The sequence below is a fragment of the Adiantum capillus-veneris genome, chromosome 17 (assembly GCF_014529385.1).
Source record: "Adiantum capillus-veneris isolate H3 chromosome 17, ASM1452938v2, whole genome shotgun sequence".
In the NCBI taxonomy this organism is placed as follows: Eukaryota; Viridiplantae; Streptophyta; class Polypodiopsida; order Polypodiales; family Pteridaceae; genus Adiantum; species Adiantum capillus-veneris.
Genome location: NC_140947.1, coordinates 143,940,625 through 144,084,803, shown reverse-complemented (window position 1 = coordinate 144,084,803; position 144,179 = coordinate 143,940,625). Strand labels below are relative to the sequence as shown.

Genomic DNA, 144,179 nt, shown 5'->3' with positions numbered 1-144,179 from the left:
ATTTACAAGGGGAAAACCATATGAAGCCCCTTGTGCTTTACAAGCTCTCATGAGATAAAGTTCAACAGAAGAAGCAATGCAAGTGCCTCTACCAATACTAGTATAACAGTAATAGTACCAATACCAATACTACCATTATCAGTAGTAGTACCAGTACCAGTACCAGTATTTTGTGTGTGTGTGTGTGTGTGTGTGTGTGTGTGTGTGTGTGTGTGTGTGTGTGTGTGTGTGTGTGTGTGTGTGTGTGTTCGTGTGTGTGTAGGAGTGTGTGTATTTGTGTGTGTGTAGGAGTGTGTGTGTGAAAGAGGTTTGGCTATGGCTTTCTCAAGCTTACTCTCAAGTTTGCACCTTGAGAAAATGAAGGAGAGAAGTGTAAAATGAGAAGAGAAGCCCTCTTTTTAGGCATATTTATGATAAGTTCCTTTACTTATTGTGATAGGTTATCTTCCTTATTGATAAGATCTTTTTAACTTATCTTGCTTCTCAAAACTTCTTCAATAAGCTACTCACTCACCTCATCCTTATCCTTATTCTTATCTTCTCCTTTTTTATCTTTTTCTTTTCCCTTTTCCTTATCTTATCTTTTCCCTTCTCCTTATTGTTTTCTTTATGTTAATTTTCTTAAAATGAAAAACTAATTTTCCATGCATTGGTTATGCCCCTATTCCCATGGCGTAAGCCGAAAGTACCTCGTGGGTATACTTTGGTGCATATGTTGATGAAGGTCATCCTTCTTGTATTTGTACATATGATGTTGCACAACCATCATATATAATACAACCAATAAAAAATAATTATATGATGGACAAGAACACACTCATGTTCATAGAAAACCAGAATTATAAACCTAGAGGTTATCCTTCTAGGTCAGGACAACAGCCAAGTCAAATGTGCAAATGAGGATGGCCAACCATGCTAAATCAAGATTCTTGGGCATCTCTCAAGATGTAAAGGTAAAGGTGATGGGTATAGAATGCGTCATTGACTTCTTTCTGGTGAAAGAAGGTGATAATGCGTAGACTATTATCTTGGGGAGGCCATGGCTATTGGCCATAGCCTCCCCAAGAGGATCCATAGGAGCCAAGTAGGATTTTAGAATTATTATGTTTATACTTCCAGATAAAGAAAATGGCAGACACGTGTGATAAACGTAAAGATCAAAGAGAGCGATATGTTTATCCTACTTGGCCATAGGAGCCAAGTAGGATTTGGGAAGCGTATGTTTATACTTCTAGACAAAGGAAATGACAGACAGGTGGTGCTAAACTTAAAGACCCAAGAAATCCATTTTCATCCATTGACAGTAGAAGGTGGTGGTGATTTAATAACAAGATATGGGTATGAGACTGAGATGACATATGATAAAGGATATACGAGGACCAAGGAAGAGGAAAGCAACAACAACATCTTGAAGATTGATGCTGATTTATTTGGGGTTTTCATTGACCCCTCCCATGAAGACAAAGGTATGCAATTACATGTTTAAGGGGTAGATACAAAAGAGGTAAAGTGTATGTTGGGTGAAGATCAAACCCAACAAGAAAAGGAGGATTATATATAGCTCTATGCATCACCTTCTAATCTATTTTCCATAGAGTACAAGGACTTACAAGGAGCAAAGAAGTGGAGCATAGGATTTGGCTCAAAGAAGGATATAAGCCTAGAGAACAAAAGATACAAATATTAGGGGAGATTCAACAAGAAGCTTTGTGGAAAGAGATAAACAAGCTGCTTGATGCAGGTATTATCTACCCTGTGCAAGAATTATAGTGGGTCTCTTTAGTGGTGATTTCTCCAAAGAAGAATGGTAAGTGGAGGGTGTGTGTTGATTACAAACCATTGAATGCTACTACACAAAGAAATCACTATCCTTTTCCATTTCAAGATGGTGAAGATCTAACCAAATAGGAAAAAGAGGATTATATCTAGCTCTATGCATCACCTTCTAAGCTATTTTCCATAGTACAAGGACTTACAAGGAGCAAAAGAGTGGAGCATAGGATTTGGCTCAAAGAAGGATATAAGCCTGGAGAACAAAAGATACAAATATTAGAGGAGATTCAACAAGAAGCTTTGTGGCAAGAGATAAACAAGCTGCTTGATGCAGGTATTATCTACCCTGTGCAAGAATTATAGTGGGTCTCTTTAGTGGTGATTTCTCCAAAGAAGAATGGTAAGTGGAGGGTGTGTGTTGATTACAAACCATTGAATGATGCTACACAAAGAAATCACTATCCTTTTCCATTTCAAGATGGTGAAGATCTAACCAAATAGGAAAAAGAGGATTATATCTAGCTCTATGCATCACCTTCTAAGCTATTTTCCAGAGTACAAGGACTTACAAGGAGCAAAAGAGTGGAGCATAGGATTTGGCTCAAAGAAGGATATAAGCCTGGAGAACAAAAGATACAAATATTAGGGGAGATTCAACAAGAGCTTTGTGGCAAGCGATAAACAAGCTGCTTGATGTAGGTATTATCTACCCTGTGCAAGAATTATAGTGGGTCTCTTCAGTGGTGATTTCTCCAAAGAAGAATGGTAAGTGGAGGGTGTGTGTTGATTACAAACCATTGAATGCTACTACACAAAGAAATCATTATCCTTTTCCATATCAAGATGAGATTCTAGACTAAGTTACAGGGCATGAGTGATATTATATCATGGATGGTTTTTTTAGTTATTTTGAGATTGGGATTGATCTTGAGGATCAGCTGAATATGATATTTATTTCACCAACAGGATGTTTTTCCTAATGCAAGATGCCCTTCGATTTGGTTAATGCTTATGCAACTTTCCAAGAGTGGATGAACAAAGTTTTTGGGCTATAGTAAGTTCATCATGGTGCTTATGGATGAAAATGGGTGTTACAATTCTAGGGTGAAGCATCTATCAAAGCTAAAGCCGTGTTTTCAAAGGCTTGATGAAGAAGGCGGCCAATTGGATCCCAAGAAATGTAAGTTGGCAGAACCTTGAGTCCAGTTGTTATGTCATATAGTTTCACAGAATGGAATAGAGGCCAATCCTGGAGAGGTGAAGGCTTTAGTGATAATGGAGCCTTTAACGAGTTCTCAATGTTTGGCTTCATTTGTACACAAGTAGAAATACTTATCCAGGTTTTTTTGGATGCTATCACAATTTGTGTATCCTCTCCAGAAGATGAGCCAACATGTTCATGGTTTCTAATGGACAAAATATGCATATGAGGCTTTTGATAGAGTAAAGAAAATTCTTTTCCGGCTACCTACAATGTATCCTCCCAACCGTGAGGATGCCTTCTACATTTCTATGATAGTGGAGCACTTGAAAAAAAATTGGGGCCATATAAAAGCTTGTTCAAGGATACGATAAAATGAATAAGGCTCTGAAAGATAGCCAGCATATACTAAGGCTCTAATTAAATTTTGGATTCCCATAAGAACCTATCCTTTACTTTGAGCAAAGGTTCCTATGCAAGCACAACCTTCTCAAGACATTAAGACAGTCAATGATATCCCGATTGAAAGATACATGGGATTGATGGATTAGCAAAAAAAATAATTTTCTTCTTATACAATCTTGAAGTAGAGGATATGATAGTAATATGAAAAACATTAAGGGTATTTTATCACACTAAGTGAAAAATGCAGTAGTTAAGGGTGATGTAAGGTCTGAACATCAATGTTGTGTAGGGCTTCAATTTGTGCCCATCGAAGGAGAAGACATGACTTTAGACATGACTCCTTCATGGTGACTTCACACTATGGGATGGCTATTATAGTTGTAGGTCTGGGTGCAAGATGCTCAAGGACAAGAAAACCACCATTTTGGAGCATGGGAGGTCATTGGTGAGTGTTATCAAGAAGGTGGATCATGTACAATCAAATATACCTAAGAGTTCCATCTTTTAAAGGCAATAACTTATGTAGTCTAGGAAGCCATGTTTATTCAATGTGGATATAGTTAAAGGATGTCCAATGTTTCAAAAATTTCAATGGGTTTTGTAGAGAGCTAAGTTATTGTGGAAATCTTGAAGATTTCAAAGGTGACGGAAGAAACAAAGGGACCAGTGAGTAGTTTAACTAGAAGGCTAAGAGAGTTTTGATGCCACAAAAGAGGAAGTGTTTGACAACATGAGTAAGATGGCATTGGGGTTTTACTACAATGTTTAACAATTATTTGTGGATGATTAGAAAAGATAATGTGGTCATGCTCAAAGGCCAAAATTCTAGCTCATTATATTCCTTATGGCCTTCTACTAAGTTGTGGCACGGCCGGCTTGGTCATATGCGTCAAAAGGGAATGAAACAAGTACAACATTTTGGCCATATCCCTGTGTTAAACTATTTTGATTTTCATCTATGTGAGCATTGCATATATGGGAAATAGACTGGGCTTACCTCATTGCCATTAGATCAAAAGTTAAGAAATCCTCTAGATTTGGTTCATATTGATCATGCGAACCTATGTTGCATAAGTCTCTAGGGGGGGCATTATATTCCTTGACTTTGATATGTGACTCTACTCAAAAGGTGTGGGTCTACCTCTCTTGGAACAAAGTTTTTTCTATGTTTCAAAACTCTTTGCAATGGTTGAGAATCGATCAGGAAAGAAGTTAAAGGCTTTGCGCATTGACAATGGGAGAGAGTACATCTCCATCGAGATCAAGAATTTTTGTAGCAAAAGAGTAACCACCTGATCACAATGGGGTTATTGAGTGCATGAAAATGAATATTCTGGAGAGGGTTACCTCTATGCTATCAAGGAGCTTTGGGAGAGGCTGTTATGATAGTAATGTGTATAATGAATAGGCCGACTAGTACACCATTGAACTATAATATTTTATATGAAATGTGGACAAGAAAGAAGCCTAATTATGGCAGGCTACCTATGTTTGGGTGTGAGGCATTCTCACATGTGCCTAAAGAGCTTAGAAAGAAGTTGGATCCCGCATCATACAGCTGCATCTTCATAGGGTATGGTGTAGATGGAGAGATGGGTTATCGTCTATGGCACCCAAAATCTTGGAAATTTATTTTTAGCTCACAAGTGATCTTTAATAAATCAAAGATGCATAAACAATTGATGAAATGGTTATTGTAGAGTGAGATTTGAGGACATAGCCTCAAGTCCAATTACGTAAACAACTTAGTCTATTGGTGATTAGTGCTTCAAAGAGAGCTAGTGATGCTCCTGAGAGAGTAGAGTCAAGCATTATGTATTGAGCAGATGTACATGTGTACCTTATGCCACTGAGCAATTCTAGCCAAAATTAGACTATCTATTGGTTAATGACTATAGAGAGCCTACATGTTACCAAGAAGCTATTGAGATGGAAGATAGCGAGAAGTGGGAATAACCTGTGCAATTTGAGTACAACTTGATTGTGCCTAATGAAACTCAAGAGCTGATAGATTTGCCAAAGGAAAAAACAAGACTTGCCTTGCATGGGTGTATAAGAAGAAGTACATGGCAAAGGATCTTGAGCCTAAGTACAAGGCTGGATTGATTGCTAAGGGTTTCAATCAAAAGAGAGGCATGGATTTTGATAAAATATTTTCTCTAGTGGTCAACATGACTACATTGCATCTTGTTCTGGAATAGTAGCCATTGAGGATAGGAAGAAGAGTTACATAGTGAGGAGTCCATAAACACACTCAAAATTGCCTTTTGATTACAAAGAGACTTCCAAAATATTCATCAAAATATGATTCTTACTAGAAAATCAGCATTGAGAATTTTTCATAAATGGGCCATATCTTCCAATACATAGGCTTTTTTTTTTTTGAATCATAGCAACACCTTTAGAACTACCTATGATAGCTATGTAGCACTCTAGAGATCACTAAGATGTGTTTTAGGTGATCTAATGCCAATTTTATGAAAAAATCCCAAAAACAACACACGTTATTTTCTCTTGGGTTAGGCTTAAAAATGTTATTCAAATTGAACTATGAAGGTGGAATCAATAGCCCAAAAAGATCCAAGTGTTTTTTAGGTCATAATAGCTTTGCTGGTATAGAACCTCAAAGGGTCCACCTCAAAATATGTAAGTGTAGCAAGTGAGTTCACCTGAAGCGGTTTTTAATATACCAAGAGTTACAAAATGACATGTACAAGAGGGGTTGAAAAATGGAAAATTGGAAAAAAGTTACAGGTTTTATGAAGGAAGAGGGGTCTTATAATTCATGATGAAGTTTGTGTGTAGAGGGGTTTAAAAATACCTCTTGAACACACGTCCCATAGGTATTTTTGAAAGGTGGACCCCTCGGGTATAGAACACTTTAGAACCTTCTTGGTATCTCAAGCAATAATTCTAGGAAGTTGCTGAGTTAAGAGGACAAACAACTATCCAAAGACATAAAAGTGTCCAAGGACATACAAGTGTCCTTTTACCAATCTAGGTTAGGGATTTTGAAATCTAGATAACTTTCAAAAAATCTGATTTTGATGCATCTGGGTAGGTTGTGCTCTGTTGGTTTCACTGAAAAAATTTGATGGCCTTAGAATCTGATGTAGATTTGATAAGATTTTTCAAGAAAATCATCTTGGGAACAAATTGAAAGACTCGTCGGGTACTGATCACCTCAAAACAAAGATATAGATTAATGAGTATCTTGACTATTGATAATTTACTTTCACAAAAATATTTATTTATTTTATTGAAAATTTTGAATCTTTAAACTTCAAATTTTTAATGTGAAAATTGTGATAGAATTTACTGAATGTTAACCCTCACGGACACCCTATCACCTACGACGGACACCGTATTATTTATTTGGTAGATTCATGGACCGGGCTTGTTGGTACAATAGGTGTATAGGTGATCACCGATGAGAGGCCCACCACTTATCTTATTTTTACAGTAGTTTTGCAACGATCGGCCACTGTGGGCGTCCATGTGTGAATGGGCCAAACTCTTATAAAAGGTCTATTTGACCTAAAAATCCTCCTTCTCTGAGGTGTAAGCTAAGAAGTGCTCTTGCTTCATCTCTATCTCCTTCTCCTTCGTGTATGTGTGTGTATGCTAGAGAGAGAGAGAGAGAGAGAGAGAGAGAGTGTGTGTGTGTGTGTCTGATCGGGCATTGCGGTGACCATCGACGGACGGCGAGGCCGTAGAGCGTGGTATCGGCAGTAGCTCCTTCTTCTTCGCAGCACAGGATCCTTCACGATGGAAGCATTGAGAGGTGAGTGACACACCATTGTTCTTTGAGCTTGCTAGGACTCTCTAGCTGTGTGTTTGCAACCTTTTGAGGCTCGCACATAGTGCACAGGCAAGTTCCCAACCTTCGATACGTACGACAAAGCGTACATTTTTGGTGCCTCTATCGAGGACAGCCTTGCATTAAGCTTGAGGAGCACTCATTGCTACCTCTGGAAGCTTTTCTTCCATTTGTTTTTTGTTTTTTGATGAGTTCTATGAGAACTGTTAAGTGACTGTAAAGGGAAAATTAGCAGGTTTTTGTCAAATTTGTTAGTACTGTAAGCTCTATTAGTGCTACATTGTACTGGTTTTTGTTAGTTTTGCAAGATTTGTATTGTGTTGGTGTTAGTAGAGCTGTTAGTGACTGTAGACAGTGAGAAGTAGAGTAGACAGTGAGCAACAGAGTTGACTATGTGTGAGTGTGCAATTCTATGTTAGATAGTTAATTAGATGTTAATTAGCTGCAAAGAGGTTACACATAGCTCCTAGGAGCTGCTATGTGCGTGTGGGAGCTCGGCATCCACGCAGCCACATTATCCTCAAAGAAAAGGAAAATTAATAATAATTAAAAAATAAAAATATAAAATATAAAAAACTCTATTTGGGACTAAAAAGAAATTTAAAAATTAAAATGAAAATATTATATTAAAAGGAAGGGATCGAGATCTTTCCCCGAGCCCGAGCCTAGGCCCAGGCCCTCAGTCCTTAATCTTATGATATACTAGTCACACTACCTTATATATAAAGACTAGGATCTCAAGTGAAGGGAGGGCATGTGGGACAAGTTCCTCAAGTCCTCCACCATCCCCTTCACACTCACCCTTTGGACTTACTAATTCTAGTCCTCTCCCCACCTAGGAAACTACTAGTTTTAGGATTCCAAGGGTTGTACGTAACCGAATCGAGGGCTGTAAAGCACGATCCATCCCTCTAGCTAAGACGCTCGTTTTGAGCTATCATACGCCATATTCCATGGCTCGATTAAACAAAGGGACCAAAAAAATCAAAAAATTGGGTTATAAACACCTAAAAAACTAGGTGAGCGGCCTTCACGAGCACTCACCAGCACCTCTAGAGTGTTGAGGTCACATGGACCTACACTCGGGTCGTATACTAGAGGACAATCACATCGAGAGTTTCTCCGTTTACACGGGCGCTCATTATTCCTCTACCTTAGGCTCTAGGCCCTCCTAGCGGGAACCCAAGGTAGTACCACTCAGGATCCTCATATTGCATCTAGTGACTCTTCCTCTGACTATGACATCATGGAGGGTTACACGATACCTAATCATGATAGCTCAAGCCAAGACATGCATGCCATGGACCCACGGTCTGGGTCGAGCGTGTTTAGTCGCTTGAAGGAAACCTTTAGTAGAGCCACTCGCTCCAAACATGGAGCTAACGATGTAAATGAGGGGGGTGGGGAAGTAAATTTTCCATTCATGACCAACATATACCCCATGATCCTGGAGAGTGTGCACGTGAATACTCCATTCACCGTACCCCCTAACTCTTTAGAGCTATTCCTCTCCGAGGTTATATCACTTAATGGTAGAAGCCTTGCCGAAGTGCAAGAGGTTGAGCAATATATCATTGCGGCTAGGGAAAAGGAAATCGAGAGCTTACGCAAGGTAGAGCAACAAAGAGAGTTAAAATCAAAAGCCCCTATGTCAATATCCTTTCTAGGAGAGCAATCGAGTGCTCCTGAATTAGCAACCACTAACCCATAGAGAGACACATTGCACCTCGTTCAAAGGACACCCCTTGCACCTCAATCCTAGATGGAGTGTTCCTAAATGAGAACTGGGAGTACAAACTACAAACAAAAACTTTAACCGACCTATAAACAGGTCACACCTATCGCATGGGTTGGTTAGATGTCCTACAATCCACAACGGGTGCTACTAGTGTAGAGGATCAACAACAAAGAGTTTGTGAGGTCTTCCATAGGGTTGTTGAGCTAGAGAGACAGAACAAGGGAATCCACATGCCTTCAACAGGTCTCATGAGATTCTTGGATATAGGGAATGCTAAACAACCAACCTTATCACAAATGGAGACTCCCTCGGTAAGTCCGATGGATCCTCCCTATGTTGTTTCGCCAGGGGTCTCAGTGCAATGTGAGCCCACCAATGATAGCTTTACCTTTCCAAGTCTAGCTCATCTTTCCCTTGATGACACCACGGATACCATGCCTACCCCAGCGATGGGCATGCCAAGAAACCCACCATGGAGTAAAGCACCACTACATGGTAGCTCAATACCGGCAATAGTACCTACAAGTGTGTATCAATCATATGCACCTATAGGTCCTCGTAATCATATAGCTCCTACCCCTCCCATTGTTTCAACAACTTATGCAACATCCAAGCTCTTATTTCAATGGGACCATACCGGCTAGCATTAGCATGTCACATCCGATGTTTTCTATGCCTAGGGCCACACATATGAACTTTGGGCCACCACATGGCACAACAGCATACCAAACTCGGAACCCAAGGGCTTCCTATGTGCCAAGTCCAATGCCAATACCTACTCCACATGTAGTCTCTGGAGCATTTTCACCCACGGTGCCTGCTCACTTGGGTGATGTGGCAACATTTGCTCAAGCTATCAGTCGATTTATTGCTAAGAATATGTGTAACACACCTAATAGAGAGCCTAGAAGTAAGGCAGTACAAATAGACAACCTCACACAAAAATTTAGTGGAGACGGGGATGTGAAAAAGCATATTGAAGTGTTTGAACAAATATGCAATTCTCTAGGAGAACACAATGACCTGCATAAGAGTAATGCTTTAAGCCTAGCCTTAAGTGGGAGGTATGGTCATCAAGCTAAGGATTGTATAGTATTTAAGCGCACGATGGCCAATAGAACAACCTTAGCATGGATGGGCACACCTCGAGTGCCTACATTGATGCCGGCCCCACCTCTTAAACAAAAGTCACAACACATGGTCCCTAGGGCCCAAAATGATGTTCAAACAACACCCTTATCACCTCAAGTTCTAGGACCACAACCACCACATCCAAGAATCATTTATGTGAATCAAGTGGATTGTGAGTCATCTATTGCTTGTTTGGAAGGCTGTGAGGAAGATATAGACCCTATATTGCCTATGGTATTGATGTGCTTGAAGAAAGTCCACAATACTACATGGAGGACTATTGGGGACAAGTCTTATATGTCTATCAAGTAGCTGCTCTTGCTGCAAGAGGCCAAAAATATCAATTACACTTCCAAGAGACCACCTCTTCAATGCAATGAGTGTGGAGGTCCGCATCGTGTAGCCGAGTGTCATGTTAGGCTACAAAAGAATGCTACACTAATGCAAACCAATCAAGCAAGCACGTCTACAATGCCGATACTCATGTGTAATTGGTGTGGCATAGATCATTTGATTGCCTAAGGTTAAAATAATACAAATGCACCGAAGATCATGCCATTAAACTTGATGAGGTTACCGAGGAGCCATCACAAAGGACACTTGTGGTACCAGTAAATGTACTCACATGATCGATGCTCCAAAAAAAAATTATATTCTTGAAGAAAGAGACACGGCATCAATTGCCCAATCTCAAAAAAAGAAAACACGAAGGAAGAGATCGCAAAAAGCATCAAAGTCAAACCCTAGTTCAAATACCAACATAGGGACTGGTGACGGGTCCGTATATATGAACGACGCTAAAGAGGATTCTTATTTAGGTGAAACCATGGAGACCAAAATGACCACTAGGAAAGAAACCAACAAGGAAGATCGTCATGAGCCATGATGGCCAGGACCCAAGAAGAAGATAGGAACTTACCCAAACCCTACAGAGGAGATCGAGCGAGTCAAGAATTAAGGAGTTTGGTAGAAGAGACCCAAAGGGATCTAGAGCCAGCACCTAGGCAGACCCAGATTACAGACACAATGTTCCCTACGCAACAACAACCTCACAAAGTCCATAGACCCCTAGCCATACCTAGTGTCATCCAAGAGAAAAGTGATTTAAAGTTATGGGAAAGTGGGCGTACTCACTTCTTGTTGGAAGGAATGTTTACAGAGGGACAACGTGACCCTATCAAAGAAATGGAGATCCCATCTTCCCCACGTCAACAGACTGAATCCCAAAAGGTGATGTTAAACATTGTCAAACAGATGGATTTCATGGATTCAGAAGTCAGAACCACCATCATGTCCAAACTATATAGAGACCCCGAGCTATTGTTAGCTCTTTGAGCTTTCCTCAATGGAGAACTGAAAGTGAGGCTGCCACAATTTGCATAGATGGATGGAGCTAGGGAGATGCCAATAGAGGAGGAACCAACCTAGATGAGAACTCTATTGTAGAAATACATCTTAACAAGTTGGGACAATACTTTGAGGCGATGAATCCAATGTGACCATACCAATCACTACCAAGGGATCTAACTGTGAAGGAAATCCTTGATGGCGGCACTGGGGTTAGCCTTGTGACTAAAAATTGCTGGAAACTCTGGGAAGACCTCACCTCAAGACCACAACCATAGTAGTGAAGATGGCCAACGGGTCTATTGTTAAACCTATTGGCATGCTAGAAGATCTCAAGATCAAGGTCTTTGGACACAAAATAAGAAACTCAGGGTATTCAAGGATATATTTTCTTGGACATATCATGATATAAAAGATGTTCCACCTTCCGTGGTGCAACACACGATCCCCATGAATAGCATGGCTAAACCAGCTCAGCAAAACAACCCTACCCAATGAATTCTAAGTACGCAAATATCGTTCAAGAAGACATTGAAAATCTTGTGAAATGCGGATTCATATACCGTATTGAGCACTCAAAATGGGTGTCTCCAATAGTTATTGTGCCGAAAAAGAATGGGAAACTCAGAGTGTGCGTGGATCTCGAAGGTCAATGCCGCCACTAGGAGGGACCATTACCCCTTTCCATATTCAGAACATGTGCATGAAAAAGTTGCAGGAAAGGAAGCTTATAGCTTTTATAGATGGGTACTCTGGATACAATCAAATCACAATTGCACTAGAGGACCAAGATAAAATGGATTTTATAACCGAATTTGGAGTGTTCGCATTTTGTGTTATGGCTTTTGGCTTAACCAATGCTCCTGCTACCTTCCAAAGATTAATAAACACTGCTTTTAGAGAATATTTGAGGGAGTTTTGTGAAGCTTTCTTACATGACCTTTGTGTTTTGTCATTAAATATCTAATATCTAACCAACCCAAATTATTTTCTCATATTAAACTGATCATTTAATGGGGGATAATAAACGGGAACAAGGGTTAGAATATAGACATGTGCTTACAAATCTATCTCAACACGGGGCCAATGGTAAAGGGGCCCAAATGAGAGATGGTCTGTCAAAGAGCAAGGTTAACTAATGGAGCTTAAAAGACCTTAGGGTTAGCTTCATTAAAGACCTCCAATGGTTAGTGTTAAAAGTCCTTCGACCTTAAGCAAGCTAGGGCTGAACTTGAGATGGGAACCCGATCTAAACTTGTCTTTGACCTTAAGCAAGCTAGGGTTGTGCTTGAGGAGGGAACCCGACCTAAACTTGCCTTTGACCTTAGGCAAGCTAGGGTTGAGCTTGAGGTGGGAAGTCCACCTAAGGTGCTTGTCATGCTTGATGAATAAGGTACTTGAGGTACTTGTTATACTTAATGAGGAAGTTGCTTTGAGAAGCTTCCTATGCATGGGGGGTAAGATGCTTGAGTCAAAAACAGACCCTACACACTTAATGAGGAAGATGCTCGAGAAGCTTCCTATGCATGGGGGTAAGATACTTGAGTCCAAAAGAGACCCTATACACTTAACGAGGAAGTTGCTTGAGAAACTTCCTATGCATAAAAGTCCCAAAGTTAGGGAAATCTTTGACCTAACCTTCCACTCACCCAAGCGGCAGCCATTTTCTAAAAGGGCACATGGGACACATGTCAAGCTTAACCACATGGGGTGCTTGAATGCTATTGGTGGTCTAAAGAGCGGTCCAATGAGTTTCTACTTCCATCCAACAAATATCTAGAGATTTTCAAGCTCTCTCTCTCTCTCTAATGGGTAAGGAGGACACTTGTCAAAAGACTACCCATGTACTTGACTGCATGCTGCATGTGATTGGCTAGGGAGAGAGGGGTCTAATGAGGTTGAAGCATATGAAAAAGCTACCACTCGCCCAAAGCAAGGAGGGGGGGTGCTAGGGGGATATACTCCACACACGCACTCATTTGTAAGGGATTCTCACTTGGTGAAAGTTGAGGAACACCACCTCCTTCTCCAAGCTTGTGAGAAGTGAGAGCCTACATCAACACTCTTGGCTATGGAATGCAAATCCAACCGAGATCCATGCTTCAATGCTTAAGCTTTCCATCTTCTCCATCTCCATTAGTATGCTATTACGTATGCTAGCAAGAAGAGAAATGATAAGTGAGGAACCATTTCTTTCTCCTATGGAATGTTTCTTCTTCCCCTTCCCTACCCTTATTCCCTGCTAGCTCTCTCCACCTTCGAAGGTGGAGAGGCCTTGAACACCTTCGAAGGTGTTTGAGGCCTTGGGACTGAGGCTTGGGATAGTTAATGCTTTCTTCAAGTTTATGTTATGCTTGTGATGCATGAAGTTTTCCATCTTTATTGCATCACGTAGGTCACAAGGAACACAAAGATTGTATTGTATCAAGTCTCTCTTGATGGGAGAAACTATAATACAAATGCCTATTGGAGGGGGGACCAGCTCCATATGAATCCGGTCCTCAACTATTGTCATGTTCTCTAAACTCTTTCTCTTGCAAAAGTATTGTTCATGCCAAGTTAACTAAGTACCATGTTTATGTTGCTACCATCAATTAAGTTCACCCGCTATGCTCACAAAGTAATCTCTCAAGAATGTTTCACCTAATTTCCTAATTCCACTACTCTCAAAGTTCATAGGCCATTTCCATTACATTGGTATCAGAGCATTTGGTTTGTCTTTTCTTGCTTAAGAAGAGAGGTCCTTAAGTAGCCTATTAATGGTTGTTTTTGTTAACTATATTAGGGTAAGTGGGTTTGGGATCTATTATTGGTTTTTTTGAGCTCACTATGTGGGATATGATGCACACCTCGGGAGCTTTGGTCTTAATAATGTACTCTTTTTAGACTTCCCTACGGCTTTACCATTATTCTTAAAATGTGTAGAAAGGTAGCCCTATGGCATAGAAACACTCTTCCAAGGTCAAAACATCAAAAAATAACCATTTTAGCATCAAATCCATGCATTTAGCTCACAAAAAAGGTTTTCACAAACCACAACAAAACTCAAGATGATTACACTAGATTCAAGATCAAGAGACAAGGAACAAAATGCACCAACCGGAATTGATTTTTGATTACCAGACAAAGAGAAAGATTGATTACAAGATGTAGCAGAGTTGTAGCTCACAGTCAGTGTCCAAAATCTCTCTCTAGATAATGATAATGTCACCTTTGAAACTAAGGGTTTTGACCCAAAAACTTGGGACCCTTTCCCACTGCCATTGGCCACTTTACAAGGCTTGTAGGTTCTAAGTGGGAAATAGAGAATAATGGGCTAGATAAATAAACTTCAATAATCATTACTTTCTAATTACAAGGCTTCTTTGTAAAAAATATAGGGTACAATGAAGTGTGGCTTGTAGCCAGCTCTCTAGTAGGTGCCCATCTGTTGCATCCTCCAAACATTCCCCCCCTTCCTATTTGTTGCACATCCTCATGCAAGCTATGTATGTTTGCCTTTGTGTGTTTGGGCTTGTTGGGCTAATGACTGGAGTCTTTAGTAGTCCAATGTTATTATTTCTAGTGTCTGAGTGAGTTATCTAAACTTCTCTACCCTTGCTTCGATCTCTATCTTTATTGCCAGCTCCCTGAATGCGTTATTGTTGAGAGTGCTCTAGTAGGCAATATGCAAAGCAGGCAGTTACTTCATCATGGGGTTGAATATTGATGAGTCAATTTCAAAGAATCCTGTCATGAATGCCTCTACAAAGGTTTACATGTAGTGTGAAGGCAAAAACATGGCTCGTGCATACAACCCCATGATTATGTTTCTACTTGGAACCTCAGTTTCCACATTCAAATACAACCCTCTGGTTCCTTCCACAAAGACTTTATAGGGGTGGTCAGCTGCTTCAATATCTTCAAAAACTGTGATGCATGTAACTATCATTTTGGCAATCTTTACAAGCATCTAGCATGCAAGATCTAGAACCTCCTTCATTTGGTTGATGACTGCGTTGAGAGTGTGTATCATATATTTCTTTGAGGGAGAGAAATTACTGGCTGGTTTTGTTAGTACATGGTAGTTGAGTACAACTGGTCTTTTGTGCTGCCATGAATAAAAACTATCCCAGGATTGCCTTCTATTGATGGGACAATAGGTTAAGTCGATCATGAGATACTGTGGGGAAATTCTGTAATATTTTATATATGTTGGGTGCTTTTCAAACCATTTTTTTCTCCATAGGGTTTGGTTATCAATGATGGTTTGAATTTGTGTAGCAATTACAGGAACATTCCTGTAATCCCCTTTGTGATTGGGCTCTAGGGTAGGTAGCATTTTTCTTTTCCATAAGAGAGCTTCATGTCTCATTAGTGAAGTCCAAGCCTAAGATTATTCACAACTTCATCGGGTGTAATCATGAGAAGAGTAGCTGATTCTAACACCTTGAGTTTGTTTGCAGATACTATTTTTGTGAAGGATCATGCACTTTCGAGATCCACCATTGAATTTCTTCTTTGACAATTTCTAGAACTTGCATATTGGGTAGATCTTCAAAGTCATGCAATGCTATTTCTGTACTAGTGTTGGGCATCTTGGTATATTGAAAATCTTGTACTATCTTTCTTTGTCCTATTGTCTGAGAGACTTCTACAAGAGCCGGTTGGGCTTGCATGGCCTTAATGTCTAGATCTTTCTGTTGTAATGTCGCCTGATGTGCTACGCTTTAAGCAGCTAGGTTTTCCTTTGCTTTGGCCAATTATTGTTAGAGTTGTTCAATCTCCTCATATTTGTATTTCTGTTTTGTCATATGCCCTACTATTGGGATTTGCATGTCATAATTCTCTTGAGCTAGGGTAGTCTTTAGATCCTTGAGCTCTTGTGTCAGCGAAGGTGGTTGTGTTGATGTACTTGTTGATGTACTTGTTGATGTTGGTATGTCTTACATGGCTAAGAGCTGTGTAAGTGTTTTGCTAACCACTCCATATGATTCTCCAAGTTTAGCATTCTTTTGCTTTTCTTTGGCTAACTCTTCTTCTAGGTGTTGCTGCTCTACTTGAAAATTTGTATTTAGCTTATTGAAACCTTGAACTTCCTTGTAGTAATATGCAACATTTTCTTGTTCTCTTTGAAGTTCTGACTGGAGTTGAGTTTGCACTGTTTGCAATCCTTCGATCTTTTGTTGCAAATCCAGACTCTCCTTTACTACTTTAGCTACTTCTTTCTTGGTATCCTCTAGCTTTAAGTTGTGCAGGTTGTAGAGTGCTCTTTGACATTGAAATTGTAACTTGATTTTTTTCAAATGTGCCTCAATGTCAAAGGATTTGATCAATTGTGTTCCTTAGTCTACCATTTCCTATGAGCAAGGTGACCTGGGTCTTTGTTGTGTTTCTTGAGGTTGGTCAGAGGTGCCAAGTTTTGTTGTGTTTGTTTCTTCCACTATCTTACCTTTATCATGTTGTGCTTCAAGATCAATTGGAGTTTGTTTGATCTCGGGATCTTCAGCTTTCTCCTTTTGAGATGTATGTGTTGTTGGCAACACTTTATCTGTTGTTTGCTTGGGCACATTTGTTGTGTGCTCTTCGTGTTCATTCTTAGCTGCCTAGTTAGCTGATTCTTGAGTAGGAGGAGGTGCGGTTGCATCTATTGTTGATGGTGTATTTTCTATGTGAATTTCAAAATGACCTACGCCACCTTCCTCCTCTGTATTTCCTCCTGCCATTTCAGTGTTGTATGTCCCCTCTGCTTTAGTAGACTCGTCAGATGATTCAAGATCATCGATGTGTTGGCGCTTTGATTCTTCTCTTTCCCTTTGTTCCGCCTTGCATTTGAGCTCATTCTAAATTTGTTACCGCATGTCTCGCTGGCAATATTCAAATTTTTGTTGCTTCCTTTCTTTTGTTCTATTTGAGCTTTTCAAGAGCTTCAGCCTGCCGGTGTTCTAGTGGTTGGTTCTCCTCATCCTCTCTTTCATCTTTTGCTTGAGTTCTAAGGTTTCTCTTTTCCTCATTTCTCTGACAGAGTTTTTCTCTTTGGGCTTGAGCCTCTTCAAGAGATCTTTGTGTTTGTGTAATGGGTATTGTTTTGGTAGTCCTATTTGACCGCACCTATGGTCGTGTTTATTTGAGTGTATATTCCTTGATACTCTGAAGGAGTATCTCTATCCTTTGATTTAAATTCATTGTTGAGTGGCACATCTGATTCAGTCTCTTCACTGTCAGACCTAGGTTTTTTTGAGCTTTGTCCATCTTGTTTTGTCTTTGAGGGTTCTACTGTAGATGGTCCTACCACCAGCTTCACCGCTCTTTTGGATTTATGAATTAACTTCAATTGTGTTTCTAAACGTGGTAGTTCATTAATCATACCTAATGCTTGATAGGAAATTCTGGTTAGCATTGGTTCAACATTCATATGAGTATGTATTGCTTTTATCACTCCCCTTGATGTTTGCTTCCACTAAATTTTCAAGGATGTAGGTTCCAAAGTCACAGTTGACCACCCTTCTTTCTGTCATCCCCATGGCAATGACCACTACCATATGCAACATTGCCTCAGTGTAATGAGGTGGCTTTTGCAATTTGAAATGTTAGGACATTAACCGCAGAGGCAGCTCAGTCTCAGAGTAGATTAGATCTTGATAGGTCAACTTGTCATTATCTATTGCCTTGTCATTATCTATTGCCTCAGTTTTGCACAATAGGTTGTGGGTTCCTTGCTGTAAGTGAAGAGCTTCATTTATGATTTCTCGAGTGGTCTTCACTTTTACTGTAGCCCAATCTTTGTTTGTTAGTGTTGTTTTCCCATTGTACTGAATGGAGCTGATCGGCTCATGGGCTCTCCAAAAATCTATTTCCATGGTGATAATCTAAAGAAGCTATCCAAATTTAAGCATCTGGCCCCTTCTACTACTTTAAATTTTTGGTGTATCATCCATAATTCCTTGGGGAATATGGTGGTCTTGACTATCGTTCCATTAGTCTCTTGGAACTTCCCGATGAAGATAGTTGTTGGTATTTCTTCTAGCTCTTGATCAATGATGTGAGATTTCTCATGTGATGAGATGCAAGTGATCTCATAAGGCTCCACCCCCCACTCCTTTTGTGCTTTTTTGTGGGGCATCCTGTGATCAATTTCAAGCTGATTTTAGAGTTATGAGATAATCAAAAGGTTGTTGAGAAACGGAAAAAATGCAAACTTTGACCATAAAATGAGAAATGAGCATAACTCTGTCAAAACTACTCCAAATTTGACCAAACTTCACCATTGCATCTAGGACAAGTGTAGTCACTAGGGCAAGAGATCACAGATGAAATGTGGCTCTAGGGTACATGGATCGCAATCCATGTTGGAGCACATTTTGATGATTTGATGATTCCACATGGTAGGGCACCTCAAGGTGATGCTTTGGTCCACAAATTTTGGGGTTTGGAACATTGGTTAAGATTTTAGGTCAAATTTTGGAAAATTTGACAGACTTAGAGAATTTGAGCTCTTTCATTGGGATTTTGAGATCCAAATGACTTGATACTTCAGGGCTATACTTTTCCTGGTGTCTAGGACCATATGGTGATGTCCATTCTTGGCTGGGTAAAAAAGGTACATGGCTCGCAATCCATGTTTGGTAGGGTTTTGCAATGCCATTTGGCACACATGTTCCTATAGTCCATCCTAGCACATTGGTGAAATTTTTTCAAGTTTGGGCATGTTTTTTCTAAGTTTACTCCATTTCTCAGTTTATGGCCATATTTGTTTTACTTTGACCATATCTGTTTTTTGGACCCCTTTTCAATCATTGCCCTTGGTTACCAACATATGTTTCCTTGACTTCTGATGATTTGTGTCTGAGGGTCACCTTACTGCTCAATTGTTTGTCAATTTTCAATACTTTTTTATTCCATCTGAGGTTGGAGATTTAGCCAAGTAGATTTAAGGACTTTGAGGCATTTTTAGCTAGATTTCACAAACTTTCAAACTTTGAATGTTTCTCTTTGGTACTTTGGTTTCTTCAAAATCAGCATTTATGTACTATCCTGACATCCTTTGCCCTGTATTTCTCATGTGTAGGACTACTCGTCGTAAGATGTTGAAATTTGTCAAAATTTCCCTTGGAGGTACATGAATCACGATCCATAGTCTGAGGTCAAATGCTACCAGACTTGGTGGGTTAGTTTTTTGTGCATACCCTAAGCCATTGGACATATAATTTTGGAGTTAAGATCACTTTAGCACTGGTTAGATTCAAAGTGACCATTTTCATATTAAAATTGCTAGATCTATTGATTTTTGGTGATTTAGTGATCCATTTTGTGCCCAACTTGCATGGCATGCTCTTCTTCTTACCTCTAACCATAGGTTGAGTTTTTTTTATGAATTTGTCACTAGGGTATATGCATCACAATCCATGTTTGAGCATGGATTTCAGATCCAAGTAGCACAGTGTGTTCCTGGGCTTATGGGGAGTCTATTACCCAATTTTTTTGGAATATAGGGTTTTGGGAACATGGATCGTGATCCATGTTCCACATCCTTTTGCAAATGTGATTAGCAGGACAGATTTTTCCAAGTGTCATGAGTTAAATGGTGAAAAGGTTTTTGGTTTTGACATGTGTAACTGCTCCAAATGGGCTCCGACGGTTTGCAAACATCCCATCTTTGATTTGATCTGTTTTGTTGATTTGATGTTTTTCGGTATAGTGTAGCATATACACAAATGTTCTTGCTAGGTGAGTGATCATACCTGACAAATCTGGTGTAGTAAGAGCTACAATGGTGGTCACAGCAGACAAAAATATGGTAGAGAACTCTAGGTTTCTCATCTCTCTCTCTCTCTCTCTCTCTCTCTCTCTCTCTCTCTCTCTCTCTCTCTCTCTCTCTCTCTCTCTCTCTCTCTCTCTCTCTCTCTCTCTCTCTCTCTCTCTCTCTCTCTCTCTCTCTCTCTCAATGCAAATGAGTTTAATTTTTCCCCATTTTGACTATATGTCCCTGACCTACCCGAAATGCTCTATGTATACTTACCTTGATGGCTCATCTCTTTCTGTCATATCACTTGCGGTTTGAACAGTTCATCATTTGGACATTCGATCACCAATTAGCTTCTGATCTGCAGTTTTGATCCTTCAAAGGTTGGCTCAAAATCTAAACTGTGCCAATACTTTCCATATTTTCCATGTCCACAGCTCTTGCTTTGTAGATTTGGTGTTTGCTTTCAAAACTCAATTTTGGCTACCTTGGCTCAATTTATTAATTTTTTAGCTTTTTAAGCTTAAAATTAAAAGAAAATTATCGATAATTATTATTATTTGGCCAAAATTCTACCATACTTAATTCTCACTCATGTATACATACTCTTAGTCTAGCATCTCTCTTCTCATGAATTTTGCAATACGGCTCAGTAATATTTCTAAGTTGCCCGGACGAAGATGTGACGTGGTGCATGGGTGCAAACTATATGTCTATACAAAGCCATGTATTGTGGCCCTATCATGTGAATCGAAGAGATGCATGGGGTGATGACATGTCGTGCAAGACATGGGTTGTGAAAAAAAGAAATCAGTGGCTTTTGTTGGCAGGTTTCTTTGAAGCTACTAGGCCTGAATAAAAGTATTTGCAGAAGACGTATGCAATCTTTGATGTTAGAGGTTGGTACCCTTGACATGATATCCTGTTTAGTTGGTTTGGTTTGTTTTGGAATCCATTTGAGTTGCTTTGATTGGTAGCGTGGAGACTGTGATCCATGTTGTTGTCAATGTTGTTTTGGTCTCCATTGCCATGTTGTGGGTGCAGGTTGCTTTTGGTTGTGTCGGATTGGCTTTAATATCCAATGAGAAGTGGCTGATTGGGTTTTGGAATCTTTGTGTTCTTTGGAATGAGCTAGCATTATGTTTGAAGAAGTAGGTCCAATTAGCAGAGGTTGAATTTGAGTACAATTGTTTTTGGGAATCCAGATTTTTGTTTTGGACTTCTTGACCCAAACCTTTCTGATTGTCTTAGTTGAATATGACGCTGTAGGTTTAGATTTTTCTAAAAGAGATTGAATTTTCCAAAAGTGATTTGTTTGCACCAATGAAGTGGTGAAGGATTTGTCATGGAATTTGAGTTGTAAGGTATTATCGTGCCAATTTGGTGTTGCTTGGTACGTGCGCATCTAGGGTACTCCAAGAATCACTGCTTCATTAAGATTGGTATCAGCCATTACATTAAATTGATGAGGGAAGTTGTGTGACCGTCAACATTGACTAATAAATTGGCTTGTCCCAAGCTGAGCATTGTCCCATGATTAGCTTCCTTGAGCTCAATGTGTTTTGGTGTTAGAGGTTCCGTGGACACTCTCAAGAATGTCGAGTATTTGATCACATTGGCTCGTGCTCCAGTGTCCATTAGTGCGCGTTTGGTGGAACCATTAGGAAGTTGAAGGATAATTTGTATATCCATACCACCAAGCCATGTAGTTTCCATTTGAAGTGATGTGATTGGAGGATGATTGGGACCCTTGCATTCTTGCCAAGTTTCCTTATGGTTGACTTGTTCCTTCCGCTTCAATATCCTACGTCTGGCTTCCTCCTTGGCCTATGCTTCAATAGCATGGGCTTGGTTCTTTTGCTCAGTTGCCGCATGAATTGTTTCTAACTTCTCTTGTGTCAATGGTAGAAGATACTTTTTTAACTTGCATACACTTATCCAATTAGGCATCTCCTCACCTACTAATGTTGCAATTTTGATGGCACCACTTTGCGAAAAGGGCCCATCCCACACTTTTTGAGTCTTTTGGAGTGTTGCTTGAGGGTATACACCAATACATAGTCCCCTTTCTGAAACTCTTTGCTTATTATATGTTGGTCATGGAATGCCTTCATTTGTCGCTTCTGGGCATATATCCCTGCTACCGCTTTCATTCGTTATTGTCTAGTTGTTCCAAGATGTCTAGTCTTTCAGAAAGTTTGTGTCCCATCTAACCTAGCTGTGCTGCAACTTAAAGTATGGGAATTAATAATTCCATGTGGAGAATAGAATTTATTCCAAAAAGAAGATTAAATGGATCAATTTTATTAGAAGTTTTAAATGCTACCCTATAAGCCCATAATGCTGAGTGTAGCTTAAGGTCCCAGTCAGTTCTTGAGTCACTCAGTATTTTGGTTAGCATTGTGCACAAGATTTTATTGGTACTCTCTGCTGTCCCGTTATCTTGGGGGTGATAGGGGGCCTATTTACGATGAACCACCGTGAATTCATCGAGTAAACGTTCTATGACAATGTTCGCAAAGTGGGTTCCTCGATCGCTCACAGTCCCAATGGGTAGGCCATATATCTAGTAAAGATGTTCTCAAATAAGAATTGTGTTGTAGTCCGTGCATCATTTTTTGTGTTTCTTTTGCTTCCACCCATTTTGTCAAATAATTTGCTGCTACTATAATATATTGAGTGTGTGTACGGTATGCAGGAGGTATTATGGGGCCTACAAAGTCTATGCCCCACTTGGCTTGAACTCCTATTATTGGTTCTATGGGCATTTAATCTCTCCACAAAGGTTCCTTAGTGTGTTGGCATTCATCACACCGTTTTTATAAATGTTTTTGCATTTGCGAACATGGTTGGCCACCATATTCATACAAGAAGTATTAGCTTTGTTGGTTTGTTAGCCAAAAATGTCCACCTAGCTAAACTACATGTGCTTGTTCTAGGATGGATAAATATTCACCCTCAATAGCACACAATCTCAATTGGTTGCCTTTTCCTCGTCTGTACAAGTGATTCAATATCAACACATAGTGTTTCACTTCCTCTTTAATAGTTTTAGTACGTGCCTTACTCAATCCCTCTAGGAATGTCTTGGTTTTTAAGTACTCAATAATGTAAGTACTCCATTTATGTGCTACTATCACTCTAAAGAGTGTTCTATTAGTGGTTGTCTCTTACAGGCTTCACATGATTTTATGTAATCATGGACACTTTCTCCCATGTTTATCCAGTAGACACCAAGTCTCATCAGTATTTGGAATGTTTGCATTTTCCCATTATGAAATCACGTGTGTTATACATGGGCAAGTCTTAGGTAGTATTCGTGTTTGTTCGACTCTACACATAGTCTCAAGATATCAAAATTACCTTTCTTGTATAGCCGTCTAGCTAAAAGATGGAGACTTATGGTCTGATTAATGATCAATGGTTGTCTTTCTACTTGTAATGATCCCATGGTGAGTAGAAAAATTTCTCCATCTTGGAACCATTTCAACGTTGAACAGATAAGAATCTGGAAGTTCATCATCAATACCTGTGGGTGTTTCTCCATGGAACAATCTTGAAATATGGTCTGCTCTTTGGTGCATTGTACCTTTCTTCACGACCACGGTGAAATAAAACTCAAGCAATATGATAAACCATTGAACAATCCTTCTCGTATTGCAAGGTTTGCTTACCAAGTACAATAGTGCTTGGTGGTCGATGAAGAAACAAATTTGTTCACAAGAAGGTAGTGTCTAAAATTTTTGATGAAATAGATCATCCCTAGGCCTTCTCTTTCCATAGTGGTATAATTCTTCTCTCCACTGTTTAGCTACCTGCTATAGTAACAAATGGGAAAATCCATGTTTTTCTCTCTAGGTTGAGCTAGTATGCATCCTATGACACAGGCTGATGCATCCACGAGGACATGGAAGATCTTGTTCCAGCCAGAGGATTGAAAAATTGGGGCAGTGATTAATCCTTCCTTCAATTTTAGAAAATCCTTCTCTCATTCTTTTGTCCGCTCAAACTTAGTGATAAGAGAATAAAGAGGCTTGGCTATAACAACATATATGTATATGAAATGCCTATAATACCCGCAATGGCCCATAAATGCTTGTACCTCCTTCACTTTGGTTGGTCTTGGAAGTTTGGCACTCACCTATATCTTATCTTGATCTGTGGAAAGCCCATTTTTGGACACAATGTGTCCCAATATTTTACATTTTCTTACCATGAGGACACATTTCGTGGTATTTAAGCACATACCATAAGATCTGCACTTCTCAAAGACTTTCTCCAAGTGTGTTATGTGCTCACTTCTCAATTGAGAATACACGCACAGATCATCCATGTATATTTCCAAAAATTCTCTAAGATACTCCTTGAAGGCATGACTCCTTAGTCTTTGAAAGGTGTCAAATGCATTGGTCAAGCCAAAAGGCATCACCCTATATGCAAATATGAACCATTCTATTGCAAAAGTTGTCTTATGTTGATCCTCTGGTTTTATAGTCAACGGTTGTAGCCTGAGAACCCATCTAAAAAACTATAAGCTTCTTTCCCTGCAACTCTCTTGATCACATGATGTGTTATCGGTAAGGGATAGTTTTCTCTAATTAGCAGTATCTACATGTTTGAGATTTACACAGACTCGTAATTTTCCATTCTTTTTGGGCACTACCACAATTGGAGACACCTAATCGGTGTGTTCAATCTCATAGATAAAGTCCACGTCCTTTTAGTTTGTCTATCTCTTCCTTAATCTTTCTAGAAAATGTCTCATTGTATATGTAGGGATGTTGTCTACGAGGTTTGGCATCACTCTTAAGGGGTATCTTGTGTTGACAGATTTCTAATCTATTTCCTTAAAATCCTTGTACAACCATGCAAACACATCTCTATATTGTCGGAGTGTTGTTCTCAATATATGCTCTTATTTTTCAATGAGGTCAATGGAAATGTATGCCAGCTTTGGTTCCTCTCTTGGTTTTGCTAGGCTATACACTTGGCTTTTTTGGCCCATCGTATGAGGTTCTAGGTTTTTTGGAGTTTCATTTTAGTTTTTGAACTACAATTTTTCTATCTTGGATAGTGTATCTTTTGTAGTGGGAAGATGCATCAAACCTATCTTTTGTAGTGGGAAGATGCATCAAACCTATCATTGTCGGATTCTTCCTCAGTCTCCAGCTCCGTTGTCCACACTTCTTTCAAAGTTTGTTTCATTGCTTTCTATCTTTGCTTGCGCTATGTTTTTTATAATTTCATTGATTTTTTAGAGACGTTCTCAAGTTCTTTGTTTGGTTTGGTTCTCCTTTTTGGATTTCCTCTTTCTATTGAGATACGTTTCATGGATTTTCTCAAGATCTTGTCCTTAAGGCAATCAGTTGCTTCAACCAGCTTTAAATACTACGTTTTGTTTTTTAAGAGGGGTATGGGTTCTTTTCTCCTTTGATTTTGTTTGTTCACGCGTCTTTCCTGATATCTCCGTTGTCTTTATGGTTTTTGGTTGGGGAAATTGTAACAAACAGCTTGTTGATCCTTGAGTTTGATGTACTTTCTCATTTTTTTGCTAAGGTCTCTTATAGAGATCTCATCCACTATGCGTCTACAATTTGTAACTCCCTCCATGTCGGGTTCTTCTGATCTTAATTCCAAATTCAAGATAATGCTCGTCATCTGGAATGGAGTTATATCATATCCTTCCTCATCACAGAATTTGGTTAGTGTCACCTCATTCACACACAAATCAAGGGTGGCCAGTATTTTCTTCCATCCAAATGGTTCAAATATCTCTTCCAAAAAATGCTATGGTGCATATGTCTCATCTTTTACTGGTCGGTCGAGAATGCAATTTTCTTTTCTCATACTTTCACACTTCGAAGCTCTGCACATCCAAATATGCACTTTTCTTTGCAGCCATGCATGTATCTCCCCTTCCTTTTCAGTGGTGGAGTTTAACTCTTCCCCAAGGGTTTGCTTTACATCTCTATAACTATGACCTTTGACATTGATCTTCGTAGTGACCTCCTTGTTTCCTAAGTAGATATAGCCATAGCCCCAGTCTTGTACCATTTTGAGCTAACGCATGAATGATCAGCCCATTATGATATCAAAATTGCTTCTCTTGTCACAATTCATTATAGAAAAGGTGTGTTCATACGCAATCCCACAAGAGGATACAATGATTTTCTCTCAGATATGCCAATCGGTCTCTCCATGTATCCATCCGCTAATTGCACTTTCATTTGGGTTTTCCTTAGAGCAGGCTTTCCCCATTTTTCCCACATTCCCTTGGTTGTTATGGCAATTCCAGCCCCACTATCTAATATTTAAAACGTCTTTACTCCTTTGTATTCCACAGGTAAGGTAGTGTTTTCTTCTTCTCCCTCACAATAGTCTCCTACTTTATTTACTGGCATAGGTTCTGCTTTAGTTTTCTATTGTTGGATTGTTTGATTTTTTTGAAGGAATGATCTATTGTGGAATCATAAGCCCTATTTTTTCCAAATTGTTTCCCACTTCTTCCGAAACATCACAATTTCCTTGTACAGAAGACTCTACAATAGATGCACTTGTATTTTACCTTGTAGTTGATCCAGCCTCTTTCTTCTTAGCCTCTTTTGCCTTCACTTTTGCACACTAGTTGATCATGTGATCATTAGCTTTACAATAATGGCAACGCATCTTCTTTTTTCCCTTATCACCAAAATTCCCAAACAAAGCACTGCGAGCAATAGAAGCATTAGGAACAGAAGATTTTCCACTCACAAAGAACCATGAGAACTGGTTACATTGCTGTTATCACCTTTTCTTTGAGTAGCAATAAAAGCATGTTCAACTGCACGCTATTTAGGCCTTTTTTTTTTTTGGAAAGTGACTCTTGCAACAATAATGTGCATATGCATCAACCTTGACAACTTCTGGATTTCCTTGGGTCATAAGTCTCCAAGTACTAGCAAAAGTCTGATACAAATGTGGCAAAGCATCAAGAACAATCTGTTGGGGTATAAAGCCCAATGTGGTCGCCCAGGTAAGTGGGCGGGCCGCCAGGTATGTACACATATTCTTTTGTAAAAACCTAATAAGAACTTGCTATGCTCTACACATTATAGTAGAGCGAGTTCACCATATCGTCGTGCTCTTCTTCTCGCACTCTCTCTCGCGTCGCACTTCCGCTCGTACTCCTTCAACTGGTATCAGAGCTCAGATCGAGGCTCGGGGCAGCACTGCAGGAGGCTAGAGTCACCATCTCAGATTGGAGTGAAATTCGACAGGCAAAGACACGGCCCCAAATCTTGTGGGTAAGCTCGTAAGGTACGGTGTGCTCAAAATTTCATTCTGAGGTCATCTCGGTCACCGTTCGGCTTCGACAAAGTTCTGCGCAAGCCATTTTCGACTATGTGGTCTCAGCGGGTGCAGATCCGACTCTGCAAATTTGGGGTTCTCGGCCTACGACTGCAGGTGCTGAGGATATCGACACTCCCAGAGTGTTGATTTGTGGTTGTCTACACATCGAAGGACGGCTCACAGTTCTTGGAGGCGTGTCACATATGACACGGGTGCATCTACACACAGACTATAGGCGACATCCACTAGTTCATCAGGTAGCTTGTGTTTGCTGCTTGATATTCCAGATTTCATCCTAACATTGCAGGTACTTCCACATGGGATGTATTGTCAGAGATGATGTATGTCTGTTGAGGGTTTGCTGGCTGTGAGTCACGCAGCAAACAACCACCACAACGGTTACAGCATACAGTGGGAAATTTGTGGATGTAGGACTTTGTGGGAAGTCTATGTACTGTCAGATTTACTGCAGCCTTTGTTGAGGGTCGAGTGAGGTTTTATTGAGCTGGGGGATTCTCGAATGTTGAGATCCTTTCGGTGATACAGGTCTTGGAGCGATCCCTCGAGCACCCTTAGATAGGCAGCTAGGATGTATTGACTGTGAGTTAGACAGTTGGGATTGCATCTTTGCTTTACTTTCGTTGAGGCATTGTCACAATCTATGCTTACAGGACAGTGACAGGACAGTCAAAGACAGTACAGGTGCAGGACAGGTTTACCCACAGCTTACAGTGTTAGAGAGACAGTGGTTTTTTGAGCTGTTTTTTGGTCTGTTTTTAGTACACCAGAGCCATTTTACAAAGGAGACTCTGCCAAAATTTCTTCAGAATCTGAAGCTTTCTTGGTTCATTTGACAGGTTGATATTGGTTCAGAGGTCAGTTTACAAGGGAAACTCTGCCAAATTTTTTCCAGGAAAGTAAACTACTGTGAAGCGTAGCTATGGCTAGATCACAGGACACTGCTCTTTACAATATCAAGAAGCTGGATGGAACCAATTTCCCATTGTGGAAGAAGCAGATTTGGCACGTGTTGGTACAAAAGAAGCAGATAAAACCTATAAAGCTCAAGGGGATAAAACTAGAAGATATGGACGAAGATGAATGGAGCGAAATGGATGAATTGGCACTTTCTACCATTATGCTGACTTTGGCAGAAAGCGTTTACTTCAATGTAGCAGACGAGATGTCGGCTTATCAAGCATGGTTAAAGCTGAGTGATCTTTATGAGAAGCAGAGTGCAGCTTCACAGGTATACTGGCTTAAGAAGCTTGTTGACTTGAAGATGAAAGAAGGGACACCTGTGTCCAATCATCTGAATGAATTCAACACAATCTATAGTCAGTTGTCAGCTATGTTCCTGTTGATCACATTGCCGGAAAGTTGGGACACTTTTCGCACAGCTTTGAGTAATTCTGCACCTCCAGATGGTTTGAACATAGCAGGTGTAGAAGGAAGTCTGCTTACTGAAGAAACCAATAGAAAGACAATGGACAAAGGCAAAGGAACAGCCTTAGTTGTCAGGGGAAGGACCAAAGAAAAGTACAAAGGTGGAAAGAGGAATCAGTCTCGTAGCAAGTCCCGCAGTGCTAAAGGCAAGAGTGACATAGAATGCTACCATTGTGGCAAGAAGGGTCACATGAAAAGAGACTACAGAGAATGGAAAGCAGAAAAAGGCAAAGAGAAAGTTGAAGACCATGGTGAGAAGAACAAGTCCACAGTGAAGATTCAAGAAATAAATGTGACAAACACTGTTGCAGAGGATGACAATCTAGTGTCAGGAGACATCTACTTCTTGAAGAATACAATGGACTCAGCTCTTCTTACAGCATCTGATGGAAATGCACTGAGTGACTGGATTATAGACTCAGGGGCATCACTTCATGTGTCTCCAAACAAGGAGTGGTTTACCTCTTATGTGACCACTAAAGATCATGTTCGGCTAGGCAATGGGCAGACATGTGAGATCTTAGGTGTTGGAGAAGTTCAATTGAAGTTTCATAATGGCTCTTCTTTCACGCTGAAGAATGTGAGACATGTTCCCGCAATTACAAAGAGCTTGATCAGCACAGGTTTACTTGATGATGTTGGCTACGTCACCACTTTTGGACAGAACATGTGGAAGATATCCAAGGGTTCTATGATTTATGTATCAAATGTCTCTAAAAATGTAATCAATGTAACCGAGCAGCCGAACGTTTCTTTGTGGCATAGCCGGTTAGGACATATGTCCAAGAAGGGAATGGAAATCTTGTCTCGTTCTGGTTATTTGCCTGGCTTTTCATTTAATGATTTTGAATTCTGTGAACATTGTCTGTATGGTAAGCAAACACAGCAGCCACATAAGCATAGAAGCAGCAGAAGAGATACACAGTTGGCACTTGTTCATAGTGATTTGTGCGGACCTATGCCTAACCTATCTCTAGGGGGAGCTTCTTACTTTATGACATTTATAGATGATTACTCGAGGAAAGTATGGGTTTACTTTCTCAAGCACAAGGATGAAACGTTTAGTGTTTTCAAAACGTTTGTGACACTTGTGGAGAATCAAAGTGGCAAGAAGCTTAAATGCTTACGCACTGACAATGGTGGAGAGTATGTTTCAAAGGCCTTTCAGGACTTTTGTGAGTCAAAAGGTATAAAATGTGAACTTACTGCTCCTTACAATCCTCCTCAAAATGGTGTTGCTGAGAGGATGAATAGGACCATACAACAGAAGGTCAGAAGTATGTTGTCTAATGCACAGCTGCCAAATGGGTTTTGGGCTGAAGCTGTATCAACAGCTGTTCATCTTGTAAATAGATCTCCTAGCAAGGTTTTACAGAAGGATTTAGTGCCAGAGATGGTATGGTCAGGCAAAATGCCCTCATACAAGCATCTCAGAGTCTTTGGCTGTGAGGCATATACTCACGTTCCAAAGGAATTTAGGAACAAACTTGAGCCAAAGAGTAGAAAGTGCATCTTTCTAGGCTATGGTAATTCTGGTGAGATGGGGTACAGACTTTCGGATCCCGAATCCAGAAAGGTTGTACGCAGCAATGATGTTCACTTTAATGAATCCAAATATCATTCTAAACCAGAGAGGGTTGAGGATATTAGAAGAGTTGTCTTCCAAGAAGATGGACCTGCACGTGCAAGACAAAATGTCAGGGCTCAAGAGGAGCAAGGACAGGATAGAGTGGAACCACAGGTTGTGGCTGAGCCTGATCCACCTATTGTGCGTAGATCTGAACGTGTCATGCGACCTCTTGATAGGTTTGTTCCATCTATGAACTATGTCATGTTGACTGATTGCAATGAGCCTTCATGTTACAAGGAAGCAGTGCAAATGAAGGACTCCGGGAATTGGCAATTGGCCATGCAGTCAGAGATGACAGCTCTGCATAAAAACAAGACATGGAAGCTAGTTAAATTACCACAGGGCAAAAAGGCTCTACCTTGTAAATGGGTTTACAGGTATAAGATCACCGCTCATGATAGTCAGCCAAAGTACAAAGCAAGGCTTGTTGCCAAGGGCTTTAAGCAAGAACAAGGCATTGAATTTGATGAAGTCTTCTCTTCGGTGGTCAAAATGACTACATTGAGATGCTTTCTTGCATTGGTTGCCATATTAGATTTGGTGTTGCACCAAATGGATGTCAAGACAGCGTTCTTGCATGGTGATTTAGATGTGGAAATTTACATGTAGCAGCCAGAAGGGTTTGTTGAGAAAGGCAAGGAAGATTGGGTATGCCAGTTGTTAAAGAGTCTTTATGGCTTAAAACAATCACCGAGGGCATGGTACCATAAATTCCACAAGTTTATGCTTTCTCAAGGCTACAAACGTAGTGAGTTCGATCACTGTCTATATACAAAGAAGGCTAAGGATGGTAGTTGGCTGATCCTTATTTTGTATGTGGATGACATGTTGATTGCTGGCAAGCACTTGGAAGAAATTTCAGCTTTGAAGTCAAAGATGGAAAAATCGTTTGACATGAAAGACATGGGTGAGGCAAGTCATATACTTGGTATGCGCATTGAGAGAGACAGATCAAAGAAGTTGATTTGGTTATCTCAAACAGAGTATATTGACAAGGTTTTGCAACGTTTCAATATGGAGAAGGGAAAGGCACTGAGTGTTCCATTGCCACCATATGTGAAACTTAGCAAACAAGATTGTCCTTTGTCTGGAGAAGAACAGGCTGAAATGGATAAGATTCCATATGCGTCTGCAGTGGGTAGTTTGATGTATGCAATGATTGCTACTCGCCCAGACATTGCATTTGCAGTGGGAGTAGTAAGTCAATACATGTCAAACCCAGGCAAGAAACATTGGGAGGCAGTGAAAGGAATATTGAGATACCTAAAAGCTACAAAGAGTATGCGTATATGCTATGGGAGTCAGGAGCTAAGTGTAAAGGGTTTTACAGACTCAGATTATGCAGGTGACTTAGACAACCGAAGGTCTACGTCAGGGTATGTCTTTACATTGGCTGGTGGAGCAGTATCATGGCGTTCTAGATTACAAGATTGTGTTACTCAGTCTACTACAGAGGCTGAATATGTTGCAGCATCAGAGGCATGCAAAGAATCAATTTGGCTTAATCGACTAGTAACAGATTGGGAATCAAAGAAGAGATGCCTGTGTTATATTGTGATAGTCAAAGTGCTATACAATTGGCTCGCAATCCAGTTTATCACTCAAAGACAAAGCATGTGGATGTGAAGTATCATTTCATCAGGGAAATGCTCGAGGATAAGAAACTTCAGCTTGTCAAAGTTCACACCACAGAAAATCTTGCTGATCTACTTACAAAAGGACTTCCCTCAGAGAGCTTTGCGCATTTTCGCAAGCAGTTAGGTGTAGGGTAGTACATCACTTCTCTACATCTCTTGTATATTAGCTTGTATAGTAGCTTCTCTCACACTTAAAGTACGACATTGGACTTTAAGTGGGAGGTTGTTGGGGTATAAAGCCCAATGTGGTCGCCCAGGTAAGTGGGCGGGCTGCCAGGTATGTACACATGTTCTTTTGTAAAAACCTAATAAGAACTCACTATGCTCTACACATTACAGTAGAGCGAGTTCACCATATCGTCGTGCTCTTCTTCTCGCACTCTCTCTCGCGTCGCACTTCCGCTCATAGTCCTTCACAATCTGCACAAGGGAACTGTCAAAAATGACTTCGCCTGCAAAAATAAGTTGCTCGTTTATATCCTTGATACCAGCATGGAAAGTGTCCATCTCATCTTCCTCATGCATAATCTTTGACTCCAGCTCTTTACACATCAATGCAATTTTTGCCTCATTGCGACTTGCATAAAGACCATCCAGAATATCCCAAGCCTATTTTGCAGATTTTGCTAAACAAAAGTGAAGAGTAATAGTGCGCTTCACAGACAATGCAATCAATGCAAGAGCTTGCACATATTTTACATCTTAATGAGCTTGCTCAGTCATAGGCAAAACAGCTCTGGCAGTTGCAATCTTGCCACCAAAACCTGCAACATCCTCAACATTGCCTACATCCTCAGAACCAGGACGTACATCAATGCCCTGCAAAATATTTTAGATGCCCTTTGACACAAGAACATGTTGCATCATATAAGCACACATAGGGTAATTTTTTCCATCCAATCTATCCTCATCAGTAGCAAACATCTTGGAACACATTTGTGTTGTTGTCAGCCATTGCAAATGTTGCACCTGACGTGAAAACTGCCCAAAAAGAGGGTAATTGTCTCCATTCAACAGCAAACATCTTGAACACATCTATGTTGTTGTCAACCATGGCAAATGTTGCACCTGATGTGAAAACTGCCCAAAAAGAGGAGAAACAAAGCGAAAATAACACGAGCTATATGACACAAGTCATAGAAGACTGTAAGGACATGTTATGCAAAAAATGGCACCGATAGAAATTTTACACAAAATGACAAAACAGTATGTGCAGTACTACTACTTGTAGTGGAAAAGGAGGCCAAAATGAACCCAAATAAAAAATTTGAGCATGTCTAGCTCTACAAGGTTTCCCAAAGTATTTGTTGACCTGTTGACGCTCACCAAAGCTCAGAAAAATCAAAGAAAGAGAGCAGGCATGTGTTAGAGCTGCTGGCAACTAAGACCGGGAGGATGCAACCTACTCTAATACCAATTGTTGAAATTAGGGTTGCAGGAAAACCCACACAGCTTGGAGAAGATGAAGGAAGCTTAAGGCACACAACAGAGAGTGTATTACTTAGTGTGCTATGGAAAGATAAGATAGCCTTAAAGTGATGGGCGTATATACAATGCACGGGGGGGAAAACCTCCTAGTGAGGGAAACTTAGTGCCCCAACGGTCCTAAGTGTGTTCACACACATCACTATCACATGTATATGGTAACAAAGGTTTTGCACAGTCATAATGGGGGAGACAATGTCTCCACTGAGTTTAAGGACTTCTATATATAGCAAAAGAGGAATTAGGAGGCAATTTACTACATCATACACACCTACTCAGAATGGAATTGTTGAGTAGATGAATAGGACTATCCAAGAGAGAGTCACCTCCATGCTATCGATGGCAAATTTACCTCAAGATTTTTGGTGGGGAGAGGTTCTTATAACATATGGGACTATTTAGGAGAGAGTCACTTCCATGCTATCTATGGCAAATTTACCTCAAGAGTTTTGGTGGGGAGAGCTTGTTATGATAGCGGTATATATAATCAATAGGTCGCATAGTACACTATTGAACTATAAGATTTTTCAGGAGATGTGGACAGCCAAGAAGCCCAGTATGATAAATGTGTGTTTGGATGTGAGGCATTCTTACATGTGCCTAAAGAGCTTAGAAAGAAGCTCGACGCCAAGTCACACAAATGCATCTTCATTGGCTATGGTGAACATGGAGAGATGGGTTATCATCTCTAGCACCCAAAATCTTAGAAGATATTCGTATCTCACAAGTGATCTTTAATGATTCAAAGATGCACATGCAGCCTATGAAAGAGGTTGAGTATCACAAGGTGACAGTCAAGGATGTAGCCTCAAGTCCAGTTTTAAAAACAACTCAGTCTACTAGCAATGTACTTACCACTAGCATTGCTCCAAAGAGAGCTAGTGATGCTCTTGAGAGAGTGTAGCCTAGCAATTAGGCATTGAGGAGATCTACACATGTATCTTGTACCCTTGAGCCAGGGCTAGACTATCTATTGGCCACTGACTCTAGAGAGCCTAACTGCTACCAAGAGGCTATTGAGATGGAAGATAGTGTGAAGTAGGAGCAGGCAATGCAATGTGAGTATAGCTCGATTATGGCAAATGAAACTTGGAAATTGAAAGAGTTGCCAGAGGACAAACAAGCCTTGTATTGCAAATGGGTGTATAGGAAGAAGTACACGGTAGAAGATCCCAAGCTATAGATTGGTTGCTAAGGGATTCAAGCAAAAGAAAGGCATGGATTTTGATAAGAATTTTTCCCTAGTAGTTAAGATGACTCAAATTGAATCTTATGCTTGAACTAGTAGCCATTGACAACATGGAACTTGTCATGATGGATGTGAAGACAACTTTCCCTCATGGAGATCTTGATGAGGATGTCTACATGCAATTGCTAGAGGGTTTTGAAGTCAAAGTAGTGAAGCCTACGAGGGTAGAACTCGTGTGTAGATTGCATAAGACATTGTATGGCCTAATACAAGGCTCAAGGAAGTGGTACGTGAAGTTGGACACGTACATCCAGTCCCAAGATTATGAAAGGAGCCCAGAAGATCACTACTTGTATAACAAGAAGTTGAACGATGGTTCACTCATCCTCTTGATACTCTATGTTGATGATATGCTCATTGTTGGGAGGTCTAAAGATGAGATTTCCATCTTGAAGAAGTTACTTATCATGCAGTTTGCTATGAAGGATTTGGGAGATGCAAGCCACTTTCTTGGTATGCGTATGAAGAGGGATAGAAAACGTGGAATATTGGAGTTGTAATAGGAAACATATGTCCCCAAGACCTTGCAACATTTTAGTATGCAGGGGGAGAAGGCTACACTGAGTACCCCAATGCAAGCATATGAAAAACTAAGCAAGAATGATGATCCCAAGTCTAATGCTAAGAAAGTAAAAATGGCCAAGGTTCCATATTCTTCAGTATTTGGGACTCTTATGTATGCCATGGTAGCCACAAGGCCGGACATTGCTTTTGCAATGGGAGTGGTTAGCAAATTTATGGAAAATCTTGTGGTAGTGAAACACATTTTGAGATATCTAAAAGGTATGGTGGACAAGTGCTTGCGTTTTGGGAATAGTAATGCATCCATTGTGGGTTACAGGGATGCAAATTATGCAAGCTTCATCTGGGTATGTTTTCCTGTTTGTCGGAGCAATTGCATCATGGAGATCATGTCTCCAAACTTGTGTGTCATCTTCCATCACAGAGGCATAGTATGTGAAATGTTTTTTATGCTAGCAAGTAAGTTGTATGGTTAGCTCGCCTAGTGGGAGATCTTGGCATTATTCAAGCTCCAATATTGTTAAGGTTCAAGCCAACTGGTTGGACACCCATCACACTAATCGTACAAATCTTACCTATTCTTTTGATCATATAGAACTATAGTGAGTAGTGAGGCTAATTCCAATCCTTAATAAGAGATCCACCCACGTCATGGTTCTACAAATGTACATACATAGGCCACTTGGGCCACGTTGGCCTTCAAGTAGGAGATTGTTAGGGTTTAAGCCAACTAGCCAAACACCCATCACATTGATTGTACTAGCCTTATCTATACTTTTGATCATATAGAACAATAAGGAGTAGTGAGGTAATTTCGAATCCTTACTAAGAGCTCCACCCACATTGTACTCATGTCTGCTCTTCTCTCTCTTGCACTCCACACGCACTACACACTCTTCAATTGTCATATTCAATCTCTCACTAGCCCCTTTGCACCGCTCGACCTTGCATCTTGAGAACCCTTCTCCCCATTTCATTTTTAAGTAAAAACTCCCCACCACCCCTTTTTTACTAGCATTTTGAAACGCTATGCTCAAGCCCTCTCTGATGGTACGTTGTCAAACAATTTCCTTCCCATGTTGAAGTTGAGCCCAAGTATATGGGTATTGCATTATCAGCGACGATAGACCTTTTGAGAAATGTCTTAAGGCCAAGTACGTAATTACCTTGGTATGTAAATATAAAAGTCAAAAATGGCTTAAGGCCAAGTAAGTAATTACCTTGGTATGTAAATATAAAAGTCAAAAATTGTAGGTAAAAATATTGCAATGGTAAAAGTGTTGGGGTATAGGCGCCTGTGCCTTGCTCGGCCGCCCAGAGTCTGGGCTGGGCACCCACTGACTTGTATACCTTATACATAGCATAAGTGTATAGGGGGTTGCTCACTCATTGAGTCTCCCCACCCATATATGTGTGTCGTGTGCTCTTTTCCTTCCTCTTCTCTCCTGCACAGTTCCTTCAATTGGTATCAGAGCCAAGTTCAGTGCATTTTTGCGTAATCGCACGCACGCGTACTTTTCAGGCAGATTTTGGATCCGGAGCTTGGAAATTCACACTCGGCGTTCCGAGAGAATTTCCAATAGGCGACCTGGGGTTTTACCCCCCTTTTGAAGTTGTTTATGCCCTCAGAATTTCGTTATGAGCACTACATTAGAAGATAGGTTTTAGACGCAAAGAAACCCGTCTTGTGTAGATTAGCAAGCAGGAGGTGGATTGGTTTGATTTGCTCGATTGTGAGCATTTGCAGGTGTTACAAGATCGGGTTTGACTCCCAGGTACATGTTGAGTCTAGTACTCCCACAGGTGTTGCCAGTTGCAGTTGAGTGGTTCTTCTGCAGTGTTGTGGCTTGCATACATGGTCTTTGAGCGGGTAATGCTCTATGTATGCTTATGTGGTGAGCAGTAGATCTTGTGAGCAAGTGCAGAGGTTGGTTGTGGATGACATGTATGGTCACCTGTGGTACTCTTTGTGAGCATTTGTTGGACACAGGTTTGCAGAGCTTATGCATGTATGTTGAGTGTAGTTTGATGCGCATTGATTGCTCATTGTATTGAGCTTGCAGGACAATGGTTATTTTGTGTTGATAGCCATTGTGCGTCGAAACTCTAGTGAAATTTTCCCAGGAGTTTTATGCGCATCATTTATGCGATCTAGGTAGAGATTACGGGTTGCACTCAGCATTTGCGTGCGGTGTTCTCTGCAGGTGGGAGATTTGTGCGTGTGTATGCATCGATACCACACAATGTGGGCTTGGTGATTAGCTCACGGTTTGACAAGCGTACGGTTATCTTGGCACACTCACATGAGTGAATATTGTGATGTATGCTTGTGTGGCTACGAGCTAGGTAGCGAGATTCGAGCACTAATGGCTTGAGATTTTTCAACAGGTTTCAGCTACAGGTTTACAAGTTTATAGGCAGGTTTGAGGGCTTATTTGGGCGCTGAATTTTCAGCCATAGATCCTTTGGGCTAGAATCACGCATGGTCCTTTGTTGATTCTCTTGCAAGTCTCTCTCCTCTATTTAGCTAAAGCACATGGTATCATTCAATCTCTTTCAAGTGAGTCGTCTGGTTTTCATAAGATTTGCACAAGTGACACATCAATGGAGTACTTTGATGGCCCTCTTAAGAAGGTTGGTATATCCTCACTGAGCTCAATTTCAACATCTTTTGCACTTTCATCTTTGCTCTTAAGTGGTCTCTTAGAAGAGCCATTTTCATTCTCCTCTATGATGACAACCCTAGAAAAATCTTTGCGAGCTGTTGAAGGTTGATTCATACAAGAGGGATTAGGATTATCATCCAAAGATCAACTTATTTTCATTAGTAGAAGATCTTGCCTTGTCTTTTGCTCTACATCCCTCATGCAAAGGCCAATTTTATTCCCAATCATGGAAAAAACCTTAACACATACCTCTTCAGCTCTCTCACAACATCTTTTGTATTAGCAATCACGTGTGGCAATTTGTGACACACACACACTTGCTTCTTTTCAATTACAAAAGCCTGCAAGCTGCACAAAGAAACCATGATCCATGGATCATGCTCTCTATGAGTCCTTCGATCATCACATCCCTATGGTTAAAATCCCTTCTACATTCATCTTTGTTCTCTTTGTCTTTCATACCTTTTGTCGTATCATAGCTGCTCCGATCTCCATCGTCGTGCTGATCATGTTTGCTGCAATCTCTATCATCATTCTTCTACGACTTCTACTATAAGGCAGAGGGGACAAAAACATGATAATCTCCACCCAGCCATGCTCTATATAGGCCCTTGGCCTGGTAAACATAGAGACCCCCTTGACTGCATGTCCATCTTGGCCCTTGGCCCTGCCCGGTCCTACCCTTGGCATGACATTACTCCCCCCTTGGAGAAGCATTTTCGTCCTCAAAAACAAGAGTGGTGATACACTACTGTATTCCACAGTGGCATCCTTCATGGATCCAATTGTTTGCTTGCAAAGAACACGGTTCAGTAGGTGGTTCAATGAAACCAAGAGTAACATCTTGATTTTTCACATTGTTGTCCATTTGCAACCATCTTGTGTTACCGGCTCCGATCCAACATAGTGTGTAGACTCCATTTAGAACGCACATGATCATGCTAAACGAGTTATCACAACAAAGATGTACCCGAAAGAGTACCTCTTTTCACTTTCCATGAAAGTAACTGGCTGACGTAACTTATCAGCAAAATATAAGTCCTTGACTTGTTCTCAATTTTCATTAGTAAACAACCCCACCATAACAAGTTTTCAAGGTTAAGAACCTGAATTATATATGAAGAGACTAAACCTAGCTGCAAACATGCTTTAACTTATGGTAAGCAAACTCCAACTAGAGCAATAAATGCTTACTAATTAGATTGCTTGGTACTAACGTACATACTTTGCATATCCTTTAGCACAAGATTACACTTTGTAATCTGCCTATCCCCTTGGATACTGACAGTAATGAGGTGTGTTTTCCCATGGTTTGCAGACAGTCTTTCAAAATGACTAGTAAATAGGGATCACCATTCCTTACAATATTATTGTGAGGAATCAACAATGACATGCATAACCATCTGGGTTAACTTGAAAGATCCACAAGCACCAAACCAAGCCATGACCTCTATTGGTGATTGGTAGATCCAAAAGTAATCTCATAGAGTTACTGCACATAAAGTGTAAAATGCTTCATAAGCAATTAATGTGATGAATATGCATGCCGCTCCAAATCAGCCTTTGCTAATCACTAGGGCCCATAACACTTAGTGTGCATGCATTTAGCAAAAACAAATCCGAACCTTCATATCCATGATCATACTTGCCACTACTTATGGCAAATGTGATGCTTCTAGTACACATTCAAAAGTAGTGTAAATAGTTCTAAAAAGAAACTAAATACTTTTTGTTGTATCATTTGCAAGCCTTGCTGAAACGTTGAACCATAATAGAAGGTGAAACATTAATCACTTCTAGTACAAACAATGAAACCTTTTCATTAAAAATTCATAGCCTTTATATATGCATAAACAACCATTCATTAATATTGTTTAGCCGCACTTGTAACCTTAACAAGTCGTTTTGCGTATCCGATAATTTTTTGCCATTGAAATTGTTCCTGATACGATGTGTTGAAAATGGTCTAGAAAATAGATTTGACCAACACCTAGGGACATCGTCGCGACACGTAATTGAAGTAGCGGCACCAATGTCAGTCCCAAAGACTCATATTCTCCACATGTGAAATATGTTTCAGGTAAGGATATCTGAAAAAAGGACATCCTTCAAGTATGAGATGTACTTGGGTGTGGAGCTGACTATAAACATGCATGCAATGTGTGTAGATGACATAGGAGATCCATTGAAGGTGGAATTATATTCACCACTGGGTCTTTTTCAAACCAAAAAAAAAATCAATAATCTTGGGTTTTTGTGAACAGTCGTAGTGTCTAAAATGATGGTTGCATCTATACACCTTGGTAGAGATAAGCCCTTACAAGTTTAATACATTCAAAAACTCCACTTGATCCTCACACTTAAGGCGTGTAGTGCTACAATCATGTACAAAAAATCACTAATGGTAGGACGCTTGCTTGTCCATTATAATTGATGGGTAGTCCACCGAATAGAATTGTTTGAGATTGAAAGCAATCATTGATGGATTACAAACAAATGGCTCTTATCCATTCCCAAATAGGAAGGCTCTTAGCCCTTCTTGTTGCCTCTTAGCCCGACCTATGTCCATATTGACATAAAATCATGCCTAGGTTCACCTTTCTCGCATAGAAGGTGGAAAGAGAGAGAGAGAGAGAGAGAGAGAGAGAGAGAGAGACAGAGAGAGAATGTTGGGTTGAGGAAAACCCCTTATTCAAATGCGGTGTATTCCCCTTGCATATGCTCCAGTGCAGACTATGTCTGTGTCATAGCTTATCCTATAAGCGTACAACAGTGTACTTGTACAACTCGCTCGTAGAGAGAGGGAACACAAGTCACTTGTTGACCCATCTACCTTGGATGTGAGAGTGACTGTATCAGGGTGACTCTAAATATGGCACTTTGCCTATGAATAAACATAAAAATGTTTTAAGATATCAGTCACTTATCTTGTCCTTGATAGAGTAGTTAGTGTTATAGCGGAAGTGTATACAATGATGGGTGTTGTACATCCATCATACTAGTATGCCATGCATACATAGCAAAAAATGGAATAATCCATTGGCTTCAATGACAGTTTAAACCATGTGAGCTTCTAGTATACGTGCCTTGCAAGATCACACTGACCTAGATACATCACAGTGCGACAATGCGTAAATTGTGAGCATATACCCTTGTAGTGCCAAAGATATGTGTCAGTATTGTTGATCTAAAAGTAATTGAAAATACTGTGGTACATAAGAGAAGCCGTGCTTCACATGAAGTAGGTCAAATCACTTTGCTTTGTACAACGGCTTCTGATGGAGTATGCCCAAGCACTTTGCTTTGCACAACAGAGAGATCATTTCCAAAATGAAAAAAACATAGAAAAAAACAAATATAACTTGAAATGTACTAACCTTGTTGCCCACTTGTAGCTAGGTTTCTAGTAGTTTGCTCAAATACGGCTCATAGCCATATGTACTTCTTGAGTGAGTTAGCGTATATATCATATACACCCGCGTGGGATGTAAAAACCTGCAGACATCTTTGCAAGTTTCCCCAAGTTTGTATGCTCATAGCATATTCCAAACTTGAAGTCTTGTCTTGCATGATATATCTCAATAGACCCACTTTGAATGCTACCATTGATCGTGGACGTAGGTCTCTTGCTCAGAGACAGATGTCATAGCAAAAGAGAGTCGACCTTGTTGAGCATGTAAAGATAATCGACCTTGTCGAACATCTTCAACTAAACAACCATGTCGAATGGCACATCATATTGAGAATTATAAAAGTATTTATCTTAATTGCAATCACAAAGCATACCTAAAATTTGCTATTAGTGCCGCGTAGTAAATTTTCACCATCGACTGCTACGAACGGTGTCAAATAAATGGCCATGCCGAGTAACTTTGCACCCTTCATGAAGTCTAGCCACAGGCCAAGCCTATCTCCTTGAGAGTTTAAAGAAATAAAAATGTAACCTCTGATGAGCATGCACTATCAAGGTATTGACGAGAAGCCATGCTTCTGATCAAGACTTTTTTGTACTCAAGCCCTGCTTGATTGTGGTCGTCAAACCAACCTTGGTTCTTTGCGAGCAATGTTTTTGACAAGATTTGATGCTTATGATAAATGTCAAGCTGTGCTTGTGTGCTCTAAGTACATAGAGTGCACACATTTTGGTTGCATGCCATATCTCAACAAAAAATGAGAAATTGACTACATACCTTATGATGTCTTTTCATGCCGTTGGAAAAACACGTCGTGCTTGTACAATGCGTATGTATAGCACTTTGCTCAGCCCTGTCTCCTGCAATTTTCCTTGTTGAATTCATAAGGAAATGGCCCTTGGGCCATTTTTTGCATCTTGTAACCTAACAACCTTCACATATTATTACAACACTTTGTCCTCAATCTTGACACCTTGCCAACTCTATATTGTTCTTTGCATGGTCTGTGCATGTGGCCCTGAGGACCTACACGTGCTTCGTATGGCCGTGGTTGATTAAAATTGTGATAGATCACCATTGTCTACAAAACCTTGCTTTGTATTTAACTTTGTTCATCTTGCACGATTGTGCAAGAATCAATCTCTGCATATTTGTGAAATTTTCTCAGTTTGCTGAGGTTGCAAAAATTTTGCAACAGTGTGCCTTGACAACCTCGTCGAATCATCCAAGAAGATGGTGGGGGAGGGAAAACCGGCCCGTGGGCAGCCTCCCTTGCTCCTTTAATTCTAAGGGCCACCACTTAGGTTTGGGCACCCCAAGTATGGAATCAAGCTCATCTACAGTGCAAAACAAAGACCGCCTCTGCGCATGAAGAAGGGCTCACCCCGTGAGCTGTGTTGCTCACCAAGCATCCACCCTGTGAGGGAAAGCCCCAATAGACCACCACAAATGCAAAGAGACTGAGAGCGCTTGATTTCGTGCAGTTCGATGCCGCTCCACTCCTTGCTAAGCCACTCTGCACAGGCCATTATCGTTTTGGCCTCCTTGCCTAGCAATAGATTCTGCACACACACGGTGTGCATCGACCCCGACCTCTTGCTAAGCAGCCTTGCACACCATGGCTTGCATGGTCATGCAAGACCATGCACGTCCTTCTCCTAAAAACGAGGGAGAGAGAGAAGTCCCCAGAGAGAGGGATGCCATGCCTCATGATGTTGAGAGAGAGAGAGAGAGAGAGAGAGAGAGAGAGAGAGAGAGAATATTTTGCTAGTCCTTCCCCCTCCTCCATAGCTCTCATCTCCCCTAAGCTCTGATACCGGTATAAGGTAGAGGGGACTAGAACATGATCTCCACCTAGCCATGCTCTATATAGTCCCTTGGCTTGCTAAACATAGAGACCCCCTTGATTGCATGTCCGTCCTGGGCCTTGGCCTTGCCCGGTCCCACCCTTGGCATGACATCTACCCTCATGTTGACTGTCATGTTCACTTTTGCTATCATGTCTACCATCACTATTGCTTCTATTTTGTTCCTCTTCTTTCAACATAACCTCATGATCTTTGATTCTCCCTCCGTATCAAGACAAAAAGCCCATTGAATTTTGAATCAATGCATACTTTTTTGTTTCTCCTTGTCTGTAGACTTGCATTTAGGGGAAAGGACAACATGAATCCAGTCACAAGGAACTTTTGACATGTCATGTATAGCTGGTTGGATTAGACAATCCTAACATCCTAGATAAAAATAAAAGTTGTAACATTTCATATAGAAATTGAGCCAATAGATGTCTTGTTCATCTAGTAAAGTTATGACTCCTACATAGGAGCTTTCCCTTGGACGTCCTCATCTAGTAGTTTCTCAAACTTCTATATAACAAGGTTGTGTTTATCTGGTAATCTTCAACTTACTATACATCAATATCTTTCAATAATCCATAAACTCACTTATAGTAGCTCGATCTTGGGTGTCCTCATGTAGTAGTGTTTCAACTCTTAGGTAGCTCAAGAGTGTATTTAATCCGGTAAGCTTCAACTTACGATAGAGCATTTAATATCTTACCACACTCAGTGTATACTTTCCTTAATATACTTTATCAACAAAAATCAATTAGTCTAGTTAAACAATTAATTATGAAAAAGATTATGGTAATTGATCATCTTATCGTATTTAGTCCATACATCAATTTAATATAGCAAAAGATAATTAATAGTAAAACATAAATTTGTACATAAAGCTATGAACTAAAGACAAAGATGGTATAGTTCGCACAGCATTGAATACATGAACTTGATTCCGACCAGCCAAGCCTTGTTTCTTGGAGAGGAGCCTTGTGCATGCATACAACCATTCTCTTAACCTTTATACCACCTATACAGTTAGTTTCATATCAATGGCATCTTATTATGTTAAAGGGCCATATCTAAGAATGCAGTTGAACTAAAGGGATATGTCAATAGCTTACCTTGGTTTGCAATTAGCAAAATAATAATGCTACATACTTGCATGCTTTCTCTTACTATCTTTTAAGTTCTTGAAATGATTGATATTTTTTTGACAAAAGATATAGCCTTCTTTTAACGCATCAACGTCTACATTAGATTGCAAAATACCCCATATGCACATACCTTTCACAAAACACAAAAAAAACATTATAGATTCATAATATTTCACTAATTTTCTTTGTAATATATATTCTACATACAAATAAAGAGGATGTTTAGTGTCAAATTCTAGCCACGAATAAGACCACCACCTATAATGAAACAATTTTTGTGCGAAAGAATCAACTTATTATAGGGCTTACTTGATATATCTAGAATGTAAAAAGATATAAAGTATAAAGTCCTTATCTAGGGCTTACTTGACATATCTAGAATGCAAAAAGATACAAAGTATAAAGTCCTTGGCCAAAAGAAATGAGGGATTCAAAATTAACCAAGTCCCAACTCGTTTATCTAGCAGCACTTCATGCCCATGATTGATATCGTGTGCTGTCATAATGAAATTCTGACACAAAATTAAGAAAATATATGTCCACATTATATGCTCAAAAAAATTTATTAAAAAAAAATTCACAAGATTCTAGTTATAATTAGTATATCAATTGAGACATCCATATCTAGTTTATGCCATTGAAAAGGAATAAAGAGTCAAGATATCTTGTTATTAGAGTGAAATGAAGAATGCATTGTGGCACCTCAAACTTCGCATCAACCTTGTTCTACTGGTGATTGTGGTAGAAAATGAATCAATTAAGCAAAAGTGTCAAGGCTCTTAACTAATAGTAGTTGACACTATGTCAGTGTAAGTTGTAGATTAGTGCATTACCCATTTTCAAGAGCTTCTCATGTTTCATTCTTGTGTTCTTTTAATCTAAGACTAGAAAGTGATTGATCCCTATTTTATGGAACTGTCCATAAGTTAAGGGCATGAGAACAAGACATTCATAAACTACTTAATTACATTTGGCTTTTGTTGTGAGAGAATTAAATCATCTTATGTTTTAAATTTTGTTATATAATTGAATATTGTTTCTCTCTTTAATTCATTTTTATCTTAATTGTTTGCATTATTGGAGCTACACTTCAAGTGGCACAAACTTACACTTGCATTATTGGAGCTACACTTCAAGTGGCACAAACTTACACTTGCATTATTGGAGCTACACTTCAAGTGGCACAAACTTACACTTGTCGGATCTATCTTATCTGCATTTGCCCCTCGACTTGGACCTTCCACTATCAATTTTTCGACAGCTAGTTTCACTTCCTTGCGAGGAAACTATGTGAAACTACTCAACACTTGGAGGGAACATCATTCTTTGGGTAATAAAAGGGTTGTGGTAGCTCAACTAGTACTATTGCATATGATCCGATCATATATGATTTAGTATTTAGGACTCCTCCACCTAAACATAGGGAGCCTAATAAGTTGTATAGTAGAGAATTTCTTTAAAAAGAGGATCATGGTTAGTATAGAGTATTGTGTGCAAATTATGGGATGGTTCAAGGATGGTTTGCAAAGGCAGGGCCAACTGCAGATTTGAGACATAATAACAAGGGCAAAGATATGGTTATGAGTATTATTTGATAGAAGATGAGTGAGCTAAGCCAGTTAAAGCATATGGTGTGGACTATTTGTGGAAAGAGTTTGACATTTACAATTAGTGGATGAAGTCATTGGCATCCAAGAGAAAGAGAAGCAAACAAAAGACTTGCAAAGGCGGCATAATGGTATAAGATTTTATATTATGTTTTTGTTTTGCCTTCAAATCATCTGCTATGTAGATGTTCATCTTATTCTTGAATTGTGTTACATTTTTAAGGATACTCCTAATTTTCAAGAGCTTCACAATGATTGCACACAAGAAGAGACTAAAATACTAACAATGGTAATAGTATAGAATGATTTTCAAGAGTTTTGATGTTTAGCTTCTTATTGAGTAATTTTTCTTAGAAAAAGGATGCTTTCAAGCAATGTTATGATGAGAAAAGAATTATGTAGATGTGGTGGATGGCGAGAAAGACATCTCACAATCCACGCAGGTAATTGATATATATTATCCTCTATACAATTGTAATGTTTATCTCTTATGAATTTTTAAGTTGTGATTTGTGTGTTGATAGATATCTGATGAGTTTAATAGAATTCAGAAAACATTTAAAAAGTGCATTGATGTGCATTTTAGAAAGAGTACTTGAGAATGTGTTGGAATTAGGGTTGCAGAGAAACACACACAGCTTGGAGAAGACGAAGGAAGCTCAAGGCACACAATAGAGAGTGTGTTACTTAGTGTGCAATGGAAAAATAGATAGCCCTAGAGTGATGGGCGTATATACAATGCACGGGGGAAAAACCTCCTAAAGAGGGAAAAAATGCCCCGGCGGTCCTAGTGTGTTCACACACATCACTACCACATGTATATGGTAACAAATCCCCCCTGGAGTGATGCGGTGAACGAGAGCTGGCACATGAGTAAAGGGAAGTGCCATGCCCTGAGGACAGAATCAATCCACAAAGGGGAGTAAGCCCAAAGCTTTGCGGAAAGCTTCAAGCTTCTCACGAGACAATGCCTTTGTGAAAAGATCTGCAAGGTTGTCCTGTGTTGGCACATAAGCCAAGCTGATCTCTCCTGCTGAGAGCCTCTCCCTGACATAGTGGTAATGCACCTCAATGTGCTTTGTGCGAGCATGAAAAACTGGGTTCCTCGCAACTGCCAATGCGCTCTGTCTGTCAGTGTAGATAGTGTTGGCAGTGTCCTGTCCAACACCCAAGTCAGCCATAAGGCGTCTGAGCCATACACACTCAACCGTAGCTGTGAAGACTGCCCTGTACTCAGCCTCACAACTCGAAGTGGCCACAGTAGGTTGCTTCTTGCTCAACCATGATATACATGAACTGCCAAGCATGAAACAAAAACCACTTGTGGACACTCGCATGTCAAAACAACCAGCCCAATCTGAGTCCGAAAAAGCATGTAAGTCTGGCGGCAATGATCCCCCCTTGGGATAAAACAAGCCAAGATGTAAAGTGCCACTAAGGTAGCGGAAAATCCTCTTGACAGCCTGCCAATGCTTAGACCCTGGGCTATGCATAAATCTGCTGACCTGCGAGACTGCAAACTGAATATCTGGCCTCGTGTTGCATACATAAATGAGGAAGCCAACAGCAGTTTAGTAAAGAGTGACATCAGCAGGATCGCCAGCATCATGTAGACTCAACTTCAAACCTGTTTCCATGGGAATGGCAATAGGTTTGCAATCCTCAAGTCCAAACTTACATAGCAATGTCTCTATGTAACTTTTCTGAAACAAGGCAATACCACCATCACACTGCTTAAACTCTATACCCAAGTAATGATGCAACAGCCCCAAATCTTTCATCTTGAAAGTAGCATTCAAATCAGCCTTAAATTCATTTGTTCTAGTGATCAGCAAATCATCAACATAAAGAACCACAATGAGAAATACATCATCCTCACGCTTTACATACAATGTGCTTTCTGTTGGACTGTTACGAAAGCCTCGTTTAACCAAATGAGTGTCAGCTTTCTCATACCAAGCACGAGGAGATTGCTTCAACCCATACAAAGCCTTCTTACATTTGCACACTTTGTCCTCTTGTCCTTTTATAACAAAACCGCGAGGCTGCGTTACATAAACTTCCTCAAATATGTCACCATTCAAGAAAGCAGTAACAATGTCTGATTGATGTACATCCCAACCAAAATGAGCTGCCAATGCACATAGAAAACGCACAGTAGTCATACGACAAGTGGGAGCAAAAGTCTCTTCATAATCTATGCCTTTTTGGTGTGCATAACCCTTTGCAACAAGTCGAGCCTTATGGCGATCGATCTCACCATCCGGCTTGCGTTTCAACTTGTAAACCCACTTCGTACCAATGGCCTTCTTGCCAGGAGGCAAATCACATAAAGTCCATGTGTCATTCTCTATAGGTGTATCATATTCTGATTTCATGGCAGCAATCCAATTTTCTGAATTCTGTGCTTCATCAAAAGACAGAGGCTCCTCAACATCATGTAAACTAGACACAGCCAAAGCATAACAATCTGATGCATAAGATGCATGGCGAGAGCCTGAACGAGTACGACTAGATAAAGGTGCATCCAATTTACTGTCACGCAAAGTGTGCACCAGCCATTTTGGCATACCTCTAGCCTGCTCATTTTCAGCCCTTTCCTCATCAAGTACATCATGTACATCTGCATCAGTAATAGGCTGTTCTAAAACATTTTCAGAAACCCCCATAGGCTGTACATTTGCCTCATTGGAACTTACATTCGTATTTCCACCACTGAAAAGAGGCAACAAAGTGTCATAAATGTCCTGTGAGCTTACATTACTGTCTCTAGTACATGACAGCAAGGGCTGAACAGAGTCTTCCACAAACACTACATCCCGTGAAACCAGAATACGTTTTGTTTGCGGATGATACAACCTGTAACCTTTGCTTTCAGCACTATAACCAACAAAAATACATTTGACAACCTTATCATCCAATTTTCTGCGCTGCACTTGTGGCACCAAAGCATATGCCAAACAGCCAAAAACACGCATGTGCTCAATAGAAGGTTTTCTATCATGCCATGCTTCATATGGAGTAATAGACTGCAAAGCTTTCGTAGGACACCTGTTAAGTACATAAGTGGCACACATGATGGCCTCAAGCCAAAAAGAATGCGGCAAAGCTTGACTTTTGACCATACATCGTGCCATTTCCGTTAGTGACCTGTTTTTCCTCTCAGCAACACCATTTTGCTGAGGTGTATAAGGCACTGTACATTGGTGTTTTATCCCACGACTAGCCATAAATGCATTAAATTCATGAGACATATACTCCCCCCCTCGATCGGAACGGAGGGTGCCCATAGTACATTTTGAGACATTTTCAACCATAGCCAAAAATTGTTTGAAGCACATAAAAACTTCGGACTTCGCTTTAAGCGGAAATACCCATGCATGCCTGGAGTAATCATCAATGAAAGTCACGAAGTACAGGTAATTGCCCAAGGACGGAGTTTGCATGGGCCCACAAACATCACTATGCACAAGTTGCAACCTGCATGTGGCCCTAACTGAACCATCCTTTGGAAACTTAGAACGCTGCATTTTACCCAGAATACAGCCTTCACAAACATGTTTGACAGGTGCTTCAAGAGGCGGCAAAGAAGCAACCATATCAGATTTCTGCAAACGCAGCAAACTGGCAAAATTCAGATGACCAAAACGTGCATGCCAAAGTTTTGCATCTGAAATAGCCCTTGAATCTGCAACAGCATTTGCAAAATTTTGTCCACACTTGTCATACAAAGTGAGCTTATACAGCCCACGGCACAAAAGCCCAGATGCAACAATTTCATCACCAAAACTGAGATCATGAACTGTACATCTGTCATCCACAAATTTGACTACAAGTCCAAGTCTAGCAAGTGCGGATACAGACAAGAGATTCTTCTTCATCCCAGGTACATAAAGTGCATCAACAAGTGTGAAGGAACTGCCATTAGCAGCAGTGAGCACAATCTTTCCAACTCCCTGAACTGGATAAGAGGCGTTGTTGGCACAAGTGACTGAATTCCCATGAGGGACAGACTCGAGAGAGGTAAACAATTCACGATGTGAGGTAATGTGCTTTGTAGCACCACTATCGAAATACCACACATGTGAATCTGCAGCAACTAACAAGCATGCATCATGGACAGCAGGATTGTAAGTGCACTCTGCGCTAAAAGCCCATTCTGCATCAACATCAGCATCACAATCTCCTTTCACAGAAGACTCAACAATGGCTGCATTTGTAGTGGAACCAGCATTTGCAGTGGAACCACCCTCTTTCTTCTTAGCCTCTTTGGCCTTCAACTTAGGACACGACTTGATCAAGTGATCATTGGCTTTACAATAATGGCAACGCATCTTCTTTTTGCCCTTATCACCAGAATTGCCAGACGAAGTGCTGCCACCAGAAGCATTAGGAACAGAATTTTTGCCACTCACAGCAGAACCATAAGAAGTGGCTGCATTACTGTTACCACCCTTTCTTTGAGAAGCAATAAAAGCCTGTTCAACTGCACGCTGCCTAGTCCTGTTTTTTCTAGAAAGTGACTCTTGCAACAGCAATGTGCATAATGCATCAAACTTGACAACTTCAGGATTTCCTTGGGTCATCAGTCTCCAAGTACTAGCAAAAGTCTGGTAGGAATCTGGTAAGGCATCAAGAACAGTCTGCACAAGGGAACTGTCCGAAATGACTTCACCTGCAGAAATGAGTTGCTCATTGATATCCTTGACACTAGCAAGGAAAGTGTCCATATCATCTTCCTCATGCATAATCTTCGACTCTAGCTCTTTACGCAGCAAAGCAATTTTAGCCTCATTGCGGCTTGCATAAAGACCTGCTAGAATATCCCAAGCCTGTTTTGCAGATTTTGCTGAACGGATGTGAGGAATAATGGTGCGCTTCACAGACAACGCAATCAATGCATGAGCCTGCGCATCCTTAACATCCCAACGAGCTTGTTCTGCCGTAGGCAAAACAACTCTAACAGCTGCAATCCTTGCAGCAAGACCTGCAACATCCTCAACATCGCCTACATCTTCAGAACGGGACGTACATCAATGCCCCGCACAATGTTCCAGACACCTTTTGACACAAGAACATGTTGCATCATATAAGCCCACATAGGGTAGTTGTCCCCATCCAACCTGTCCTCAGCAGCAAACATCTTGAACACATCTGTGTTGTTGTTGTCAGCCATGGTAAATGCTGCACCTGATGTGAAAACTGCCCGAAAATAGGAGAAATGGAGCGGGAACAACTTGTGCTATATAGCACAAACCGTAGAAGACTATAAGGCACCTGTTATGCAGAAAACGGCACTGACAGAAAATCTGCACAAAATGACGAAATAGCCTGTGCAGTACTGCCCGTAGTGGAAACGGAGGCCGAAATGAGCCCAAATCAAAATTCTGAGCAGACCAAGCTCTTTGAACTTTCCCAAAATATTTATCGACCTGCGAACGCTCGCCAAAGCTCACTGAAATCGGAGAAAGTGAGCAGGCGTGTGCTGGAGCAGCTGGCGACTAAGCCCGGGAGGACGTGACCTGCTCTGATACCAATTGTTGGAATTAGGGTTGCAGAGAAACACACACAGCTTGGAGAAGACAAAGGAAGCTCAAGGCACACAATATAGAGTGTGTTACTTAGTGTGCAATGGAAAAATAGATAGCCCTAGAGTGATGGGCGTATATACAATGCACGGGGAAAAAAACCTCCTAAAGAGGGAAAAAATGCCCCGGCGGTCCTAGTGTGTTCACACACATCACTACCACATGTATATGGTAACAGAATGCAAGGTATTTAAATTATGTAATTAAATTATTGCTAATTGTAGACTTGTTAAATGAATGTCATTGAAATAGGTTTGGGTTATGTCGTAGGCTACAACTAAGCGGTTGAACTCTTTCAAAAGGGTCAAAAGCTAAGAGGATTAAAAAGTCAAAGGTGGTTGTTTTATTTTGTGTTGATGGCTCTAAACTCTTATACTACGGTAATAAATTTCAAGCAATGTGCCTTTTCTCTATCTTTTAGGACATTTAGAAAGACATTTCTTGCTTCTCATGAAAAGGTGAGTATGAAAGTGTAGGTTTGTATTTTATCTTGAAATGTATCTTATACTTATTGTTGAAAAGGATTGTAACCATATTCTCTAATTAAGTTCTTTATTGTGGTCTATTGTGTAGGCATGCAATCTTGGTAGAGAACATCAAAAAATCATTTTTATAGTGTGGTTTGGGGTCAGAAAATTTGAAGAGGTGTATCCACTTGTGAAGCCAACTTATGCGACTTTATAAAAATCCTAATTCCTTTTTTGCAAAAAAGTGTGTGAAACCAGCTCTTCTACCATACACGAAGACTTGGTAGCTTGGATTTTAATGGAAGTCATGGTGCTCATAAGACTTGAAAATATTGGTTCTCTTTCTTTAAAAGATGTGGAAGTAGCCATTGATAAGGACGAATAGTTTTATGATGGATTTTGTAAACATTTTTGAGAGACATATATTTGAAAGTGACCATTCATAATTTTTCTATTAATCTTTAGCTCTTCTAGTCAAAAAGTATATGATATGTTAAATTGATTGTTAATGTGAACAATTATAAAACTCCTATATAGGTAGAATTTTGTGGCTACAATCATCTAGGAGAATCCGAGTCAAACTAGTAAGAATTTCTTACTATATGGTTAGTTAATATTCCCAAATGACTATAGTATTGTGGTTACAACCATATAGGAGTATTATCATTACTACATGTTTGCACGCTTACTACTAGATGCGTGTATTCAATCTAGTAAGTTGCCTAGAAATTTTATTTTATTTTTGCGATATAGAAATGCGTCCAAATCTCCTTGTGGGTGTACAAACTTTTGAGAAGCAATCTCTTTGAGGATTTCGATAAACGCTTCTTGCTTCTTACTCTTCTAGGCGTCAACCCTACCGGCTCCACGACTAGCATGGGGTAGCATATGATGATGGGCAGAAGTAGCACTACGGAATTTTGAGATGGTGATGAGAGAGGCACGCATGGAGTCATGAGTCAAGAGCAGATGCAGGAGGTCGGTGGTGAGGCAAAGCAACTAGGGGTACATGAATTAAGGGGTTGAAGAGCAATGTGCATTGGGGGTGCATTAAGTCTGGCGCTCATGATAGTGGGACGAGCACTTGTGAGCATGGACACCTGGCTTTTACGTTTCTTCTGGTGACTGAGTTAACGAGCGACGTGCGCTATTGTTCACAAAAGCGTTAGTTTAGAACTTGGTTGATTTATCGCATGCAATGAAAGCCGTCAGATCCTCATGTGATCAATGATATTCAAGTGGCTACATGTAGCATCCTCTAGAGCATAAGTTCACCTAACAAACAAGAGGTAACTTTGGGGAGGGATTTTGACAATCTGACATGTGACGATATATTTGGATTTGTCTTTTCATGGCGACTGTCCCTCGGACATTTTTTAGCTAACTTGGCTTGGTTTGCAGATATGCTGTAACCCGCGGATGATTACTTTCTTTCAAGAAGGGGGGATGTCACAAATTGTTGATGTGTCAAGCCACTAAAGAATGACGCCAACCTGCACATCCCGACCAAGGGGCCTAAACCCAAAGAAGACGAAAAATCAGCAACAGGAGAAGAAGTTCCCACCAACTTATGGGACCCCCGTCCGATGGGGCTGACCTAAAGTCATTAAAACAAAGCACCCAAAGCAAAGAACTGATAACGTGGCAACCTATACAAAATTCTCAAATTTTGCACTGATGTGATGACGTGGCAAGTATACAGATTTTTGCAATTCGCGTCGATATGATGACGTGGCAGGTGTATGGATTTCTTGATTTACGTTGGGCAGCTTTGGGAGACAGTCAGATGCTTTTCAATTTCGTGCTTTTCATGTAACTGCTTTTCAGAGGCCAATGGCCTTTAAATATGCACCATGGGCTCATTCTTTGGCACGCTTCAGTGTGGAGGTATGGAGCTTGGAGTACCGGCGTTGTACTGAATTCAAGCAATGTAAAGAAATACCGAAAGGGGCGCCAAGGTTTACCATAGAGTCCTTTGTGAGAGAATTAAATCATCTTATACTTTAAATTTTGCTATACAGTTGAATATTGTTTCTCTCTTTAATTCATTTTTATCTTAATTGTTTGCATTATTGGAGTAAACCTTCAAGTGGCACAAACTTAAACTTGCCAGAGTCTATCTTATCTGCATTTGCCACTACTCTTGTAGGGTCGACTTGGATCTTCCACTATCAATTTTTCGACAACTAGTTTCACTTCCTTGCGAGGAAACTGTGAAACTACTCGACACTTGGAGGGTACATCATTCCTTGGGTAACAAAAGTGTTGTGGTAGCTCAACTAGTACTATTGCATATGATCCGATCATATATGATTTAGTATTTAGGGCTCCTCCACCTAAACATAGGGAGCCTAAGAAGTTGTATAGTAGAGAATTTCTTAAAAAAGAGGATCATGGTTAGTATAGAGTGTTGTGTGCAAATTATGGGATGGTTCAAGGATGGTTTGTGATGGCAGGGCCAACTGCAGATTTGGGACATAATTACAAGGGCAAAGATATGGTTATGAGTATTATTTGATAGAAGATGAGTGAGCTAAAGCCAGTTAAAGTATATGGTGTGGACTATTTGTGGATAGAGTTCGACATTTACAATTAGTGTATGAAGTCATTGGCATCCAAGAGAAAGAGGAGCAAACAAAAGACTTGCAAAGGCAGCATAATTGTATAAGATTTTATATTATGTTTTTTTTTTGCTTTCAAATAATGTGCTATGTAGATGTTTATCTTATTCTTGAATTGTGTTACATTTTTAAGAATACTCATGATTTTCAAGAGCTTGACAATGATTGCACACAGGAAGAGACTGAGATACTAACAAAGGTAATAGTATAGAATGATTTTCAAGAGTTTCGATGTTTAGCTTCTTATTGAGTAATTTTTCTTAGAAAAAGGATGCTTTCAAGCAAGGTTATGATGAGAAAAAAATTTGTAGATGTGGTCGATGGCGAGAAAGACATCTCACAATCCACACAGGTAATTGATAAATATTATTCTCTATACCATCTAAAAAGTGCATTGAGGTGCATTTTAGAAAGAGTACTCAAGAATGCAAGGTATTTAAATTATGTAATTAAATTATTGCTAATTGTAGACTTGTTAAATGAATGTCATTGAAATAAGTTTAGGCTACAACTAAGCTTGTTGAACTCCTTTAAAAGGGTCAAAAGCTAAGAGGATTAAAAAGTCAAAGGTGGTTGTTTGATTTGGTGTTGATGGCTCTAAACTCTTATACTAAGGTAATAAATTCAAGCAATGTGTCTTTTCTCTATCTTTTAGGACAGTGAGAAATACATTTCTTGCTTCTCACGAAAAGGTGAGTATGAAAGTGTAGGTTTGTATTTTATCTTGAAATGTATCTTATACTTATTGTTGAAAAGGATTGTAACCATATTCTCTAATTAAGTTCTTCATTGTGGTCTATTGTGTAGGCACGCAATCTTCATAGAGAAGATCAAAAAATCATTTTAATAGAGTGGTATCCACTTGTGAAGCTGACTTACACGGCTTTTATAAAAATCCTAATTCCTTTTTTTGTAAAAAGTGTGTGAAACCAGCTCTTCTACCATACACGAAGACTTGGTAGCCTAGCTTTTAATGGAAGGCATGGTGATCATAAGACTTGAAAATATTGGTTCTCTTTCTTTAAAATATGTGGAAGTAACCATTGATAAGGACGAATAGTTCTATGGTGGATTTTGTAAACATTTTTGAGAGACATATATTTGAAAGTGACCATTCATAGTTTTTCTATTAATCTTTAGCTTTTCTAGTCAAAAAGTATATGACATGTTAATTTGATTGTTAATGTGAATAATTATAAAACTCCTATATAGGTAGAATTTTGTGGCTACAATCATTTAAGAGAGTTCGAGTCAAACTAGTAAGAGTTTCTTACTATATGGTTAGTTCAAATTCCCAAAGTTACAACCATATAGGAGTATTATCATTACTACATGTTTGCACTCTTACTACTAGATGCGTCTATTCAATCAAGTAAGTTGCCTAGTAATTATTTTTTTTTTTTGCTATATAGAAACGCGTCCAAATCTCCTTGTGGGTGTGCAAACTTTTGAGAAGCATTCTCTTTGAGGCTTTCGGCAAACGCTTCTTGGTTCTTACTCCTCTAGGCGTCAACCCTACCAGCTCCACGACTAGCATGGGGTAGCATATGGTGATGTGCAAAAGTAGCACTACGGAATTCTGAGATGGTGATGAGAGAGGCACGCATGGAGTCACGAGTCAAGAGCAGATGCAAGAGGTCGGTGGTGAGGCAAAGCAATTAGGGGTACGTGAATTAAGGGGTTGAAGAGCAATGTGCATTGGGGGTGCATTAAGGCTGGCACTGATGATATTGGACGAGCACTTGTGAGCATGGACACCTGGCTTTTACGTTTCTTTTGGTGCTTGAGTTAACGAGCGACGTGCTCTACAGTTCACAAAAGCGGTAGTTTAGAACTTGGTTGATTTACCGCCTGCAACGAAAGCCGTCAGATCCTCATGGGATCAATGATCTTCAAGTGGCTACATGTAGCATCCTCTAGAGTATAAGTTCACCTAACAAAAAAGAGGTAATTTTGGGGAGGCATTTTGAAAATCTGACGTGTGACGATATATTTGGATTTTTCTTTTCAAGGTGACTATCCCTCAAAATGTCCCTCATACATTTTTTAGCCAACTTGACTTGTTTTGCAGATATGTTGTAATCGCGGATGATTGCTTTCTTTCAAGAAGGGGGGATGTTAGAAACAGCTAATGTGTCAAGCCACTAAAGAATGACGCCAACCTGCACATCCTGACCGAGGGGCCTAAACCCAAAGAAGAAGAAGAAGCAACAACAGGAGAAGAAGTTCCCACCAACTTACGGGACCCCCATCCGATGGGGCTGACCTAAAGGCATTAAAACAAAGCCCCCAAAGCGGAGAACTAATGACGTAACAACTTGTACGAAATTCTCGAATTTTGCACTGACATGATGATGTGGCAAGTATACAGATTTTTGCAATTCGCGTTGATATGATGACATGACACGTGTACAGATTTCTCGATCTACGTTGGGCAGCTTTGGGCGGCGGCCACATGCTTTTGAGTTTCATGCTTTTCATGTAATTGTTTTTCAGAGGCCAATGGCCTTTAAATATGTGCCATGGGCTCATTCTCTGGCACGCTTCAGTGTGGAGGTGCAGAGCTTGGAGTACCGGAATTGTACTAAATTCAAGCAATATAAAGAAATACCGAAATGGGCGCCAAGGTTTGGGACCAACGCTCTCTTGTGGTGGAACTCTGCCACTCCCGTCTTGTGTTGTGCATCTTCTTCCGTTCAGTTGTTATTTGAAGTGCTTAAAGTTGTTCAATCTGTTCTTTTCCGTTGGCATGTGGTGCCCGTTCCCACGACAAAGCATTGATACTTTTTGAAAATTTATGCAAGTTGGTATTTTAAATTTTGAAAAGGATTACAAGAGATAGGCTCTCAACCAATCACCTATTAAGATTTTACGCTTTTACTAGAACAAGAAATGCTTACTAGTAGTGGGCCTCACACACTCGGCCATTCATGGACGCCTCCTTAGTGGTATCTTTACCCTAGAGTCGTTTGAGAAAAATCTCCAAGAAGCGAGTCAAAATATGGTCTTGCATTCTTAGATTTGCCTCATCACAAATCCCTTGATTTTAATTAACGTTCTGGAGTGCGCCATCACATTGGGCATCTCAAAAGGATATCTTCATTAGCAGCTCAATACTACAAAGCACGCAGGCCTTCTCCTTAGGGATGCCCCTCGTCCTTTGGCATTTTTTGTAGTACTTCTGTGGCTCTTGCATCATAATTTCCTAATTAATATAATTACCTACTAGACGGGGAGTTGTCACTAATAAGCCTTCTTTTTGTAGCTAAGCCTCTCTAGGCATAGTTACAAAACTATGCACAAAACTAAACCTTTCGGCATCAAACAAAAGACAAAAATGCTTACATCGCATAGCTGAAAATGAGGATAACTATGCCTGAGTTCCTCTTTTCGTCAGGGTAGCAATGATATCCATTCCAAAGTAAAATGAGAGAGAGACAGAGAGAGTGTGTTGAAGTTTTGCTTGCTAAAACTAGTGCAGATACTGCCCTCGAATCCAGGTTTGTTTACCTGAATTATGGGCAGCATGAAGTGATGGCTCGTCTGGTAACCCCTCTAGCAGAAAGATTGTGTGCATTGAAGGGTAGGGAAAGGTCCTCAAGGGCCCTTTCCTCCATAATGCATGCTCCCAACCTGGCTCACCGAGGCCGGGAGCCAGGCCAAGAGCATGCATTATGGAGGAAAGGTCCCTTGAGGACCTTTCCCTCCCGTCAAGTGTCAAGGGAGCAAGGCCACAGACACAGCGTTGCAGGCATACAGATAATTACAGCTGCTGAGGCGATGAACGCCACCTCACCTGTCAGAATACACTCAGTTCATGTCCAGTCAGTGGATGACAACGCAGCCCTTGTCATGCAGCCAGAGCTTGGCACCTCAGCCTTCGGAATTCCGGGTCTCTATAGTGCAATGATTTTACTTTGGTGCCGCCAAAGCCTGCCGCTGGCAGAGATTCCGCCCAGGAATGGAGCTGAAGACTGCACACTTGTTTTGCACGAGGCCCACCCCCTGGGCTCTCGGATGAACTATCCAAGCCTCAAACAACAAAGCACATCCTCTAATTGCACGGGTCCGATTTCACTATCCTTAATATGGGACATTTAAAAGTAACGGAAAGGCTCAATCTCTCGATCAAACGGATCACATTGTTCTCCAAGCAGCTGAGATAACCACCTTCTCAGACCAGCTCATCCAAGAAATGGAGCGCCACTTCACCTTTTTATTGGGGTAGGGACAGGCCTTGAAAAGGAACCTGTCCCGTAATTGGCCCCTTTATCCTATGGCCCTTGTACGGTGCCAAATCCGCATCACAACAAATAAGCGAGCCCCCAAACAGAGATACCACGATATTGATACCACATAGCGAAGAATATCCATCCATTCTAGATAAAGCAAATAGAATCGTCAGTGGACTGTACCGTGCAAAGTTAGCCTCGCAAATAAAAATGCCCACACTGAGAATCAACAATGAAGAAGACACATTGATAAAAAATGCTTCCAAAGACATCAAACTAAGACACCGCATTCCCACAACCTAAACAGAAATCAACCCGAGAGTCGAAGGTGTTCTAACGATTAGAGTACATCTTGCACAGAAAAAATGCTGTTGCGGAAGATAATCTAGTCCAGGAACAAAATTTTGCATAATGAAAAGAGGGGCAACCGAAATGCAATAAATCTGCTCTTCCAGCACTAAAATCCTTGGGTGCACCACAAAATTTTAAAAAAGCACATCATTTCAATCAATCTTCAGCATTCTTGGCTGCAAGTGGGTCACCTATAATTGCCTCAATGTCTTTCCTACTTTTGACCTGACATCGTCGTTGCAGATCTGCGTCCACTTTGTCCAAGTCCTGAGCCAGTGCAATATAGCCATACAGCATGTTCTTCTCTGCACCATCACCATCTTCCAGAACTGGATCAAGGTCCCCATTCGATTCCTGCTTTACGGGCCTCGCACTCCACCAATCATCTCGGCCAAAGTTTCTTGAAGCAAAATGATGGTGAAGACTCTCCGCATCGTGGAGGCAAGGGAGAAGAGGCGAATATTTGACAATAACAGTACCTCCTTTCCCATGAGCAATCTTTACTCTTTCAGAGAGAAAGCCTGTGTCTGCAACAACATAAATAATTAATGACTGCCACGACTTTATAGGTTCAAGGTCACTGCCAAAAGACAATTACTTATCCTATTTGACCGCTTGTAAAGGATCACATACACTATTCATGTATTCACTGGGAGAGGGCACTTCAACCCTAACATCTTTTCGCAACATTCAAGCATACACCACAATTTGACAGCAAGTCCATGTATAAAAGAGCCCTAATAAACCCCTAAAAACGTTGAAATTTAGTGAGTCTTTTATGCTCCTTGAGTGCTAGACAATTATCACATTGGGACCAAACAACCCTGGAACTACCATAAAGACTACTGCTTTGAGGTGAGTGTCAAAATTTCCAAAACGTGTCAATGCTGAAATAACAATCTTCCCTAGCAGTCAACAAAATACAGCTTAACTATGCACGCACAAAACAAAGCTTTATTTTGCACCCCAAATCTGTCTTACCAGTAGACCCTATAAGCCATTCAAAAAAAAGGATAGGACTACCATTTATTCACCCTTAATAATTTCTGTGTAGGCACTACACTTCACAGGCATAAATTAGATCCCAACCTTTCAGGAAATCTTTGACTGCAGACTCCGCAACCGTTTCCTGTTGTCCTTCAATTTTCTTTGCTACATAGTGGACTATTACTGCTGGAGGCCACAAGATCAAGTCCTCGTTGTTGCTCTTTGCTTCTTCAGCTGAGCAATCTTGATAGGCTTTTCCACCTGCTGGATCTATAGTATGCCTCCATCTCATGATGGAGCAGATAGCTTTGCATAAACCTAAATGCTCTGCACGAAGTCCCTTTTTCTGTGACTGAAGCGTGTGCATAACAAGACTGTGTGTGTCTGTAAATGTCTTTGACAGCCTGCATAAGCAGCAATGCCAGAAGAAGGGTGAGTAACACATCTTTTTAAGGACAAAATGGTTTGACAAAATACTGCATCACTGACACTAATGCTGTTCATTGCATACTCCAGTCAACAGGCCCAGACATATTTACAAACAGTCCATTAATCTGATACCATCCTTTACAGAAAGTAGAGGATGGAAATTGCTTCACAGATTGGGAGAGCCAAGGCAGTGGTGCTTGCCTGTGCAAAAAAGTGTTTTCTCACGAAGCCATATTCAAACTAGCTATACGTGACATATCATATGGGCGATGCTGGCACAGTTGCTAAAACAGATAATCTCATAGTGAAGTTTCACCAGGGTCCTGAGCTAGAAAAGCAACAAATTTTCCTTCGCAATTTTGGTACAGCAGGTTGCAACTTATATCAGACAAACTGGTGATCAAATGTCAGCCCTAATACAACAAAAATTCTCGAATGCAGGTCTATTAATGCTTTTCAAGATTATTAATTGGTTTTGCATAAGTTTTGCTCCAATAAACGCACATGCACTTACACACACACACACACACACACACACACACACACACACACACACACACACACACACACACACACACACACACACACACACACACACACACACACACACACACAATGTGTGTAGATAATTGACTCCATATATAGATGCGAAGTTCAATCAGTACGGATGTGACATCTATCCTGGGTATGCCTTCGAATTTGAGGGCAAGAAAATCAAAATTTTTGCTAATGCTGGGGATTGACTATTTCCCTATTGTAAGTCATTTCTCTATTAAGAAGGAAATGAAGAAGTGTGTTTCTACTTACTTGATTTTCGCATGAGAGAAGGATAAGAAAAAGAGAGTTTGCCCTCGAGTCTTGATAAAAAGCATTTCCAATTTATTGAAAGGAACAAGGATTGCTTCACTCAAACTCTTCCTAATAAGCTACCACCGAAACGTCTGGAAGGTCATCCCATTGATCTCATACCGGGTAGGTCTCCCCCCCCTATAAGATAAGGCTTGTTCAGCAAGAGGAAATTTTGAAGCAACGAGCTTCTAGAGAAAGGTCTCATACGGCCAAATACTTCTCGCGTAGAAGAAAGATGCCACGTTCCGCAGATTACCGATCTCTAAACAAGATCTCAATCACGAAAAGCTTTCCAATTCCTCAGATTGATGACATTCTCGATAAGTTATAGGACACAAGCATCTTTAGTCGCATAGACTTAAAGAGTTGGGTATCATCATATATGCATAGCCCAAGATCATTTTTCACACAATCTTTGGACTTCGTGAATTTTTGGCCACCGAGTCATAATCAGTTTCTTAGGTGAACCAATGCTCCTCCCACATTCACTTGAATGATGGATCATGTCTTCAGTACATACCGAGCCCTTACAGAAGTATTCTTTGATGACATACTAGTTTTCTCTCAATCAGAAGAGTGACGTCATGAGCACTTGGATATAGTGTTTCAAGAACTGCAAAAGCCTGAGTTGCATGTCAATGCAAAGAGAAGTGATTTCTTTCTCACGAAGATTCACTACTTGGGCCATGTAGTCTCTCACAATTAGGTGAGTACGGATCCCGCAAAGATCCACGTAGTTCAAGACTCGCCCACTCCCACTACTGTACATGATGGATGTAGTATTCTGGCATTGTGTTCATCATATCTGAGACTTTGCTCATGTAGCTGGACAACTACATGACCTAACAAGAAAGAAGATCCCTTTTAAATGAGGAACGAGATGGTTTGCAGAGCTCCCATGCTCTGAGACAAACCGGAAGGTATCTGAATAGAGAGCTAGGCTTTCGCGTTCCCGAACAAGGAGGAAATGAACATCGAGTCCGAGATGTAGAACAGAGGGGTTCACTATGGTCCTTTTATAAAAATATTTTCCCCATTAATAAAGATTCTCATTAAGGGGGAGGGACCTACCCATCTTCTCGTCTCCAACACTCTCTCAATCTTCGCTCTTCTTATTCTCACTCAAGTTCTATTTATTAATTGCTCATGTGTGCTCCCATTTGTGACAGTTGACCCAAGTTTCTAGAGCCTAGGGGACATTGATGGCGGATTCGGGATCCCTATTTGTTGTCAATGATAGATAAGATTGTCTATCCCAATGCTCTTCATTATTCTGTAGATAGGTGTGCTCGATGCAAGGGTGGACAAGATTCTCTAATCCGAGTGCTCTATGCTATTCTTAGAGAGGTGTGCTTGTGCAATGGTGGACTAGACTTGTAGATTCCTTCTTCACTCTTAGAGGCCCCAGATCCCTTCTCTTGTGAACCCAAGAACTAACAAGGGGGGTTGGAGTTTTGAAGGCCATCTCCCATGTCCCCCATTTGGATCTTGCGAGTGAGGGCTTCTTTGTCACTGCAGCCGGCCCTGTGAGCTGTTTCTAGATTGTAGGCATACACTGTAACGGGACGGGCACCACGTTTCCACAAAGGAACAGACTGAACAACTTTTAGCACTTCAAATAACACTAAACCGAAGGAGATGCATGACACACGAGACGGAGAGTGGCGGAGTTCCACCCCAAGAGAGCACTTGCCCCAAACCCTCGCGCCCCTTTCGGTATTTCTTTATATTGCATCAACAAGGTACAACTCCCATGGCTCTGCTCTACATCTCCTACAGGTAGACTACTAGAGTGAGAGCCCGTGGGTCTTATTTAAAGGCCTTAGGCCCAAAAGTAGCTACATGAAAAGCATCAAGTCAAAAGCATTTAGTCCCGAAAGCTATCAACGCAAATCCGTACAGCTGCCATGTCAACAATCTGTAGCGCAAAACGCAAGCGTCCGTACAACAACCACGTCATCAACACACTATCTTCTCGGAGCTGACTTTACAATCTTTAAAGTTTACATATCACCAGAGTTTGCGCTACTTCTTGTCGCAGAAGCAGCTTTTGGAAAGGCAGATGCGGAGGGCTAAGATCCTGGATTGTCTTGGAAGCCCTTGGTTCTGGCTATTTCCACAATACATCATCAAAGCTTCAAGGATATGGCAGATCAGTACGCCACCAATCCAGACTTTGCAAACATCTTTCACTGGATACAGAATGGGAAGCTAGTTGCAGGCTATTCCATACGGGACGCCTATTTGATGCGGAAAACGATGTTGTGTGTTACACAGCCTTTGAGGAACAAGATTTTGACAGAGTGCTATTGTCCACCTTTTTCCGGCCACCAAGGCATAGATACCACCTTAGAGGATGTTGACCGTTACTTTTACTGGTCGAAGCTCTAAAAGGATGTGGACGCGTTTGTTGGCAATTGCTTAGTATGCCAAAAGGTCAAGTTTGACGAGCATAAGACACTAAGATTTCTATAGCCTTTACCCATACGGTATACCCTCCCGTCTTTGGGAAAGCATTGCCATGGATTTTATTTTTTATCTTCCCAAGACACATAGTGGGCATGATGGCATTTGGACAGTCATCAACAGATTCAGTAAACAGGCTCACTTCTTTGCCGTAAAGAAGACACTTAAGCCCGACCATTTGGCGAAATTATTTGTCTCACATTGGCACGCGGTTGCTGTTCTCGTCCTCGTTCCACCCGAAGACAGATGAGCAATTTGAGATAGCCAATTCAATGGTTTTGGATTTGTTGAAGTCTTATTTTTCGGAGCAGAAGACTTAATAGGAGAAGTATTTGCCCTTGGTGGAGTTTGCCTACAACAACACATGGGGAAGGCGTCATTTGAAGTATTCGAGGGTGCTAAGAAAGTTCCTCAATTTTTAAGCACCTAAGACAAGATTCTTTTAAAGTAGATTTTTTTAAAAAAATCTAGAAGGCATGGAAGGCCATCTAACCGTTCAGAGGAGGAGAGCTTATCCTCTTTTGACAATGACCAAATCACCAAGGAGTTCAAGAAAGGGAGTCAAGGCGTCAAGTTTGAGACGTTTTCAGGCTACCAAGACATCCTTCAAGCCCTTGAGTTTGTACAACAGTTTGACGTCGCCTACTCTGGAGGACGGTTCTCACAACATTCCAAAGTGCGAAAGGCAGCATCTTACTTGAAAGGAATTGTACAGACATGGTGTTGTTACACAGAGAAGCACCTGCGACGTGATTAAAATTCAAGACAATTTTCACGTCAACTTGGATATCAAATGAATATGCACAAGATGTCATCACGACTTGGCATCACTTGCAAATGACTCACAAAGATACATTGAATGACTACTACCAAAGGTTTTGAGATACTTATTTGCTAGTGTCTTCGTTTCGGAAGATTACTTTGAAACACCAGATTTTGGTTTGCTAAAAGAGATTCGAGACTATTGTCTAAACCAGAAGTCTGAATAGAAGAAGTCTAAACCAGATGACAGCTCACCACAGGATTCGCCAAGAGAACCAGATGGTGGCACATCTGAAGGTTCCGACAAACTAAGGAAACCAGATGCAAGTTCATCAAAGGATTCCTGAGAAAGGGAATCAGATGATAGTGCGTCTTAGGGTTCCGATGATTGAGACTGACGTGCCAATGGACAAGGGAAGCTAAAGAAGCTACCCATAGGTCCAAGGCACAAGGAAAGAAAGAAAAAAAGGGATCAGCTGGTAGATCAGAGATTCCCTAGACCTAGGATAAGATTTTTGAGGCAGATCAATATCATCCAGATCTAGATACTGCTTTTGCCAAGGTGCACGAGGCTCTTGAGAATTCTCAAGCACGGCATAAGAAGGCAGCCGACAAGATTCGACGCGACTTGCATCTGAAGGAAGATTATTGGGTGCTCTTACAGTCTGAGAAGGCAGGCCTAAGGAAACGAAAAGGAAAGGAGCAGCTTTTTCCAAAGCTAAGGAAGATTCACAATGCTTTTCATACGAATCTCTTGAAAAATTTCAAGGGTGAGGTGCCAATCGACAGGGAGCCTGAGGAGCAACCTCAAGCGGAACCGAGCGAGGAGATACTCATTCCGGAATAGATATTGGCTCACCAGGAAAGGAAAGAGAAAGGTAAAGTGAACGGAGATTCTTAGTCAAGAACTATCCGGCATTGGATGTGAAATGGATAGAGGGAGGACCTAGCAGGTACTCCTCATATTTGGAACTTTACCTTGACACTTTTGGTCTAGCTTTGGCTATTCCAAGACTTCCCGGAGATCAACAAGTTGAATTTGGTGCAGGCAGGATATAACCGGCCTGTACAACTTAGAGGGCGGTACTATTTCAATTACCTGTTAACTTAACAAAGAGCACTGAGAAGGAAAGAGAACATAGTTGTCCAGCGACTAGAATGTCACTGTGCACACGAGACCGACACCTTGTAGGCCCCAAAGACTCGCGCCCCTTTCGGTATTTCTTTATTAATTTAAGGTAGACGATCCGACCACTTAGTACACGCTTTCACAAAACTGTCCAAACCTGACGAGGGCTGAAAACACAGGTTTTTGACCTGATTTCGGCAACATAATGGCGCAAAAACCCCTGTACGTCAAAAGTACCTGTCTAGGGCGGATTCCCTCTCTATCTGGAAGCTTTCTGGTGAGCTGTCACAAAAATTCAGCGGGCTGTAATTCTCTGGTTTTCAGAGCTAGGTGCCCAAAAGCCTGTACACGCATCCCAAGGCTCTCACGAGGCTCCCCTGGTGTTCCCTTGCAGTTTAGGTGCGAAACCCTAAACCTGCAGAAAAACACAGCAGGCTGTAATTCCTTGTTTCGGATCGTTTTGTGCGGAGCGAACACGCCTACGCGTGTCCTGAGGACTCCCGCACACAATGGGACAGTTCCCTTGTGAATTGGACAAGTTTTTACACAAGAAAACTCTCCAAACTCGCAATCTTTCGCGATGGAACTCAGCGTACCTGTGGGGGAATAGCAATTACCTAATCCCCCACAGGGTCCGGTTCCTGTTCAGAAGGAGCTTGCCTTGGCAAACACACATAAACCCCCAGAACTGTACATGTTCATCTGAGTAGCCCAACTAGTGGGGCATTACCATATGTGCCAAAGGGGAGAGAGAGATGCACGAGAGCAAGTGTTGCTAAATTGGCTTTATCTTACAAAAAAATAATTCTAAATGAATTATTGGATTTAAAAGTGAGAGGGTTTTCACGCTTGGAACACCAAGGAAAAATAATTCTAAATGAATTATTGAAATTTTAAGTGAGAGGGCTTTTCTCACTAGAGACATCCGAGTACAGAGTATTCCTAGTGCATCATTTAGAGTAATGACGGGAACACTAAGAACGGGAATATCAGTACGGCCACTAGGAACGCGTACTTCTGATGCGTCACATCGGATGGTAACAGGGAGCATCGGAAAGAAGTATCCGACCATCCGAGAACAGACATCTCTGATGCGTCATAGGATGGGTGACATAGAGCATCGTGAAGGAGATTGTACCGTAAGTTCGGTAGGAAAGAACTAGGTGATGGGTATTTCTGATGCGTCACAAGGTGGGTGACGGGTGCACAGGAAAGGGAATATCCATAGTCGGGAGGAAATTCCGAACTGTGTTAGAATTGTGCACAAGGAAAAAGCAACCACTTGAATGAAGATGGGTTCAGAGGAAACTTTGAGGAAAACAGATGCTTTTTGAGAAAGCGGGATTGCCTTTCGGGAAATCAGAAGCTTTCCCGCGAGGAAGTCTATGTCTGCATTGCAACTGTGCATGTGATTGCATCCAGGGACGCCTAGGAAGTGCTGTGAAAGCATTGTTTTTCACTTATAAGGTTTTATTGAGTTTTTGGACAAACTCAGACCATTTTTAAAGGTGATCGACCGCCCGCTTTATAAGTGGGCAGCCATCTGATAAATAAGGCAACAAATCAGCCAGCGTTTTCTCTCTCTTTTTTTGGCAGAACAGAAAAAAAAAAAATTGAAAGGAAAAAAAAAAAAAAAAAACGACCGCGATTTCTACATGAGCAGCTATTCGTGCCCGTGGCTAGGAGCTATAAAAGCATCACATGCCCTTACTCAAGAGGAGGACCAATCTTTGCAAGGAGGAGATGCTGCTGCAGATTTCAGCCGTAAAGAAGACGTTGCCGGTGATGCCCATGGCTGCCCCAAGTGTACCAGATGTCGCCAAGACCTAGTGCGCGAGTTCCCTCGCGAAGAAGTGTCTACGAAGCGTGTTTCCATCGTGACAAGTTGCTGTTTTTCTCTGTTTTCAGCCCATAAACGTCGTAGACGGGGCTGATTTACGAGAAGGAACCCGAGAACACACCTCTTTTGTGTGTAGGATTGGAAGAGAGGATTTTCTATGGAGAGATCTCTTTCGGGGAATTGCTTTTCGAGAACGGAGTTGCGTTTCGAGCATCGAGACTTTGAAGGTAACGATTTTCATGTTATGAACTCTGAGTATTTGTTTGCAGGTGTACTTCCTCTTAGTGAGGGAGTAGGAGCAGAGGAAGGTATGAGCCTCTGCAGGAGAAAAGCACTCTGAGGAACTAGAGCCACATCAGCCCAAGGGTTTCGTACCCGAGTTTGGGAAGTAGATCCACGGATCGGAGAGAGGTAGTCTCTCAAGTTGTGATCCGGAAGTTGGGATTCCCAAGTAAGGACTTCGTGTCCAGGAAAGCAGAGTTGTTCTGCGGGAAGAGGACTCTGGAAAGAGAGTTGGAAAAGAGTTGCAAGGAAGCCATGCCCTGAGTCTGGAAGGTGAGATCCAGAGGCGAGAACCTTGACTCTCGAGGAATTGGAATAAGGAACGGAAGTTCCTTTGAATAGGGTTTTGCCCTAGGAATCGGAAGCTGAGGCTTCCGAGAACCATCAAGTCTTATTCTAGAACGAATGTGGTAATACGTTCGGTTCAAGTGCTTGTATAGACTTCTCCTCAGTAATAAAGATACTATTAGGGGGGGGGGGGGGGGGGGGGGAACCAGCCCATCTTCTGGTCCCCAGTACTGTGTCGATCTTCTCACTCTCTATTTATTTCTCGATCTTCTCACTCTCTATTTATTTCTCTCTATATCCTCTGGCTTCAGTAATAAGTGGTAAATCCTATTTATCCAAATGTATTTTATATTGTTATACGCTCCCGTTTGTGACAGTGGTATCAGAGCATGGTCTCCTCTCTTTCTCTGTAAAGGAGGACGACTCTGGGAAGATACGGGAAGAAGCCATAACAAGCCAAGAGAGAAGTAAGCAGGCGGAAACCTAAGTCTTGCAGGAAAAAAAGCTTGCAGAGTTGGAAATTTTTTTCTCTTTGCAAGAAGTCGACACAAGACTTGGGATTCTCTGAGAAGGCGACGAGAGCATGATGCTCAAGATCCTAGAGAATCCAAGGAGCGGAATGCTCAACATCCTTCACAATCTAGAAAATATCCATGAACATCAATCCAAAACCATAGCCAAGAAATCCCGTCATTTCGGGAAGGATATGAAGAAGGTCTTTAGACCTTAGAACACTCTGGTCAAGCTTGATACTTTTGACGGATGGCAAGATGTCCCAAAAGCTACCGCTTTCATTCAACAGTTTGAAGTTGCCTTTGCAGGAGGCAATTTCTGAAAAGCGTTGAAGGTGAGACATGTGACCAAACACCTCAAGGGGATTGCAAGTACTTGGTGGTATACCAAAGCTCTGCAAGGAACTTACAACAAGACTTGGATTCAATTCAAGGCTGAATTTTTCAACAAATTTTTTTCCTCTACACTTTGAGGAAGGCATCCAAGAAGATTGGGATGGGTTTGCCCAATAGGAACACGAGTGAGTCAAAGAAAGTAGTGGTTCACTCTTGCCAAGGTAGCTCCACTCTCGATCCTCTCTGAGGAAGGAAAGATGAAGAAATTCAACAAAGGACTTTTGCCTGAATTTTGTAAACCCATCTGCAAAATACTTTGCAGCAGATGGTAGAGTCAGTAATAAAAGCTGAAAGTGTACACCTTAGTGTACATAGAATCCGATCCCCGTAGTGGGACGGGAATCATTGAACACAGAAAGTTTGGAGTAAGGGAATTCAATCTAACTCCTGAGTTCTTGAATAGAAGACCCTCAAACTTTAAGTGAGAGGACAGGTTTTCAATCAAAGTTACATCTTTGAGGAAATCATAAAGTGCATTGTGCTTGTTTGCTCTTTTGCACAAGATATGGTTATGTCTAACCGGGACTACCACTCTCGAGTGTTTATGAGAGCAGGATCAAACTGAAACATTGTTTTCTGAGATGAATTGGTTTGCTTAACTAGCCGGAAGGTCAACTATTGATCCGGTATCCGGTAATTCCCGAATAGATTACCTGCTACTGCGGGTAGGAACCATTATGAAGGAACCATTATGAGCTTTCCAGCAAAGAAAAGCTTTCATCAAGCTTGAATACAATTTAAGCCCACACCTCCTACACGGTAAGGGAAGATATGGTAGTGCTTTTTGCACAAGTGAATGAACACTCTCTTTAGGAGGAAAGGAACAAGCGACGACTACGGCCTGTGCTTGAGGAATCCAAGGATTAAAACCTAGATTATTTGATGAGCGGGTTTTGCTCTAATCGAGCCAAGTGATCATCAAGTTGAGCGTCTTCGCTCTAAGGATCTTACGAAGGGAAGGTAATTTCCCAGGTTCACCGAAACTTTAACACAGCTTAAGAATTATGTACACTTTTGAGTACATGGATAACACACGAAGATGCAGACCTATGCCAAGGAACTGGACGAGAGTTTGTTATACTCTCTTGAGCGCCTTTTTGCGCGCAAGAATATTCCGACACGAGAATCTCTATTTGAGATGTGTTTGCTAGAAGGAATTTGAGTTTCTCTACGGAGAAGAGGTTTTCCAATGGTGGTTGATCATTGAGTACCCTATGTGCCTTTACCATTACAATAGCAACTTTTGGTTGCGGTATATGTTTCTCCATGAGCAGGTCAAGTAGCATTTACACGCTGTTAGAATAAATTCGAACTATTATGTTCGTAAGAATATAGTTCGCCAACCGTTTCAAAATGGTAAGAATTACATATGGGAGAACATCCCTGAGATTCAAAGAGGGTTCGCTCTATTGTGAACCGGGTTTGAACGTACGTTCAAAAAATGCTATGGCTAGAATCCTATATGCCTGAGATTTTGCAAATCGTCATTGATGCTCACAAGGTGAATCATTTTTTATGATTTTGTAAGGAAGAGACGCTAATGGGCGTCGGGAAATCACTGCTGGTGGTAATAACTCGCAGGAGGAAACGATTGGAAGGAAGTGCTGTCGTGCACAAGGAATCTTCGTACTTGAACCGTCCGCCTACGTTGAGCGACGGCCTGGAACAAGAACCTTCTTTAAGGTGATCGCAAATTGTGGAAGAAAGACATCGAACTTAATGCTCTATGACTTGGGCATTCCCTATGTGGGAGGACACAAGAGGTTTAATACCCTCTGGACTAACAGCGTAGGATTATACGCAAGGACAAATACCTAGATTGATTTCTAGGAAGATTATTCTTCTCGAATTTGAGAAGACAGAATCAAGTTAGCAGAGTCTTAGATAAGGAAACTTTGGATCAGAACAATTGGCCTACCCAAAGCAAAGGCCCGGAATAAGAACTTACTTTGGTAAGATGACACACTTGTTCTGCCATAGGAAGATTCACAGCCCGGAATAAGAACTTACTTTGGTAAGATGACACACTTGTTCTGCCATAGGAAGATTCACATGAGCTTAATGCTCTCGACATGCCCTCTGCGGGAGGACACAAGAGGTTTAATATCCTCAGGACTAATAGCGCAAGGTTATGCGCAAGGACATAGACCTAGATTGATTTCTAGGAGGTTTATTCTTCTCGGAATTGAGAAGGTGGAATTGAGTTAACAAATTCTCGGATGAGGAAACTTCCAATCTGTTGGAAAGACGCGAATGACGAGTTCTTACATGGCTCGTAACTTTAATGAAAGGTGAAGGATATCCTCGAGGTCCTAGAGGAAAGACATGAACCGGTAAGGTAAGTATTGAATTATTGAATTTTTGTTTAATTTAATTTTTAAGTTCTTTTGAGAAAGGACTAGCTCAACTCACCATTGAGCAAGATTTGGAATCTTTCCGGTTTCTCCACGGCAGTTCAGTTGGACCTCTACAGTTGAGGACAATTGTTTATAAGTAAGAGGGATGTTGCTAAATTGGCTTCATCTTACAGAAAAATAATTCTAAATGAATTATTGGATTTATAAGTGAGGGTCTTCTCGCTTGGAACACCAAGGAAAAATAATTCTAAATGAATTATTGGAATTTTAAGTGAGAGGGCTTTTCTCACTGGAGACATCCGAGTACAGAGTATTCCTAGTGCGTCATTTAAAGTAATGACGGGAACACTGAGAACGGGAATATCTGTAAGGCCACCAAGAACGGGTACTTCTGATGCGTCACATCGGATGGGTAACAAGGAGCATCGGAAAGAAGTATCCGACCATCCGGGAACGGACATCTCTGATGCGTCATAGGATGGGTGACATAGAGCATCGTGAAGAAGATTGTACCGTAAGTTCGGTAGGAAAGAACTAGGTGATGGGTATTCCTGATGTGTCACAAGGTGGGTGACGGGTGCATCGGAAAGGGAATATCCATAGTCAGGAGGAAATTCCGAACTGTGTTAGAATTGTGCACAAGGAAAAAGCAACCACTTGAATGAAGATGGGTTCAGAGGAAACTTTGAGGAAAAACAGATGCTTTTTGAGAAAGCGGGATTGACTTTCGGGAAAGCAGATGCTTTCCCGCGAGGAAGTCTATGTCTGCATTGCAACTGTGCATGTGATTGTATCCAGGGACACCTAGGAAGTGCTGTGAAAGCATTGTTTTTAACTTATAAGGTTTTATTGAGTTTTTGGACAGATTCAGACCATTTTTAAAGGTGACCGACCGCCCACTTAATAAGTGGGCAGCCATCTGATAAATAAGGCAACAGATCAGCCAGCGTTTTCTCTCTCTCTTTTTCTGGCAGAACAAGGAAAAAAAAAAAAAACAGCCACGATCTCTACATGAGCAGCTATTCGTGCCCGCGGCTAGGAGCTATAAAAGCATCACATGCCCTTACTCAGGAGGAGGACCAATCTTTGCAAGGAGGAGATGCTGTTGCAGATTTCTGCCGTAAAGAAGACGTTGCCGGTGATGCCCATGGCTGCCCCAAATGTACCAGATGTCGCCAAGACCCAGTGCGCGAGTTCCCTCGCGAAGAAGTGTCTACAAAGCATGTTTCCATCGTGACAGATGCTGTTTTTCTCTGTTTTCAGTCCATAAACGTCGTAGATGGGGCTGATTTACGAGAAGGAACCCGAGAACACACCTCTTTTGTGTGTAGGATTGGAAGAGAGGATTTTCTATGGAGAGATCTCTTCCGAGGAATTGCTTTTCGAGAACGGAGTTGCGTTTCGAGCGTCGAGACTTTGAAGGTAACGATTTTCATGTTATGAACTCTGAGTATTTGTTTGCAGGTGTACTTCCTCTTAGTGAGGGAGTAGGAGCAGAGGAAGGTATGAGCCTCTGCAGGAGAAAAGCGCTCTGAGGAACTAGAGCCACATCAGCCCAAGGGTTTCGTACCCGAGTTTGGGAAGTAGATCCACGGATCGGAGAGAGGTAGTCTCTCAAGTTGTGATCCGGAAGTTGGGATTCCCAAGTAAGGACCTCGTGTCCGGGAAAGCAGAGTTGTTCTGCGGGAAGAGGACTCTGGAAAGAGAGTTGGAAAAGAGTTACAGGGATGCCATGCCCTAAGTCTGGAAGGTGAGATCCAGAGGCGAGAACCTTGATTCTCGAGGAATTGGAATAAGGAACGGAAGTTCCTTGGAATAGGGTTTTGCCCTAGGAATCGGAAGCTGAGGCTTCCGAGAACCATCAAGTCTTATTCTAGAACGAACGTGGTAATACGTTCGATTCAAGTGCTTGTATAGACTTCTCCTCAGTAATAAAGATACTATTACGGGGGGGGGGACCAGCCCATCTTCTGGTCCCCAGTACTGTGTCGATCTTCTCACTCTCTATTTATTTCTCTCTATATACTCTGGCTTCAGTATTAAGTGATAAATCCTATTTATCCGAATGTATTTTATATTGTTATACGCTCCCGTTTGTGACAGCAAGTCATCGCGCTACATGAGACAAAGGAGAAGGCAAGCTTTCCATTAAAGATGTAGACCTACACCCACTACTCACACACACACTGTAGGTCACTTAAAGTCAAACATCAGCCTCCTCTCAAGTTGGGCGCCCCCTCTTCATGCTGGATCTGGCAAATCTACCAGGAGCCACCATGTGTCCAGTTTGCCCCTTTTGAGTTCCCACTGACTTATGAAGTTATAAGTGACTTTCCGAGTGACCCAGACCTCATTTGGCGCACACAGGTTTCCATACTCAACAAAATTCAGTGCTGACTGGCCCGATCAGTCCCAAACTAACCGACCCAGACTCCTGATGTGAGAAACCTATTCGGCCGCAGCCGTTTCACACTGGCCATGCAATGTCCACTTGCACCTTTTCAAGGGTTTCAAGGAAAACAAGTAATAATAAAAATAAATAAAAATATATAGTATTTATTTACGGAAGGCAACAGGAAAAAATACACCTCCTGGTGACATGGGACTGCACAAGAGAGGAGTTACTCCGCTCCTTTGTCACAGATAACCTAGAAGGAATAAAGTCACTGATTTGCCTTTGGATTTCAGGGATCTTGATGGACTGACAGTATTCTGCTGGATGACTTTATGAAAGAAGTACTTCGAAATGGGAGTTTCCAGAAATGAATCTGATTTTTGTGCTCACTCATGTGATCGTGTTTGAGTGCAGGTTTGAAAGACGAAATGAGTGTAGCATTTCATCTTGAGAGTCTATGGACATAGGATTAGTTAATCCGACATCAGTGAGGTTCTATGTGAATCTAGATGCAATTGCTAAATATGTTGTCACGAATCATGGTCCTAGATCAGAATGAGTCTATGGACATGATCGCAATAAGGATTGGTTAATCCGACATCAGTGAGGTCCTATGTGGATCTAGATGCGATTGCTAAATATGTTGCCATCGTGGTCCTAGATCAAAATGCGTATATGGGCATGATCGCAATAAGTGAAATCCTATGTGGATCTAGATACGATTGCTAAATACGTTGCCAGAAATCATGGTCCTAGATCTCCATGGATTCTATGTGATTTGATTTGAATGTGACGTGAATGTTCAGTGATTGTCGTCTTTGTGCAAGTGCTAGATTGGTCTCGTCTAGTGCGTCGGTACTTAGAGTCACTGTCTACCGAACGGGTGTATGGCCTCTGTTTGTTTTGCAGATGTAATCAAGGGCGATTACAATTCTTTCAAGAGGGGGATATGTCACAAACTGATAAGGTGGCACTACTGACGTGGCAGTACGAACAGAACAGCAATATGGATTTTCGAAGATTGCACTGACATGTTGATGTTGTAGGCTCTATGGAATTTCGTAATTTGCATTGGCTGCTTTTTGGCAATTTTTGGGAATTGATGCTTTTGGAACAAGTTGCTTTTGAGTTTAACTGCTTTCGAGGCTCTACTTTTGGCATCCCTTGTAAATTTAGAAGAGCCCTTGGGGCCTCACTCTGCATGGGGATCTAGATGAAGAGTCTAAGAGCAAAGGTCCCTCGGGAGTTGTACTTTGCAATGATTAATAAAAAAGAAATACCGAAAGGGGCGCCAAACTTTGGGGCCAATACCTCTGGGCACCTCTCTCTCTCTCTCTCTCTCTCTCTCTCTCTCTCTCTCTCTCTCTCTCTCTCTCTCTCTCTCTATTAAAGTTCACTAATGTGAAGTTTTTGTTCATGTGTTGTTGTTGACCCCCATCCGATGGGGCCCAAGTGACCTAAAGTGAATAAATAAAGCAAGACCCACACACACAGGAGGACTTGCGTATTCAGTTGATGCCGTGGCAACAGACTGTACGAACACCCAGATTTTGCGTTGACTTGCTAACGTGGCAACCTGTACGGATTTCCACGTTTCACGTTGACTCTGCAGACGTGGCAGCCTGTACAGACTTCAATGATTTACGCTGGCTGATTTTCAGTGCAAGCTTTTGGACTAGTTGCTTTCGAGTTTCAAGCTTATCATGTAAACTGCTTTTCAAGTCCAAGGGCCTTTAAATAAGTGCAGAGGGCTCAATCTCTGGCACGCTTCAATGAGAAGGTGCAAAGCGCGAGTATTGGCATTGTACTGAGTTCAAGTAATATAAAGAAATACCGAAAGGGGCGCCAAGGTTTGGGGCCAATACTCTCTGGGGTGGAATTCCGCCACTCCGCGTCGCATGTGCTCTTTCTATCTCTTTCAGTTCAGTTGTTATTTGAAGTGCTTAAAGTTGTTGAGTCTGTTCTTTTCCGTTGGCACGTGGTGCCCGTCTTGTGACAGCTTCTTATGATGATGCTCCTTTCTATCTTCAGACTCCTTGACGAAAGGGGATCTTTCCTTTGATTGCACTTCATGCTGTGGCGGATCTTCAACGACCATGTCCTCTTAAGGGACTGTCATCCGAATCCTTCATAAAAGAGAACTGAGTAGAATCAGGAGGATTCTATTCTTGAATCTTTGGATTAAACCGCATATGACGTTCTTGAGCATTCTTCTAGGTTCCAACTAGAGGATCTTTCTAAGGTTCTTGCAATTTGGAGTTCTGTGGGATTTTCCCAGCTCAAACTGCGCTTTCTTCTTCTTTTTTTCAAGAGTATGGAGAATCTTTTGAACTTCTAGATGCGAGAGAGCTTTCTGCAACTCTACCACCTGCTGCTGGAGGAGATTGACCTATATCTCACCTCCTTCCATTTCTGCAATCTACCGAGAGTCGTCAATCTCTTAGAAAAGAGAGAGATGACCTTGCTCTAATACCATTGTCACAAAGACAGAAGCGTAAACCGGCTTTTAAATGAAATTCATATACTCAAGAGAATTGAGTCTACCGCAAGATCCCATCAGCATCTAGGACCATTGTATCAGCATTTATGCAATCTAAAGCAAATACATCTCAGCGACAAAGAGGGGGGCCCTTGGAGGGGGGTTTGGAACCCCATCCGGTGTTAATCTTCTTCTCTCTCTATCACTCACAAAACCTTCACACACAATATCACTCCTCTCTCTAGTCTATTGCACATCTCTCACATGAAGTAAAAGAAACTCTCTCATGTAGTAAGAGGAACCTTGAGCACGCGCTAAGCACTCATCCGGAGCATTCACCATAAATCACTTTTGCTCCACATTACAATGATAAAGCAAGTCCGCATGTGAGGACTACTGTCACAAAGTGATGATGTGGCATGTCCAACTAGAAGAGAAATGGCCGCGTGGACAAGAGAGACTGAAGAACTGAACCTTAAGGGACTTCTGAGCACCGATCGTGGAGCCTACAACCCTAAAAACCCAAAGCTTGAAATCTAAGGAGGTTTTTCGTAAAACGTGCCACATGCTGACATGGCCTACTGTACGGATTTTCCACGATCTACGATGTTGATGCCACGTGGCAAGCTATATGGATTTCCACAAATCATGCTGGCACCCTTTGGCTTTCCAACGCTACCTTTGAGAGCAAATGCTTTTGGGGTTTAGTGCTTTTAAGAGACCTGCTTTTGGGGCTCTTCTTTTAGGCAACCCTTGTATTGCTTATAAGTAACCCACGGCCTCACTCTGCGGAACATCTAGACGCAGAGTCTCAGAGACTGTCACGATTGTGACTATGTTGCAGTATTACATCTACTCCTAGTTGCAGATAAGCAAACTGCCATGCCAACGATTGTGACTATGTTGCAGTATTACATCTACTCCTAGTTGCAGATACGCAAAGTGCCATACCAACAATTGTGACTATGTTGCAGTATTACATCTACTCCTAGTTGCAAATATGCAAAGTGCCATGCCAAGGAGGACCCCTACGCTTGGATAGTCACGACCTTTCGCTCAAGAGACATGCCTCTTCACCAAAAGCCACACTCCTTCCACGACTGATCACACCCCTTCGCTCTACGGTTGAGACTCTTCGTCCAATGGTTGTAGCTCTTCGCCGAAAGGATGTGTCTTTACATCTGAAGTCGCGTCTCTTCACCATGAGACGTGTCTTTTCATTTGTGTCTCTTCGTCTCCTATATAAGGAGCCTATTGTAATCAATTTTAAAGCAATCATTCAATCCATCACACACACAGTCAATCTCTTGAGTCTTAGTTTGATCTTAAGTATCAAGTTTTAAGTCTTAATTATAGGATTAGCACCACTTATCCTCACAGGGATGAGGACCCTCGAGAGTTGTACTTTACCATGAGCAATAATAAAGAAATACCGAAAGGGGCGCCAGTCTTTGGGGCCAATGCATCTGGGCGCGGAACTCCATCGTGCCGTGTTGACTCTCTCTCTCTCTCTCTCTCTCTCTCTCTCTCTCTCTCTCTCTCTCTCTCTCTCTCTCTCTCTCTCTCTCTCTCTCTCTCTCTCTCTCTCGTAAAGTTCAATGATTTTGCAATTTCTGTTCGTGTGTTGCTATTGATTTCTCGCTTGAAGTGTCTAAGCCTGTAACAGCTTCGACAAACCTAGAGAAGCCTTGGCGGCATTATCAGAACCGTTGTAATCACTTCCAGTGAGGACATTTCAAACTTCACACTTTAACCTTCAAACACTTGAATAAGAGAGAGAGAGAGAGAAGACAAGACCGGGCAGAGTTCCAAGCCAAGACGCATTGGCCCCAAAGACTGGCGCTCCTTTTGGTATTTCTTTATTATTGACTAGCAAAGGTACAACTCCCGTTGGGTCCAAATCTTCCAGCTCTACATCCAGATGCCTAAACGAATGGCCCTAGGGACACTTATAAAGAGTACAAGGGATGCTAAAAGCAAAGCCCCAAAAGCAATAATCCTAAAAGCATCAAGTCTAAAATCATTTGGTTCCAAAAGCTAGCCCTCAAAACTGTAAAAAAAACTACTAGCGAGTTTGCGGACAGCATGCCACATCATCAACCAGCGCAATTTGTGGCCATCTATATAGAAGTGCCATCTATATAGCAGTGCCACGTGTCGACACGATTTACAGAAACCAGCGCTAGAGTTCAAGCTTTTGATAATTGGGTTCTACGTCCCTTGGCCAGTGCTCCATAAGTTCAGTATTGCCACATCATTGACTCGTCACATACCCCTCTCTTAACGAAGAGTAATCATCCTCGATTACACCTACAAAACAACTTTTCTCTAGGGTTTAGGCCCCTCTTTCGGAATCTGCAAAACACAATCAAGTTAGCACACGACCCCCGGAGGTCACTTAGATATCCTAGTGCCACACAAATGATCATGGATGCAAATACCACATAGAGAGAACTATTCACGACACTAAGGATTCTAGCTTTGACCAAGAGATCGGAATGGACCACCTTCCTAGGGAGAGTGAATCTGTAATTGGCCAAACGAAAGTATGGATCAAATGCATCTATGCCTTCGATGCAAAAACCCTAACCCTAAACCCGTCTCATACCACCTTCAAATCGAAGCAATCGTCCTCGATTGCAGGGTGGAAGAAAATGCTCACACTTCTAACGTTTATGCAACTTAAAAACTCACAATTGATCATTCATTCATGCATTCTTGTGTCATGATGGCCGTGCACAAAGAAAAGCTAGTTGCAAACACCTCGAGTGCGTCTGAAAATCTGTCTTAGATCGGTATCTTAGCCAATGCTTTAAAAAGGCCATCGGATCTTGCTTGCATCACACACAAGATCTTAGCCAATGCCTATAAAAGATCATTGGATCCTGCTTGTGATGCATGTACACACCCAAGATCATAAGCTTAATCATAATCATAATCTTAATTAATCACAAATTCATACAACAAAATTCTCGATTCATCTTAATCTACATTCATAGTTCTTTCTTTAATCTGTCGTCGCTCCTAGAGTAGTAAGATTTCTGAAGTTCAACATCAATTCTTTGTTTTTTTGCTTTAATTGGATAGTTCGTTTTTTGGCATCAAAACAAGCATGGTACTTATAAAACCATGGCATGCCCATTAGAACATCACATCCTCCCAAATCCATAATGTAGAAGTCGATTGGATCTATAAATGTCTGAACTTACAATCGAAGTGATATGATCAACACTGTCGATGATGTGTAAGTTGCATTAGCTATTTGTGCTTCAATTTGTGTCCCTTTGGCATATTCTTCAATACCTAATTTTGCAGCTAATTCTGGGGAGATAAGATTTTGCATAAGGCCTGCGAGGATAAGAGCATCTTGATCTTTGACCTTTCCCATAGCTCTTCATGGCTCATTGGACGCATCAACCGTAGGAACACCTATCAAGATAGAAATCAATCCAACTGAAGGTCGGGACTTCTTATTTCTTGTGCTTTCATACAAAGAGGGTCTTTTGTTATTGGGGTTTTCTAGGCATTCCCAAGCAATGTGACCGCGAAGGCCAAATTTGTAACACCTTCCGTCTGATCGGTACTGTGCCATCTCTTCAAAAGTGAGTCTTCGAACAAGAGTGTTGGAAGTTGCACCTGCTCTTGGTTGTGGGGTATCTTGGGTAGAGAAGTGAGGATTTGGATTTCTCTTCTGGGAAGAGTCAGTGAATCGCAATTCTTTCTTCATAATGTGATAGCCCACTCTTGCATGTGACATAAGCTATAGCATATTTAATACCACTTTCCCTATACAGCAATCTCATAGTGAAAAAGGCAATCCCACAATGTACTTCTCAACAAAAGTAATGTCTCGAAAGGTGGAAATCAGTAGATAGGCGTCCCAAAATCTTTGGTTGTAAATTGGAAAAGTGTCTGAAGGGTATATCCTGAGACCAGACCATGCCGCAATTATATCTACTTCAAATGTCTCATCAAGAAAGCTTGGGTAGAAAGCGAGCTTGGAGTCATGCCAAGTCTTTGGTATGTCCGGTTTCTTGGTTAGGACAGCCCACCATGTCAAACACTATCTTTGAGAAAAGATGTGACTCGTAGCAACTTGGATTCTTCCATAAAATTTTCGTTATTGAACAGAATATCAAATTGTTCTAAGAACTTGAGTGCATTGTGGGAATCTTGGATAATCGTGGCACCACCATCCTTAAAGGGTTTTAGACTTGATTCTACCAGCGGAGGTGTTGAGTAATAATAATAACGGCGATGGTGTCAATCCGTTGCATAAGTGGCTGTAGTTGGTGGTGGGGGAACATAAGTGGGAATCTGTAGTGGTACTTCGGAAAGCACACGCGGTCGTTCTCATGAAGCCATGTTCTTGAAAAGCCTCCTAGAAATTGAAAGACATCTCCAAAGTTATGTCAAGAAAAAGTAGTCGAGTAATTTCGAGGAGGATTAGAGAAGGAAATCTACAAAGGTTGGGGTGGCATAACAAAGTTACCAGGGGGATTCAAGGTGCTCAAATAGCTATGCAAAGCTTCCAAATCAATCCTGTCATCCATCTGCCTCTGTCTTCGTTGTTCTGCTAAATATACCAACTGTCATACCACATATTGGGCATGTGTCTCGTTAGGGAGCCTCTAGGTGGATGGGCTCAGTGGGTTTCCTGAGTCCTCCTTCAACAGTGTGATCTCCCCATGCTCCTTCCATGTCGATAGGATCGTGGGTTCTTTATGGCTTATGCCCCTTATGACACAGCAATGAAGACGGGAACGCGCTCGATGCACAATGGACTAAGGGTGGGATTGGCTAGTAAGTCAAGGACAGGGACACGAAGATTCTTTGATATAAAAAAACTAGAAGCACCATCTTGCTCTGTATGCTCTTTGGTAGGACCGGTATGCTTTCAGAATAGCACACGCGTGAAGCTCTGATACCATTGTAATCACTTTCGACAAGGGATCGGGCGGAAAAACTTGAATAAAAGAGAGAGAAGACGACACGACTCGGCGGAGTTCAGAGCCAAGACGCGTTGACCCCAAAGACTGTGCCCCTTTCGGTATTTCTTTATTATTGATTGGCAAAGATACAACTCCCATTGGGTCCAACTCTTCCAACTCTGCGTCCAGATGCTTGAAAGAATGGCCCTAGGGGCACTTATAAAGAGTACAAGGGATGCTAAATGCAGAGCACCAAAGGCGGTAATCCTAAACGCATCAAGTATAAAATCATCTGGTCCCAAAAGCTAGCGCTCAAAACTGCAAGCCAGTAAATTTTGTGGGATTTCCGTACAACATGCCACGTCATCAGCAACGCAATTTGCGAGCGTCTGTACAACAGTGCCACGTGTCAGCACAATTTACGAAAACCAGCACCAGAGTTCAAGCTTCTGATAATTGGGTTCTAGGCCTCTCAGTCAATGCTCCATAAGTGCCGTATTGCCACATCACTAGCTCGTCACAACGGCGTGGAGGCACTTCGTTGCGAATAGGAGGAGAAGGTGACGCGACAGCAAATTGATGTGGTTAAAGTCCTAGCGTCTCTCTCTCTCTCTCTCTCTCTCTCTCTCTCTCTCTCTCTCTCTCTCTCTCTCTCTCTCTCTCTCTCTCTCTCTCTCTCTCAGTTGGAGGATTTCTACAGTTACAAAAAAAAAAAACGTGTATTGAACTTTATTGATGTACACTTAAGCTTGTGACATTTCATAGGAAAGACTTTTCGAGGTCCTTACAATTTAGACCAGTATCTTTAGAAGTGCAAACGAAGAAACGTGATTTGTTGGCTGCCTGCATAAGGCCATGTTCGTGAATCCCTCCCAAAGAGAATGATGCCTTGCAAGTACAAATGTGTTGAAAAAACATCTAGAAGCTGCACAATTTTCTTTAATAAAAGGAGAATGCTTTCAATTGAGACTCAACACCCATTGTAAGCTCCACCAACCACAACTTTAGTGGTCACCTTCAGCTTGTACTTAGAAAGGAGAAAGGCCTACTTCCCGAAGCATTCTACAATAGATACCACCAAACCTCCTTGCATACATACAGAAAAGAAGTCGCCTGCTATTCGATAAAACCTGGCACTTTTACCATGTGTTTTAGAAAAGCACAATAATTTAGCTAAGTATTTAGCTGGTAATTTATCATAGCTCGAACTCCTCTCAAGTGGAGATTTGTGCAGTCAATGACACCGTTGGCTTCACCTTCACAAAGGGTTTTAGTCTGTTTGACAGGTTATGAAGTGTTTTGCCCAGAAATCAGTAATGCTTAGAAGAGTCAAAGTATTGTTTGAATGCTCCCTCATGCCAAAAAAAACCTATTTTGTGTTGAATTTCCACCTGTCAAATCGCTTCCACTGCTAGGCTTTGCTCCTTCGTGTTGAGATTCTCAGTCGCAGGTTGGCCACCCATTACTGACAAGCAAAGAATTGCACGTTTAGGACCAATTTCCAACTTTCCTGACCGTTGTTCCACTCTAGCTGTGTTTTCAATACATTTCCTATTTTCTCATGTGGAATGTGCGGGCATTTGTTGCACATTCATGAGGTTTTTCTGAACAGCCTGGCCTAACTACCCCCAGGCCATGTTTATAGGCACCACGGGCCCAAATTAACATTTGCTCGTTCTCTCAACAGTTAACCACAGCACTTCAGAGTAGTCCACCTCTTCACAGTCCCAACATTTTTGCATTGGTCCTGGCATTAATTCATTGTTCTGTTTTCAGCTCCATGTTTAGCTCTCTCCTCCATTCTCTCTCCTCTGACATAGGACCAGAAGTAAGGTGAGGCGCTCCTCCATCAGTTGTCACAATCAGTGTTTTCCTGCACTTTCATCTCAATTCTGTGTTGCGTACCCTGGAGGCTTGCTGTGCCTTTCCGCTTTGTTGGTGTCATGCTGTGGCGAGTTTTACTTTTCTTCATATTTCATGTCAGATTTGGCCTTTATGCACGACTCACCGTCAGTAAGTGTTTCCTTTTGGCAGATCTTGGCAGCTTTTGGCTGTGCTACTCACATTGTCCCGAAGCCTTGTCTACTGTGCAGTGAGCTCCAATGCAAGAGCTTGCTGGTCTACACTGGGCAGCAGCACTTTCAGCCTTCTGTTGCAGTATTTCGATGTGTAAAGATAATCTCACTATAATAGCCTCCCTGCCAGGTGTGTTGCCTTACGAAGCCAGTCTTCTCTTGATAAAAGTTGTTTAGACTGCACATTTGAGGTGCTTATGTTACTGATTAGATTATTAAGATTCTCTTGATTGTCAGTTCGCCGCCCTTGGTAGCGTATTGCAAGAGCTACCCCGTACCCTTCTTGTGGCATCGCGGATATAAAACTAGGGCCTATAGCCATGCTCTCTCCCTCTTTAATCACGTTCTCTCATCTATACTTCTCCCTCTCCCTTCTACTCAAAGCTTGCCCCCTTCTCCTTCCCTCGTAACATGGTCTACCAATGTCAGCTTCACCTACACAGTGGCCAATCTACTGCCCAAATCAAGCAAGTTTAGAGTAAAATTTTGATCATGCTGAGGATTGTACATCAGCGGCACCCCATCAAGAGAGGCACATGCCTAGTTGGCTGTATCAAACAGTAGCCTTGTTAAGACTGACAAAGTTACCACCGCCATCTGAGCCTGAGCCTGAGCAACTTCAACGCTCAGAATGGCTCGAAGGCAAGAGGCCTATTCTAAATTCTCAAGGGGTATCAATTCCTGAACTTCACCTCATGTCTCTGATTCAGCTAGCACCTATTGAGTTGGACGCAATAGAGCAGACCGTCACTTGAATGATGGTTCCTCAGCCTAATAAGTGAAAAGTCACCGGAACCACATGAATCTTCGAGACGACGTACAAGGATGACAGCTCCATAGAGAGGCACAAGGTGAAACCAGCCTGTTCAATCCCAAAAAGGGCGGTAGACTTTACTTTAAACCTTGATTTAGCTTTCACCCATTATTAGTCGTCTATTATACCTGCGCTATAGTGACACAAGAGAGGGGAATGGGATACACATGCTAGAATGCACCTATATGAGAAGACCGACACCAGATTGGCCCCTAACTTAGGCGCCCCTTTCGGTATTTCTTTATTGTTCATAAGAGGGAATAAATGTCGTGGATCCCTACAAGCTGCCCCACACAAACTTGGCTGAATTTCAACTGTTCCGGCCTGATTTCGGCAACATAACTATACTAGGACCCTTCACAGTCAGTATTCCCACGCATTGACTGACTTTCCCGACGCATACGGACACTTTGCAAAACCTGGCGAGAATCTGCAGCACGCTGAATTCTCTGTTTTCAGCCCTGAAAATGCGCCAGATCGCCTATACAACGGTCCCCTTGCGTCCCTGAACCTCCGGGGGTATTAGGGTCCGTTTAGGACCCAAACCCTAAACCTGCAAAAATACACAGCAGGCTGTAATTCACTGTTTCGGGCTCCGTTTCGCGTGCCGGTCGCATCCGTAGCAAGTCCTCGAGCTCCCGCACCTGTAGGGCTACTTGCCCTTTGAATCGGACGAGATTTCTAGCGTGAAACCTCTCCGAATTCACCTGTACCTGCAGGGAGATTAGCCGCTAGCTAATCCAGTACCTGTACAAGAGGCTCTTGCCTCGGCAATCACGCATGAACCCACACAACTGTACATTGGTCAAATGAAGAGCCCACTAGTGGGGCATAACATACTGCCAAAGGGGAGAGAGAGAGCAGTGCGTAGCGTGCAGGGTATCACTCCTGGCACCGCACTGTGCATAAGAGGGAAAGCAAGCACTCCATAGCTCTTAACCTGTGACAAATTCTGAAAATCAGCCTCCTCTCTCATTTTAGGCGCCCCCTCTCTGGCCAGGAGTAGCAGAATGCTCACAGAGTGCCACATGGCACATTTTCCGACTTTGGGCATTCCCGGCTAAAAATATCTCAACTGGTGCGTCAGTAGACTTTGCAACAGAGCAAGAAAATGTTCCCTTTGTCATTCCGGAGGTAATGACGTCAACACATTTTCAGGTCCCAAAATAGCAGTTCCCTAAATTTTAGGAGATGCTGCCATTGTATCTTTCTAGGTCATCCGACCCTCTTTGTACACTGCGGCCACATCCAGAGCTGAAATGTAGCCTCTGTAACAAAGGATTCCACTTTGGCTAGTCAATGACCCCACTTGGCTAACCATAGTCCTTGTCCAACCTTAGTGCTCTCTTGCCCTCAAGCCTGGACTCCCTCTCGACAGTTCCACACTAGCTATGCAATGCAGGGCAGTTAGATTTCCCGAGGGGTGTTTCCAAAAAGTGAAAGTAAATAGATAATAAGCAAGAAATCAACAAAAAGGATAGATAGTAGTCACACGCTGGTGACATACCCCCCTCTTGAAATCTCAAACGTCCTCGTTTGCATCTATGTCGTACATGCTCCTAGTCAACACTGATGTATTCAACACCTGTCGACACATGTACGACACATACATGCTCATTGTCAACCCTGGTGTATTCAACACCTCGCCGACACATGTATTGCCTGCGTGTGAACCCTGTCCCAATGACATAGTGGTAGCTTCGCAATCTGCCATTGCTTTGAGTCACTAACTTTCCAATGACAAAATGGTAGCTGCACATTTTGCCACTGTCTTATAGTACACGTTGGATCCCGTAACACTTTCAAGCATACCCAAACCGACAGTTTAAGAATGCAGTTACACATGTACTCTTTAATAGAAGCAATTACTGTATCCTTGACAAACTGACAAGAAATACTCACTTCTACAGCACTAACCAAACTTTTGGACATTCCATAAGAGCAATTGCTAAACTGACAATCTGTACAGCTCTAACATTCATGTAACAGATATTTCATTTGAGCGTGGTGCCCATATTCTCAAACAAGCCTCTCCAGAACAAACTTGTCATGCGTGGATCACGGTCGCTAACAATCGACTGTGGCATGCCATGATACTTGAAAATATTGCTCATAAACAAGCGTGCCATCTGATCTGGCTTTATCTTCTTCCTGACAGGAATAAAATGAGCCTGTTTGCTGAATCTGCAAATAATGGTCCAAATACCATCATTTCCTGTCTACGTTCTCGGAAGATCAAAGATAAAATCCATAGCAATACTTTCCCATGGTTTATCTGGAATAGGTAGTGGTTGCAATAACCCTGGTGCCTTTTGCCTGTCAAACTTGACCTTTTGGCGAATTAGGCATTCTCGCACAAAGGCATCCGCATCCCTTCTCAATGTAGGCCAATAGAAGAATGTCTCAGCCGCTTTAACTGTAGCTTCTATACCACGATGCCCTGCATACGGTGAGACATGACTCTCTTCCATAACTTTGCGTCGCAATGGCTTTGTGACACACAATCTGCCATGCATCATCATAATGAACCCATCTTTGAGAAGATAGTGTTCATGACGTTGTCCATCCATTAGCTGCTCGAAGACCCTTGCAAAATCTTCATCATTTGCATACTGTTCTCTCATATCATCAAGTTCATGATGATAAGGAATTGACACAACTGAAATTTGTGGCTTCCTTGACAAGGCATCAGCCACAACGTTCTTCTTGCCTTCTACATGCACAATCTGAAAATGGAACATGGACAAGATATTTGCCCATCGCATATGCTTCTCAGATAACTTTGTCTGTGTCAAGAAGTACCGCAAGGTCTGATGGTCCATTTGGACAACAAAGTCTGCACCTAGCACGTAGTGTTTCCAGCTTAAGAGCGCATGAATCACAGCCAGTAACTCTTTCTCATAGACCTGCATGGTCATCTCTGTCCCTTGCAAAATTCTGCTCTCATAGGCTACTACCCTGCCATCTTGCATTAGCACTGCACCAATGCTACTACCGCAGGTGTCACACTCGACCACAAATGACTTCCTAAGATCTGGCAGCACAATGACTGGATCTGAAGTCATCTTTTCCTTTAAGAGATTAAAAGCTGAAATCTCTTTCTGTGTCCATCTAAAGGTGATTGCCTTCTTTTGAAGAGCATGTAAAGGTGAAGCAATCTCAGCGAAATTTCGGATAAACCTTCTGTAATAGTAGCATAGTCCAAAGAAGCTTCGGACATCATGCACCGTCTTCAAATCTGGCCATGACTTGATCGCTTCAACTTTTGCAGGATCCATTCTGACACCATCGTTTGAGACAATGTGTCCCAGAAAGTGGATCTCTTCCAGAAAAAATTCACTTTTCTTTGCATTGATGAGCAACCTATGACTGCGTAACTCTTTGAACACAATGGCCAAGTGATGCCTATGCTCCTCTTCATTCTTTGAGTAGACTATCATGTCATCAAAGAATGTACCAACAAACTACTGGTGTGGACGGAAAATTCTGTCCATCATCCTATTGAACATAGCAGGAGCATTTGTGAGACCAAAGGGCATCACTAAAAATTCGTAAAGGCCAAACGTCGTTCTAAAAGCAGTCTTGTGCACATCCTCTGATCTAATGCGGATCTGATAGTACCCACTCTTTAGATCTATCCTGCTAAATATAGCTGCTCCTTCTAATTTGTCCATAATATCATCAATTCTAGGTATAGGGAACCTATTCTTGATGGTATTCTTGTTCAGTGCACGGTAGTCGATGCACATACACCATGAGCCATCCTTTTTCTACACCAACAACACTGGAGAACAGAATGGAGATGAACTGGGCTGAATCAGCCCCTTTTCTAACAGCTCCTGTACTTGGCTCATTATCTCTTTCTGTTGAGCCCCACTAACCCTGTACGGAGGCTTATTTGGTGGGCTACTGCCTAGCACCAAATCTATCGCATGGTCCTCGGGTCTCTCTCGCGGTAATTGAGATGGTAATGAATCGGAAAAGCAGTCACTATACTGTTGTAAAAACATTGACCTTTCTTTATCTAGCACAGATAAATTTGATTCATCAAAATCTGACACTTCACGTGCAAAAACCAAGTACGCAGAAAGATGCTTTTTCATTACAGAAGTAATAGCAGAAGCTGATACAGTGGGAATAGACTCCCCTTTAAGCTTTATATCCAGAATGTGAGTCTTTCCCCTGCTCTGTACAGTGATCTTTTTGTTGTAGGCATCCAGGATTCCCTTCACACGAAACAACCAAGGAATACCTAACAACACATCACATCCGTCCAGTGGCATGATGTAAAATTCTTCAGCATCTACATAGGACTGGATATGTAGACGCAACTTTCCAATGATGGGTGTCACAGCCTCTGTATGGCCAGGACATGCCAAACCTGCCTCTGTTGTATACCCCATCTCTTCAGGTCTGATTCCCAACTTTGAAGCCAATTCTGGGGAAATGAAGTTGGCTTTGGCACCTGGATCAAAGAAGATAAGCACTGTTTGATCCCTAACCTTTCCCCATGCTCTGCAAAGCTCACTTGCATCTGAATTTGGCTTGTCGCCCACCATATCTGGCACTAGACCAGCCATGGGCTTCTTTCCTTTCTTGTCTTCCTTGTCTTCAGAATCAGTTGGCCTTTTCTTTGTGGGACAGTTGTAAGCAATGTGGCCAGGCTGCTCACATATAAAGCATTTGTTCTCTATCCTCAGGACCTTCTTTTGCTCTTCAGACTTGCGAGGAAAACGTCTTTTCCATTTCTTTGTTGGTCCCTTTTATGATTCAGCCGTAGCTTTATCTTTCCCTGCATTGGCTGACTCCTGAGTCCCTTTAGGAGCCTCATTGGGAACGTGCTTCTTGGCTGAATTTTTCTTGCCTGATACTGCCTTGACACCAATATTGAATTCACAATCTTCTCCCTTGAGCAAACCATTGCCAGTGTTTGCTACGGTTTGCCAGTGTTTGCTACCTCGATGAGCTGCGTCAAAGTAGTGACTTTTGTCTTCGTACAGTTCTTTCTGAATCCTTTAGGTAGGCCACAACAGTATTTTTCAATCTGTTCTGTCAATGGCACAAACCTATAGGAAGTTACTGGAAGTAGAGCTTTCCAAAACTTCCGATTGTAATCATCCAGATTCTTGCAAGTGGCAGCATTAAGCTGGTGCCATTCTGTCATGACATCTGCTTCAAAGTCATCAGATAACCATGCTGCTGCAAAAATCTGCTTGAAGTAAATCCATGTGGACGAAGCTTGCCCTTGAAGCAATAAAGTTGTCCACCATTGTCCCGCATTCCCTGTCAAGAAAGTGGCTGCCTTGCGGACCTTTGAAGCCTCTGTAAAGTTTTCCCTTGCATAGGCCTTGTCAAACTGCTGGAGGAATGAGAGAGCCTTCTTCTTGTCATCAAACCCTGTAAAGGTCGTGAATGACACACCTTTGCCACCTTCTTTGTACGGAGTTGGCCTCTCCAGCGGCGTCAAATTGTCATATGGAAGTGACTGAAACATGGGAACACTGTTAGGGTTCATTTGTGTTCCTTGACCGCTATTAACTTGACCTGGAAACGCCATATTTGGCTGCTGATTTGTAATTCCAGCCATACCAAAATTTGTCTGTGGCATCCCAAATTGGCCCTGAGTGCTCTGAAAACCTGGTAGCATGCCCGTGACACCATACATGGGGTTAGGCATCATCGTTTGAGCACCCCCGAACACTGTTCCTGGCGTGTAAAACTGATTTCCAGGTGCATGACCAGCCATGCTCTGGAATACCGATCCACCTCCAAAATAGCCAGGGTGTACTGAAGGTGGTGGGAAGACCTGTTGCAAAGCCTGTAGGTTGCTTCCCTGCCCATTAGAACCAGCTATAGGCTGCTGAAAGGTGGCGAGCTGAACTGGTACAGCTTGAAAGATTGCATCTCAGCCACTTGTTCTTGCACCTTAGGCATAGGTTGTGGAGACTGCATGTTCTCCGTCAAGTGTACAGGTGTTTCCATTGACTGTGCGGTATGAATCACCTGTGCTCGAGCCTTAACATGCTTTTGAATATGATCCAGTGACCCAACTTGCTGAGACGGAACAGGAGGTTGCAGAAAGGCTAAAAACCTCGGGTTCTGCATTACTTGTGTGAACATAGCCACAGCAGTAACCAACTGGGTCCTCAATATATCGTCATCTGTCTGTGGTGGTCTTGAGGACTCACACACTTCATGTGTCTGTTGACCCTGTGAAGAGGAAACCTCTTCAGTCACATCATCTGGTCTGTCAGCCATAATTGCAATTCCCTGTGTCTGGTCTATGATCCCATGTGTCTTCAAGCCCAAAATTGACCAAGGCCCACTTCTCTGGGAAAAAGTGATTTAATCCCGTCGATGGAACCATGAAACCAGCCTGTTCAATCCAAAAAAGGGCGGTAGACTTTACTTTGTACCTTGCTTTAGCTTTCACCCATTATTAGTCGTCTATTATACCTGCGCTATAGTGACACAAGAGAGGGGAATGGGATACAGATGCTAGAATGCACCTGTATGAGAAGACCGACACTAGATTGGCCCCTAACTTAGGCGCCCCTTTCGGTATTTCTTTATTGTTCAAAAGAGGGAATACAAACTTGGATGAATTTCAACTGTTCCGGCTTGATTTCGGCAACATAACTGTACTAGGACCCTTCACAGTCAGTATTCCCACGCATTGACTGACTTTCCCGACGCATATGGGCACTTTGCAAAACCTGGCGAGAATCTGCAGCACGCTGAATTCTCTGTTTTCAGCCCTGAAAATGCGCCAGATCGCCTGTACAACGGTCCCCTTGCGTCCCCGAACCTCCTCGGGGTATTAGGGTCCGTTTAGGGCCAAAACCCTAAACCTGCAAAAATACACAGCAGGCTGTAATTCACTGTTTCGGGCTCCGTTTCGCGTGCCGGTCGCATCCGTAGCAAGTCCTCGAGCTCCCGCACCTGTAGGGCTACTTGCCCTTTGAATTGGACGAGATTTCTGGCGTGAAACCTCTCCGAATTCACCTGTACCTGCGGGGGGATTAGCCGCTAGCTAATCCAGTACCTGTACAAGAGGCTCTTGCCTCGGCAATCGCGCATGAACCCACACAACTGTACATTGGTCAAATGAAGAGCCCACTAGTGGGGCATAACATACTGCCAAAGGGGAGAGAGAGAGCAGTGCGTAGCGTGCAGGGCATCACTCCTGGCACCGCACTGTGCATAAGAGGGAAAGCAAGCACTCCATAGCTCTTAACCTGTGACAAATTCTGAAAATCAGCCTCCTCTCTCATTTTAGGCGCCCCCTCTCTGGCCAGGAGTAGCAGAATGCTCACAGAGTGCCACATGGCACATTTTCCGACTTTGGGCATTCCCGGCTAAAAATATCTCAACTGGTGCGTCAGTTGACTTTGCAGCAGAGCAAGAAAATGTTCCCTTTGTCATTCCGGAGGTAATGACATCAACACATTTTCAGGTTCCAAAATAGCAGTTCCCTAAATTTTAGGAGGTGCTGCCATTGTATCTTTCTAGGTCATCCGACCCTCTTTGTACACTGCGGCCACATCCAGAATTGAAATGTAGCCTCTGTAACAAAGGATTCCACTTTGGCTAGTCAATGACCCCACTTGGCTAACCATAGTCCTTGTCCAACCTTAGTGCTCTCTTGCCCTCAAGCCTGGACTCCCTCTCGACAGTTCCACACTAGCTATGCAATGCAGGGCAGTTAGATTTCCCGAGGGGTGTTTCCAAAAAGTGAAAGAAAATAGATAATAATAAAGAAATCAACAAAAAGGATAGATAGTAGTCACACGCTGGTGACACAAGGTGCGACTTGTGGCACACTGGCAAAGGGCTTTGCTCAGCACCGTTTTGATGAGACTTTTGCTCCTACCGCTCGAATGACAACTATTCGGACAATGATCTCATTAATAGCCCGTCATGGCTTACCTGTCTATCACATGGTCGAGAAGAGTGAATTCCTGGACAACACTCATTACCGAGGTTTATGTGGAGGCTGGAGCAGTCCCCTAGCTTCAAAGTAGGATCATGTGTATCGACAGCAGCAAGCAGTGCACCGTTTTGTACGTACGCCCTCAAGAACATCCATCGAGCTTGGTACCAAAGAATGGACGATTCTTTCACACATAACGGGCTACAATGTACTCTTGGATATTTGGACAATATATTGCTTCCCCCAATATACAAGTTGCCATCACATCGTGCATGTTGATGACCTCACCTTTACATGTTCATGGTTTGACAAGATTGAGACATCATGTAATCACGTGAATCGACTTTTCTAGGGCTCCTACAATTCTTCCTCTGTGAGACCAGACACCACAAGGTATTTTCTTCTCTCAACACAGTTATTTCAGAGACATCCTCACTAGATTCGGGGTGAAGACCTGCACATCTATCGACACTCCTATGGAGCGTGAGGACAATGTGTCTTTACACGATCCCCCACCCCCAATTAATCAATCTCTCTATCAGAATGTTGTGGGCTGCATTGTATGGTTGATGTTCTCTAGCCAGACATTGCCTTTTTAGTTTCAATGTCACCTTCTTTTTCGACCAAAGCTTCAATAGTCGCATCCCACACTTTGCAGTTCTTCTCTAGCGCCTTAGAGTATGGTATGTTCAATGGTCACAGTAGAGGCTGCATTGTGCACATTGCGAAGCTAGTGTGACACACTTAAAAAGAGTGGCAACCAAGGTTGTTGCTTTGCAATCGCCAAGAACAAGTTGGAACCAAACGTAAAATATGGTAAGTATTCGGTATGTAAGGTACACAGTCCTCTATGGATTGAGGTTTAAGATACGTAAAAATATGCACTATTGGTAAATAACCCTAAAAAAATAGGAATTTCACAACAGAAGCCCACGGACATGTAAACTATCACTTTATATAGCTAAATGAAAAGGCCTGCCTGCATTAAACATCAATCAAGTGACCTACCAAGATACAAACATGGGACAATACTAGATTTCACTAATAGCATGAAAGATTGTTTATATGTATGATGATCTCAGTTTTCATTATTCAATACCATAAACTTAGAAGCAATATAGCATTGTAAGAGACAATGGACATCATACATGAGTGAAGATCCAAAGATTGACTAATGATTATCAAAGTGGCTCTATGACACTCTTTGCAATAAGTTTGCATTGGTTCTATAAAACACTTTGCAACAGAAGCTCTCTGGAAATCTTTACAAAGCCACACAATAAAGAAATAGGCTAATAAAAAGGCCCAAGCCTAGCGCTTGGACGGGCACCCAGAGGCAAAGCGACGCAAAGGGAGAAAAAAAAAATTAAGAAAAAATCCATACTGTATGGACGTACCATACAAGATTCAATCCGTCCGTACGTACGGTACAACCTTGGCCAAGAACACAAAGTTTCATGCGCAGAAGAAGTATATAGAGGTTCAGTACCACTATCTTCATGAGCAGGTTTTGGCAAAAGCTCTTTCCTTGGAGTATTGTTCTACAGAGGACAATGCAGCAGACATCTTAACAAAAGCTGTTGTTCAACGGACTTTGTTATCATACCTTCAGCTTCTATGTGTTGTTTCAGTAGGCGTTTCATCCCCCGCTGCTTCATGGTCCTGAGCAATTTTGTATCGCTCCTGTTTTCCAAGGCTAACCACCCATTGCATTGCGCATAGGATGCGTAGCTGGACACTTTCAATTTGACCGGCCTATCATTTTGTTCATATCCACTTCCATTGGGGTTTTAGGATTTTCCCAACAACTCTACTTTTGGGTGTTGGGTAGTCATTCATCATAATTTTAAGTTACGAAGTTTGCTCACACGCTCTAGCATCTACTCCTCTCACACTTCTGCGCTCTCACACGCTCACACTTTGCTTCGACTTTCTCCTGAAGAGATCTTGAGAACCAACGTTTTTTCGACATGCAAACGACACTTTTGTTTTTTCGACGAGGACCTCGACGAGTTTGTCAGCTGCGTTTGAAGAAAAGAGGGGCTCATGTGCAAAGGATTGTTGATTCTTTTGGATCTAAGGAAAAAAATAGACTACACGTCCTTTGTTCGAAATGTGGCATGAAAGATTAGGTTCAGAAGCACTACCCGAATTGCCTCGGTGAGGATGGTCTTGAATCCATTAACCCTTCTACCTCTTGCTTCTACCCACAGGTACTTTTCCCACATAATATTGGGAGTTCCAGAGGGAAATTCCAAGCTTGCACTCTCAGACTCATATGTGGATAGGCCTCTTGTATCCCCTTTGCAGCATGCTTAAGGAGTCACTCCAGCTTGCTTGGAAGAGCTTAGAGATCCTATTTTATTCTTTGTGGATGTTGCAACGGACAAGGCGAGAGCGTTCGTCTTCATGATCCCTGGTTACAAGACATTTATATGATGTTGGCTTTTGGCATTGTGAGCCTGTCTATGGAGTATATTTGCTCAACCTACACATACAGACGTGTGTATGCTAGATTCACCAAACACACGATATCCAAACATAGAATACTCATCAACTCCATAAAGCATTATGTTGACTAAATACGACGACGTCCCTTTAGACATCATTAATGCTAACCAGTTGAGTGTAGAACTATTCCACTAGGTATCGATGTATACTTCCACAAGCACCTTCCCACATTCAATGCAATGCAAAATAGTCACAATAAAGCCTGTCACCTAATGAGGCACCAACTAAGAAGAATTAATGCAGCACAAAGCTAGCTAATAGGAGTGTGTACACCAGTAAATATTGTATCTTGGGTGAAAACTTCGGAGTGTGAAATATGCATGTCTGCTATACGAACAAAAACTAGCTGAATCAAGGAAAGCCCAGCTTCAATGTCACGTGACACACCTAACCCTATGTGTACGTGGACAAGCTACTTCATGACAAGGATTCACTTCAGTTCAATCGGTCTAGAATAGCAAGTGATCTGGCACATTTGTGAGTGTTCACAGACCGTGCATGTCCAGACACTTAGATTAATGCATATCCTCTCGTTGCACACAGCATGATCATCAGCATTCCCATCAGATTCCATCAGGATCATTCTACAGAGCAAAAAACCTATTTTTTCTATTTTTGACATTTTCACTTATTATTTTTAAGTGACTTTTGTTGGAAACTAGGTAGGGCAATTTTGCTAAGTTTGTTATATAGAAACCTAGCGCTAGCACTTTCTGGTAAAAGAGGCAGCAGGAACCCGGTGTTCATCAGGCAACTTCTCAACAAGACTCCCCCCCCCCCCCCGACAACTCTAGCGTTTTCACTCACCAGAAGGCCTAGTGTTTTTTGCATCATATCAGCCAACGTTTTTGCACTTGCAGATTTTTGGCGACAGTAGACAGCAGATCAGCCCTAGCGTTAGCAGATTCCCAGCGTTAGCAGATTTCCACCGCGGGAACCAAATCAGCCCTAGCGTTTTTGGTTTGCAGATCAGCCTCGGCGTTTTGCAATTCCATCGCGACAGATTCAACCCTAGAACCAGCGTTATCAGTTTTCAGCAGTCAATTACCGCAGAAGAAGTCCCGAATCTCGCAGACCTCACCTTCCCACAGCAGATCCTCGCCGCACGGTCAGATCCCGCGAAGTTTGCAGATTCAGCCCGGAAAACACAGATTCAGTACCGTCGTCATCGACATCGTCACCGACATAGAGTCAAAATTCAGCAAATAAGGATTTGCAGATTTCAGCCCTTAGCATTTCAGATTTCAACCCGTCTCGGCGTTGTCCTCATCGTCATCAACATTGTCGGCAAGTCCAAGCATTGTAGAGATTTGTGCAATCATAAGTAGACCGCTCTCACCATAGAGAGTGGGGCCTTCGGAGGAGGGTTTGACAACATTCTAATGTCGTAATCTCTTCTCTCTCTATCTCTCAATCTCAGCACCTTCATTCACAATGTCTATTCACTTTGTTTGTGTCCATTGCACTCTCTCACTAAAGGAACGAAAGGCTCTCCCTTCCGTAAGTAAAAGGAACCCTTGAGCACACTTCGGAGCACTCATCTTTAGCAAAGTTCAACATTCACTTCCGCTGCACCTTACATTCAAATGCAAGTTATAGACTCTTGGTGCTCATCCACAAGAGATCAATATATATACAGGTGTAGAACTAGGTATTGACACACACGAGCATACAATAACGTATTGAGTTTCTATCATGGCTCTAGAATGCAACTGCTTATGCCATCATGAAGCCTAGCACTAGCAGAAGCATTAATTAGGATTCAGGAATAAGTGAAAGGATCGTTGATGGGACTCATACCATGATCATAGAACGATTTGACAGAATATCAACCAGTCATAACTCAAACCAAAACTTCACAATGTGGACAATCTCGTTAACGCAACTAAAACATAAGGGATAGGTGAAGCATAAAGGAAAGCTTACTTAAATAAAAGTATCATTGAGAAGAAAAAAAATGCAAAGAAAAATCGCCAAACAGAAAGCTCTTATGAGACAAGAAACTTAACCCAAGACTGCAATTCTTTAGGTTTGTGTAAGAACTAAATGGAAGTCTACACTATGAAGACCTTTTGAATGGAGCACTGCGCAACAAATTTTAACATAATGTTCAGATGTTGACATGGTGTGACCATAACTTCATTGCTTGACCAAGTGGGTGTAACAGACTTGGACACTCTGAGTCAATAATCAACCGCAACAACGCCAAATAACCACTTCAAAACAAGTCACAGATCACAATAGATGTACACTGGCCCGGCGGAGTTCCGTGCCTAGAGATATTGGCCCCAAAGACTGGCGCCCCTTTCAGTATTTCTTTTTGTATTAATCAATTATAAAAGTACAAGAGATCGGTTAGGGTTTCACTCTCAAACTCTACGTCCAGATGCTCTGAGAAGTGAGGCCCGCACCACTAATTTAAAGGTTACAAGGGATGCCCAAAAGCAAAGCCCCAAAAGCTTCAAATCAAAAGCAATTGCTCTCTCTCTCTCTGAAACCGGCCTGTTCAATCCGAAAAGGGCGGTAGACTTTACTTTAAACCTTGATTTAGCTTTCACCCATTATTAGTCGTCTATTTTACCTGTACTTTCAAGACACAACAAAGGGGAGAGGGATACAGGCTGCTAGATTGCACCTGTATGAGTAGACGGACACCAGATTGGCCCCTAACTTAGGCGCCCCTTTCGGTATTTCTTTATTGTTCAAAAGAGGGAATAAACGCTGTGGTTCCCTACAAGCTGCCCCGCACAAACTCGGCTGAATTTCCACTGTTCCAGCCCGATTTCGGCAGCATAACTGTACTAGAACCTTTCACGGTCAGTATTCCCACGCATTGACTGATTTTCCCGACGCATACGGGCACTTTGCAAAACCTGGCGAGAATCTGCAGCACGCTGAATTCTCTGTTTTCAGCCCTGAAAATGCGCCAGATCGCCTGTACAGCGGTCCCCTTGCGTCCCCGAACCTCCTGGGGGTATTAGGGTCCGTTTAGGGCCAAAACCCTAAACCTGCAAAAATACACAGCAGGCTGTAATTCACTGTTTCGGGCTCCGTTTCGCGTGCCGGTCGCATCCCTAGCAAGTCCTCGAGCTCCCGCACCTGTAGGGCTACTTGCCCTTTGAATCGGACGAGATTTCTGGCGTGAAACCTCTCCGAATTCACCTGTACCTGCGGGGGGGATTAGCCGCTAGCTAATCCAGTACCTGTGCAAGAGGCTCTTGCCTCGGCAATCGCGCATGAACCCACACAACTGTACATTGGTCAAATGAAGAGCCCACTAGAGGGGCATAACATACTGCCAAAGGGGAGAGAGAGGGCAGTGCGTAGCGTGCAGGGCATCACTCCTGGCACCGCACTGTGCATAAGAGGGAAAGCAAGCACTCCATAGCTCTTAACCTGTGACAAAAGCTGCAAATGAGCCTCTCCCAGCTTAAAATTCAGCGCCAACTCTCTCTTGCATTAGAAACTGCACCAGAATGTGCCACTTGGCACATTTACAAGCATTTTCCCGTTTCGGGGTTGCCGCCTAAAAATATCCCAACCGGTTGCCCAGTTGACTTCACGGCAGAGTAAGGAAATGTTCCCTTTGTCATTCCGGAGGTAATGACGCCAACACATTTTCAGGTCCCAAAATAGCAGTTCCCTAAATTTTAGGAGATGCTGCCATTGTATCTTTCTAGGTCATCCGACCCTCTTTGTACACTGCGGCCACATCCAGAACTGAAATGTAGCCTCTGTAGCAAAGGATTCCACTTTGGCTAGTCAATGACCCCACTTGGCTAACCATAGTCCTTGTCCAACCTTAGTGCTCTCTTGCCCTCAGGCCTGGACTCCCTCTGGACAGTTCCACACTAGCTATGCAATGCAGGGCAGTTAGATTTCCCGAGGGGTGTTTCCAAAAAGTGAAAGTAAATAGATAATAAGAAAGAAATCAACAAAAAGGATAGATAGTAGTCACACGCTGGTGACACTCTCTCACAGAGAGTCAAAACTTGAAAATTCTCTCTCTCTTTCTCATTAAGTAGAGAAAAAGCGAAATTTGCGTCGCTCATCATTTTCCCCAAAAAAAAAAAAAATCAACCTCCACGATTTTCAAAAATTAGGGTTTGCGGCAGAAATTAGGGTTTGCATGATTTTTTAGGGTTTCTCGCAGAAATTAGGGTTTCTGTTGTCCACCACGTCATCACTTTGTGACATACCCCTCCTCTTGAAAGCGTTGTAATCGACCGCGATTACGCCTGCAAAACCGACAAAAGCCATAAACCGTCTTAGCAGACACTGACTGTTAGTACCTACGTACTAGGAACACACATCTAGCACATGTACAAAATCGACAGTCACATCACAGGACATCACCAGACATCACAGGACATCACATGACATTCAACATTCATTCGGATCTTAGACCATGATTTATCGGCAATGTAGCTAGCAATCACATCTAGGTCCAATCGGGACCTCATCGATGTCCCATTGACTAACCCCTATTGCAACCATGTCTATTCGAGATCAATCAGACCAAAATGCTGCAGTCATTTCGGCTATCAGTTCCTGCACTCACAAGAAGTCAAGAACAAATCAGTATCATTATCAGGAATTCCATTTCATAAAGTCATCCAGCAGAATACTGTCAGCTCTCAGTATCCCTGAAGCTCAAAGAGATATCAATGACTTTAGTATCAAAATCGAGGCATCTGTTGACAAGGGAGCGGAGTGACTCCCCTCTTGTGCATCCCGCTACACCAGATCTCCAACCAAGCTGAATTCTAGGTTCCGTTTGGAGTAGACTATGCTAAACCAAAACATCGAGGTAAAGTTTAACAATCCGAGGAGTATCTGCTAGGTCCTCCTCCTCCATCCACTTCGCATCAAATGCAGGAAAATTCTTGAACTTAACCAAGAACCGCCTTCGAACTTTACCTTTCTTCGTATCGTTATGTGCCAAAATCTATTCAGGAACAAGGATCTCCTCCTTTTCTTCCACTTCGGGTTGCTCATCAGGCTCCCCATCATCAGGCACATCACCCTTAACAGGTTTCAAGAGACTCACATGCAATGCATTGTGAATCCTCCAAGTATCTGGCAGTTTCAATCGGAAGGAGACATCATTTATCTTTTCAGTTATCAAGAAAGGTCCGTAGTAGCGCATACTAAGCTTTGGAAAAAGCCTCTCCTTTCCCTTATTCTTTCTTAGGCGTGGCTTCTCAAAAGTAAGAGCACCCAATCATCCTCCTTCAATTTCAAGTCCCGACGATGGCGATCCGCTGCCTTTTCTGTCGTTCTTGAGACTCCTGCAAAGTCTCGCGAACCTTGGCAAAAGCCGTATCCAAATCTCGCGAATATTCATCCGCTTCAAATATCTAATCTTTCGTGCTCAGGAAGGATGGAACCTTCGCAGCACTGTCAACAATCTCACATGGCGTCTTCCCCGTCGTGTTATTGTAGGCAAATTCCACCAAAGGTAAGTTCTTTTCCCATTGAGTCTTTTGATCCGAGATACAAGACTTCAATAAATCTAAAATCACTGAATTGGCAATCTCAAATTGCCCGTCAGTCTGCAAGTGGAACGATGACGAGAATTGCAACCGCGTGCCAATGTTCTCCCAAATTGCCTTCCAAAACAAACTCATAAATCTAGGGTCTCTGTCGGAGACAATCGTCTTAGACGTGCCATGTAATCGTAAAATCATCGTGATCATTCTGTGTTCTCGGGAGATCAAAAATGAAATCCATTTCAATACTTTTCCAGGGGCGGGTTGGTATGGGTAAAGGCTTTAACAATCCCTGTGCCTTATGCCTGTCAAAATTGACCTTCTGGCATACTAAACAACTGCGCACAAACTCTTCCACAGCCTTTTTGAGTCTCGGTCCAAAGAAGTATCTCTCTACCCCCTTCATGGTGGTAGCAATGCCGCGGTGACCCATAATAGGTGGACAGTGGCATTCAGTTATAACCTTTTCCCTCAACGGCTGTGTAACGCACAACATAGTCTTTCTCATCAAGTAGCCTTCTGTAACCGGCCTGTTTGATCCAAAAAGGGCGGTAGACTTTACTTTAAACCTTGATTTAGCTTTCACCCATTATTAGTCGTCTATTTTACTTGTATTTTCAAGACACAACAAAGGGGAGAGGGATACAGGCTGCTAGATTGCACCTGTATGAGTAGACAGACACCAGATTGGCCCCTAACTTAGGCGCCCCTTTCGGTATTTCTTTATTGTTCAAAAGAGGGAATAAACGCTGTGGTTCCTACAAGCTGCCCCGCACAAACTCGGCTGAATTTCCACCGTTCCAGCCCGATTTCGGCAGCATAACTGTACTAGAACCCTTCACGGTCAGTATTCCCACGCATTGACTGACTTTCCCGACGCATACGGGCACTTTGCAAAACCTGGCGAGAATCTGCAGCACGCTGAATTCTCTGTTTTCAGCCCTGAAAATACGCCAGATCGCCTGTACAGCGGTCCCCTTGCGTCCCCGAACCTCCTAGGGGTATTAGGGTCTGTTTAGGGCCAAAACCCTAAACCTGCAAAAATACACAGCAGGCTGTAATTCACTGTTTCGGGCTCCGTTCCGCGTGCCGGTCGCATCGCTAGCAAGTCCTCGAGCTCCCGCACCTGTAGGGCTACTTGCCCTTTGAATCGGACGAGATTTCTGGCGTGAAACCTCTCCGAATTCACCTGTACCTGCGGGGGGATTAGCCGCTAGCTAATCCAGTACCTGTGCAAGAGGCTCTTGCCTCGGCAATCGCGCATGAACCCACACAACTGTACATTGGTCAAATGAAGAGCCCACTAGAGGGGCATAACATACTGCCAAAGGGGAGAGAGAGGGCAGTGCGTAGCGTGCAGGGCATCACTCCTGGCACCGCACTGTGCATAAGAGGGAAAGCAAGCACTCCATAGCTCTTAACCTGTGACAAAATCTGAAAATGAGGCTCTCTCCTCTTCAAATTCAGCGCCACTTCTTGTTGCATAAGGCAAGTGCACCAGAAGGTGCCACTTGGCACTTTTACAAGCATTTTCCCGTTTCGGGGTTGCCGCCTAAAAATATCCCAACCGGTTGCCCAGTTGACTTCACGGCAAAGTAAGAAAATGTTCCCTTTGTCATTCCGGAGGTAATGACGCCAACACATTTTCAGGTCCCAAAATAGCAGTTCCCTAAATTTTAGGAGATGCTGCCATTGTATCTTTCTAGGTCATCCGACCCTCTTTGTACACTGCGGCCACATCCAGAACTGAAATGTAGCCTCTGTAGCAAAGGATTCCACTTTGGCTAGTCAATGACCCCACTTGGCTAACCATAGTCCTTGTCCAACCTTAGTGCTCTCTTGCCCTCAGGCCTGGACTCCCTCTGGACAGTTCCACACTAGCTATGCAATGCAGGGCAATTAGATTTCCCGAGGGGTGTTTCCAAAAAGTGAAAGTAAATAGATAATAAGAAAGAAATCAACAAAAAGGATAGATAGTAGTCACACGCTGGTGACATACCCCCCTCTTGAAATCTCAAACGTCCTCGTTTGCATCTATGTCGTACATGCTTACTGTCAACACTGTTGTATTCAACACCTGTCGACACATATACGACACATACATGCTCATTGTCAACCCTGGTGTATTCAACACCTCGTCGACTCATGTATTACCTACGTGTGAACCCTGTCCCAATGACATAGTGGTAGCTTCGCACTCTGCCATTGCTTTGAGTCACTAACTTTCCAATGACAAAATGATAGCTGCACATTTTGCCACTGTCTTATCGTAACGTTGGATCCCGTAACACTTTCGAGCATACCCAAACCGACAGTTTAAGAATGCAGTTACACATGTACTCTTCAATAGAAGCAATCACTGTATCCTTGACAAACTGACAAGAAATACTCACTTCTATAGCACTAACCAAACTTTTGGACATTCCATAAGAGCAATTGCCAAACTGACAATCTGTACAGCTCTAACATTCATGTAACAGGTATTTCATTTGAGCTCACTTTAAATACCATGTACATCATTTGTTTCAGAAGCCATTGTCACACTGACAATCCATTTAGCTTTGAAACTCAAGGGGTCAAGGTAGGTTGCAAATCGAAGGCTTCCAGGTAAAGTGATAACACAGTTGGTGACTCTGCAAGTTCACCTTCTTCCATCCACTTAGCATCCATTGGTGGATAGTTTCTGAACTTTACCAAGTAACGCCTAGCAACCTTGCCTTTCACTTTCCTTTCTTTGTGTGCCAAAATCTGTTCAGGGACCAAGATCTCGTCAAGTTCCTCGACTTCCGGCTGATCTTCAGCTGGTATATCTTCTGGCACATCACCCACATAGGGTCTGAGAAGACTCACATGAAACGCATTGTGAATCTTCCAACTGTCAGGCAATTTCAGCCTATATGCAACATCACTGATTATGTCGCATACTTGAAAAGGCCCATAGTAACGCATGCTGAGCTTTGGAAAGAGTCTTTCCTTGCCCTTCATCTTCTTTAACCTTGCCTTTTCAAACCGTAGAAGCACCCAATCACCAAGTGAATATACCACTTCACGACGGTGACGATCAGCTGCTTTCTTTTGCTTTGCCTGAGTCCTTTCTAAGGCCACTTTGACCTTCTTGTACATTTCATCCATGTCTTGAACATACTTATCTGCTTCAAATATCTTGTCCTTTGTATGCAGTATGGGAGGAACTTTCTTGCCACCTTCAACTATCTCAAAAGGTGCCTTGCCAGTTGATGAATGCACTGTATTATTGTATGCATACTCCACCAATGGCAAATACTGCTCCCACTTTCCTTTATGCTCTGACACATAACACTTCAGCAGATCTAGGACAGTAGAATTTGCCTCTTCTGACTGCCCATCTGTTTGAGGATGAAATGACGAAGAGAATTTGAGCGTGGTACCCATATTCTCAAACAAGCCTTTCCAGAACAAACTAGTCATGCGTGGATCACGGTCGCTAATAATCGACTGTGGCATTCCATGATACTTGAAAATATTGCTCATAAACAAGCGTGCCATCTGATCTGGCTTTATCTTCTTCCTGACAGGAATAAAATGAGCCTGTTTGCTGAATCTGCAAATAATGGTCCAAATACCATCATTTCCTGTCTGCGTTCTTGGAAGATCAAAGATAAAATCCATAGCAATACTTTCCCATGGTTTATCTGGAATAGGTAGTGCTTGCAATAACCCTGGTGCCTTTTGCCTGTCAAACTTGACCTTTTGGCATATTAGGCATTCTCGCACAAAGGCATCCACATCCCTTCTCAATGTAGGCCAATAGAAGAATGTCTCAACCGCTTTAACTGTAGCATCGATACCACGATGCCCTGCATACGGTGGGACATGACTCTCTTCCATAACTTTGCGTCGCAATGGCTTTGTGACACACAATCTGCCATGCATCATCATGAACCCGTCTTTAAGAAGATAGTGTTCATGACGTTGTCCATCCATTAGTTGCTCGAAGACCCTTGCAAAATCTTCATCATTTGCATACTGTTCTCTCATATCATCAAGTTCATGATGATAAGGAATCGACACAGCTGAAATTTGTGGCTTTCTTGACAAGGCATCAGCCACAACGTTCTTCTTGCCTTCCACATGCACAATCTGAAAATGGAACATGGACAAGATATTTGCCCATCGCATATGCTTCTCAGATAACTTTGTCTGTGTCAAGAAGTATCGCAAGGTCTGATGATCCGTTTGGACAACGAAATCTGCACCTAGCAGGTAGTGTTTCCAACTTAAGAGCGCATGAATCACAGCCAGTAACTCTTTCTCATAGACCTGCATGGTCATCTCTGGCCCTTGCAAATTCTGCTCTCATAGGCTACTACCCTGCCATCTTGCATTAGCACAGCACCAATGCTACTACCGCAGGCATCACATTGGACCACAAATGACTTCCTAAGATCTGGCAACACAATGACTGGATCCGAAGTCATCTTTTCCTTTAAGAGATTAAAAGCTGAAATCTCTTTTTGTGTCCATCTAAAGGTGACTGCCTTCTTTTGAAGAGCATGTAAAGGTGAAGCAATCTCAGCGAAATTTCGGATAAACCTTCTGTAATAGGAGCATAGTCCAAAGAAGCTTCGGACATCATGCACCGTCTTCAAATTTGGCCATGACTTGATCGCTTCGACTTTTGCAGGATCCATTCTGACACCGTCCTTTGAGACAATGTGTCCCAGAAAGTGAATCTCTTCCAGAAAAAACTCACTTTTCTTTGCATTGATGAGCAACCTATGACTGCGTAGCTCTTTGAACACAATGGCCAAGTGATGCCTATGCTCCTCTTCATTCTTTGAGTAGACTATCATGTCATCAAAGAATGTACCAACAAACTGCTGGTGTGGACGGAAAATTCTGTCCATCATCCTATTAAACGTAGCAGGAGCATTTGTGAGACCAAAGGGCATCACTAAAAATTCGTAAAGGCCAAACGTTGTTCTAAAAGCAGTCTTGTGCACATCCTCTGATCTAATGCGGATCTGATGATACCCACTCTTTAGATCTATCCTGCTAAACATAGCTGCTCCTTCTAATTTGTCCATAATATCATCAATTCTAGGTATAGGGAACCTATTCTTGATGGTATTCTTGTTCAGTGCACGGTAGTCGATGCACATACGCCATGAGCCATCCTTTTTCTGCACCAACAACACTGGAGAACAGAATGGAGATGAACTGGGCTGAATCAGCCCCTTTTCTAACAACTCCTGTACTTGGCCCATTATCTCTTTCTGCTGAGCCGCACTAACCCTGTACGGAGGCTTATTTGGTGGGCTACAGCCTGGCACCAAATCTATCGCATGGTCCTCGGGTCTCTCTGGCGGTAATTGAGACGGTAATGAATCGGAAAAACAGTCACTATACTGTTGTAAAAACATTGACCTTTCTTTATCTAGCACAGATAAATTTGATTCATCAAAATCTGACACTTCACGAGCAAAAACCAAGTACGCAGAAAGATGCTTTTTCATTACAGAAGTAATAGCAGAAGCTGATACAGTAGGAACAGACTCCCCTTTAAGCTTTACATCCAGAATGTGAGTCTTTCCCCTGCTCTGTACAGTGATCTTTTTGTTGTAGGCATCCAGGATTCCCTTCACACGAAACAACCAAGGAATACCTAACAACACATCACATCCGTCCAGTGGCATGATGTAAAATTCTTCAGCATCTACATAGGACTGGATATGTAGACGCAACTTTCCAATGATGGGTGTCACAGCCTCTGTATGGCCAGGACATGCCAAACCTGCCTCTGTTGTATACCCCATCTCTTCAGGTCTGATTCCCAACTTTGAAGCCAATTCTGGGGAAATGAAGTTGGCTTTGGCACCTGGATCAAAGAAGATAAGCACTGTTTGATCCCTAACCTTTCCCCATGCTCTGCAAAGCTCACTTGCATCTGAATTTGGCTTGTCGCCCACCATATCTGGCACTAGACCAGCCATGGGCTTCTTTCCTTTCTTGTCTTCCTTGTCTTCAGAATCAGCTGGCCTTTTCTTTGTAGGACAATTGTAAGCAATGTGGCCAGGCTGCTCACATATAAAGCATTTGTTCTCTGTCCTCAGGACCTTCTTTTGCTCTTCTGACTTGCGAGGAAAACGTCTTTTCCATTTCTTTGCTGGTCCTTTTTCTGATTCAGCCGTAGCTTTGTCTTTCCCTGTGTTGGCCGACTCCTGAGTCCCTTTAGGAGCCTCATTGGGAACGTGCTTCTTGGCTGAATTTTTCTTGCCTGATCCTGCCTTGACACCAGTGTTAAATTCACAATCTTCTCCCTTGAGCAAACCATTGCCAGTGTTTGCTACCTCGATGAGCTGCGTCAAAGTAGTGACTTTGGTCTTTGTGCAGTATTTTCTCAATCCTTTGGGTAGGCCACAACAGTATTTTTCTATCTGTTCTGTCAATGGCACAAACCTATAGGAAGTTACTGGGAGTAGAGCTTTCCAAAACTTCCGATTGTAATCATCCAGATTTCTGCAAGTGGCAGCATTAAGCTGGTGCCATTCTGTCATGACATCTGCTTCGAAATCATCAGATAACCATGCTGCTGCAAAAATCTGCTTGAAGTAAATCCATGTGGACGAAGCTTGCCCTTGAAGCAATAAAGTTGTCCACCATTGTCCCGCATTCCCTGTCAAGAAAGTGGCTGCCTTGCGGACCTTTGAAGCCTCTGTAAAGTTTCCCCCTGCATAGGCCTTGTCAAACTGCTGGAGGAATGAAAGAGCCTTCTTCCTGTCATCAAACCCTGTAAAGGTCGTGAATGACACTCCTTTGCCACCTTCTTTATACGGAGTTGGCCTCTCCAGCGGCGTTAAATTGTCATATGGAAGTGACTGAAACATGGGAACACTAATAGGGTTCATCTGTGTTCCTTGGCCGCTATTAACTTGACCTGGAAATGCCATATTTGGCTGCTGATTTGTAATTCCAGCCATACCAAAATTTACTTGTGGCATCCCACATTGTCCCTGAGTGCTTTGAAACCCTGGTTGCATACCCATGACACTGTACATGGGGTTAGGCATCATCGTTTGAGCACCCCCAAACACTGTTCCTGGCGTATAAAACTGATTTCCAGGTGCATGACCAGCCATGCTTTGGAATACGGATCCACCTCCAAAATAGCCAGGGTGTACTGAAGGTGGTGGGAAGACCTGTTGCATAGCCTGTAAGTTGCTTCCCTGCCCATTAGAACCAGCTATAGGCTGCTGAAAGGTGGCGGGCTGAATTGGTACAGCTTGAAAAACTGGCATCTCAGCCACCTGTTCTTGCACCTTAGGCATACGTTGTGGAGATTGCATGTTCTCCGTCAAGTGTACAGGTGTTTCCATTGACTGTGCGGTATGAATCACCTGTGTTCGAGCCTTAACAGGCTTTTGAATATGATCCAGTGACCCAACTTGCTGAGACGGAATCGGAGGTTGCAGAAAGGCTAAAAACCTCGGATTCTGCATTACTTGTGTGAACATAGCCACAGCAGTAGCCAACTGGGTCCTGAATATATCATCATCAGTCTGTGGTGGTCTTGAGGACTCACCCACTTCATGTGTCTGTTGACCCTGTGAAGAGGAAACCTCTTCAGTCACATCATCTGGTCTGTCAGCCATAATTACAATTCCCTGTGTCTGGTCTATGATCCCCTGTGTCTTCAAGCCCAAAACTGACCAAGGCTCACTTCTATGGAAAAAAGTGATTTAATCCCGTCGATGGAACCATGTAACCGGCCTGTTTGATCCAAAAAGGGCGGTAGACTTTACTTTAAACCTTGATTTAGCTTTCACCCATTATTAGTCGTCTATTTTACTTGTATTTTCAAGACACAACAAAGGGGAGAGGGATACAGGCTGCTAGATTGCACCTGTATGAGTAGACAGACACCAGATTGGCCCCTAACTTAGGCGCCCCTTTCGGTATTTCTTTATTGTTCAAAAGAGGGAATAAACGCTGTGGTTCCTACAAGCTGCCCCGCACAAACTCGGCTGAATTTCCACCGTTCCAACCCGATTTCAGCAGCATAACTGTACTAGAACCCTTCACGGTAAGTATTCCCACGCATTGACTGACTTTCCCGACGCATACGGGCACTTTGCAAAACCTGGCGAGAATCTGCAGCACGCTGAATTCTCTGTTTTCAGCCCTGAAAATACGCCAGATCGCCTGTACAGCGGTCCCCTTGCGTCCCCGAACCTCCTGGGGGTATTAGGGTCTGTTTAGGGCCAAAACCCTAAACCTGCAAAAATACACAGCAGGCTGTAATTCACTGTTTCGGGCTCCGTTCCGCGTGCCGGTCGCATCCCTAGCAAGTCCTCGAGCTCCCGCACCTGTAGGGCTACTTGCCCTTTGAATCGGACGAGATTTCTGGCATGAAACCTCTCCGAATTCACCTGTACCTGCGGGGGGATTAGCCGCTAGCTAATCCAGTACCTGTGCAAGAGGCTCTTGCCTCGGCAATCGCGCATGAACCCACACAACTGTACATTGGTCAAATGAAGAGCCCACTAGAGGGGCATAACATACTGCCAAAGGGGAGAGAGAGGGCAGTGCGTAGCGTGCAGGGCATCACTCCTGGCACCGCACTGTGCATAAGAGGGAAAGCAAGCACTCCATAGCTCTTAACCTGTGACAAAATCTGAAAATGAGGCTCTCTCCTCTTCAAATTCAGCGCCACTTCTTGTTGCATAAGGCAAGTGCACCAGAAGGTGCCACTTGGCACTTTTACAAGCATTTTCCCGTTTCGGGTTGCCGCCTAAAAATATCCCAACCGGTTGCCCAGTTGACTTCACGGCAGAGTAAGAAAATGTTCCCTTTGTCATTCCGGAGGTAATGACGCCAACACATTTTCAGGTCCCAAAATAGCAGTTCCCTAAATTTTAGGAGATGCTGCCATTGTATCTTTCTAGGTCATCCGACCCTCTTTGTACACTGCGGCCACATCCAGAACTGAAATGTAGCCTCTGTAGCAAAGGATTCCACTTTGGCTAGTCAATGACCCCACTTGGCTAACCATAGTCCTTGTCCAACCTTAGTGCTCTCTTGCCCTCAGGCCTGGACTCCCTCTGGACAGTTCCACACTAGCTATGCAATGCAGGGCAGTTAGATTTCCCGAGGGGTGTTTCCAAAAAGTGAAAGTAAATAGATAATAAGAAAGAAATCAACAAAAAGGATAGATAGTAGTCACACGCTGGTGACACCTTCCCGAAGGGAGAGCTACTGTCTCCCCCTCCCGTATCCGTGTGAAAATATATGCAAAATCTGTATCTGTGGCATACTGATCGACCATATCCTCGAAGCTCCTATGATGTATCGCGGAAATAGCCAGAACCTACGGTTTTCGAGACAAAGTATCTGCCACCACATTCTTCTGTCCCTGCACATGGACAATCTGGAGGTGGAACTGTGACAAGATGTTCGCCCACCGCATCTGCTTTTCCGAAAGCTGCTTCTGTGACAAGTAGCGCAAACTCTGATGGTCTGTAAAGACAGTAAAATCCGCTCCGAGTAGGTAATGCCGCCACTAAGTAAGAGTATGGATAACCGCCAAAAGCTCTTTCCCATAGATCTATGCTGTCATCTCCAGCCTAGAGAACAAACGGCTCTCGTAAGCTATGACATGGCCTTCTTGCATCAAGACCGCACCCAGACTACGACCACAAGCATCATAATATACTCAAATGACTTCTGCAAGTCCGGCAAAGTCAAAATAGGTCCCATAGTCAATTTCTCTTTCAATGTCCGAAAGGCAATCACCTCTGTGGGTCCCCACGAAAAAGGTACTCCTTTCTGTGTCAAGGTATGCAAAGGGGAAGCAACCTCTGCAAACTTTCGTATGAACCGCCTGTAGTACGAACACAGTCCCAAGAAGCTTCTAACTTCATGGACATTCCTCAAATCGGGCCAATCACGGATAGTCTCTATCTTGGCCGGGTCCATTTGCACTCCTGCTGCTGACACAATGTGTCCCAAAACAGTGTATCTCTGGTAGGAAAAATTAACTTTTCTTTGCATTAATCACTAACGTGTGATCTCGTAATGCCTGAAAGACTTGAAGCAGATGATCTCTGTGTTCTGCTCAGACTCTCGAAAAATCCAGTCCATCATCCGGTTAAATGTCGCAGGAGCATTGGTTAAGCCAAAAGGCATCACCAAAAACTCAAATAACCTAAAAGTCGTCCGAAAAGCTGTCTTGTAGACATCCCTGGCGCTATCCCGATATGATGATATCCACTCTTCAAGTCAATCCTGCTAAAGCATGAGGATCCCTGTAACCTGTCAAGTATATCATCGATCCTAGGAATCGGAAATCTATTCTTGATGGTGATTTCGTTGAGAGTGCTATAATCGATGCACATTCTCCAAGATCCGTCTTTCTTCAAAACCAACAACACTGGAGAGCAATACGGTGAAGTACTAGGCTGGACAAGACCCTTTTTCAAGAGGTCTTTCATTGGGTTCATAATCTTTTCATTTTGTACTCGGCTCACACGATAAGGTGGCCGATTCGGTGGCGTGCTTCTAGGTATCAGATCAATGGTTTGATCTTTAGGCCCTCTGAAAAGCAATCGACATGAGTGTGGAGAAAAATCTTGGCGTTCTTTTGATCAGGTCAAAACATATTCAACCTTTATCCATCGTTCAATTCTCTCCCAAAAGAATGAGTAAGAAATTGAAGTTCATCAAGTACAATCTCTAAGCCCTTCATTTATCAAAGTCGCTTTCTCGGCCCGGTAGTCAACCACGGCGTAGTTCTCGTGGATCCCGAGTAGAACGTCACTCGCGTGCCCTAGACACCCCTATCATTGCAAACGAAGTTTGCCAATGGTCGGTGTAATGGCAACATCCCATCCGGGTGCCAGTCAAACTACCTCCGCATGTGGCGTCAGTCTGTCGGTCGTAATTACTAATTCCAAATCGAGCGGCCAATTCCAAGTGAAAAGAAGTTGGCCTTGGCTCCTTCAAAAGAGCTTCCTGATCTTACGCTTTGCCCCAAAAGCGGCAAAGTTTGTACTTTCATTCATTAGATTCGGTGCAGGTCCCACGCCATGTGGTACCAGTTCTGCTTTTCTATCTGCCTTTTCTGCCACGCTCCTCAGCTGCTCTTGAACTCTCAGGCCTGTCGTCGTTCTTTATCATTCTGTTCTTTCTGTGCCTTAGGGCACTTCGCAGAGATATGTCCCTGTTCCCCACGTCCAAAGCACTTCCCCTCTCTGATGAAGCGAACTCTCTCCTCAGGAGTAAGCTTGGGTCGTGCATCCTTTTTCGCTGGGTTGCTCTTTTTCTTTCTACTTTCATTCCCAGAAGTCTGTTCGGCTCGTTGTGTCATGGCCTCATCTGTGGGGTAGGTCAGACTGCCAGAGTGAATGGCAAAGCCCCGCTTCGCATGACTCATCAACTCCTGAATAGAAGCTGACTTCTGTTCCAAGCAGTGATCTCGGATCTCTGTAGGTAGACCCAAGGTAAACCGCTCAATCTGTTCTCTGAACGAGATCTTCTTGAATGAAGAGGCGAGTAGAAAAGAGCTCCAGAATCTTTCATAGTAAGCATTGATTGTATCTTTCTTGGTCATCTGAAGATGGTTCCAAGCAGCTCGTATATCTCATTCATATTCTTGCGTCAACCAAGAAGAAATAAAAAGCTTCTTAAATTTCAACCATTTAATTGGCGCAGTCTTGTTTAAAAGAAGCGTGGACCACCAAGTACGAGCATTCCTCTTAGAGTAAGAGACAGCTCTCCGAATCTTGGAGTGCTCTGAAAAGCGTCCTCCCGCGAAAGCGATGTCAAACTGCTGTATTAAAAGACAAAGCCTTCGAAGCATCTGAGTATCCTGAAAAAGTATCAAACTTGATCGAGTGGCCACCTTCCTCAAACTCTCGGTTCGAGAAAGTCATACTGGTTAGTCTGTAAAAATTCTTCTTGTTCGCATAAAAGTTTCCGTCATCGGAATCTGAGCTATCTTTAGACGAGTCCTCGGTAGAACTGTCAGTCTCTGGGCGAGATGTAGCCTTCTTTGCCTTTTTCTTGCCCTTTCCGAAGCTTTGTTTCTTGCTTCGCTTTTTACCTTTTCTGTCTGCTTCGCTCGAATCTGAAGAGCTAGAAGAACTGTCAGAAGAAGAAGAAGAACTGGGTAAGCCTTCAAACTTGACGCACTTCTTCAGTTTCTTTGCCTTGTCAAATGTCGACCGACGACCCAAATATCCCGGGAAGTCAGTGCCTTTCTTCTACTTTTTGCCGTGCTTTTTGTCCTTCTTTTGCACGTCGAAAAACTGAGCAATACGTGCATCAACCACGTTCTCCAGTTCCTTCTCCGTATATTTCTTGGAGGCAGAAGGTTTCTTGAGAGCGGGTTTTGGGAGTGGTATTGTGGTTCTTTGCCACCCATCTGTACCTCTTCCAAAGAGGTCTGGTTCATATATTTTGCCATCTTCGGGTCCTTGGCAAAATTGAGCATCATCTTTGTGGCATCGCCAATCAATTGACGACGCTCCATCTCTCTTTACTCTGCCTGAGTAGGCCGAGGCGGGCCATACTCTCTGTCTGAATCTTCGTTGTGGTCCCAGCCCGCATCTCTAGATGCAAAGGGAGTCGACTGATCATTGCCTGAAGCCATAGGTGCCGCGGGGGAAAAAAAAAATCGGGGTTCGGATTTCCCGTAGAAGAGAAATCGGCCGTGCTCTGATACCACTGTAACAGACTTGGACACTCCAAGTCAATAATCAACCGCAACAGCACCAAATAACCACTTCAAAACAAGACACAGATCACAATAGATGTACACTGGCCCGACGGAGTTCCGTGCCTAGAGATATTGGGCCCAAAGACTGGCGCCCCTTTCGGTATTTCTTTTTGTATTAATCAATCATCAAAGTACAAGAGAGCGGTTAGGGTTTCACTCTCAGACTCTGCATCCAGATGCTCTGAGAAGTGAGGCCCGCACCACTAATTTAAAGGTTACAAGGGATGCCCAAAAGCAGAGCCCCAAACGCTTCAAATCAAAAGCAATTGCTCTCTCTCTCTCACAGAGAGTCAAAACTTGAAAGCAAAAGCATTCTCTCTCTTTCTCATTAAGTAGAGAAAAAGCGAAATTTGCGTCGCTCATCATTTTCCAAAAAAAAAAACTATCAGCCTCCGCTATTTCCGGAAATTAGGGTTTCCGGCAAAAATTAGGGTTAGCAAGTTTTTTAGGGTTTCTCGCAAAAATTAGGGTTTCTGCTGTCCGCCACGTCATCACTTTGTGACAGTGGGTGAGCGAAAGACCGTTCGTTTGATCATGCGTAGCTTGGACACCAATCAACATCCCTACGCACCACATCAATGATGCCCAATTTGCATACCTATTTAAAAAGCTCCTTATTGGAATTAGTCTATCAAACAAACAGCATAGGCAGCTCCCCTACAATATGGGATACGTTCGTGCGAGTGATGAGAAATGAGGCACTAACTTCTACCCATCAACTACTCTGTTCTTTATCCAATGTATCAATCTTCATCAGGCCCATGCAATTGTTGACTACTTTTCTCAAAGCTGGATACCATACTTAGCCAAAACTTCTAAATCCCCTTTGACGATTGAGAGAGGATCATCAAAAATATTTCAATCAAATTCGTCACTCTTAGAAAAAGCAAGCATCGCCTTTTGCTGTTTACACCTCAAAATATCAATATGAATCAGTATATTGAATCAGGAAAAGGCACAAACGAGAAAAGGTTCAAATAGTTGTAAGGATTCAAGGGAGTGATGTGGCTGCATATGCTGGTTAAATAGCTACTGCAATTTGCCGTGAGCCATCGACCAACTCGATGGCTTCTAGAATAAAGCCTAACGACCTCTTCCAATGCTTCCCCGGCCCTTTACAAAAAGGCCTACAAAGACGAGACAAGAAATCGTTCAAGGGCACCTTCTTTTGCTTGGTTTACTGTTTAATCCTCAGTGCTCAACCAAGACCTATTCCTACATCAAGTTAGGTACCAGCTCTCCCTGGTGCTCATCCCTTCTCATTCGACTCTCTCTAAAACCCAAGGCAAGATTGCTGGATCCCTCACTCTCTTTTGTACCCAATGCAACAATGCTTCTTGAATCCTTATTACAATGCACTTCCATAATTTGCAGCTCAGGTTAGAAAACTGAAACCTGAACACCCACCTGAATTGCCTGCTCTCCAATCTCGGACAGGCTCAAATACAATGCCTGAAAGGCTTGGAGCTGCAGTCTAAGCTGCTGGCCCCTTCAGTGTGCACATAAATGTCTCCTAGGTTAAATACGTCACATACCTAACATGAGGTCCCTTACCGTCACTGCAGTGGCTTTTTGCCAGTAGATGACTATTCGTTAAAATAACACTCAATATATTCTGGACTGGGAATACACATCCCTTTTGGCTTTCCCAAACCAGCTAAAAGAGATCGACCATAGTCCAGAACAGTAGCACAAATGCGCTTTCCCAAACAAAAACGAGAAAATAATAGCAGTCAGAAAACCAATTTTCAAAAGGATGAAGCAGATCCTCGCCACAGTTCTCACCTGCCACATGCAATACAAAGCAACGTCCCTGCTTTTCCTTGCTCCTCATACTTCTTCCTCTGCTCCTGATCCTCGTTTAAGATCTTTGCATACTTCAAGAGGGACCGCTGAACCTGCTGTTTAAATTCGGGTGAATCTTCAGGAAGATCAGGAGGTAAATCCTGCTCATCCTTGTCTTGCTCACTGGCACTATTCATATCCACATTAGGTCGCCCGAGCTGCTTCCTATGAATGTCAAGGTGTCTCCTTAAGACCCTTGGGGGGGCGCTTCTTTCTCCAATTGGCCTATAGCCAGGCCGTCCAGGTGAATCCTCTCTCCTGTCTAGCCAGCCATCTTTTCGGTCCCAACCTGACTGTCTCCGATCACATGGAAAATCACCCACATCCCGCTCTCTCCTCTTGAAATCCCGCTCAAGAGGGCGAGAGTTTCTGTGATCAAGAGAAGGTTCCCCACCCATTTCTATAAACTTCCGCTTCCAAGCTCTTCTTTCCTCCTCATAAGATGAATGTTTCCTCAGATTTGGAGGAGTCAATGATCTCATTCTCCTGGGACTTAATCTGCCAATTCTGTCAGGACTAGGATACCTGCGCATGGCAGACCTGTGATCTGCATGCCGTTGTAAGAAATCATCATGCCTGGAGCTTTCTCTGGGAGGCGTCCGAGCCTGCCTTTGGAAACTAGATTTTCTTGTCTCAAACCTTGAACTCCCTCGAAGCTCAGGACTGCGTGCAAGGCCTCTTTGCCTTGGAGGATTGTATACTGAACCAGAATACCTTGGGGAAGTCATTCTACCTTCTCCAGACATCCTCCAAATTTCCCCATTTCTCTCACCTCTGCCATATCCAATCGCATCCTTCTCCGTGACACTTGTGTAGTCCTGATCTAGACTGCTTCTGTGAGGGCTATTGAATCCCTCTCGGAAAGGAGCTTCCTGGGGAAAAATAGGTTCTCTTTTATCATAATTGATCCTTCTTGAGGCCCTTTCAAATTCAGATGCATAACCTGCTTGCTTTGATAAACTGACTGCACTGTCCCCACCACGGAGTGGACTCCTTGACCCTCTTCTCTGCAGGGGACGTTCGAACATATTATGGCGGGGACTAAGAGGTCTATCTCTTGGATATGGGTAATCTGGAAGGCTTCTGTCGCCAGAAACATATTGACTCTGACCAGGAAGTGTCCTATCTAGAAGTATCTGATCTTGTGAAGCAAGAAAATCACGTTCAATAGGAACATACTTGTCCAGGCCGCTATACCTCAAACTAGCAGGCTCTGTGTTATACTGTGATAAGCCATCAGAGAAAGAGGGCAATACCTGACCCCCTAAAGCACTATCAACAGCTGATTGTAATGGATTCAAAACAGGATCTGGAGGCAAGGCATAGATTGTTTCTACTCTACCGTCATTCATATAAATAGGGCGGGTAACTAGCATACCCGAGCCACTCAAAGTTTCATCTTCTTGTTTGTTAAGCACATCAGTGCCTGCAGACCCCAGAGCAGGAGCATTTTGCAATGCAAGGATGGGTCCATTTCTGCTAGCAAGTATAGCATCATGTGCATGCCTGTCTTGTTCTCTGTCAAAAGCTGATGTTAACAGCGGTGAAGGTCTCCGAGGTGGGCGCATTGACACCTGTGGGGAACGAGGGCGCATTGATACCTGTGGAGAGACTGCGCGCAATGCTAACCGGGGAGAAACGGGACGCAATGAGGAACGAGGGGATGCAAGAAGCATGCGAGCTCGAGGTGATACAGGGCGCATGGAATACCGAGGTGATACAGGATGCATAGATGCACGTGGTGACCGTGGTCGAGGTGGAGTTCGCAGTGCCAATCGAGGCGGGGAAGCTCGCCCTGCCAAGCGAGGGGGGGACCTGATTCTGCGATCCCTTGACAAATCCTGAGACTCCAAAGACCTGCGCCTGTATCCATCTGGGCTTCTTCCTCGAAGGCTATCCACCTCAGAACCATGTCGAGGCACCCTTGAAGGTGTTCTTGAATGCCTTTGCCTGGGAGATGAATCGCGATGACCATTGCGCCCACCAAAATCGGAAGGCAATCTATCACGGTGGGGCCTTTGTGGGCTTACAGAACGCATCCGGCGGTTGCGAGGACTATCCCCTCTCGTTCTCTCTCTCTGAAGGGGGAGGGGATGAAGAGGATACCTGACATTCCTGCCTACATCATGCCTACCATCTCGGTGGCTATCGCGCTCTCGACTGCCAAAGTCCCTGCGACTCATTATGAAGTAGCCCCCTCGATTAGAATCTGCTACAGGCAAAGTGGAAGAATGTTGACGCCCAGAAAATTATATGGAACGAAAGGCATGGTAGCGAGCTAACACGACATAGCCGAGCAGAATGAGGTTGCCTTCCTTAACAAGGCCTGCAAAACGATACCTACAGACACAAAGGGAAGAAGCCTGACACGAAGCAGATGAAGTTGACGAGACACCGCTGGTCACATTCTCCCCCGAGTATCAGCAGAAGCACCAAAACCCTAAGATTATGAGCTCACCGAGACTTTGTTATGGTTAGTTTATTTTGTTCCTAATCACGAAGCCTAATGCAAGGTAAAATGATGCCATATTGGACAATACAGAAACCTAGGTAATGTTGGGTTGGATTGGAGGGGAAGAGAAATCTCGATGTTAGACTTCATTACTTAATCACCCGTACGAGTTTTCTATTTCTTGCAACGATGAGGTTAGCTTAAGTAGGTTAATAAACCTTAAGGTCACCATTGTGCCACTTTCTTTGCAGGACGATGAGGTTAGTTTAAGTTTTCTATTTCTTGCAAACGACAAGGTTAGTTTAAGTAGGTTAATAAACCTTTAAAAAAGGCCACTATCGTGCCACTTTCTTTTCTTGTGTTTTTGCTCACGAGTTGGACGTAAGTGAAGCTTGAGAGATGGAGAGAGTGTTGTCCTACAGATGCATGTACACCCTTTTGCCGAGCAAGATAGACATGAAGCGTGACAGAGGATGAGAGTTTGTTGTGCACAAAGCTGTCGTGCAGGTATAGACACTCTTAAGGCGATTCAAGGTAAAGGTCAAAGTGGAGAGAGAAGAAGGGGAGCGGGGGCAAAGAAGAAACACCCCTAGCCATGATGTGGGTGCTACATTGTTTTAGTTTGTAAAGCTTTTTAATGATCCCTTATTGAAGAGTGCCAACGTGATGTCTTCACCTTGTATTATTTGACAAGTCGAGACTTCTACATCATCTTTTAGAAGATGAGGATTGTCAAATCACATGTGCAATTAGAATATCGTCTCTAAAGGGAAGAAGTAACTTATGTGAAAAGAATTATTTATATGCCAATGAAGAGGTGATTCTATCTTGTAAGCAATATCATTAATCTTTTGAATGACTTTCAAAGAGCCATAAAATCTAGAAGCAAACTTAACCTTGGAATCTATTTCAAAGTCCTTGGCTTTGTGTTTCTTGTTGACATGTGTGTATTGTTGGGACCACTGATATAAGTTTTTTTATGTTTATGGATGTAAATGGAAATTGTTTGAGTAGAGTGGGGACATGGGCTTCTAGCTTATCCACTATTGACACTCAGATTGTCAGATTTGATAGTCAATTTGACTTAAAATCCCATTTTGACCTTTCCCTAATGTATAAAAGACAGTGTTTGAAAGTTTTTATCTACTTTTTGGATAATGAAAGTAAGCATATAGTCGTTATGACTACATCCGTTCTACCTTCCTCCCTTGTGTGAAGTGTTGTTCGAATCCACCATTTACATTGCAATCATAGGTGAAAGCTCTTCAAATCAATATAAGTTTCTCGCGTCGTTTTTTTTTTTTTTTTTTGCCCAATCCTCTTGTTGTTTTAGCTTGTTTTATGCATTTGTTTTGATTTTCGAGCATAGGAGAGGATAGAGCTCCCTTAGATGAAGCTATAAAGAGAATTATACTTTGATATCAACCTATTGAAATTAAGCTATTGTTAATAGTTGTTTTTAGTCCATGCATTGGTTTGGGTGCTTTGGGACCATAGGCACATTCCGTTAGGTCTTGCCTATCTATCTAGTGAGTTTGGTTCCATCTTGTACACTTTAGCTCAGTGAAACACACGTTTGGGCTTGCGATTGGAATACTAGCTTTCAGTGTGTAACAAACACTTGAGAATAACTGAGGATTAATTCTTAACTCTTGGTTAAGAGTGAGTTCTGATTGGGTTTTTTGAGAGATTGACAACCTCTTGTTGCCCCCATGTGCCACTCGGATCAGCAAAGACCCATGGATTGATAATTTTGGTATGTGGATTTTTTGCATTCGCTATTCTGCATTTGATGTAGCGTGTCTAGGGAGCTTCAAACAATTTGGCGCCATTGTCAATGTAATGGAATGGCCTATTAACTTGAGAGTAGCGGAAATTAATGACAGTACTTTTGAAAAATTACTTTGTGAGCATAGCGGGTGAACATAATTGAAGATAACAACATAAACATAGTAATTAGTTAGCTTCGCATGAACAATACTTTTGCAAGAGAGAGAAGTAAGAGAACATGACAACAGTTGAGGACCGGATTTATGTGGAGCCAGTCCCCCCTCCAATAGGCATTTGTATTATGATTTCTCCCATTAAGATGTGTTCCTTGTGACCTAGGTGATGCAATGAAGATGGAAAGCTTCATGCATCACAAGCATAACATAAACTTTATGGAAAGCTTTAACTATCCCAAGACCTCAAACACCTTCGAAGGTGGAGAGAGCTAGCAAGAAATGAGGGTAGGGAAGAGGAAGAAGAAACATTTCATAGGAGAAAGAATTAGTTCCTCACTTATCATCACTCTTCTTGCTAGCTAACATAATAGCATAGTAATGAAGATGGAGAAGATGGTAAGCTTAAACATTGAAGCATGGCTCTTGGTTGGATTTGCACTCCATAGCCAAGAGTGTTGATGTAGGCTCTCAACCTCTACTTGCACTTTGCACAATGCACCATGAGAGTGTGTGTGAGAGAGTATACCCCTCAAGCAACCCCCTAGCTTGCTTTGGTCGAACCCCCCCCTTGTAGCTCATGCTTGAAGCTCATTGGACCCCTCCAGGCCTAGCCAATCACAAGCAAGAGGCATTACAAGCAACAAGGGTAGCCTTGGGACAAGTGTTCCCCTTTCCCCTTTGAGAGAGAGGACTTGATAAATGCAAAGACAATTAATTAAATCTTCTAAATTATCATTGGACCCCTTGGATGGCCAACCAATAGGCTTCAGGCAAACCATGAGGAGGAACTTGACAAGTGTCCCTTTTGCTTTCTTTGTACCAAGCATGCCTTGTGTGAGTGTGTGGGTGTTCTCTCTCATCCCCCCTCTTGTAGGGCTCGCCACCTCCTTGTAGGGATTGAATCTTAGACTTTTTGACACCTCAAGCCCCTCAAGCTTAGGCCCAGTTCCCACCACAAGCTTGGCCCTTAAGCACTTCAAGCTTGAACTGTGTTCTCACCTCAAGTACAGCCCTAGCATCTCAAGCATGACAAGCACCTCAAGCATCTCAATCATCAAGCACCTCAAGCATCTCAAGTACCTCAGTCATCAAGCACCTTATTCATCAAGCATGACAAGCACCTTAAGCTTGGGTCGAGTTCCCACCTCAAGCTCAGCAGTAGCTTACCTAAGGTCAAAGGACTTTTACACTAACTATTGGAGGTCTTCAATGAAGCTAACCCTAAGGTCTTGGGCTCCATTGTTTAGCCTTGCTCTTTGATAGACCATCTCTCATTTGGGCCCCTTTACCATTGGCCCCGTGTTGAGATAGATCTATAAGCACATGTCTACATCTTAACCCTTGTTCCCGTTTATTCTTCCACATTAATGATGAGTTCAATATGAGAAAATCATTTGGGTTGGTTAGATATTAGATTTTATGACATTACCTCTCTCTTGAAATCATAGTCGTCCTCGACTATGAGGTAGAAGAGATAAAGCCTTAGTCATTAGTCAATCTTACTTAGCGGGTAGAGGTTCCCTTTTTACCCTACAACATCTTTCCAAGATGGATGACTAATCTAGTTGGTACTTGGGAGACATAGCTGCCGCAATCATGTCTGCTCTTTAGTCCATTTCATTCTCCCAAAGTAGAGTGACAAATTCTACTTGTGTTTGAGAGACGTCGCCATCACAAACATGATTCTAAGCATGCATACTATTTAAATTTGTGCACAAGTTGTTGGGGTAAAGCCCCACGTGGTCAGTTAGGCCAGGTGCCTGTCCACTATACTTATTCATTATGTACATAATAGAATAAGGGGGCTCACATGTAAAGAGTGAGTTTTAGCCCTTGCATACACAAGGTCTCACGCACTTCAACTGGTATCAGAGCTCAGGCATTGGGAGCACCATTGGAGCCGAACGAGGAAGCAGGTAGAGAAGTAGCAAAAATTGCATCATATTTTTGCAGATCTGTTTAGACCTATGAAAACGTCTTCATTCAAGCAGAAGAAAGTTTTCTCAAAATCTTTACCAATTTTGAGATACGTCACTCAGACTACCTGCACATCTAGGGTACACAGCTGCAGATTTTTACATATCTGTTTTGACCTATAAAAACAATGCATTTCAGGTCCATTTTTCAGTGTACCCAACAGTTTTCAAGTGGTTTACAACTTTGCAAAAGAAAATTTTTGCAAATTCTGAACGGTTTGGGAGATATGGGCTAACCGGCTGTTGCAGGGTATTCGGAAAGTTGAAGATTATGTATGCCTATTGTGGTGATTTGCTGCATTCGGAGAGCTCAGATTGAGCTTTTCCATTCTCTTGTTTTGCGCATTGATGTTTTCTCTCAGTGAAGAGAGAGTGGATTGAGATTTTCATACATTGAGAACACTTTGTGGATGTATGCATTCTTGTGGACTCTCAGGTTCGAGAGTGGATTCATCACACGTTATGTGCATTGACTTATGCGATTGAGCAGATTTCGGAAGTGTGGTGTACAGATTTGCAAAGAGTTTTTGCAAGCTTTTTTAGCATGATTGTGAGCTGAATTTTCAGCTCATTTGGATGCTCATTTGGTACATGCTTGATGCTCGTTTATATTGCCATGTGGATACACATGATGTGCACTTTTCGGCAGATGAGATTCTTCGCCTTGCAATGGCATATGTGGGATGATTGTCAGTTGTTTTGAGCATTAATTTGTGCCATATTTTGGTTGGTTTGTATCCAAGTTTATGCTAGTATATGCCTCGCTTGTAGAGTGCGGTTGATGCACTTTGTGTTTTGGATTACATGATTGTTTTCCAAGTTTACGGAGTTGAGACTTTGGGGCACCTCATGTATGCTTGAGTGCGGATTTTGCACATGATTTGCTCATGGTTTTGAGCATGTTTTTTGCAATCGTGTTTTGATTGCATGTGGCACTCATTGGTTGCTTTGCCATAGTGTTTTGGCATCGCATTGTGAGAGTGTTTGCTCATCGGATTATGTCATTTGACATATAGGTGGTAATCTCTTCATGAGGGAGATTGTTGATGATAGTTTCATCAAATACCACATAGTGCTCTTGGATTAGAGCGGGTGTTTTGGCATCATTTGAGCATTTTTGCTCACTTGTTCATTACATTGATCACTATATTTGTTGATACTTCTCTTGGACAGCTTATGCTAGCTTATGTTGTATTTTGACAGTACTTGGTGTATGCGTTACCCAGGCTTTGGCTATTGTCAGTTGATCGATTTGTGCTTGGTCTTGTCACAGGTTATCGCCATGGATTTGACATGTACATCATTGTTAGGGTTTGTGCTTCCATACAAAGTTTGATGGCTCAAACTTTGAGCATTGAAAAGCAAGTATGCATGATGCAGTTGGGCCAAGTGTTGCCACTACAGGGCATGGATGCTAGGACAGAGTCTATGATTGACGATGAGTGGGAGGACTTGGATGAGCTTGCACGTTCGACGATCAAGTTACACCTTGGTGTCTATTGCATTGGTTTGGATGCATGTACAGCTAGAGAGTTATGGCAAAGATTGTGCAATACTTAAATGAGTCTAGAGAGATGCTACAATCAAAGGACGATCTTGCAGACATAGAGATGTTGTGTGTTGGCATTGTGGTCATACAGGGCACGTACGTAGGTGTTGTTTTCGATGGATGAGACATCACGAGGAGACACCACAAGAGGGATGCTATCACTTTGGATGATGTGGGAGTAGATGTAGCGTATGTGGCTATGCATGACGGAGATCTTGACTTTGATTCCATGTTTACTCTTGACTTTCTTATGTTATAGAAATGATATTTTATGATTTTATTACAGCTGACAGGTGGAAAATACTAGACCCAGCTTGGCCTATGCAAATGTATTTGTATATCATGCACATTTTATTATTCAAGTGCTCTTTTATGAGCTTTGGCCAATTACGACTGGCCGGCCAGTTTGTAACCAATTTGACCATTCAAGAAATCTATATAACAAATACGTGCAAGAGGGAAATGGTCACTCTTGCACGGGGGGAGATTGCACCCAGTGTTTGCGTTGTTCTTCTCTCCCCTTCCCTCTTCTCTCTCGCCATGCCGGCGTAGCACTCCGGTCTAGGAGGTGCGCCTGCACGCGCTCTTTTATCCTCTCACGCTCTCAATCTCTCTCTTTGTTCGCGTACGGCTTCGATTCTGTGCTATGAGGTTCGTCAGGTATGGGGATTTGCAGATTTATGTGTTGTATGGTGTTGTCTTGGATGATTTGCAGGGCAGCCACGCAGCCCGTTGTAGCAATGGTATCAGAGCGTAGGCTACGCTCCAAAGATGAAAGATAATCAGCAGCTAAGTACATTGTTTGTTTTTAATTTTTGTAGAGTTTGTTATTTGCTTTCATTTGTGGTAATTAGTGTGATTGAACAAGACAATTAGGGGTCTTTAAAATGAAAGAGAATCCCTTCTTTGTTGTCGTAATATCATGATTAGCAATGTAATTATGATAATTAAACATAATAACGTATGAAAACTTAATCTTATGAGAATACTCATAAAAAGAAGAGCTTAGAGATGTTTTCCACGACAACCGTTGCCTGACAATGTTGGCCTACGCCCTCAAGAAAGCCCTCCCTCCTGACGATCCTCACTCTTTCGACCAACAAGCCAACATTCACTGCGTCTCTTGCGACACTGTGTTTTGCCTTGTATCGGGGGAGGCGACGAGGATTAAAGATGGTCGGAGCTAGATATTGAGAGAGGAATCGGGAATATAGATTTTAATAGGGCTCGGTTGATCGAGGTAACCACATGGAGACATGCGAGAGAACAATTGTCCAATTAACGCGACTTGAACAATGTATAACTGTTGCAGAGAACATCCCCCTGGATCTGTAGCATGGCCATATGAGTACCGACCGTGCTAAGGAGCATAGAGGTGCAGACACTGACAGCCGACAATCCGAATGCCAACTAATTGCATTACATGGCTAGTTCGCCCATCAACCCCTAAAATGCAATGCATGCTCTCACTGCAGTCGTAGCCTAAGCTGCATGCACAAAATACCAACACTCATGGCACTTTACAAGCAGCAATTGGTGTCGGCCTCCCTGCACCAGTGAGTGCATGTAAACTGGAGAAAAAAAAGGGGGGGCATTTCGAGCAGCCAGCCACCTCATTTTTGTCGTTTTTTTTTCATGATCGATAGACCACTAGCTTGCTCAACCACCACACACATGCTGCAGCTCTGAATCTCCCTCCCCTTCACATGCAGTCGACCTTCTTGGTCGCCCTCCAATCACCCTGGCCACTTTTTTTTTTCGTGGTGTGCATGGCGTCGCCCAGCCCCACACACACACCGCATATCTTTCTCTCTCCCTCTGCCAACCACTGGCGCACACGAACCTCTCTCTCTCTCTCTCTCTCTCTCTCTCTCTCTCTCTCTCTCTCTCTCTCTCTCTCTCTCTCTCTCTCTCTCTCTCTCTCTCTCTCTCTCTCTCTCTCTTCAGCCGCCGTCCAAAACCTGACTCTCTCTCTTTATTTCTCCCCAACCGCTGACGGCTGTGGACTGCGAACCCACAAGGGGCGGCTTCATCTGCAGTCCGAGTACCCGTCCTCCTCTCGCAGCTGGGCAGACCCACTACACCTCTCTCTCTGTCTCTCAACTGCAGCCGCTCTCAGACTCTAATTGGAGTCTCGGTGCATGCAGTAGCTGACTGCCTCCTAGGTACACCTCAACCTCACCTCCCTCCATTGGTATGGCCCTGCTCAACCTCACCTTCCCCTACGAGAGGATTCTGGGCCTCCACTCTAGGGTTGGAGACAAGCATGCCACAGAATGCGCAGAATTCTCTGTACGTGTCTGCCGTCACAACTCCATCCATGATCTCAGCCCGTGACCCTCCACGGTTGTGGATTACAGGCAAGAGAATGAGCCGCTAAGGGCTTGAATAGAAGCGCTAGGTGGGGAGAGCTGAGAGAAGTACTCAGCACTACAAGTGGCGTGAGGTGGGGGGACCATGCAATGCTAAGGAGCGCAAGAAGAGGTGCTACCAGGTGGAGCTACAAACCAAGGCCGACGTTAGGAGTGGATGAAGTGTATAAGAGTTTGATAGTGTAAGTAGTAGTTGATGAAGAAAGGGAATCTTGCCTTGGGGGTTCTACAGAGAGGGCCACAAGCTGGATGTGAGAAGGAGTGGGTAAGTGTCGGGCTTGAACAATATAAGGACGCTGGCTACACAAGAAGGGAGAGAGGTCATCAGGTGGTGAGCAGTCGAAAGCAAGGAGGGAGTCGATAGTTTACAGAGCTTTGGGGTGCTAGAGAGCAAAGGACGGGACCTTCACCACTTTTATATCAAGTGACAAGTTGAAATCAGAAAGAGAGGGGCCGCATTAAACAAAAGGGTGGTAAGACAATATAAAGGGAGACGGTTGAAGTTAGTATAGTGCAGTCTAGAAGGGGCCGACAGGTGATTCGTTGGGGTTTTGTGCCTTAATTTACAGGGGATTTTTTTATTTTTATTTTTATTTGAAACACTACATCAAGGGAAGGAGTGTTTCTTCTGTTGTGCATATGTAAGTTTGGCTTTTTGAAGACGCGGCACTCGCACCTTCGTTTTTCATAGCTCTTCACTGTAGAAATTTATTAATCTCGCAATGCCGGTCTTGTTTTTAGATCATCAAAATTTATGACGTCAGATTTTAATTGTTGTCTATTTTCCATACTGCTCCTAGCACAAGCACAGCACCTTGTTTAAAATAGTAGGTGCAACCTATGTATGTTTGCATTTAACACACTATCATGACCATTGTGCACATACAAACACCTAGTATACTGAACAATACCATATCCCTTTATCTTGGCTCATGTATCGTGGCCTCTGCTCATATTCTCCCCCCTCCTTTTCAATTACATTGGCAATACACCTGATCACCAACTACAATCTAGCTAGATAATACTATCCACAAATCTCACTAAAGCATAGTAAGGCCCATTTACGAATCATACAAATTTATAATAGGTAACAACACAAATTTAGGTAGCTAGTATTTCGAACACAATGCTGGGAACACAAACAATCAAGATTCATAAAGAAAACTTAAGCTTTAAGCTCTGTATAACTCCAATACCCTCAGAGGATTCTATCACACTATTTGCAGTTTAATTTAAGTTTGTTAATATTAACACACGTTAGTTCATACTACTATTGCTAGCTTGCTCGGTGAACCCTTTATTGCAACTTCATCTAATTGCGACACGGCTATATTGCATGCTCTTTTTGAGATTCCTTCTGTCGATCTCGGTTAGTCAAATGTCCTACATTCTATGTTAGGGACTTGAAATTTGTAGGACTTACCAAATTTTGAATATTGTATGGATTTCTATGCTCTTCAAATGGCTCATTCAAATGGCTCATTATTTAATGAACAGTAGCACTGCTCAACCCCCATACCCTTCTTCGGTTTATCGTCATTTATAGGAAATTAAAATTACTTGTCTTGCTCGACCTTAATCAAATGATTTTTATCATAATCTTCACTTTTTATTATTACATTTCTCTAACTCATTTAAGATTCACAAACACCGATGCAGACCACAATGCGAGGACGTCAAATAAGTCATCTTTTAACTTTATTTTGCAAATTCATTCTTACGGCTTCCGTACTAATCTTCTAACCATATTTTATCGAGTTTTGTGATACCCTTTACTCTGTTATTGATCCAATATCTATCCTCACCTAAACCTTCCTACCTCCTGCTTGATTATACTAACTCTGCCATACAAGATTGTGCCAAGCTCCTAGTTATGTTTACTGATACCATTCCAAGAGACAACACAACTCTCTCGACACGCATAATCAAGTAACCACTCTGGATTCTGATGGTATGTACCTCGAATACGTCACTCCTCATTTCTCTGCATTTTATTTGTCTCTACATTGTATTTAAGTTGAACACTCAAACACTGCGAAGATTATGCCCTCTAATTGAATTCAAAGGATTTTTTTTGAGATAATTTTATTGAGATGCTTTGTCAGTAATCTATGCAGCTACTCATATGAGCTACAATACTCTGGGATAGTTCACAACAATTTGTAAGTGCTTTGATATACTGCACTGTGATGTCAACAACATAGTAAATATTTTTTCCTTTATGTCTTGCCTAGTCCATTGGTCGTGCACACACAGATTCGCCGATCTAGGTAGTGTGTAGATACTCATCTTGGTGCAGATCCGCCGATTTAGGCAGCACAATAATAAACTTCAGATCTATAATTTTTTAAACAATACCCAATGCAGATCCGCCGATTTAGGCAGCACACTGAAAAATTACAGATTCACAAGGGTAAATGCAGATTCACCGATTTAGGCAGCATTAGTGCAGATTCGCCGATTTAGGCAGCACGTCTTATTGGTGTAGATTCGCCGATTTAGGCAACACCAATAACAAAATCATGTTGCAGTGGCTGGCCACCACTGCAACTGGTATGATTTTGTTACCCGGGTACATAATGAAAGTGATGTGGATTTGGACTTATATTGTGGAACTGGAATTGGATTGGGATTTGGTATTTGATGATTATTTTATCACGGCAGTATTCATGTGATGAGACTTGACAATATGAGATTAATGATAAGTGTGACCAATGATATCCTAATTCATCGGGGTATGACATATACTGCTTATTCTAGTGGTATGGGACACTAGAATAGGTAGTATGTGGATGACGGCAAGCATAAGCTAATGTTGTTTAGTTTCATAAATTTTTCTTTTTATTATGTGATGTTTTTGACACAACATACTAATCACTGTTTTTGACAAGTAATGTTTGCAGATTTTTATATTCGCAACTGAGGACAGTTGCTTTCCAACGGAGAGGTATGTTATAATAATGATATTTTATGATTTTATTACAGCTGACAGGTGGAAAATACTAGACCCAGCTTGGCCTATGCAAATGTATTTGTATATCATGCACATTTTATTATTCAAGTGCTCTTTTATGAGCTTTGGCCAATTATGACTGGCCGGCCAGTTTGTAACCAATTTGACCATTCAAGAAATCTATATAACAAATACGTGCAAGAGGGAAATGGTCACTCTTGCACGGGGGGAGATTGCACCCAGTGTTTGCGTTGTTCTTCTCTCCCCTTCCCTCTTCTCTCTCGCCATGCCGGCGTAGCACTCCGGTCTAGGAGGTGCGCCTGCACGCGCTCTTTTATCCTCTCGTGCTCTCAATCTCTCTCTTTGTTCGCATACGGCTTCGATTCTGTGCTATGAGGTTCGTCGGGTATGGGGATTTGCCGATTTATGTGTTGTATGGTGTTATCTTGGATGATTTGCAGGGCAGCCACGCAACCCGTTGTAGCATCTTATGTCAATTTTTGACGACACATTACCTTCGCATTGGATACTTGATGTGAGTGCTAGATTTCATGTCACGTCGAGTCGTGAGTGGTTTAGTACATATGCCAGTGGTATGCTTGGACGTGTGTGTCTAGTTGATGGTTCAGTGCATGGCATAGTTTGTGCAAGAGATGTCAGACTATTGTTGCCGAGTGGTCTTGCAAGATGTACGCCATGTGCCAGGTTTGATGCCGAGTTTGATCTTTGTGAGTCAGTTACGAGACAGCGGATGCCAGGTAGTGCTGGAGGAGCACAGTTTCATGTTGCATCGTGGAGAGCTAGTCGTAGCGAGAGGTGCTAGTGTTGGCATGATTCATGCGATGCGAGTACATCACGTACGAGATGGCACAGTCTTCGTGAGTACGCAGCCATGCAGAGAGATGAGGCATGTCTCCTTTGCGGATAGTAGCATGATGCTCTAGTTTGTGAGCATGTTGAGCCAGTTGTGCAGACAGTTGTGCAGCAGGATATGCCATTAGTGGATACGATGACGGATATGGATGGCTTGAGTGTCGAGGATTCAGTCGTGATTGAATCATTCTTGGGTATGCTTAGGCCAGAGGCTGATGTATGTGAGTTAGAGCTAGGCATTACTCTTACCACACAGGGTTCAGAACAGACAGATGCTCTTGGTGCGCATATGACATGCGATGGACACGAGGATGGATTCTAGGGATCGGAGTTTGGGTGTCATGGTGATTTCCATGAGCGGAGTTCTGAGCCAGATTTGACTGAGATAGTCAAATTGGCAGATATTGCTAGGATTGCATCAACATTCGGAAGTATCATGTACGAGATACTCGTCTCAAGACCCGAGATTTCATTTGTAGTAGGAGCTATCAGTCGTGAAGTGACTGACATTGGCCTTGAGCATAGGGGCACTTTGCAGCGTATGGTGAGATACATGCAGGATGTGTGCGACTTTGGTGAGGAGTATGGTGTCGATTGCTCTATACTTTCTCTACAATTAGAATTGGATGCACACAGATTCAGTGAGCCAGTGGGCGTTGGCTGAGGTCATACTTGTGATGGCCTTGTACAGGTTTTGTACGGTTTTCTTTTCTCTCTCACCGCCACATTGGCCTTTACGTGGGAGGTTGTTGGAGTAAAGCCCCATGTGACCGGTTAGGCCAGGTGCGCGCCCACTATACTTATTCATTATGTACATAATAGAATAAGAGGGCTCACATGTAGAGAGTGGGTTTTAGCCCCTGCAAACACAAGGTCTCCTCTCTTCTCCATTCTTGCACACACTCACACACGCTCCCGCTCACGCACTTCACAAGTTTTTTTTATAAAAAGAATTAGTCTGATAAGACAAAAACATGGGTCATTTAAAAGAAATTTGTACATTTGCTTACTCTAATGTAGCATTATAAGCATTGACAAGGTTCATATTATCCTTAAGCTGTATTCCTTACATCCATCTAGCATCTTCATAAGGATAATTTTTGAATTTAATAAGATATTGTCGAATAATCTTACATGTTGTAATACCTTCTCTTCATGTCGAAGGATAGCTTCGGGTTGTAGTACCTCTTCTTGGTCTTCAACTTCAGGAGGGTCTTCAATAATTGGTTCACTTGGTGGCTCTCCTTGAGTAGGCTCACATGAAAATCATTGTGCATGAGACAATGGTTGGGCAACTTGAGTTGGTAGGCCGTCTCATTCATAGGCTTCAAGGTTTGGAAAGGACTTTTTGCTAGCTTAGCATAATACTTTTGATGGCTCGTAGGATTTTTGCCCGTGGTTTGCTTTAATCGAGCCTTAGGAAACTTAAGCAAGGACTAATCATTTTCTTTGAATGTTAAGGTCCTTCTGTGTTGTCAACAACAGCTTTTTGCCTTTGTTGAGAAATGGATATAGCCTCCTTAATCTTTTGAAAAGATTCTTGTAGGTCACGGCTATACTCAACAGCGGCGAAGATCTTCCCATGTACTTTGAGTAGTAAGGGACTTGTAGGTCTTCCCTCAATGATCTCAAAAGGTGATTTTCCTGTAGAAGTATGTACAATATTATTGTAGGCATACTCTACAAGAGGTAAGTACTTTTCCCATTGTGAGCATTGATCTACTTCGGTAACATAAGTCTTAACAAGATCAAGTATCATAAGATTGGCTATCTCACTTTGGCCATCCGTTTGTGGGTGATAGGCCAAAGAGAAATTCAATCTTGTTCCTAGATTTTCAAAGAGACCTTTCTAGAAATTAATGGTCATTCTAGGACCTCTATCTGACACGATGGATGCTGGTAATCCATGGTGTTTGAAAATCTGAGATATGAAGAGAGTTGTCATTTGGAGTGCCTTAATAGTCTTTTTGACAGGAATAAAGTGTGCTTGCTTAACCTATCAACTATTGTCCATATTCTCGTATTCCCATGGATAGACTTGGGCAATCCAAAGATGAAATCCATGGATATACTCTCCCATGGTGAATTCGGGATAGGCAATGGCTAGAGTAATCCAGGTTGCTTCCCTCTATCATACTTTGTCTTTTGGCATACTACACATTTTGAAACATACTCTCGTATGTCCACTTTCATGGTAGGCCAATAGAAATACGTCTCTACTTCTCAAAGAGTAGGTTGAATACTTCTATGCCCCGCATAGGGAGGAACATGGGATTATACATAACTTTATCACAAAGTGAATGGGTAACACATAGCCTATTGCCGTGGAGAAGAGAACCACCTGCAATGTGAATGGTTCCTCTTTCTTCCCCAAAGTAAGGGCTGAGATTATGTCTCTAAAGTCAGGGTCAGTAGCATACTCATCTATTATAGAGGATAGATCATTGTGAGTAGCTATAAACATCGCATTAACTTTTGGTCGTCGTGAAAGTGCATCCACCACTTGATTGTGCTTACTAGCAATGTGAGCAATATGGAAGTTAAGTTGCAAAAGAAAATTTTTCCACCTTATTTATTTGTCGGAAAGCTTGGTTTGTGTCATGAAATACTTGAGACTTTGGTGGTTGGTTCGTAGAATAAATGGAGTCCCCAATAAGTAGTGATTCCATGTGTCTAGGGCATGTAGAATAGCTAAAAGCTCTTTCTCATAAATGCCCAAGACTCGTTCATCCGTATTGAGCCTTCAGCTCTCATATGCTATGGCATGCCCTTCTTGAAGCAAAACTGCTCCAAGGCAATCACCACAAGCATCACATTGGACTCAAATGGCTTTGAGAGATCCGGAAGCATGAGGACTGGTTGGGAGGTAAGTTTCGCCTCGAGCTTATCAAAAGAATTTTTCTCCTTAGTCCATGCATACTTAAAGTTCTTCTTAGTCAAGTCATGTAGTGGTCTTGCTATTTGAGAGAATTTTGCTATGAAGCGTATATAGTATGAGCACATACCAATAAAGCTTCTTAGCTCATGTAGTTTCCTTGGATTAGGCCATGCTTTTATTACCTCTAACTTTGATGGATCCATATGGATACCATCTTGAGAGATAATATGACCTAAGTATTGAATCTCTTGTATAAAAAAATTCACTTTTCTTTTGGTTGAGAAAAAGCTTGTTCTCCTTCAATGCTTGAAAAATCACTTGGAGATGTTGCTTATGTTCCTCCAAAGACTTGGAGTAGATGATGATATCATCAAAGAACACTCCCATGAATTTGCGGTAAGGTCTATTTTTTTTTTCATTAGACGATTGAACGTAGCTGGTGCATTAGTCAAGCCAAAAGGCATGACTAGATATTTATAAAGACCAAACGTTGTGCGAAACACGGTCTTTAGGATATCTCCATCCACGATCCTTATTTGATGATAGCCACTTTTAAGGTCACTCCTATTGAAGTAGGTGGAGCCTTGTAGCTTATCAAACAGATCTTCTACACGAGGCACGGGAAATCTGTTTTTGATAGTGATATGGTTTAGTGCTCGATAGTCCACACACATATGGTATGTATCATCTTTCTTTTGCACTAAAAAGACTGGAGAACAAAAGGGAGAGGAACTAGGCCTCACCATCCCTTTGTCTACCAATTCGTGTAATTGCCTCATGATCTCCTCTTGTTGAGCTTGAGAGACTCAATGAGGAGGCTTGTTAGGTGGTGAGCTTCCTGGAAGGAGCTCAATGCGATGGTCATCATCCCCTCGTTTTGGAGGTAAGTCCATAGGGATATCATCTATGAACACATCTTGGAATCCTTTTAGAAAATTAGACAAGTCTAACTCTTCTTGATTCCTAACATTTACATTTGATAAAACATTAGGATCTTTTAGAGATTCTTTGACAAAAATCATGTACGCAGAAATTGAGCTCTTCATTGATTTATCAAAAGGAAGAGGATTTACAAGTGGAATAGTGCGACCACGCTCACTAGCATCTATATACATGTTCTTTCTCCTGTAGGTGAAGTAGATTCTCCTTTCAGGGAATTTCATATTGGCAACCATGCGATCAAACCATGGTGCCCCTAAGATAGCATCCTCATGTTGGAGAGGAGAGATGAAAAAGTCTTCTCTGTCGACAAAGCTTTGGACATGAAGCCTCAACTTCCCAATCAAGGGAGTAACAGAGGCTTGTTGTCCCTTGAAAGTTGTGTCAGCCATTACCATATCTCCCATCTCGAAAGCTTGAATGCCCAACTTGGTGGCCAACTCCGTTGATATGAAGTTGTGAGTAGATCTAGGGTCAAACAAGATGAAGGAATCATGCTCTCTTACCTTTCCCCAAGCATAGGAAAGTGATGATCCTTTGCAATGAACATCCTCTTTTGGAGCTTCGTTGGTGGAAGCCCAGGAGTCTCATTGTGAGCATTCTTCTTGGGGCAAGAACGATAGCCATGTCCTTGATCCCCACACTTGAAACATTTATGGTCCTTGCAAAAAGCTTCAAGCTCTTCAGGAGGGTTTGTTTTTGCCTTTGTAAACTCCCTTCTCCTTGGACGGATTGTTGTTGTTGTTGTTAGAAGTGACTTGGGAAGAATTTTGAACATTGGTTTTCCCCTTTGCATCATTTTTGTCTTTGTTTTCCATGGGCTTGACATTTCGTCTAGCCCCTTGATGGAAATTGATGCGTGAAGCAACCATGGTGTGATGGATTACTTTGGTGATAGAACCAGGCCATTGAGATTTGATGTATTCGGCCATCTCTTCAAGTAATCCCACACACAATTGTTGCTTTTGCTCGGCAAAGTCTATCTTTTGAAAGACAGTAGCCTTGAGATGTAAATCCCAAAACTTGTATACATACTTGTGGATAGACTCATGAGAGAGAAGCTTCAAGCTGCACCGTTTAGTAAGCACTATGTCCTTTGCATCTCTTGCAAGGAATTTCTTCGTGATGGAAACTCGTAGAGTTTTCCATGTCTTTGGGGCTTCACCGTTGCCCACGAAGGCTAGCCCACCATTGACGAGTTGCTTTTTGGAAGTGCATAGCTACATGATGTAGCTTGGAGGACTCCGTGAAGCCCTCGTCTCCACCCAAAGGCCGCATCAAATTGTTGGATCAAGGCCAACACTTTGTTGGTAGCACCAAAGGTGCCATCATAGATACTCTTTCCTCCCTCTTTGAACTTCTTTAGCTTTTGTGACCTTCGCCATGCATGGTATGATTTGCGATGTCTTCCCCTCTTGTATTCTCTAGGAGAATAACCATAGATTTCGTCGGAAGAGGAGGAAGGTAAAGAAGAAGGAGAAGAGGGTGACTTCTTTCTAGCCCTTTTATTCCTTTGTTTCCTCTCTTCCCTTTTGCAAATGACGAGGAGAAGGACTATGTGTTTATCTTTTTCTCTTGGGAGGAGTGGGCGATTGTCTAGACCGCCGTCTTAGTGGAGCCACATCTTTAGAGGAACTTAAAGTTTCATTGCTTTCTTGCTCTTTGGATTCCTCCTCTCGTATGGGAGAGAGTCTTCTTTTGGGGGTCTCTTCAAGAGGCCTCCTAAGCTCTCTCTCCTCTTGGAGAGGAAGCGAAATCCCATAGGCGCGAAGTTGTTGTGTAACTTCGGCTTGCAAAGTAGGGTTGCCCATAGCTTGCTGCAACCTAGTAATGAGATAATTGACAAACATGGGGGCATCATCATTAGCACCTTCATGTGCAAAATCAAAGCTATCAATGTTCATTCTACTCTCTTGGTTATTGTTCAAAACCTTAGTTGCCACTCCTCTTAGCCTTTGAAAATTGGCTCTTAAGTATCTACACCCATGGCTCGAAGTGGTTAAGTATAGAGAGTAGTGGAGTAGGTCTAACATAGCAGAGTTGCCGAGGGCTAGCTCCTTTTGGACTTCTTATGGCTCAATAATGGTTAAGCCATAGGCAAGTCTAAAAATACTCCATTTTTAAGTCCAAAGCTCCCGAGGTGTACACCATATCCCACATAGTGGGCTCAACAAAACCGATAATAGATCCCAGTTCCACTTACCCTAATATAATTAACAAAATCAACCATATGGAGGCTACTTAAGGACCTCTCTTCTTAAGCAAGAAAAGAGAAACAAAATGCTCTGATACCAATGTAATGGAATTGGCATATTCACTCGAGAGTAGCAGAAATTAATAAGAGTACTTTTGAGAAATTACTTTGTGAGCATAGCGGATGAACATAATTGAAGATAAAAACATAGGCATAGTAATTAGTTAACTTGGCATGAACAATACTTTTGCAAGAGAGAAAATTAAGAGAACATGGTAGCAGTTGATGATCGGATTTATGTGGAGCCGGTCCCCCCTCCAATAGGCATTTGTATTATGATTTCTCCCATTAAGATGTGTTTCTTGTGACCTAGGTGATGCAATGAAGATGGAAAGCTTCATGCATCCCAAGCATATTAACATAAACTTTGTGGAAAGCTTTAACTATCCCAAGCCTCAGTCCCAAGACCTCAAACACCTTCAAAGGTGGAGAGAGCTAGCAGGGAATGAGGGTAGGGAAGAGGAAGAAGAAACATTTCATAGGAGAAAGAATTAGTTCCTCACTTATCATCACTCTTCTTGCTAGCAAACACAATAGCATAGTAATGAAGATGGAGAAGATGGCAAGCTTAAACATTGAAGCATGGCTCTTGGTTGGATTTGCACTCCATAGCCAAGAGTGTTGGTGTAGGCTCTCAACCTCTACTTGCTTGGAGAAGAAGAGAGCTCTTGCACTTTGCACAATGCACCATGAGTGTGTGTGTGGGAGAGTATACCCCTCAAGCAACCCCCTAGCTTGCTTTGATCGACCCCCCCTTGTAGCTCATGCTTGAAGCTCATTGGACCCCTCCAGGCCTAGCAAATCACAAGCAGGAGGCATTACAAGCAACAAGGGTTACCTTGGGACAAGTGTCCCCCTTTCCCCTTTGAGAGAGAGGACTTGATAAATGCAAAGATAATTAATTAAATCTCCTCAATTATCATCGGACCCCTTGGGTGGCCAACCAATAGGCTTCAGGCACACTATGAGGGCAACATGAGGAGGAACTTGACAAGTGTCCCTTTTGCTTTCTTTGTACCAAGCATGCCTTGTGTGACTGTGTGCGTGTTCTCTCTCATCCCCCCTGTTGTAGGGACTCGCCCCCTCCTTTTAGGGATTGAATCTTGACTTTTTTGACACCTCAAGCCCCTCAAGCTTAGGCCCAATTCCCACCACAAGCTTGGCCCTTAAGCACTTTAAGCTTGGATTGGGTTCTCACCTCAAGTACAGCCCTAGCATCTCAAGCATGACAAGCACCTTAGTCATCAAGCACGACAAGCACCTCAAGCACCTTAAGCTTGGACCGGGTTCCCACCTCAAGCTCAGCCCTAGCTACCTAAGGTCAAAAGACTTTTACACTAACTATTGGAGGTCTTCAATGAAGCTAGCCCTAAGGTATTATGCTCCAATGGTTAGCCTTGCTCTTTGATAGACCATCTCTCATCTGGGTCCCTTTACCATTGGCCCCGTGTTGAGATAGATCTATAAGCACATGTCTATATCTTAACCCTTGTTCCCGTTTATTCTCCCATGTTAAATGATCAGTTTAATATGAGAAAATCATTTGGGTTGGTTAGATATTAGATTTTATGACAGTCAAGGACAAGGCAACTTAAACTAGTGAAAACCTTGTACTCATGTTCGTTGTTCAAGACTTCCTCTCGACTATACTAGAGTATTTACTTTTGCAAAGATGGACTTATATCATGACGAAATAGAATAAGATATCGTTCAATGTATGAAAGATATGGGTATAGGCATGTGGTTGATCTTGGATATTTTAACTCGCTTACGAAATGCCAACTCAAACGTTTGTGTCAATGGTATGCTAACCAATCACATAAATCTTATGAAGTCTATTAGGCAACACTGTCCATTGACACCTCTTCCTTTTGCTATTGTCACTAAAGTCTTAACTTGTTTGGTCCAAGGCATGATGCAACAAGGAAAGATAAAGCGAATCCCTCTCTCTGAACATGAACAGATGTGCCACAGTTTGTTGTTGAAGACACGACCGACCTGATCCACAATGATGTGTAGTCTGTTGTTGAATTCTAGAAACGTCTTTACCTCTTCTGCACAGCCTTAGTCTCAATGATTAACCTTGCTAAGACAAGTGTATACTCTTCGACAAAATACATCTTAATTTCAAAGTAGAAAGCTATCAAGGAATCGCAAAAGGGGTGCCTTTTTGCCTATTGGGCATCCCAATTGGTTTTTATATTAGTAAAAAACAAAGGTGGAAATGGGCTATCCATAAGTTTTAGGCAAATCTCAAAGGGGAATAGGTTTTCTGTTTTAACATGCCAAGCAAAGTTTTGATCATAACCCACTACATTGTGTCCTCTTTATTGTTTTATGTCTCCTACTAGCAACCCTTAAAACAACCCTCCAAAAATTACACAAGATTTGTATGAACTTCTTATGGGAGGGTGACCATTCCCAAAATGGCATGGCAAAAGTTAGTTGGAAATTTTGTATCCTCCCTAAGCATCAAGCGGCCTGGGTATCATTGACATCGCGATAGCAGCAGATAAACTAATGGAAAAATGGATTGTGAGATCTTTTTTTTCCACTCAGTGATTGTGTCCATCTTATACATAGGAATATCAAACAATACTCTTTTTGTTCAGGCCCTATTTTGAAAAAATATATTCTTGACCTCTCTCCATCCCATTAAAGGAAATGGCTTGGATTAAAAGAATATGGCATGTATGGAACATATACAAACCCTACCTCGTTTTAGATATGCATGATAAATCCCACTAGGATAACATTAAATTTGACTACATGTGGTGGACATTTACAATGATTTGGGCTAAACATCTTGCCCCAAAAATATATGCTTTTTTGTGGCTTATCCTTCACAAAAGTATATGCACATGTATTTAAGCTCTCAAGCTTGGACTTGGAGATGGGACCTGTTAGCGTTGCAAATTTGCTTAGGAAGAAAGTTTTCATTTATGTATTACTTGTAAAGATAATTAAACCAACTTGCACATTCTGTATCATTTAGCTAGCATTAAATACTCCAATTTGTTTTGGCAACATATTCTTTTAGGGGATTTTATGGGATTCCCTACCAACATTGTGCAAGTTGAATATTTATGGCACATTTGGATCAAAAGTTGTAGTAAAGTTTTCGCCAATTCTCAGCTAGTTTGCAATGAATGGCTCTCTATTGTTATTATGCAGGCCTTTGAAGCTAAGGGCTACTTGTGAAGCCAAATACTGATCCAACTATGACGCTCGGAAAGATATGTGGCAACTGAGAAAGAAGATCTATAGATGAAATGGTGAACCATGCAAAAGCATTCCTTAAACCAAGGCATGAGTATTGAAGCAAGTTGGTTGATGTAGCTGAAGCCGTACTCATCAAGCTAGTCTACTGAGAGCACCTTAATAAAGTGGCTGATGCTCATGCTTAATTGTTTGAGAGTGTCCCAACAAAAACAGATCTAAAATTCTTCTATGTGTCCATGATGATGTTTTTTTAATGGTTCTATTTTTGGGACTTTATGTATTTACCCACCTCCATCTAACTGAGCTTCATTTTGAGAATATGTAATTTTTTTGCTCTTTCTAATATAATACCTCACATATCAAAAATCACTTTCTTTGTCCAAGATTTCCTCTATACTATTTTGGCATAGTCAACCTTTTTATCCATTTAGCACATAGTTGGAGATTGGATTCTACCAGCTATCTAGGGGTGTTTTGGGAGTATCGGATGCTTGTCTAGGACCATATTTTACCACCTATGTAGGGGTGTTTTCGGAGTATTGGATGTTTGTCTAGGACCATGTTAGAGTAGATTAGGCTAGTTTTGGTTGGTATTGGATGTTCGATACTTGTGGGAGATTATGAAAGGTCATCACAATTCAAGAGTTATTTCTTAATGTTTTTTTTATTTTCCAAATCTTCTACCTTTTTATGCTTTTATAAAATCAAGGTAAGTAGATTCAATCATTGGAGGTATGAATAACCCCTTAAAAGTCTCTAGAGTCTTCCAAGAGAATTTACAGTGTGGCTCATATTGATCAAAGGTTCAAAACTACTACCTAGATAGTCTATAGCAAGTTTGGACTAAAAAACTCAAGATTTTTAAAGCATTTTCTAACAATTGTGATGCTTAACATTGTGAGCAGTAGGTTATTATGTATATGTTTTTTACAAGTCGCTTGTGAAGTTTGGATCTAGCCCAAAAATCTCACAACTACCAATTTTGCTTGAAAATTGACCAAAATTTAATTTGGTGATACGATTGTGTTTGCAAAGCATTGGGGAATCTTGGGTCCAAATCTTGACTACAATATATAAAATGATATAAATACAATTATAAACAATTAGTCAACATTGTCACTTTTGTACCAACTTGGGGATATTGTCATTGTAATTGCTATTTAGTGTGTGCTTGTTAAGTTCGGTCAAATTTGGGTCACAAAATCAAGTTTGCAACCAAAAATCAGGATTGCAGTGCAATCCAAAAAAAAAAGGCATTTTGGGAATCCAACAGTCTTCCAACTTAAAACCAAATTTGCCAAAGAGGATAACTTATCATAGGGAACAAGTGTGCGTAATGAAAATGGCCTATGAACTTTGAGAATAGCGGAATTAAGAGATTTAGAGTGAGCATTTTTGTGAGATTACTTTGAGAACATAGGGTGTGAACTTAATTGATGGTGGCAACATAAACATAGTAATTCATTAACTTGGCATGAACAATACTTTTGCAAGAGAGAGAGTATTAGAGAACATGACAATAGTGGAGGACCGGATTTACTTGGAGCCGGTCCCCCCTCCAAAAGGCGTTTGTATTATAGATTCTCCCATCAAGAGAGACTTGTTACAATACAATCTTTGTGTTCCTTGTGACCTTGGTGATGCTATGAAGATGGAAAGCTTCATGCATCACGAGCATAACATAAAGTTTGCAAAAAGCATTAACTATCCCAAGCCTCAGTCCCAAGGCCTCAAACACCTTCGAAGGTGGAGAGAGCTAGCGGGGAATGTGAGGGTAGGGAAGAGGAAGAAGAATCATCCATAGGAGAAAGAAATAGTTCCTCACTTATCATCGCTCTTCGTGGTTAGCATAGCATAATAGCATAGTAATGAAGATGAAGAAGATGGCAAGCTTAAGTATTGAAGCATGGCTCTTGGTTGGATTTGCATTCCATCGCCAAGAGTGTTGGTGTAGGCTCTCCACTTCTCAACAAGCTTGGAGAAGGAGATGGAGCTCTTGCACTTTGCACTCCACACAAGGAGAGAATGTGTGTGTGTGTGTGTGTGGGAGAGTATACCTCTCTCTCTCTCTCTCTCTCTCTCTCTCTCTCTCTCGTGATATTTAGTTTTATCATTTGGGACATGTGTCCTCTTTTTCCTCTTTGAGAGAGGAAGAACTTAATTATTTATTTTTATGCATCTAAATTCTCATTGGACCCCTTTAAAGCCTATCCAATAGGATTCAAGAAAATCGTGAGGGCCACATGTGGAGCATTTTGACATGTGTCTTTTATGCTTCTTAAGTCATTTGGTTTGAATTGTACACTTCAAGCACTTAGTCAATCAAGCATGGAAACCGTTTATGCCTCTTGAGAGTTTATCTTTGAATTGAACACTTCAAGAACCTTAGTCATTTTACGCATAAAAATCACCTCAAGCTTTGGGCAAGGTTTCCACAAACACTTTAAGCACTTTAGTTTGCAAGCCAACAAGCACCTCATGCTTGGGTAGGATTTCCACCTCAAGGTCAGCCCTAGCTTGCCTAAGGTCAAAGGACTTTTTAACACTAACTTTTGGAGGTCTTTAATGAAGCTAACTCTAAGGTCTTTAAGCTCCATTAGGTAGCATTTCTCTTTAAAAGACCATCTCTCATTTGGACCCCTTTAACCTTGGCCCTGTGTTGAGCCAGATCCATAAGCACATGTCTATATTCTAACCCTTGTTCCCGTTTATTCTCCCACATTAAATGATTAGTTTAGTATGAGAAAATAATTTGGGTTGGTTAGATATTAGATTTCATGGCATTATCTCTCTCTTGAAATCATAGTCGTCCTCGACTATGAGGTGGAAGAGATAAAGTCTAAGTCATTGGTCTACATTTCTTAGCGAGTAGAGGATCCCTTTTCACCCTACGACATCATTCCAGAATGGATGACTAGTCCATTTGGTGCTTGGGAGATGTAGTTGCCGCAAGCATGTATGCTCTTTAGTCCATATTATGCTCCCAAAGTAGAGTGACAAATTCTACTTGGTGTTTGCGTGACGTCATCATCACAAACTTGATTCTAAGCATGCATACTATTTAAATTTGTGCACAAAAGAGGATTAGTCTTATAAGACAAAAACATTGTTCATTTAGAAAGCATTTACATTTGCTTACTGTAACATTTAATGGTCCAGTAACTTGTGTGTAGCGGAAAATAACATAGACATAGTGAGCATTTCATTAAGAATAGTTTCCTAATGAGCATAGCAAGAGTGCTTGGATGGAGAGAGCAACAAAATCATAACACCTAGCTAGATACCCATGAACAATACTTCAAAAAGAGAGAGAAATTAAGCTATTGACAACAATTGAGGACAGGATTTACATGGAGCCGGTCCCCCCTCCAAAAGGCTTTGTATTGTAGGTTTCACCCATCAAGGGAGACATTTTACAATACAATACTTTGTGTTCCTTCGATAACTTGCTGGTGCAATGAAGATGGAAGTTTCAAGCACCAAGCTTAAACTTGAAAACACAACATCGATTCCCTCACGGTCTCAGACCCAAGACCTCACACACCTTCGAAGATGCTGAGAGCTAGCGGGGTATGAGAGTAGATCGAGAGGAAGAAGGAGTATTCTTACAAGAAAGAAGTATGTCTCCTCACATGTTCACTCTTGATAGCTTAGTAATTAGCATGGTAGAGGAGATGAGCATGCATTGGAGCTTGGCTCTTGGTTGGATTTGCATCACAAAGCCAAGAGTTGTTGGTGTATGCCTCCCTTCTCACAAGCTTGGAGTAGATGATGAGCTTTTCTTCAAAGCTAGAGAAGGAGATGGTCTTCTTTTCTTCACAAATGAGCTTGTGCGAGTGTGTGTGTGTGATAATGCTTTGCAAAAATCAGGCCCCTCTCTCTCTCTCTCTCTCTCTCTCTCTCTCTCTCTCTCTCTCTCTCTCTCTCTCTCGGTCAACCCCTCTTGCTATTTGCTCATGTTGGCATCCATTGGCCCCTGCAAAGCTTAGCCAATGACAATTGAGAAGCATAAGTGATAGCATTGTGACATGAGTCCCCCTTTCCCCTTTTGTGAGAGTTGTAGGTATTTATAAAATGCAATTAAACTCTCATTGGACCTCTTAGTCTTCTGGCCAATAGGAATCAGGCAAGCCATTGGGCTGTTGAATGCTCATTGGACCCAATGAGAGACTGTCCAATAGTTTTATAGAGATCTTAATTTCTATTGGTTCTTTTATCAAGTGTTTTTAAATGAATTAAACTAAATCTAGTCTAGCCTAATCTCATTGATGTTACACTCACGTGTCACTCGGATAGTTTTCATGTGAACCGTTTCCCTATACACAGACACTTTTTACTCTAGTGCTGGCTAGAGGTTTTTTCCCCATGTAACCACATATACACACTATACGCATGTGTGGTGGTACAATGCCCATGTAACCACATATACACACTATACGCATGTGTGGTGGTACATTGTACTTAGGGAGACTTGTATCTTTCTCTCATACTCACACTAGAACTCTTCATAACAAAGTGAGGGAGCTTCAAGCTATCAAGCTTCTTGCTGTGTGTGTGTGTGTGTGTGTGTGTGTGCATGATCTACGGGTGTGTGTGTGTGCGCATCTATAGCTTCTCTCACTCCCTTCTTCACCCAACAATGGTATCAGAGCAGGCTCTTTAGCTCCCACAAGCATTCTCCTTCCTCCATACCTCATATTAGGTTTTGCAGGAGGTGCAGCCTCGGGATAGCTAGTCACCGTTTTGCTCGCCACGGGTGCCCCGGGTGTCCGTTTTGCTCAATCTAGGACTCAAAACGAATTTAAGAACGAGTACTACGCAATGATATCACGAATCAACATTTCTGGACACATTGAGACTTTGTTGTAACAGCATTTACAGGTTTGTAGATTTTCTACAAGGTTTGTCGGGAGTGCATTTCTTGCCAATTTATTGTTCGTGGGTGCTATGGCAAGCAACAATGACTTGTTTGGTATGCTTCAAGTTGCGGATAAGCTTGATGGGACCGATTATCTGATATGGTCTTACATGATGAAACATGTGCTTGTTGCAAAACAACTATGGAACATTGTGGCGGATGTAGACAAGAGACCTGACAGTTCTACTTCTACTGTTACAGATGCAAGTAGCTCTTCAACAGTTGTTTCTTCATCTTCTGCACCTACACAGGATCAACTTAGATGGGATGGAAAGGATGCCCAAGCACATTCTTTGATTGCTCTTTCTGTGAAGCGTCATATTATTCCGCACATTCGGTCTTGCGCTTCATCCAAGCAAGCTTGGGACTTACTTCTTTGTATGCCGGGCGCAATGAAGCCCGTGTGGCTTGCTCGAGGAAGCAACTTGAGGAAATGCATATGGCTGAAGGTGAGTCTGTTGATGTGCATGTTACAAAGATTAAGGATTTGAAAGAGCAATTGGCAAACATAGATGAGATTATCTCGGACAATTCTCTCATCTCCACTTTGCTTAAAGGGTTGCCAGATTCTTTTCAAAGCTTTGCTACTACTCTTTGTTTGGTTGCAAAAGGAAATCCCAACATGTATACTTTTGATGAGGTTGTGTCACTTCTCTTGCAAGAAGAGCAATCTAGAATGAATAGAAGTGGTTTGATTAAGGGAACTCAAGCACTTGCTATCTCTCAAAGAGGTAAAAGCAAGTCCGGACCAGCTTTGGGCACATCAAAACCAAAGCCCCAAACTCCCTCTTCCACTAATTCTTCTAGTGATGGTGATTCGCAAAAATAGAAGAGATGCAAGTATTGTCGGAAGTCGGGACATAGGAATGTAGAAAGCTTGCAAAGCGTTACGATAAAAAGAAGCAATTGGGCATGTCTATCATTAAGAGCATGAGTAATGCAAAGG

The 144,179-nt window shown here is 42.2% G+C and overlaps 1 protein-coding gene across 2 annotated transcripts; it reads right to left on the bottom strand.

Moving 5' to 3' along the window:
- Positions 1 to 59,342: 59,342 nt before the first annotated feature.
- On the bottom strand, positions 59,343 to 117,431 carry LOC147438245 (uncharacterized). Of its 2 annotated transcripts, XM_086487540.1 has the most exons (4): positions 117,242 to 117,431; positions 114,842 to 117,110; positions 60,465 to 60,766; positions 59,343 to 59,902 (listed from the first exon to the last, which is right to left on the bottom strand). In XM_086487540.1, the coding sequence occupies exons 2-4, from the start codon at positions 117,082 to 117,084 to the stop codon at positions 59,532 to 59,534; spliced, it is 2,916 nt and encodes a 971-aa protein (XP_086343666.1). In that variant the 5' UTR covers positions 117,085 to 117,110; positions 117,242 to 117,431; the 3' UTR covers positions 59,343 to 59,531. The 2 variants fall into 2 exon arrangements, with proteins under 2 accessions (XP_086343666.1, XP_086343665.1); XM_086487539.1 differs by having other exon boundaries at positions 114,842 to 117,429.
- Between the last annotated feature and the right edge of the window lie 26,748 nt (positions 117,432 to 144,179).

What these genes read in the sequence shown, in the direction of transcription:
- LOC147438245 (XM_086487540.1), bottom strand. Translation starts at nt 117,084, where the DNA reads ATGAGTCGCAGGGACTTTGGCAGTCGAGAGCGCGATAGCCACCGAGAT. An exon ending in CTTTGTATTGCATGTGGCAG is followed by an intron (nt 60,767 to 114,841) that starts GTGAGAACTGTG and finishes CTGCTTATGCAG; the next exon opens with GCTGTCAAAGACATTTACAG. An exon ending in AGTCAAAGATTTCCTGAAAG is followed by an intron (nt 59,903 to 60,464) that starts GTTGGGATCTAA and finishes ATGTTGTTGCAG; the next exon opens with ACACAGGCTTTCTCTCTGAA.